Raw genomic sequence first — 140,871 nt, 5'->3', positions numbered from 1 at the left:
GTCCATACAGGCACAGAAAGGCACAGGGGATGCAAACGCACCTTCTTTGTTCCTGCTTCATGGGTGAGATGGTACACTCTTGCAGGAAGAAGGCAAACTCAGTATATCCATGCAGGTAACCCCTTCAGAGGTGGTCTAATGTCAGCAATGACCTCAGTTATCACCTGAAGCTGCTTGGCTGCCTCCACTCCACAGCAGGCAAGCAAGTGCTTGCAGAGTTATTGGAGCTGGCACCACAGGCTCCAGGGTAACCTCCTTCCAGTCCTCCCTGCCAGGTCACTTTGGGAGCACACCACACAGGCAGGTAGATGTTGCTTGTGGGGCAATTGCCTACACTGCTTCTGGACAACTCTGGCCCTTATTTCTCATTTACATACATACCCAGTAACAAGAATTCATTTTTCCTTCACCATCAGGAGTTAGAACCATAGAAGAGAACAAAAGCACAAAAGATTTAATCTCTAATTACAGACATTTGAGCAAGGCTGAAAAGAGCAGACAAAACCCCACCCTTTCACTCAGTACATCCAGTACCTAAATATTGAGACCCAAAACTGCTGAGTGACAACGACATACCTACCATCATACATACCACTGCAAAATCATCAGATAGAGTGAGCCAGATGTTCCATCTAACTTATCAATAAACCAAGTACTTCCATTTCCAGACTGACAGCTGCACTCACAAGGTATGTTTTCACCCAAATCATACACTCACAAATTCCTAAGTATAACTGTATTAGTTATACTAAATTTGTATTTCATAGAATCATGGAATAGTTTGGGCTCGAAGGGACCTTTAAAGGTCATCTAGTCCAACCCCCAGCAGTGAGCAGGGACATCTTTAGCTAGATCAGGCTGCCCAGAGCCCTGACCTTGAAAGGTTCCAGGGATGGGACTTCTACCATCTCTCTGGGCAGCCTGTTTCAGTGTTTCACCACCCTCATTGTAAAAAATTTCTTCCTTATATCCAACCTAAATCTACCCTCCTTTCATTTCTCCTCTAAATGCACACAAAACTTTGTCAATCTCAACTTGAAGAACATAGTTTCTCAGATTACTGGCTTCTGTCTACTCCATAGCCCACTCCAAAAAAGTAAAATTTGGATTAACGCAGCAAGTACCGAGCGCAGAACAGCCTCCTTGCTGCCTTGAATCCATTTCCACTAATGTCATCACAGCAACAATGCTAAATACCAGTCATGAATAAAATATCAGAAGCATATCAGAAGCATTGTGTAAACACCTCAAAACAAGCATTCTGCTTGAAATAGACCACTAAAATAAAGGAAGCATAACTAGCTTTCAAACACTGTTATGGCAACCATAGTACAAGCCCACTAAAATAAAGGAAGCATAACTAGCTTTCAAACACTGTTATGGCAACCATAGTACAAGCAACACGCATAAACTTAACATCACATTAAGCTATGTGTCTGCAAGTCTTGAAGTCTCCACCCAACAAGGAAATTCACATGCTTAAGGCTGCACACTGACTTTTATCATCTTTTGCATAGCTATAGTCTGTTTCCTTTGTTGAAGCACTACTTCAAAAATCAAGACTTTTGCTAGGACTTGTAATGGTTCTTCCTCTGAGCTTTGCCGTGGTTTCCAGCTCACACTCTATGGTCAGCCTCCTTAAAATAAGGCATTTACAGCCGCTGCAGGGATCAAAGCAGCCAAAAAAAAAAAACCTACTCCATAAGCAGTATCTTGCCCAGGCAACTGCCGTTCCTGTTCTACATGGGAACTATTCCTGTAGAAAATACAGTGTCACAACAAGCCTTATTCATCAACAGTATTTCTGCTTCTCCTGGCCTGCACACTAAAGGCTGTCAAGAGTGAGTACAAATAAAATATTTCTACCTAACTGGTAACAGTTTTCATGCAAATTGTCAACTTCTAAGAAAGTCTATACTTTATAACTTGAGGAGATTAAGTGGAAGTAACTTGATCAGATGTAAATTTGCATTCCAAATGTGCCCAAGAAGCTAGTGCAGACCAATTCTGCTACTGGTATAGGACCCCAAAAATCTCGACTGCTCATTTCTTCATCTTTTTGGGGAGTCCAGATAGGCCTGTCAATAGGCAGCATTTACAGTCTGGACAGAAGCAGCCTACCAGTCAGCACCTTCCCACCATAGTTTTAGGAAAAACGATACAGATGAATGTCACAGAAATCCACTTCTATTTTTATCAGAAGCCTCCTTAAACACCTAAGGAGCTACTTAATTTTGTTTAAGTGTGACCAAAAAAAAGGGGAAACTACTGAGTGTTATTGCCATGGTTCAGCGTTATAGGAAACACCAGCCGTTGTTTTGCCCGTTACTACCCACAATACCAAGAAATTTGATTCATTTTGTTCTAAAGTAACTCACATCAGCAAAATCTTCAGCAAAACCATGTGGTCTTACTTCTCGTGATCTGTATGAAGATAGAAATTGGAGGACAAGCAACAAGCTTGCTTTACATCTGATAAAAGCTATGTATTTTCTGAAACATTCTAACCCATTTGTTAAACATCATCACCGTAGTCAGAGGTGATATAAATTCAAAGCAGCAAGCAGTCACATCCAATCTTTCCAGGTAAGCTGTCTATCTACCTTCAGCAGTCAGCTGCCATGCAGCTTCAAATGCCAAACCAAGGCTGGTTCATCTCCCAGCCTCCACTAAATCACAGTGAAGAAACCTGTGCTCTGCTGTGGTCTGAAAAGCAGCACTCAAAGCAACTTCTTTCAAAGCTCAGATGTAGTAAAATCATGTTTACAGTGTGCCTGGTTTTGTAAAAACAGCTGACCATTTTTTCTTGGTAAAAGCTCTGTCCCAGATTCATCTAAACATAGCCCCTGCTCTCCCCAGGACTCCCTTGTGTTCCTTTTCAGTTACACCACCACACACCTGTGCTGATATTGCAATACATTATTTATTCTGTGTACTGTATTGAGAACATATGGATGTTAAGACTTGTTTACCAAGGCAGCCAGCTATTGATTGGGTAAATCAGTTGGGCTCAAAAAACTAAAAATCCCAGAAATAAGCAGCACATACCACAAGTCATATCTCATCCCTACAGTTCTGAGGCCCTGCAAATCAAGAGGAATTTTACCAACAGAAAAGTGTGGAAAAAGCATCTCAAATCTTACTTTAAATACAAAAAGCGTTTCTTCTTCTTTCTTGTTCAAGCAGTCTAGCATTTAGACAGTTTCTTACAATTTTCTTACCACTGCAGCATTGCCTGGCTAACACTGCCATGCCTTTACTGATACTTACGGATTTATGAAACTACATCTCTAGGTGATGAAATTGTCTCAAAAACATTTCTGTAACTCAAAACTCCCTGGGCAGCAGGACAGCTAGAAGCAGCCCCAGCCCTGGCAGGCTAGCAAAGCACCAGGGTGGCAGCAGCACCACAGCAGAGGGACTCAGGGGAGAAGGTGGAGAGACCATGGTAATGCATGCTGCTCCTTCCCTCGTGCCCCAGTCCACACTTGGGTGCTGCCTGCACATTTTGCTTCTCCACTTCACATACACTTCCCAGATGTCTATGCACAGCAGTAACACAATTTAAATCAACTCGACCTGCCTTTCCCCCAGCCACTTGTGCTCATCCCTGCTCCAGCTACTACATCATGTTGGCAGACCTGCCTGTGGGTTTGTGCTGAGAGCCAGACCAGGGACCTAATCCAGCCAAAAATAATCCTGTAGAAGGAGTCAAGGTTGCTTCTTCCACCAGCAGGGCTGACTGAAAGCACACACAAAACCACAGCTTCAGGGTGCGGTTCCAGAGCAATTTAAAAACATTTAAATTCTGGCTGCCACAGTTCCACCTGGCCAGAAAGTCCCCCCTGCCATCAGGCACAGCTGTGAGATCTGCAGCTAGCCCCTGCAGAGGCCTGAAGTGACTGTAAATCCAGCAATGCAAATCAGCTCTGCAAGGAGAGATTAGCTCCCTGACAGATTAGGTCTCCATGCCATCGTATGAGCATTGGCAAGAGGTGAAAGCCCCAGCAGCCCAACAGAGCAGCTGAAGGCACATTGGCAAATAGAGGCTGCTGAAATCTCACCAGCTACAACTGTCTGCAGCAAGGCAGGAGCTGGGATCCCAATGTAATTAACACTAGTTAAAAACAGCAACTTCTCTCATGAAAAATGACCACAGATACAGGATCACATTTTTGGCAAAGCAAACCTGTGTAATTGTTTAGTTTTCAAGCTTTTTACCTTGTTTATAATCACTTCAACCAGACTACTAGACACAGATATTCCCCCGTACTTATCTAGGATTCCCCAAAACACCTTTGAAACACCCATTTAAAAACACAAGTGAAATATTTACTGGCCTATAGTTGGACATTACAACCCTGTGAAAGAGTGGTCAACTTAATGAAGCACATTTCTGTGCAGAGTTTGGGTATTTCCCATTCCAACTGCCCCTGGATTAATCTGTGCTGTGCTCCTAGAAGCTGTGAGGCTCTGATGCTGCACATACGAGTGTACCAAGCAGCTTTACAAATCAAGCATAAATGCAGTAGGATACTCTTTATTTTCAGAAGGAATAGCCAATAGAGGATGGATAGCATGCATGACTACATACATCCCGTCGGACTTTGGAGCCTGGTAAAAATTGATTTAAATACCTTGCTAGATGCCACAAGAGATTTTACTCCACTTTGAAAGATGCAGGTCAGAGTCCACAGGGGAAGACTGGCAGAGACCACACCATTCATCACCCATTTTAGCTGAAGCCACAGACTGCTTAGCCCGATACACTCAAGCCAAGAGAAGCACCTGGGATGAGGACAGACGTTTCTGTCAGCTTTGGAGCCTGGCTGACAGGCAGGGCAGGCACCACACCTTGAGGCAGCAGGTCCTTATGGGCTGGCAGTGGTTTGCCAGCAGTTGTGAGTCAGAGCTCTAAGGTGCTCCTTCGATCTGACTCCTGAAGAATTTATACCTGGCGAACCTCTTAACTTAGGCAATAAGTAGTAACAAAGAGCTGACATAATTCCTCCAGGTAAGTGTTTCTTGCTAGTGCGTAGTCATTTGAACAAAACAGCAATTTAACACCGAAATCAGCCACCAGCACAGGTTCTTAATGGCTGTTTATTTGCTTACACATTTGAAAAGGTATTTAGGAACCATGCAGTTTGTTTGATTCAGTATCTCCCCTAATGTTTAGCAGGGAAGTTGCTCTCCAAACCAAAGCATCCCTTTTCTCCACTCCAAAGACTTCCATGCAAGGACCATGGCCCCATCCCCTCCATCTCATGCCACATGGCCCACCCTGATACCCTAAAGGCCCTTGGCCACCACAGACCACCCTGCAGACACTGCCAGCCCCACCAGCCCATCACCACTACAGACCAGGGTACCCTAGCCAGTGTCATAGCAGCCGGCAAAACACAACTGGAGCAGATCCAGGGGCAAGGAGTTGGTCACCAGCACAAACCCGCACTTGTGCCAGGTGCTCAGCATGCTCAGCAGCACCCTTCTCCTCCCAGCTGTGAAGATAAGGCAGTATGCATCTTGCAGACAATCCTCTTCAAAGCCCAGCTGGTGCCAGGCTGAAGAAGATGTTGTTTTCTGAAGGTGAATGCAAGCACTGAGGTGCAGGAAGTGCTAACCCATGAATGAGCCATTGCAGGGCCCAGCTCATGTCCCCGTTCATCTCACTAGGGATTAGCAAACAAGGTGCCTGCCGCAGGCATTGCTCCCCTCTTGCCTCTCCTCCCCAGGGTGGGTGCACCTGGCCCCTGCCCTCCCCAACTGTGCTCTCCAGGCTGGCGTGGACACTGCTTCTCCCCCGTCCAGCACCTGCACTTTCACTCCATAACATGCAGCAGTTCAAGGATATCTGTTCCAAAAAAACACCAAAACAGCCTGAACAAGTGAAGCAAACACAGCAAGTTAATAATTTCCTGCAAGGAGTGGAGCACAGGAGAACACACTCGCTTATCATCCCACTGAAATATGACCCACCAGTCCTGCCTATCATTGCCAAGCACTTTTTGTTTCCACCTTACAGTTAAGATTATTCCCAGTAAATCCTAGTCATCTTGAATTAGCAGCAGTGTCAAGCAAATCTTGAGCAAGAACAACTAGGTAAACGAAACACCACTTAACAGAGGTGGCAAGCTGCAAATCTGCATACTTCCTATTCCTTCGCCTTGAGTGTTGGACTTGATCTAGCACACTCGCGTGTGCTATAAATCCCGCTTCCAGCACAATATTAATATTTCCTGTTTCAGCAGTGTTCAAGTAGCTTTAAGCATGCTGTAACATAGCTCTGTCCTTTCTTTACCAAGGGACTTCAGGGGAGATGAGCCTGCTTTGTACAAAAAGCACACTGAGAACCACTCCTACCAAATGAGTTATGTGCACTTGGTTAAACAAAGCAGTTAAACTTTTCACGTTCTCATTCAGCAGTTTAATTATTAGCAACCTACAAAAGAGTGGAAGAGATAAACAGTGTATTTGGTTGCCAAATTACACCCATCAATAAAAAAGGAGAATAAAAACATTCTCATTAGCCACAAGTACTACAAGAAAGTATACACCCAAAAGAATATATATGCATAGGATATGGTTAGGGTTTTTTTTTTTTTTTAGCTTTAAAAAAACCCCATCTGTTTTCACTTAGAAAAATCCTATGGAACTTTTACCAAAAGATTTGTTTCCCTGCACTTAGTAGACATGCAGAAAAATTTATAGTTTCTGAAGTTAAACACTTTTTGAAAAGACACTGGTTTGCAAGCTTTCACATCCTGCCAAAGAAGCTAGGTGCAGTTTCATAGAGAGGCGTAGGCTGTGTTTCACTTTAGGTTTGCCCTGCCTGTCTCCACAAGCAGGGCAGCTCTCCCTCATGAAGCTTCGTGCTGCTTATTTGTCTCATCTCCTAACTTCTAGTGCCAAACAGAAGCAGTCCTGGGAGTCAGGACCAGAAGTACAAGCAACGCCCTCATCACTGGATACCAAAGTCAAGTTTCCCCCGTATTTTCCCATCAACGCCCAGTGAAGCTGGGTTTCTGGCTTCAGCAGGAGAGATTAAGACTTCTTTAGCTGCTTGTCTCCAGTAGATGTATTTGATGATGCTGAAGCATCTAGTTTCTTTCCCACTCAGTATACTGGGACCTGGGGCGTAAATTAATTCAACTACTGAGTATAGAAATGCCAAAAATCCTTTGCAAATCCAGACACTCATGGCCTCACTCACTCTGGCTTTATTACCTTCCTGGAAGTGCAGTGAAACCATTCAAGACACTTCTTAAAAACACAAGTATTTGTTGCTGCACACAGGTTTCAGGGAAAGATAGCTATAAAGGACCTGAGAGTGTTAGGGAAAAACCATTCTCAGAGATACACCACTGCCTGATTCGCTGTCTTCCTATGTTCAAAACTTCACATTTAATCTGTGAGGCACATCCAAGATTTATACTTTTTCTCTTCAACAGCACCAAGCATTTTTGTGGTAAAAGTAGATCATACCTCGAGTCCCAATTCTCTGCAGTTCCGTGAACCTCTGCATCTCATTGTGCTGGGATTGAAAAATAAAGCAGGCAAACAGCTGTAGCCAGACTGGAAACCAGCTACATAAACTCGGTTGCAGCATGCCTGTTAACACAGTTTCTGCTGTATGAACTGCTTCCTTGTACGTGTATGATCCCATTCAAGTTTGTGCTGGGCATGAATATCTGAAAGTCTCAACAGAGCACCAACAGAAATCTCTTCCGCATTTAAGCTGTTGAGAGCATGCAGAGCTGGAGGCACCTTTCAATAAGCTGTCCAGGAAGCCACAAGGCTTCAGCCCTAACTGGAAAAGAGAAGGCTCAAAGACTTTGCTCCGCGCTCCTGTTTCTCTCACGAACCCTGTTAATCCTGAACTAGCACCCACCCAGAAAGCAATTCTCTCCTTTGGCTTCATTCAGCTATTTCCTGAATTTAAAGATGAAAATGATCAGGTCTAAGAATTTTTTCTAGTTGCATACGTTTGAGTTACTACATCAGCCAAACTGGCAATGCAAAGATCGTTTTTTAGTTAGGGATGTGTCTTCCCAGTTACCAACTTTGTGCTACAAGGTCTTATGCTCAGGGACACTATTCTCCCCGGTGGTATCCACCAGGCTACAAAATTGGAGCCAAGATTTGCATATGTCTTCCTCTTTAGTTATCAAAATGAAGTGTTACTGATAAGCACACACTGGTTCATACAGTTCTTAGCAGAGAATTGCCATAGTAAAATGCTGACCTTCTTCACAGCAGCACGCACTGTCTGCCAGCAGCCTGAAGCCAAAGTCAAAAGTCCAAGTTAAGTTAAATGTTTAAAACAGTACCGGGTCACTAAAGCAAGGCATCTTAGCAATTTGACAGACTGACTTGGACAACTTATTAACTCTTCTATGAAATCCAGCATAGATGTGGTGTTCCACATAGGGAACTGCTCGCAGTTTTAGTTATGCAGAGAACATACAATTCATGGTGGGCTTTGTAAGAGCTCAGACAATGCTGGTGAAAGTTTTATAGTTAGGGAGACTTTTCTCCTTTTTTTTTTTTTTTTTTTGTCTTTTTAAGATGCTGCCTCTCTCCTTGTCCCAAAATGGCAAGCAAATAAAGTGTAGATAAAGCATATTTGATTTTCTATACACAGGCTAAGAAACTAAACATGCATCTGTACTAGTGATACCACTACAGACAAGGCTATAGTTTCTTCTTTGGTGTATGAAGGTCTCTGTGGAGTTCTTTGGTGTATTTTTTTTTTAAATACAGGCAACAGCCTAGCATATTTGAGGAGCCTTTGCCCAGTCCCTTTAAATGAAGGTTATATCAAAGGTTCCTGCAGCAAAAAATAATCTGTCCTAAAAAAAAAGAGGACGCAGTGCGGTACAGCAGTCACAGTCTCTCACCCAGGAAAGGACAAAGTAGACACTGGAGCCTGAGCAAGCAGGCAGCATCAGTCAGAAGGGAGGTGGCAACAGAAAAGCCAAGAAGGATGCTCTCATCCACTCCTGTCCCTGGGACAGGGGCTCAAACATCAGGAGAGTGGCTACAACTCAAAATATCAACTTCACCCTGGTCACTGCAGCAAAAATCTCTGAACTACCATAGCAAAGCATAAATACTGAGAGGACAGACCATATCTTCAAAACTATATTCAGCATCCTTAGTGTTGTCATTCTTTACTCACAAAAAATAAGGCCTAAGATTCTTAAAATACACTGAGCAGCTCTGGCACTAAGGTAAATCATCCCCATCACCCAAGCAGGAACCAAGGCACAAAGGATGAACCCTATGCTTTAAGTCAAAGCCTCATCTTTGACCATATTGGACTTCATGGCAGACTAGCAAGTGGCACATGTCCAGACTCCCGTGTTCTAATACCAGCCAGACTAGACCTGCACAGGAAAGCCCCTGTTGCTGGGGGTCTGATGGGCACATCACATACATTTGAGGAGTTTTTTGTGTCAGGCAGTGGACAAAGCTCCAACCCAGGGCTGAAGCATCACGTAGCACACTGCTGGGACACTGCCCTACCACACAGGCAATGGCACAGCAAGATGAAATGGCTGGGAGATTGGCTTCATGTGGGAAATGTTCTCTTTTGCTAACAGGCTAGCACAGGCACCCAGCCTGTGACTGTAGTAACCACTCCAAAAAATCTTATCAGCACTGACAACTGCGAACACACCTTCAAAAGTTTCTCACCCACCTACTAGGTAGTGCAAATGAAAATGAAACTTACAGGCAGGTTCCACAGACTGCCCCAACTGGCAAGCATCAACAGAAGAAAATGCTCAGGAGGGCACAGCATCCTCCAAGCTGAAGGTCTCACTGCCAAGCACCACCTTTTTTGTCTGCCTTGGGCAGAAGCAAGGCGACCCCTAACATTGTCAAGGGTTTTTGTGCTTCTTTCGAAAAAGAGGTTTCAGAACCGGTTTTAAACAGAGCTGCTACACTAAGATGCGGTAAGCTGCTCATCAGACCACAGGATGCCAGGGTTATGAGCTTTGCAAACAATTTGCATGTTCACATTTTGCAATGCCTGAAATATCAGAGGCATTTCTTACAGGGATGGCAAAGCCAACGGCTTGCACTGCTCTGCCCACAGGAGCAGGGAGAAAGCCCGGTGCAGGATCCCAGCACGACATGTCAATGCTGAGAGAGCCCTGCAGCAGGGGGAGGGAAGGTGCTTCGGGGCTTTTCTTAAATACATGTTTAGGAAGTAAATACACTTCTGAAAAGAGACGCCTGGTACCTGTGCTGCTTCTCGCCTCACCCAAGTAATTATTTAAAGTTACCAAGTTCTAAAACAAAGTTATAAAATTAGAAAGCAAAGTTTTAATTTTATGATCCGAAACGGTAATCCAAAGGTTACAAAGTTACAACCCGAAGCTATAGCCACAACATAAGTTATAAAAAAGAGATACCTACAACACTCCATTATAAAGTTAAAACCCAAAGTTCTAGCTCTAACTTAAAATCTCAAGTCGCAATGCGGAATTACAGCTATGATCCCTTCAGAAAGTTTCAGAACGAAACCCAGCCCCATGAAAACCTGTTCAAAACCCGGCCGGAGCTCGCTGCGAGATAGCCTAAAACACGCCGGAGCGCTGCGCGCTGCAACAGAGTCCGCTGGGCGGGTTTTATTTTCCCTCAAGTCCCTCTTTTAATATTAAACCGAGCAAGCCGGCAAGGGAGGGGGGACAAAAAAACCCAACCCCCTAAACAGGCCCGAAGCGCCCCCCGCTCCCCCCGACCCCACTCACAGCCGTAGCGGGGCCGCTGCAGGGGCGCCAGCTCCTCATGGTGCATCCTGCCGCCGCCGGGAGGGACGGCGCCGGCCCCCGCCCGCCCTTCTTATGCGCGGCCCGGGCCCCGCTGATTTGCTGCCGCCCGCGGCCGCCACCGCCCCGCGCGGGGCCGGGGCCACCCGGGGCGGCTCCGCGCAGGGCCGCGGGGCGCCGCCGGGCGGGCGACGCGCGTCTGCCGCGGGAGGGGCACCGCCGCCGGCGGGGAGAGGACAGAACGGGGGAATGAACCAAGGGAGAAGGAAGGAAGGAAGAAACAAAGAAAAACGGGTAAAGCAAAAAAAAAAAAAAAAAAAAAAAAAAAAAAAAAGGAAAACATAAAAGCGAAAAGAACGCGCAAAAAAAAAACAACCAAGAAAAAATCCCCGAATCAAAAAGCAGTGAAAGGCAAAAAAAAAGGCAAAGAAAACAAAAACAAAAAGGAAAAAAATAAAGAAAAAAACAAACAAAAAGCCCTAAAAATAAAAAGCCCTAAAACCAAAAAGCGAAAACAAGGGGGAAAACAGGCAAAAATCGGGGGGGGGAAGACAATTTAAAAAGCGGGGGGGGGAGGGGGGGGAAGGTAATTAAAAAAAACCAAATCCCACAATGTGAAAGGCTAACACACCTCCCCTCCCGTGTTTTGGCAGAATAGGCTGTGAAGAGGGATGAAAATCCAAGCGCAGGACTCCCTCCTGCAATTTTGCTCTGTTGAAAAATTCTCACCCTACACAAGCCATGTTTTTGCTGGGCCAGGAAGCTACCGCCACAATCTGCAGGGCAGCTTTGGAGTGGGGTGCACTCACACGGGCCTGTCCCATGTTGACACCCCTTTCTGAGAGGTTTTGCGTTGGAGTGGGGCATGTGCCTGCATTCATGGCTTCCCTGCAGGGTATCCCTGGTATGCTCGGCGAGGGCTTGATTTTGGACAGCAGAGTAACAAATCCATGGGTCAAAGGTTCATGTTTTGAGGCCACAGTCTCCCAGGTGACATCTGAAATGTACCTGGAGATGGGCAGGGGTTTCTCAAACGGGGATATATTACAGGGCAGGACTGTATCTTCCTGGCAGTCTCTAAGCCCCTAACATGATGTTTTCTGGAAGACAGAGAGCAAAACAGTGTCTGTGCACAGCCACAACCTGCCTCGCAGAGCCCGTGGGACACGACGCACCTGAGCATGCTTGTGGTTTAACACATAGCCAGGTGCCAGGTGACTCTCGGCAAATGTTTGCAGATTGTCAGGAAGATTTCTGTTTCAAAATAAAGCAGTATTGGATCTACAGAGTCTCCTCTGTGTCTTACCACAGGTTTGAAGGTGTCTGTAGGTTGTTTGCAAGGCCTTTGTTTTGCTCATTCCCTTTCTCTGGCTGTGCTGGGTATGGCTCACGACTTGAAAACGTGCTGGAGGGGAAAAGACACTCCTGATAGAAATTAAAATACGGATTATCCAGGAGGAAAGGACTGAAAGGGTACAGGAGAAAAACAATGCCCAACAGGAAACACTGTTCCTTTTCTTGAGGTCATTCTGATTTTCTTTGCTTCCTTGTCTGCCATCCCTAGTGCCCAGGGACTATGACTTACTGTAAAGGTGTGTGATGCAGGCACCACTAAAGCCACAGGCCACACTTGGCTTTCTGAATGCTTTCTTGAATTTTAAACCATCAGCAATTTACTTGCTTCTCCTCATATAAAAGAAAGAAAGTGGGTGACCATAGAAAGGAAGAAAGTGTCTCCCATAGTTCAAAGTGCATTTGAATTGATTGAAGATACTACATTGGCTTTAAATGACCATTTTTACTGCCTTTTATGCTGTTATACTTAGCTTAAGTCAAGAAAATATTGCAGAATGATTTCTGTCTCAATTTCTTTTATTCTTTAGTCAAAATCAGACACTCCAAAGTTTTCTTTAAAATATTTTTTCTGTCTAAAACCAAATGGTGTTGTTCCCCTCAAAAGCTTATTTTTGACAGAGCTGCATCAGGATTTAAATGACAACACTTCTCTCTTGAAAAGCACTCAACCTGGTCTGCAGGGCACGTAGACATGTTGTGACACAGTGTCAGGGGAGTCTTTCTCCTGGAGGAATTGTCTGGCAAAGCCCTGGAGGGTCTCTGCAAGATGGTGCCAGTCTCTGCTGTGTTTTATCGCTCCCTCACTCGCTGTGGTTGGAAAGACAAGGGCGTGTGCAGCTGTGGTGTCACATGCATGTACATTGACACTGCTGCTGAGAAAATGTCCATCCTTGTCTCTCAGCCTCTGTACCTGCAACATACCCTTTCCCTCCTCTGTCCCATGGCTCTGCTTGCCCTTCACTGCACAGGGACTCAGCTAACTGATCCAGATGAAAAACTAACTTTTTTCTTTTGGTAGCATTATTTCTTAGGTCCACAATTCCTCCATTACTTTCACCCAGCTGCCTTTTGAATGCAAGTACCAGCACAGAGCAGGGGGCAGCCTGGGGGTAGACATGAAAGGCCAGGGTCGGGGGAAGTGAGAGTGATTTTTTGGCAGCAGTAACCTCCATAATGCTTGCAGAACAACAGGCATGACAGGAACCAAATGCTCTCAGTGGGAGATGAGACAGGTAAAAGAATATTGGAGTAACAAGCAGCAGCCATGCCACTCTGCTCACGACCTTTTGCACTAGATTTGTTAATCCCTGGTTTTCCAACTTGAAAGGCAAACTCCATCAGCTGTTTGCGGCATGAAGATTTAGACACCTCTGGCAGGAATCAGGCGGAGATTTGCAGCCTGACCCCACAAACTGCTGAGTGCTGCACATCAGGTGGGAAAGCAGCCCCTCTGTGCCTCCCTCCTCTTGTTCCTCCTCCTTCCTCTTCTGAAGTGCCACCGTAACAGTGCCCAGCACTCTCTCAGCTGGCTGGGAAGATTCCCTGCAAGAAAGGCAGCACACCCAGTGCGTTCTCCCACGGTGTTACAGGAACCTAATTGCAGTTTATAATGTAAAATCACCCACAGACTTTTAGTCAGCCTGCACCAGACCTAAGCCTATGGACCATATTCTATTTTATGTACTCAAGGGCTCCACGATTATAGTTACTAAGAAGCATGCACTTAAGAAATCGGTGTAGTCTGCTATCTAGAGTAAATGTTTGAATGCAAAAATTTCCTGTTCGCACTCTGGGTCCTTTAATGGAGCTTAAGATCAATGTCCTCACCGTATTATCAAGGACATCACACTGCACTGTGTATAACGTGTTTCCCACTGCATTCTTGCTAACAGTCCAGCTCCAGCCTCTGCACCTGTCTGTGAGCAAAGCAACTTGCCCCCACAGGGAGAGAACATGGGAGCAAGCTTGGGGTGAACGGGCTGTATTTAAACACACCAATTGTATTTTCAGAGGCAGCTATGGGCTGTTCCAGATCCAGCAGAAAAACAAGCTGACGGAAAACAGATGAGGGAGGGACGAAAGTGTACCCTTCCTACCTCTCATTGCTTGCATTTGGATCAAAAAAGCTGCAGAAGCTTCTGCTACTTTATGTTTCCTGACAGTCCTGTTGTGTACAAAGGGATTTTATATGGTGAAGGATATTGATATTTGAAATTCTTGGGTGGCTTATGTAGCAGTGACGCAAGTACATGCAGGTAATTAGAGACACTGGGCTTTTTGTTGGAAACAGCAGCTTTAATACAACTTTTTCTGTCACAATACCTTTATTTTATTGGTAAATTTTATGCCTTGGCTGACTGTGTTTGTCCCACAGAAAGGAAAACTGCATTTGCGAATTTAAAGGGTGAGTTTTTTGTTAGGCATTGCAGAGAAAGGTCATATCCTTTTTATTTTCACAGGAGAGAAAGACTGGGCTGGGGAGATTGCTCCGGTAAGTAGGAGCAGGGAGCTGCTCCTTGGGTGTGTCAGCCTGAATCTGTCAGCACAATATGGAAGGAGATTAGCTCCAGGCAGGCTCCCAGTTACCACAAGGAGCTTTTTGATTGTTTCCTTCATGCAGCTAATTAAAGGCTGACAAGCTCAAGCTGGACTTGCCACACTGGTGCTTGTGCAAACCCAATAGTCATAACCAAAAATGTCTGGCTGTCCTTTATGCTCCCTGTGCAGCCAGCAGATCTTTCCCTGACCAGTGGGATGGACCCTGGGAGCTTCAGGATGGTGGAAGGGCCCCTTCAGCCCTGCTGGACATCAAAGGTAGCCCAAGGGACGGTGACTCATGGAGGCTGTGGTGGCAGAGCTGGTCCCCCTGTACGCTGATGAGGATTTCAGCCAGAATGCTAGGTGAACACAGTTTACTAATTTTGCATAAATTGCAGTGAAAAGGCCAGGACTGCTGTGTTTACGAATCCAACCCAAAGGTCAAGAGCCACTCAAGGCAATGTTATGAAACACAAAATTGGACAGTGCCCCCCCAGCGTGGCTGCCTCTACGATCTGCTGTGGGTCCTGCAAGTGGCTGCCTCTGCTGGGAAGCAGATCAGCTATGGGGATCAGCACTGAGAACTGGGCTGGATTACAGCCTTCCCCTCAGCACAGTGTTCGTGTTATGCATTATTTATTGTCATGAGGTAAGTAAACAAATAAGTCATCACATAATTGGTCACAGGAATCCCTGAAGAAACACAGCTAGTGTCAGTGGGGAGGCTGTAACTTCACTGCTTGGGAAAAGCAAGCAAAGGACACCGCTTGCCTCTGATCCCTGCCTTGTGCATCCAGAAGGGAGAGGCAAAGGTGCAGCCCAGCGCTCCGCTTCCCTGATTGCCCTCTCAGCTCTTCCCTTCCAAAGAGTGAGGGCCTGTGGTCACAGAAGGCCTAATTAAAAAAGTATACTAAGCTCAAGCTAGACTGGAGCTCTATCAGTCAAAGCATCCTAAAGAAATGTGAGATTTCACAAATTCAAAATACAGTGGCAAACTGAATAGGCGAGTAAAAGGAACACCTGTAACAGAAGTACTGAAGTGCTTTTCTCTGTCGGCAGTAATGGTCTGTTCCAATTGAGGAAGTGATTTTAACTTCTGAACTGCCCTGGCGTACAGTCACAGGCAACACTGAATACCAAATCTCAATGCCTAGAGGAACAGGTTCCTCAGATTTTATAACGGCTGCAAGGGTGCACTGAGGTAGTTGAAAGTACAGCTAATTGAGCTCTGTTGGGCATCAATCTACACCAAAAAAATGGTAATTATATTGTTATTTATTTTGAAATTGAAAACCCAGTTTTTAAAAGAAAAAGAAATAGTTCATGGGATGGAGGGAAAACAAACATGTGGGTAGATTTGAGCCAAACTTTTAGAGAAAGAAACTAGAAAATGTGTACTAAAATGTGCCAAAAGAGTGTTTTTGTATAGCACTGACACCTGAAAAGAAGCATGATTAGAGAAATTACTTCAGTGTCAGAAATCTGTCATCTTTCTACCACTTGCAAATCTCATGTTGTTTGCTTTAAAGATGAAGCTACCAAAGTAAGAAGGTGCTTAAGCACCTGCACTTAAGTTGTTCTGAGGAAAAGAGCCTTTGTAGACCTTGTGGTTTGAGGGAAAACCTGCAAATACAGCCCTGAAAATATCAAAAGCCATATATCTTCCAGCATTTTTGTCAGTAAAACCTCTGATTTCCATGTTAGTGTCATGAATCCAAGGATTTCTATTTCAAACACTGATACCCTGGTAACTGCGGTACTGTGACTCTGCAGTGACTCTTCCCAGGTTCCGAACTGCACATTAAAATCAGAAGAAGCACCATCCATGCTGATGCTGTTGTGCACACGGGCCTTAACTGTAGGGTCACACCATTATCTCAGTCATGGGACTGAGCTGACTTAATGTTCCTCTTCCCTGCCCAAAAGCAGTGATTTTTTTTTTTTTTTTCCTCAGAAGCCAACTCAGGTCACAAAAAGCTGCTTAAGTATAAAAGAGGGGGAAGTAATGTGTCCTGTGCTGAAAGTGAGAAGCAGTGGTGGGGTGGGAATACTGGGTTATACCATAGCTTGCTACATCTATCTCTAATTGCTTCATGTTATGCATTGTAGCCTTATGTAAGGTGCATTTCTATGGTGTACTTTTATATGCCCTTTCTTATCAGGAGAAAAGCAGGAGTCCCTCTGCTTTTCTCATCCTGTCAAGACTTGGTTAAATCTTGCTTTCCAAGGTACCTAAGAAATCAGTTTCTCTGCATGAACAGGTTTAAAAAAGAAGAAGTATTTGGTCAAAATGTCTTGGACAAATGCCCTGGTTCCTGCAAAAGTGGCAAGAGTCTAGCAAGACAGAGGTGGAAATCTTTCTGCAAGAACCCTGCCAGAAAAAAGCTTTTTCCATTTGTCTGTTGGAATAAATATTTGTTCATCTAACGGAGTACTTCGGAGTGGAGTGACCCTCCTTGTCTAGACATAATGAATGACCATAAAAATGAATTCAGAACTGTTTGAAAGCAGGGAACATCTGTGCCTGGCTGCAGCTCGCAGATTCAGCAAAAAAAAGCATTCTTTGTTGGGTTGGGTGTAGCAGAAGTAAAATCTTGATTGTTTCACCACATGTTATCCACAAGTTATAAGTGGTCTGCTTGTGGCAGTGTTTCTTTTTTTTTTTTTTTTTTTTGGGGGGGGGAGGATTTTCTGGGGGTTTGGGATGGGCTTTTTCTTGTTTTTGTTGCACAGCATCTGTGTGCTTCTTTGTGGCTGCATGTGCTTAGCAATGTTTCCACTCTGCTAAAAGTCTATGCATTATTCACTCATTAATGTATTATTTATTTATTACTCTCGAGGCAGAGTGCTAGGAGCTTTGCATTTACAGCGTACTGACTGACAGCTAAGGCAACACTACAACTATTTCTTCGCTGCCAACAGTTGCCCCACAGATAAAGCACAGGCTGAACTCCCATGGATTTCCACTAGACTAATTCTGGTCGTCTTATTTCCACCACTTTTCCACTGGCACAGCTCCAGCCTTTTGAAAAGCTCCTCATTATTCACATTAGTGTAAAAAAATGAAGAACGTGTCTAAAAGACTGACAAATTTGGGCTCTGGGAGGCTCAGCAAGGAGAGCTGATTCTGGCATCCAGGACCCTTCACAAAGAACACAGTGTCAGCAGCCTACTCTTACTTAAATCAAAATGGCTTCAGTTTGAATTACACTCCTGGAAGTAGCTTTGCTGTTTGTCTAAGGGAAAATGGGTATTCTTCAGATAACCAGATCCCAAATCTGTTGCAGCTGTAGCATTAAAATCAGTATGTGAAATTCCAGGTAAAAATGAACCAGAAGTCTGTATAGGTTGGGGAGCACTGGGGTCCTGACACTAGTTCACTGGGTTACGGCAACACTGCTTGCGGAGAGGCCCAGAGCCATCCTCCACTTGAGATCTGTCCCCCCAAAACGCACGGCAGAGGTAAGCCAGTCCCCGGCTCAGGACACTTTATTCACCCATCTCACGAGGCACATGATATCCAGGCCGCAAGCAAAGGATCTCAGCCTGCTGCTGGGCAATGATACCTGAAATTGAGCGAGCTTTATATTAATTAAGTCTGCCTAATCCTTTCTCTTAGTTATTTTTCCTGCTCCACCTATAGGCCAGATTGGCAATTGCACTGTTTCAACGTGAACCTGTTAGTTTTCTGTAACTAGATTACTGGCAGTAAAATACGCTCCCCTGACATGGCCAACGTTAATGTTTCCACATGGGGAGGGTCCTGCGTCATCGTGAACAGATATCTTTCCATGGTTTCAACATTCTGGTAACAATAACAATGCAAAGCAACGTATTTAGTTAGAGATGACTTCTTAAACAGATATATGCTCTTATCCACCTTTCTTTTTCTTTTGGTTTGTGATCAGTCAACAGTTCTGATGTGCTTTTGCCAGGCAAAGTCCAGAGCTTTCCCCTGGGAGAGTTAGGCTCCATATGCCCATGTATTTCAGTCTTTAACAATTACGTCTTTTATATGTATTTTAGCTCACAGAACACAGTTTGAGAGCCCTCTCAAAGACCAGTTAAGAGTTCACACTAGCAGTGTAATACTCATATTGCTGCAACTCAAGAGTATAGCAATACCACACTGTTCCTTGGTCCTACTCCAACATCTTTGCTAATAGCTAGTGACCACTTCTTTCTTTTTTTTTTTTTTTCTGAGAAGATTCACCATTTTATTCAAATTTAAAAAGCTTTGGTTTTAGTTAAAGACTGAAAGGATGAAGCCAAATTCCTCCTGCATGCTAAGAATTGGGCTGCTGAGTAATTGCTCTCAAGGAGCCTGAGCTCATTTTCTATACAGTTTTACTGGATAGTAACAAAACAACCATTTCTGTTGCACCTTATGGACAGAATGGGAGGGACAGGGGAACATATTCATAAACAGCAGTTCACCAAGGGCCCAGACCTGCTGGATAGGAAATAAACCTGGGGAAAAAAGATCCTAATGGATATGTAATCCTACATACCAGGAGGATTGCTTTTCGGATAGTCTAGCTCTACCATCAATGCCACAACTCTGTCTATAGGCAGCATCTGGAGTTTGGAAAGGAATCCTTAGGGGAGTTTGTGCAAGGACAGCCACTCAAAGCTCAATGATGTCACAAATACAAGAGTCCACTAATGCTTCACTTTCAGAATGCTGGAGAAGGTTGATTACTCTTAGATTTATCTGATTTCTCATTCCTAGTCTCCGTAATGTTCAGCCTCACTGCAAAGCAAAAGATGTTTTAATTTAAAGTCAGGAACTCCTGAGAGTCCTGGAGTTAAGTGGTTTGCAGCCTATATGGGCACAAAACACAATTAAATATGTTATGATACAACCTGTTGTGAAATGCACAATTCAGAGCTATTGTAACCACTGACAAAACCACTGTTTTCTGCAATAATCCAACTCTGTGCATTATCATGGAAGTTTTTTAATTAAAGTGCCATTTGCATGTGGAAGAATCAAGATTAGATCAGTAGCCTAGGCTGTCCCTGATCAGAATTCAGCCAGGGTATCTGGATATCCAACCAATATTTTAAGTGGTTACAGCAGGCATTTCAAACTTAATTCTTTACTTATTTTTTTTCAGCATTGGACAGTGTGTTTGAGGAATACTTCGACAATTTCCCATTCTGTGACAAGAATTGCCACAGTCTGACTTTTCTGAAGGATAACAGAAGTTAGTCAAGGATTAGTAAGGCTGATACTGATTTGTGTTCTCATTTTCAAAGCTGGAAACATTGCCTGGATTGACTAGCGCATGCATTTCCAGATATAGTTTGTTCAGGCATAACCACTGATGGCAGAAGCTCCAACTTCTGCCTATAGGGTCTAGGTCTAAACATAGGGACAGCATTTGGCTTTCTGAGCAGAAGTCATACAGTGCTTTGAAGATGGCAGCGTACCCTAGTGCAGTCAGTAGTGGTACACAGATCACAGCTGACAGACTTTCATGCCTGCAAAATTCAGCAACAGATGTGGTCAGGCCCTTACTTTGAGCTCTATCCTCCTTGCCCAGGAATTCTCTCAGTAATACAGCCTTTGGTGCCTTCCAAAGCTATTTTGCACATACAACTTTAGTCTACTATAATAATACAAAATTATTACTTAAGTCCTAATCAGACCAGTTAGGTCCCCTCTGAGAGCCAGAAGTAACATGATGTGAAATGTGTCTGCAGAAAGAATGGATTCACCTGTATACTGTGAAAGTTTATGCATGGTGCCACCAGAAAACATGTAGAATGACACGATTTTCAGTTCAGCTTAATATATTTAGAAAAGTCTATGAATCAAGCCAATGTTTCTTTGGTGTCAAAGTAAAGTGCTACAAAAAAGTTCCACAGATGACTAAACAGGACAGGGAGAAGTTCAGGTTAGATACTGATCTCACATCAGCCTCATATATCATGTGCATAACTTAACAATTGCAATGGATTAAATAATAATCATAGCCTAGGCATCTTAGTGGAAAGCAAAGCATATGGAGGATGCACATGATCTGTTTTAAGCTTTGGTCTCAGATATCACAGGGCCGGATACCACAAAATGCCTCCTCCTCTTATATTTGCATCCACAGTCTCTATGTGCTTATCTTGTCTCACACAATGTACAGACACACACACACACACAGAGCGGTCGGAATCAAACATCATCATTTTGCTAGCATAACTGTATCAGCCAGCTTGCAAAATTCACTGGAGAAATGCAGTTCTCCCATCCTTTTTGCAGGATGAAGTGCTCCAACAAAAGATTCCCTGCTACTGTAAGTTTTCTAGAGATTAGGTGAAATTTCTGAAAGGAAGTTATGAAGAATCTGTGCAAATCTCCCACACTCACTTTTGGATTGTTATCCTATCTTCCGCACGAAGGAGGTTGATTTCTTCCCAGAATGAGACTAGGAGATACAAGCGTAAAAGCTGCATCTCCACTAGGGTAAGAGAGCAGTGCAGTTACAGCACCGATCTCCTTTAAATGCAGGTAGCTGAGGGTGTACATCTAAGGATATTTAAAATATGAATTAATACTTCTGTTCGTTGTACTTAACAAATGTACCCCAAAAAACTCCAGTTGCCAAAAGGCAGTCACAAAACCATATATGGCCTTGGTTGTTGGGTTTTGCAGACAGTGCACTTGCATGAGCTGAAAAACACTTGAATTCACATATAGCTTAACTTTTCTCTATTGGGGAACACAGCTGAAGAGGCTCATGTGTTTTGTTTAGTCCATCATCTGTTTGGAATAATCTATATTTGGAAATATATTTCCAATCCAGCCGTAGAGATGGCAGAATATAAATAACTCAGGAGTTTTTTGTTATTTTAAAGCTACCACATTTGATCTGTTAAAGCTTTTTGGAACACAAATGCAATGAAGAACTAATGTTGTTGTTTCAGTTTTTTGGGGTTGGATTTTTTGTTGTTGGTGCATATCAAGTTGTTACAGAACCATAGTTTATCGTATAAATTTCCATTGGCCTTTTGGATGCATGGATCATCATACCTTCCAGCAGCATGTTTTTCACATGGAGTTAGATTACACACTTTGGATGATAACATACCCCTGCAGTGCAGTTATGTCTATTTTGTGCAATTACATACCATAAAAATACAAATTCCAGATGGTTAATTGAAGAACTTTGTTCCTTGCAACCATAGCAACTTTTACTCCGTCTTTCTCAATGGTCATTTACATTTCTTTAACTTGCTCCATGTTTTCTTTTAATACATGTTCAACCTCTGTTACAGGCACTAAAGACGAGAAATATAGACAGCCTTTGTAAAAGAACTAATTAAGGTAAAACAACTCTTTTCAGTATTTTGTAGGTAGTGAAGAATGATGTTCTGGTTATCATCACACCTGATACGTATTCATTGCAGAGCACATCTTTATTTTTTTTGCAGAGCAAAAAATCCCCTTTATTAATCTGATGTACACAAATAACTTTGCATTTGTTACATGGATGATAAATATTTGGCAGATAAATTTATAAACACTGCCATGTTTTATAGATTTATACTGTACACAGTCATCCTACACAGAGCATGCCCTTTCACAAGTATACAGACAGCTTTCATCAAGGGACTTAATAAAAACACTTGGTCAAACATTTTGGAAGTTGGCAATCTGACACAGAGGAGCATACTGGAAAGATGAGTTCACAATTGTACCAGCTGGACTTGAAATGAAAAATTCAGAACTCCAAAAGAGAGAATTTATCAAGGCACACACATGCAAACACATATATACAACAGTGATGACTGTAACTTGCTTTACAGGAGATCACACACAGCAGTAAAGAAAACAAAGAAAGAAACAGAGAGGTCAGGACCATTGCCAAGATCTTGTTGCAGATTAGCAGATCTGGAAGTAAACATGTGTAAATGGGAATTCAACTTCAAAGTAGCTCATTACCATATATGCAATATGTATATGTTTCCTCACATCAAGAAATGGAAACTGTCAGAAATGGTTATGATGTTCTTGACAATGTATGCACACTAACACACCTGTGCTTTTGTACACTAAAGACAGTTTGAAAAATTGTACTTCCAGTTAGCTTAGAGCAGTTGGCAATTTGAGTAGAAGTTTAGTAGGAGAAACTGGGAGCAGAAAACAGCTCACAAAAAAATAGGAAAGAATACATGTTTTCCTTCTGTTGCTCAGCATTAGAAAATGCTGCCAATAAATTACAGTGAAGGCAAAGAGCTCTACATTCAGTACCTCATCCTTGACGTCTGACTTTTGCACATATGTCATTACACTGCAAAGGGAATTGCCCACTTAAAAAAAACCTCTAATGATGTATAGTACATTGTCACATATATTTGGGGCCAAATATGAGACACAATTTAGTTGTCACAATGTTATGCAGCTCAGCATAATAAACCAGTTTTTGGAAAGTTTTAATTGGGATTTTTACAACAATATTCTATAGAAAATGGCTAAAACCAGCTGTTAGCTGATTCATTAGGCTTGCAGCATAGGATGCTATCAAAAATCCCTTTACTGTTTGGGAAACATTACATTCATAGGAAAAAGCCAGGCTAAAATTATTAATGTTAAAAATAAGGGCTGAAAGAACACATTTCTCTCACAACATTTCAAGCATGACAGTATACACAATCATGTATCTAATACTTTTGAAAGACAAAGCTAAGATCCCAATCCTGAAAATTGCTTCTCTGATTTAAACAGGATCAGTTTACACACACAAAACTAGTTTTCGTGTAGTACTACAAACACTTTGTAGAATCCTAAACCACTTGGAAAACAATAAATGCAGTCATTAGCAGCTTGGTGCATTTCTTTAACTCTTTATAAATAAGCTATCTTTCCTACAGTGCTAAATTCATGCCTGCTCTCATTTTTGTTGCAAATGTCAGTAAAACCTTTCATTTCACTAGTGAAGCACTAACGGAATCAATGACCTTATCAGAAGGGATCTGTGGCAGAAAGAAACAGAAAAGAGCTGTAAGTTGAGTCCAAAAGAGATGGTGGGAGGTTGTGTTTTATGAGTTGCTCTGCAGATTTTAATATTCTCTTTTTCCTTTTAAACTATTGGTTTTAATCTATGCTTACAAATTTCCAAATAGAAGGTAGTATTATTTACTGCTACTTTTAATCTGAATGGCAATTCTCTACTTAAAACTGTCTATTCATGATCACAATTAGAAACCATATGCTACAGTCTCACTCAGTGAGTATGTTTTCCTTTTGGAAAGACCTACTACTTTCCAACAGTACTATCACGTAAGCATTTCTACCCTTTCATAGTCTCCTCCCAAAGGTTTGATATAGACTGGTATTCAGTTTATCAACTCACAGAAGACATGGGGAAAGAAAAGAATTGCAAGCTGCTTGTGTTTGTTTGTTTGTTTGTTTTAATCTTAGTATAGAGTTGGCTTTCCTATAGCAAATATACATTGTTATGTCCTGTGGAAGGAATACATCTTTCTTCTGCTGTTTTCCTAGTTCTGTAGCATGTGTGCATGTTCCCCACTAGAGGAAGGACACTGCAAAGAGTGAATATCCTGCAAAAAGGGAAGGAGAAATGTAGCATATGCCAGAGCTTTTGAAAGAGCTCTCTCCACCCTCACTGCTCTGTGTGCACATGGACTTGGTCAAATTATAGCTGCAACTACTTTATACAACACTAATTACTGTAGAAGATCTTCCTGGGTGTTAATCATTGATTGAAAGACACCCTGGCAATGGCTCTGTTTCAGGCTCGTGGAAGATTGCTGATAAGAACAGCAGCAAACTGTTGTTTAGCCACGTCAGCAGCTATGTATGCAGAAATAATGAAAAACATACAATACAGGAAGGCACAGACATTTTCTCATACATTACAGAGAAGTTAACATGTTGAGAACCACATGGAACATTTTGAAGGACTTCTAGTAGAATAAGACAAAATTCATAGCTTTTAGGATTTTATATATCTGAGAGTGCTGTATCCCCTAGTCACTGGAACACGACCAGTGTGTTTGCATGATGTGTTGTTTTGCTTTTTGGCACTGTGTGGTAGGGGAGGGTTGGCGTGGCAGGGTGGAAAGGCTACAGCTAAGTCAGAGCTCATTTTTTTCAGGCCATTTCAGAGTTCCCTTCCAATGACCAAAAGGTAATGGCCAGCTAAGATGAAAATTGCCATCCCAACAATTTTGCACATGAATAAGTAAAGGGTTCTGCACAAGGAACGGAGCAGGGTATTATATGTGTTCGAAGCATAATGCTCTAAGCAGAAAGTAACAGTGTTATCGAGAATGAGGAGAGAATAAGGTTTGTAAGTCTTACATCCACCTGTGTTATAGGGACGTGTGTGTGTATATATGTGTGTATGCTCACCCACACGTGTGTCTGTATATGTATTCACCTCTAACCGTGTAATACTTCTTTACAATATACAGTATTACATATCTGTGGACTAGGATTTAAGGAAAACAACTAACAAAAATAAAAGTAAACGAAACCTAGGCCTTGAAATCTTACTCTTCATGGTTTGCATTTAATTTGATTCTACTTCGCTATTTTTTCACAACCCTATTCTTTTGAAGGGTCACCTTTTAACTGGGTAAGACAGGCCTACATGGGATTCACAAGTAACTTTTATCACATAACCAGTGTGGGACAGGCATATATTTACAAGGCAGACATTAAGAGGATAGAAGACACGTCTTATAGGTTAGAAAGCATGCAGTATTATCAGAGAGAAGTGCTAGGTGACAACTCTAGCTCTAGCCAACAGATGAAACTGGAACGAAACATAAGACATCGGACTCTTGCAGGGTACTGTGCTTGTGATGAATTATGAGTGCTTTCCATTAGCAGCAAGTAGCTTCAACTTGTTTGGTCAGGACTACAGTGAAAACTGAGATGCAGGTGGTAGATGTCCAAAACTAGAAAGTAGGAGGCTGAGGCAAAAAGCAGATCCTTAGGATCCAAGTGAAATGAGCTTAGGTGGCTAGCTGTGGAGAGAGTATGAAAGCCGCCTGCCAGCAATTTCTCTCTCTCACTTGCAGACTGATGTGTCTTGCTACAGCTCAGAAGTGTTGTTGGCCAAAGCAAGAGCAAGATCTCTACATATATTCTCTGTATTAAAACGTGTATTCATGAGTAGCCTGGGTGGAAATGACAATACTTTTGTGTCAGGGCATCCTCATCCAAATACCTTTGTTGTTAAGTTATCTCCAGTCTTTGGTTATTGGACTATGTACTCGTCAGAAGCAAGCAATATCTTCTAGATCTTTGTCAAACAGGGAAAATCTTTTACCCCAGAAAGCAATTACAGCTGTATTTTTCCCCATTCTCTTCCTAAGTATTTAGGTCCTAGTAAATGTAGCTTTTATGTATGTTGTGGGAGGAGACTGTCAAAAATTACTGCTTTATTAATTTTCAGTTGGACAGGATGTACTCCAAGGGCTAGAAAGCATGGCTACATATTACAGGTCAACATCTTTGGACATAATTCAACCTACTATCAAATAAGAAAAATAAATCAATCAGGCCCATTCTGTCTTTTCCTGTTTCTGACATGCTAACTAACTGCATCAAAGAAAGGTCCTGAATGTGAGTGAAGTTTTGTATAATAAACTTACACATCTAAAGTAGGACTAAATATTGAAAGATCCTTCCTTTGCAGGAAGAAGTAGGGTATCCAGCACTGCAATAAAAAAATAGAATGCAGATAATGATAATGGGTCCAAAAATATTTTGCATCATTTGGTTGAAATTATCAATGTTAGAAGAAAGCAGATGAGGCTGATTTCAGCCTATGGACTGGTTGTATACAGAGTCAGGTGAGGAAGATCTGCAAGTAGCATTACAAATTGGTGCTTTCTATTTAATTCAGGTTCCGAACTGAGTTCCAGATTTTCTGGCTAACATGTCTCTGCTAATTCCACATCACTGCCCAATCCCTGTCTTGCCTCTAAACTGCAGACAAAAATCTGTCTTTTCATGCTGTATTTCCTGAACTAGCAGCATTGGAAAGTACTAATTCAGGCAAATACCTAATATTTTACAGTAAGTTTAACGAACAGGAAGGCAGGAAATGCAGAGGAAAAGCAGTCTCTCAGATGTGTTTTCTCCTGGAATATGATTACCTAACATGTGTTTTCTTTCAAGGCTCCAGAGGAAGTGGAGCATTTCTGTTTTCACTTCTCGTGTGTTTGACTCCCTGAGTGCAAGCCTTCATTTTTTAACATTGTGATTGAAATTTCTATTGCATTTCCAGGTTATTAAACAGGAAACATGGCTTGTAGGTTGGTTAGCATGATATCATCTTGTTTGGGTAAAGAGGTGCGACTGTATGTAAACATCTTTCTCTGACTAATGAAGATCGTTTTAGAACTCACAATGGAGAAGTGAGCTAAACCCCAGCACACAGAAGCTATCCATATGAGGGTCTGAGGACGATATTATGTTGCTAAGAATTGGAATCAGCAGTTGAGCTTCAAGAGCAGTTACACAAAGATAAGTCTCCATAGTGGTAGAAAAAGAAAACAAGAAAGAATACTGTTTCCTCCAAATGAAGCTGAGCTAGGTGCAGAGACAAGATGATTCCCCATATGGCACCCACAGTGGAAGTAGACCAACAAAGGCCTTTCTGAGAGGAGACCTCTCCTTGTATTAGTTCAGCCTCCTGGATATGTAGGAAAATGTGGAGTCTGGTTGCCTCAAAAGGGTAAGATTATCTGAAGGACTTTTGAGCTCACTTTCCATCTTTGTTTAAAAAGGGATGACTAAATTGATAAAGATACATGGCAAACCTTCTTATTGAATGCCACTATGAAGTCAGAAGCAAGTGAGAGCATGAGCAGTGAGTTTTGACTTTCTTTTACATTCGTCCTCTGATAAGAAAAGCAATTTGGGATTGAATGAATGGAACGGCATGAAAAGCAGGAGCGCAGAGCTTGAGTTAGCAGTCTTAATTCTTCCCACTTTTCTGAGATGATGAACAAAGAATAGGCTACTGGAGCCATCAGGAAGGAGGGCTAATGCTTTTTCACCTGTGTCAACGTTTTGTAGTATACACCTCTGGAAAGGCACTGGCTAAAATCAAGCATAGAGGAAGAAGGCCTCCCAACACATCATTCATTAGCAACCCCCTTCAGCACTCCAGAAACTGTGAACACCTAGTCCTGGTTCCCTTGCTAGGAGACTGTACTCCACAGTCAATGCAATGCATGTCAAATGTTGTAGCCTGTGCTTCCAACCAACAAGGTGCTAACATGAATATAGCCAATCTGGTTAAAACAACAAACACAATAAATAAGATGCTTTCAAGAAATAAGCATCTGCTAAGTCAAGCTCTACTATCAGACAACCTGTAAGGAGTAAAACAAATTAAAATAAAATTTCTTAGCCAAATGATGAACACATGCGGTCTCTTTTGCAGACAGTTTTCGAATTTGAAAGTAGTTAACCGTCATGGTTAATAATATTCTAAATGCTGTCAGTTTTCTGTGTCTTCAGGGGCCATTGTACTTTTTGTCATTGCTGTAGTTGGGATAAGCCTTTCAGCTTTACAGGAGAAGAGCACTAGACCTTACATCCTACTTCAATTTAGACTGAATTGAGTTTCCAGCTAGTGGTCAGTCAGTTCAGTGACCAAAACAGACAAATAAGCAGTTTTGATTATATATGTTTGATTACTCTGATACACAAATGCTATCAAATTCAGTTCTCTGTGGTGTATCAGGGATCTAACCAGGCCACTAAGTGATTCTTTGTGTGAGATATAAGTATTCACTATTCAGACATAGAAAGGAAATGCAATTCCTACTGTTCGATATCTATTACCTGAAATAGCTTTGGAAGCTGAAAAAAAAGACAGATCCACTAAAGACCAGCCAAATCACTTTTGCTTAAAACATAAGTAACATTTGTGTTCAGATCTCCAAGATTAAGTATTTCTGTTCCAGTCTATGGATTGTACCTACTTAACCAAGTATTTATAGCTTGAAATTGCTTTCACTTCTTTTGTTTTTATGAGAAAAATCTTCACTGCACTCAAGCCCAAACAATTGACTGTTCAAACAGCTTTGATGCTGGCTTGCAATCTAGTTCAAATCTGTTGAGCTCACTGGCTCACCAGCAAGGGAAATTCTAGCTTTAGGTTTGTTTAAAATGTTGGAAATGTTTGTGGGTTCTTTTCTTTGTTCACCTCTTCCATTTACTTTTTCTCCCTTTTCCTGCCCACTATTCTGTTTTCCTACCTTAGAACATTCACTCTAATTCTGGGCCATGCAAGGTCCATGTAGTTGGGAATTTTTTTCATTTTTACTAATTCTTGTTGCTGCTATATTCCACTTCATCTAGACTTAATCACATATTTATGATGTAGTCAGGAATTAGGATAAGAACCAACATTGAAATCAGCATAATTTTACATGTAATGAGATTTTAGTATGTTAGTCTTGAACTGTAGCCCTGAAAAGTTGAATCTTATTTTTCTGTGGCCCATTTCCTCCACACTGGTCAGGTGGCATGAAGTGTTGGATCTGGATGTTTTTTGAAATTACATACAGAGGTGGACAGAATACTGCTTCAAGCGGACAGTGCATAGCAAGACAATGTAATATTTTACCATTGCTGTTGATGTTTACTCCAAACACGTACAGAGGCTTCAGATTTCAAAATAAGTTTTGCAGTAAGTTCAAGGAGGTGGACACAAGCTACTAATGAATGTCAGAGAAATAGGGCTCAAATATGATTCTCATTGGAGAAAACAGCATTGAAATAATACTAAGGCTACGACTAGTGGACAAAAGCCACAGCTGCAAAACTAAGGCCAGAACTTTGTTCTTAACTTGGAACTTCGTGAAAAAAGTTCTTCCTCCTTTTTTTTTTTTTTAACACAGTTTAGAAATTTTAAAGATGTGTTTAAGTCAGATTTAAAGGTAAAATATTTAATCTCAAATATCTTCACTGTTTATATTTCATAATAAACACACTTCCTCAGCTTTGTTTCTTACTATATCGTATTTAAATTATCAGCATCAAAAGAATTCCCACTAGTTTTCTGTACTCATGCTTTTTTAATTCATCCAATTTCTCATTTTTTAATAGCAGAAAACCACATCTTGGGCTAACATTTTGGTGCTACAACGTGTAGCACAGGCATTTGTTAGCAACTGAACAATGTAACTTCTAGAATCAGTAAATTAAACAGAGAACTTCAGATGTAATGAATGATGTTATTATATGAATTGTACTGACTCTTTCAGCATGAATAAGATGATGACTGACACAGAACGCAGTGATAGATACTACTATCCAAAGCTATGTTCACATATACGAGCAAGAGAAAAATTAATGAAAAAAAAAAAAGTATCTTACTACACAATGACCTTATCTGAGAACCTAATTTCTTTGGCAATGATTCAACCACCTCATAAATGTTGTCAGACATAATCAGAAAAAATACTGATAAATTTTTTCTTGTGCTTCATACCAGATTTGTTCTTTGAAACTTGAAACACTAGATAGTTCATCAGCTGATACAAGTTGCGTTAGCTCCACTGAAAGCAAAGCCAGTTTCTGTCATCAGAGGATCTGCCCTTTTTGCCTGCTACTTTTATAAATGTATTTGTACTGCATTTTTAATGATAACATTTTAAAGAGATCCCATAGCCTTTTGCACAGCAGTAGGACTGGTGGGAAACTGTACTGTAATCCAAAACAGTCCACAGCATATCTCTTGGAAGGAGTATATTTAGTACCATTTACACTCCATCCTTGCACTTGGTGTAATAAAAACATTACCTCTCCTTGCAGCCTTGCCATGGCTTCTTTCTCAATGGCCTTTCAGAGAGATATTTGAAAATGTTAAATGGTGAGATATCTCTAGAACTATTAAAAATCTGGTGAGAAGATGCTTACATAAATAAGTGTATATATTGTGAAAACAATGAAGCTGGGGTTCTTTATTATTGCTTTTCTTTGTTTCGGTATTATTTTTCAAAAAATATTTGAGAAGTTTTAATTACATTGTACTCTATATTGAAGTTACGACCTGACTAAATTTACTAGGTGGCATTCTATGGTCACATATCTTTATAAGCACTCTGTGACAAAGAAAAATGTATTAGAAGTGTAAATACCAAACAAACTTTTGAAAGCATCTTACTTTTCATATAGTTCATTGGCCTGATTCTTCCTTCCTTCATACTTACATCATCATAAATACTTGCATTGGTTAACTCCTGGATTCAGAAAAATTCACTGTTTTAAAATGGCAAAAACATTCCAAGTGCCACAAGTGAGAATAAAACAAAATTTTTCTAGAGGATCAGCAGCAAAGAGTGAAAGTGTTTGTTTTGTTATTCTCTTTGCTGCTTACCCATATGGGCTTTTCATCTCCCTGCAGTAGCTGTTGCCTCTTCCTTAGTAAATATGGGGCATGGTTTGTAAGCTTTAGACTGAATCTGCCTAAAAAGGTTTTCCAAGAAAGAGGCATTACCACAAGTTTTTACCATCTAAGAACAGCTGCAGAAGGTCAGTATTCTCAGTTCTGATGTGGTCTGTAGAGTTTCCTGATTCATGCTGCATGCATTGATACATTAACATTCTCTGTGTCAACACTGTTAAGTAATTGACTTGCATATCTGTACTGTTACAAAAGCTCACAATGCCATGGCCAAATTTAGCATGTACTTTTTGAATTATATAACTGCTTGCATTTTAAATATCTAATTATCAGTATGGTTTTTACCTTCCTGCATATGTCACCGGAAGTGATTTAAGAGGTAGCTTTGCAGTTTGAAGTTAAGTGGTTTTGAATGGCAACATAAGCAAGCAAACAAATGTGAAATTTAAAACTTCCATAAAGAGGTTGCTAAATCTCTGCCAGTCCAAAAGTACCTTTTGAGTTTGATTTCTGACATCTGAGCACTCTACTAAGCGTTGAGAATCTGAAGCCTTTGCACCATCGATCAGGAGAGCCGACAATTGTATGAAGGAGGAAATAAATAGTAAATGGCTTTTTCCAGTTACATCAACACCTGGGTTCTTGTGTCAGGAAGCCGAAGTCCTACCAGACCTCCACATACTAGAACAGTAGAAGCAAGGAGAATAGGAATTGCTTTGGTGATACCAACAAGGGAACCGAATATTAAGTTTCCAAGTACAGCTGCTGCTTTGCATAGTGCATTCAAAAAGCCAAAGCCTGTTGCCCTAGAAGAGAAAACAAAAGAAAGTTAAAAAAATGGGTGAAAGAGTAAAGCCTTTGAGACAAATCCTCAGTGGGAATAAATCAGTATAGCACCAGTATCTTAAACAGAATTCATGCCAACAAGGATCCTGTGCTTGTCTCCATAATTTGAAACCAAAGCTCAGCTGCTACAGCACTTTACTGAGGCAAATTCCTTCTGCTGCTTCAAGGACCACAATGTGAAATGAATGCCTGATTAGGTAAGTTTGCACCTCTACAGTAGAACAAAGGACTTGCAAATGCAAATTCAGTAACACTTAAAATGCTGGACTGGGAGACAGGAGGTGTAAAACGATTTGGGAAAAATTCATCAGAATAAGAGAATGATCATCTTGGGACACTAAATAGAAATGGGTTTCTTACAGGTTGGTATACATGTTCAACCAGTGCCTTTTCAAAAGGCTAAAGAGACCTCCAGTAATAATGAATGTTTGTCTCTTAGGGATAAAGAGAATAGGGCATGAAAAACCCTGCTTGGTGCAGAAGAGGTATCTTAGAAACTTTGGAGAAAAGGGGAAAGAAATAGATTGTCAACAGAAAGTATGACACAGGCAGCTCAGAAGGGCTTTGCATTGCAGTGGTGTCATTTTAGTAGTCTGGGTTAAGTATTTTAGATGTCTGGTAGCCTGTGCACAGATGTATTGTGCAAGTTGCCACCATTTAATAAATTGTGTTTTGACATGACTGTATGACTCCTAGTTGCAGGAATAACCTTGTCCTACCAAAAACTGTCCTACTAAAAATATCTGTATGACAGTAGAATCTCTAATGTTTCTCAAATCTCTTAGAAGTGAAAGAGAAAAGGACTATGCGGAGCTCACACCGTGCTTGCCGGAGGAATCAAGAGGATAGATGTTCTTTTTTTCAGAAAAGAATGCTTGTTTCTTTTTCCTTTTCTACTTAATGTTAAGTACTGCCATTAAAAGAAAAAAGCCCCCAGTCTAAACAGCAGGGATCAACAGAAATGCTGTTGGTCTGAGTGGCTAAAAAGAGTCCTAGTTGTTGTACTGAGGTACATGTGAGGGAAAGGAAGAAGTCCTGTACTCAGATGTAGCCTGAATTCTGAGGAAGTCTGAGTAACTTCTACTGGAATTCCTAAAGAGAAGCCTAGATAATCAACTTGAAGTAAGCAGACTTGTTCCCATCTGAGAGCAAGGATATAAACTCTCAATGTTCTTCACAGAACTGTTTTTTGATTTTGAAAACAGCAAACCATGGTATGAAGGGAGAAGAGATCCTCTGTCTCAAGAAACGAATGGACATGGCCACAGCCCAGAGTGCCACTAGTTCATCTCCTTTGCTCTTCTGCAAATCTGGATCTCAATAGTGTTGATCAGCTAGGCACTTCAGTGTCCTACAACCCAGGCTTATAGTGAGGAAGAGGTAAAAGCTTCTGTCTAGTATAGTTGACCAGGATACAGGGATTTTCAGCAGTCCATGCCTTGACTGTATCTGACATGCTGTGCTTCAGAATTATACTAGTCCTGGTGTATTTGAGGACCTGCATCAAAAGAATGATGAAGGTAGGTCTATATCCTTTTGGGATATTTCTAAATTGTTCTACTTTGGTCTAAGAAGCAGAACTCTAGTTAACCCATGGAGACAACTCCAGAATCTGAACAAGATTCAGAAATGTGTTAATGTGAAGTAATGATACTCTTACTGTCAAATTCTTAAATCAGTTAAAAAGATGTATGCAGAACAGAATTAAGACATGGAACAGAATAATTAACATAACTTCAAAAAGTTTTTTTCTGTTGACATTAAATATTTATTTGTCCATGGTTGCAGACCAAAGTCAACTCTCCTGCCTAACATGTTATTGAAATAAAATCAGAAAAGTTGATACTGTTCCAGTGCCAGCTCTGCATGTTATATTCATTTTCTGACTCCAGGACAAGACACAAGCTAGTCTCTTTTGCTAGGTGATTATAATTATAATATATTTATTATTAGTTCAGCAATACGCCTCTTGCAATCAACAGTAGTGTTTCAGTCTCTTTAAAATGCCTGAGATTTAGCAAAGTGATTATTATCTGGTCTGAAGTAATCATAATTCCTCCTTGTGTAAAATATGGCATCCATCCAGATATTGCAGGACAATAAATGTCAGCGATATCTAAAGAAGGAGAGAGAGACCATTCCAATGGCGAAGCAGAAACTACCCAGAAAAACTGAAAAAACAAGCACAAGAGTCTCAGATATGCCTCCTGAATGTTCAAAGCCCACCCTTGCTTGTTTTTTCTAAATTTGATTAAACCTGCAGTACATTTACATAATACTTAGTGCCAAACAGGCACATCCTGGAGATAATAATCTTGAAAGTGACATGCTCTGCTCTCTGAGAGTGCAAACCAGTGAGGGCTGCCAGAGAGCATACCACGGAGAGCAGCAGATGAGGAAACTATGGAAGTGTTGGTTGTGAAGCTTTCTGACTGAAAAATATTTGCAGCAGCTAGTTGAAAATGCCTTCCTCAGAGAAGGAATGAGCAAGATAAAACTTGCCCATTTTAAGGACGACTTTTGGAGGAATCTGTCCAAAGGAGGAGTGGAAAATGCACTGAAATAAGCAGTGAAGAGCCACTGGAGTAATCTTTCAAAGCCTATGAGAAGATTATCAAATCTGTATCACAGAAGTATCTGTACTACAAGGGCAGATAAAGCCCAGAACATGTGAAAGAAGCCGACCCAGGATGGGGAGAAGCTCCTGAGAGGGAAGGAACTCCAGAGTGATGTATCTTCTAGGGTGAAAAAGGGTGCAGGTAGGAAGGAGGAACGTGAATAGGAAAGACTGTGGTAAAATAGACTTTATCACAAACACGTAGGAAAAGGTTAAAGACAACACAAGCAGCCCAGAAAACCAAATTTACGTGATCGGATAATAACAGGTTGCAGCTATTCTGAACAAGTCAGGGGAAGAAGGAAAGGAAGAGTCAGAACTGTTTGAATTTTGGCCCCATTTATGCACAGAAAGTATTTCTAAAGTTATGGTCGTGCCTGGTTGTGATCAGTGTTTGCACATGTAAATATCATTTCTTCAGCTGCCAGAGCTGATGTAAAACCAAACTTGCCCCCAAACAACAGTAATAGGAAAAAAACCAGTGTTCATGTAAAGAAAATAGGCAGATATCAATAGCCTCAGTATATTCAGAGAGATAACAGAACTCCCCAAAGAACACACAGATCAAGCTAAAGCAAATTTGGATAGAGGCTGAAATCTTTGGAAAGGCAATAGCACAAAACATATGGGGATGCTTTACTTATATTCAGTGTTGTTTTATACTGCCTTATAAAGGTATCCTGTTTCACAGATGCTATTTGCTTGTATCAACTAGTTATAACAGGGGTCTGAATATAATTTTCTGAGCAATTTGGATGATTTCTTTTCATGTGCTGGGCTTTACAGATAGCACATTCAAGGTTCCCACTGTGCTTTAGATCTATTATAGCTTACATGCCCAAGATTACCTTATTAAGGTTTAAAGTAATTTTGTAATAAAATATCTCTCATATCTGAGCAAAATGAAGGCAATTTGTTGGCACTGAAAAAACAGTTCTGCTTTGTAAAATGGACTTATTCAATTTTTCCAACTATAAGGGCTCATTATTAGTCTAATCCCATTAATGTTATCAAATTATAAACAAAGGAGAGTAAGACAAAGTAAGACAATTTCTATTGCCCTTGGCTGTCCTGATGATACAAAACGAACAACCTAGCAGAAGTTTAATCTTTTAATCTTTAAGCAGTTTTCAGACATATCCTTTTGCCTAAAATATGCACAACATTGGCAGGAACAGTAAGATTTTTACAGGCTTAAGTAAAATGCTGAAAAACATTGTCACTGTTCAACCTTCTGCCTTCATATACTTTAATTTTAATACTGTGTTTGAATGTAAATTTGTTGTCTAATAGTCTAATATTCTAATAGTCAGAACAAAGTCAAGAAGCAAACTGTTGAGCTCTAGGGATAGCAAATTCAGATTTTGTTTTTTAAATGTCTTTCTTAGAACAGTGTTTGTGATTCAAATCAGCTAAAATCTGCATTAATTCATGCCTTTATAATTAATTCAGCTGAATCCAGGGGACAAAAAGTAGCTAGGCAATAAATATGCTGCAATTCACATACATATATGAGCATAGTCTCTTGCAGCACTAGTACAGTCTCTGGTACAGTGTGTCAGGAAAATGCTAGAATGTACAGAAAGTCTGCAAATGATCAAAGATATGTGATGTGTCATCTCAGCATCATGAATGAATTAAGTGAAAAAATCCAAAGGCATAAGGCCATTACTATATTTCCGTTATGTTGATCAGTTACTGGGTGAAGCACTGGCATAAAAATGTCTTTTTGACTCCATGAGCAATCCTTATTACTGATCAAGGGAGTTCAGCAGCGAGAATCCCTTGTCCAGCTAGAGAATGTCATTAAATCCTACAGGCATAACAGTAAGATAATGCTGGTGAATCCATTTGCCTTAAAAAAAAAAAAAAAAAAAAAAAAAAAAAAAAAGTTACACATACGAGAAAAATGTGGAAGTCTTATAAAAGTGTCAGGTCTCAGAGAAAGATGACTGTCAGGGAAAAGGAATTTTCCCCAGTGTATTTTACTTCTGTTGCTGGGAAAGACATGACAAAGAAAAACATTTAGCTTCCTTTCACCCAAGCCCCACACAAAAATGGCAAGCATCCAAATAGTTAAAAATAGAGGGATTACCCAGGCCTTTAGATTAAAAGAGCTTGTTTCCTAGTTGCCACATACTCTCCTTCTTAGGCCAGGTGCTTATATCTCCTTCTTAGGCCAGGTGCTTATACTCCTACATAAAATACTTCAGGCCCACTTTTCCAACGCTGACAGAGTACCTAAAAAACTCCATTGTCCTGCACTGGGGTGCTATTGAACATGTAGCACAGATATTTGATAACTTTCTTGCCAGAGCTAGTGCTGAGCCTAACCAGCAAGTTACAAAACACTCTGACTATCATTTATGTGGGTTTTGATAATATGCAAAGGCTATTAAATCCGAGTTTCTGAATGTGCTATCGACAATTTTCTAATCTCCAGACATTTTAAGATCTTTTAAAGTATATGTACAAAGATGCATATAATAGCCTGGCCAATTAGAGCACTCAGTGTGGACTACCGCCCAAGGCATTGCATAGGTTCAGCATGTATTGCCTTAAAAACATTAATATGAAATTTCAGCAAAATGCAATTGAACCACATCCACAGGATGGCAGTAGAAAATAGCTGTCAGATAGTCTACTGTGAGTCGATGACTTCTGTTATGACTCAAAAGAATAGAAAACTCTTCTGACAGCCACAACAACACAAAATTGGACTTAAGATTCCCTGTGAATAATGTTTATTACTCTGGGATAGATTCTCAGGGCTCAATAAAAAGAGAAAAAGATAAATAATAATGAACTGTAGATAGGTGACATTTCTTAATTATGACTAAACCCTTACAAAATTATTTCAGAAATATTAAAAAAAGGCATAACAGGATGACTTCATTTTATAGCACACCTTGAATTCTAAATATTCCTGGCCAAGACTCAAACCCAGATGTCTGGCAGCTGTAGTAAAACTGATGAATTGTTGGTTATCTGATGCAGTCTGACCTTGATTTACTCTGTGGGAGATGACCTATTTCTATTCCACTTTCTGTTTAGATTTGGGTTATTTGTTGTATCCACTCCTTGAAAAAAGTCTTGGCTTATAAAGTTGGTGCTTGCCAAGTTAGTTCACAAGAAGATATTTATCATTTATGTGGAAGTAATGACTGTATTTTAAAGTCATAAAAATATCCTAAATGTTACTTCTTCAGAGAATTTTAACTCTCTTCCATTCATATTTATATTACAGGCAGAGATAGGAAACCATGCAATGTTATTGCAAGCCCCTTGGGCACACACATTACAGCACAAGCCATAATTACCTCATCACACAATATTTTTTCCTGCATCACTCTGCCAATGCACAGAACAAAGAGAGCTTGAGGGTAAAATATAAATGTACCGACGAAAACTTGGTTTCTCCCATCTGCTGCAGAAGTTGGAAGGTACAATGTGAATAAGGTTGGAGACCGCAAGATGAGAAAGCAGTCTCATGGTTAAGGTAGTTGAATGTCGTCAGGAGAAAGGATACAATCCTTACCCCTGCCGCAGAATTCATATATGATGCAAACAAGTAACTTAAAGCTAACTAATCAGTCATTAAGTATGCATTTCACATTTTCGTGCTCAGCTTGGCACCTTCAGGTTTGTTTTGCTGAAGTGCTGAGCCCTTACAGCTGGGTTGGCCGTTATGCTTTCAGCCCATTCCTTCTTCTAAAATGCCCAGTGACTGGGATTGTTGGTACCACACGTGCCACTCCACAGATTTCCTCTCCTGATGCACAATATAAAGTAATTTTTAGCAATATCTTTTTCCTCTATGCCTTAATTTCTACATCACCTCCTTTCAAAGCAGCATTTGGAAAATATGAAAAGTTTGTAGGAAAGACTTGGAGCACCCAAAAATGTCCACAAGACTTTTAATAACTCTTCTTCAGAGGAGACCTTCCAAGGCTACGGAATAGTTCGGTTTGGCCTTCCAAGACGGTCATGAGCAAACAAAGGCTTTTCAGAACTTAGCGCTTTGGCGTCCGGTGAGGTTTTGTTAGCAGGGGAGGGGGCTACAGAGGTGGTTCCTGTAAGGGGCTTCGAGAAGTTCCCCTGCTTCCAATTTCGGACCCGCCTCCAGCCAAGGCCAGACCAATGGCGCCTCTGCGAATAACTATTTAAGAGTGAAAGAAGTGGTTCATGGTCGGCTTTTGTTTTGTCTGTTGGAGAGCGGGTGAGTGAAGAGGATGGGAGAGAGCCAGCCCTGCGGACCCCCGGGTCAGCGAGGCAGGAGAGGGGGAGCTGTGCCGGAGCAGAGGTTCCCCTGCGGCCCGCGGGGGGGGGGGGGGGGGGGGCGGCTGAGCCCCTGCAGCCCCTGGAGCCCCGCGGTGGCCCAGAGGTCGCCCTGCAGCCCGCGGAGGGCCCCGGGCCGGAGGGGCAGGGCCCGGGCCCGGAGCAGCCGCGGCTCCGAGGCAGCCCGCGCTGGAGCCGCCCGTCGGTGGGAGGGCGGCAGCCCCGGGAGGGACCCGCCCCGGGGGGTTCTGGGGAGCTGCGGCCCCGCGGGAAGGACGCCCGTTGGGGCGGTGGGTGGAGGGCTGTCTGCCGGGAGAGGGACCCCGCGGTGGGGCCGGGGAGGGCTGCGAGGGCCCCTCTGCCTGAGGGGGAAGGAGCCGCGGGGACACCTTGTGCCGGCCGGGCTGTGACCCCCATTCCCTGCCCCTGCGCTGCTGAGGGGCAAGAGGGAGCAGAGCTGAGCCCGGGAACACCGGAGGGGTGTGGGTTGGGGGGAGGTCTGTTGTATTTCAGACCTGGTTCTATCTCTCATTCTCCTTGATGGTGGTGGTTGGTTGTATTACATGTGTGTTGTTATCCCCAAGTCGAGTCTGTCTTTTGCCCATGGCCGTAACTGGTGAGTGAGCCCTCCCTGTCCTTTGTCTCGACCCTCGAGCCCTTTTGGTTGCATTTTCTCCTCCCCATCCCTCAGGGGACGGGGTAGGGGTGAGCGGGGGTAGGGGTGAGCGAGAGGCTGTGTGGTGCTTTTGGAGCCAGCTGGGTGGGCTCAAACCACGACAAGAACCTGTTGACTAGTCCAGAATAGCACAGGCCATTAAGAAGGTAAGGCAAAAGAAAAAAGATGAGACAAAAGATGGGTTAATACAAGTTCTTTACATTGTGGAGTTTGGTTAATTTACTTTCTTATTGGAAATCATCTAGTTTATAGCTAGTCATCATGAGTGTCCCTTTAAAATTTGTGTATTGTAAAGTAAAAAAAATTAAATAATATTATCAAATGATTATTTGTTACCACCATGCATGTCATCAGGAAGACAGAAATTTACCTATGACTATCATTAATAACATATCCTCACCTTTTAACATAATTTTGTTGACTACCTGAGAACCATTTGACATTTATACAGCCCCTAACACCTCTTATTTTAGCAGTTGTAGAAAGCAACTGAGATTCTATAAAGAACATGCAGACAAAAGCTATGCTAAAGTGGCATAAAATTTGAAAGTACCCATCAAAAATATAGGACAAACTACTTAATTACCTCAAATGCAGGCATTAGTAAATTAAAATGTAAATCAGTAGATGAGTGTGTGAATGCATACAGAATCCAAATCTGTTAAGATTTTGAAGAAACCTTAACTCTGCCCTGCAGGCAGCTGATGAAGAGGAAATTGAAATGTGTGCCATGTATGATACACACTGCACGTTTCCAAATTGCTCACCACACCCCTAAATGGCAAAATGCCAGTATGATCCCTAAATAACCTGGAGTACGATTTATGAAACACCTTTTGTATTACACTGCACACCACTGGCAAAGCCCCAGAGGTTTGGCAACTGGCTGCTCTCCAGGAGGAGTTGTGCAGAGGAAAAGGAGGGGCTGCCCAGCCTGGCCTCTTGTGCATGGTAGTGTGAACTGGCCTCCTTCCACACACTTTGTTTCCTGCCCAACATCCAGCTGCACTTTGCTGCTGGTTTGTGGTCATTTCACTGATTAGGAGTAAGAAAAGTGTATATTGGAATAATAAAATAGTGAAAGAGGGAGCAAAGTTTTTGTGCCTAGATTGCCTTTTGAGGGGAAACTGGAAGCCTGCCTCATGACCAGATTCATTCTTGATGCAGCTTTGAAGTGAAAGAGGGCATCGTCTTAACTATGATGGACCTCATACAAAAAAGATTAGGTGGCTTTGTGTACCATATATGCTTGGAAAGGCTGTTCAGCCCTATGGCTGCTTGCAGAAGCTGGAAAATCTCAGCAAACTGGCAAGTCATACCAGGCTATGGAGATTAGAGGAGCCTTAGTGGGAAATACAGGACCATCAGAGGTGGGCAATGATGGCTGCTAAGCTGTACCTAGTCTGGATAAAAAAAATATGAGAGAAAAAATTCTGGGAAGCAAGTTATTTGAGTCCCTGCAGGTATAAATTTTCAGATAGTTCTATGAAACATAAAGAAGCTTTGCCCCAGTCTAAAAAAAAACAAAAACAAAAAAAAACAAAACCCAAAAAAAACATGTCCAGGAAGTGACTTCTAGAATTGGTTGTTTCCTTATAACCCAACAGGCAAAAACTGGCAGTGATGGTTCCATCACTTTCATAAGTTTTGGAAAAAAATCTCATCTACAGTATGTATCAGCAATGTCTTTCCTGGCACAGGTAGATTTGGCCTATCAGCCTTTTTCTATTGGTAATACAAAGTGACAAGTTTTCTGAGTTATTGCAAAAAAACCCCAACAACTCAGCCGCAAGTAAATTTCTGAGATGGAATTCCAGACAGCTATTATTGCACACATAAGCTTTCTAAAGAAGAAAAATAGAGAAGAATTTGCTACAATCCCAAAGCTAGCAGAAACTATTAAAAACAACTATTAGATAAAACCAGATGCCAGTTATACTCTTTTTATCATTCCTAATAATGATTATTTTTGCTTCCATTAACATATTTTCCAATTATTTTTCTTTACTTAATTTTAAGAAAATATTTGTGGCCACTACGTTCAGGAAGACAACTGTTTCTAAAGGATACTTATTAGAATTATAGCACAGAGTTTGGATGATGGATTAATTCTTGACAGAAGAGCAATTTCCTGAGGTGTATGAAAACACTGAACTTAACATGAAATTTTAGTGCTTTGGATTCATAAGTAGCCTAGTTTAGTTATTTGATACAATTGCAACAGAGGACATCAATTGCTTGTGTGAAGAAGCATGTGTCTTTCAAATGCTACTGAAAAGAAAACGGAGAAGCCAGTCTACAGTTTTTCTATCCTGATGGACGATACTGAAACCAGTTGCACTTCTGTCCAAAAACTTAAGACTTGCCAGCAAGGCATCAAGCATTTACAAACTGGAAATATTTTTCACCATATTTGAAAATTCTAGTGAACAACATAATGAATAGGACTGTGACAGGAGAAAGGACAGACTGTCCCTTGGCAGGAATCTTTTTTTCTCCTTGCTATTCATAAGATAAACTGTTCATTCTACCATTCAAAACATCACTACCTCTGTAAAGCTCATACAGAACCGCTCCTGTTTACCATTTCTGCTGGTAAATAGAGAGAGTGTCAGTGAGGTTAGAGGTGGTGTACTTGCACATACCTTCTGTCTGTAGGATACAGCTCCACAGTAATGACATCTAGAGAATTCCATGCTGAGATGGTGAGGCCATTGTAGAGGCACAGCATACCTATCATCATGGATTCGCTGGTCCCAAACCACAGGAAAAAACAGCTGATGCCAGAAAGAACCATGGAACCACCTAGGCACGAGACAGGTGAAATGAACATGAAGTGGAGTTGTATTTAAAGAATGATCTCTGTTTGTTTTTTTTCTAATATTTCTATACACAGTGCAGCTAAATAACTGACCCATATATTTGGGTTAAAAGCTAAGGAGTCCTCCTTTCCTGGTAAGAACAGTCAGGCAGACAAATGTTGTAACAGGCTCATAGAAAAAAAACATAACTCCTCAAATATTAGGACATAAAAAGTATTAAGCTGGAACCCTTTCTGAACTCCCAAAGCAAGTTGCCTGCGGAAAATTTCTCCCGTTCTTTCTTGTTCATCATCTTCTGCAAGTACATGGAACTCATTCATGCATTGTGGCAATAAAAATACTGAGTGGGAAGTGCATTTCTATAGAGATATTCTCCTAGAAAATGAACACAATGAACTACCACAAAGTTATTTAAGTAAATTGAAAACAGATTTGTCATTGCAGATAATCCACAGGAGATATCTTTCAATTGTGTTACTTTAGAAAATGGGTAACAGGCAAAGGACAACTGACTCTTCTGAGGAGTTGCTTCACTAGCTGAGGGTCACCTGTGCACATCTCACTTTCCTTTGAGCTGGGGCAAAGACCAGCCAAGGGTCATCACTCTCCAAAATCTCATCCCAAAAGCCTAAATAATGGTCTTGTAATATCAGTGTGGAAGACCAATGGCTGATAATGTGGCATTGCAGAACTGGTTATAGAACCCTTTGTTCCTAGAGTTTCTAAATTGGGGTCTTTTTAAAATAGTATTTACAATGCCACATAAATAAATTATCTGCAGAAGGAATGTTTTGCATCTCTCTGAAATAAATTGTTTAAAAAAGGAACATGTTACTTTATCAGCCGAGCATTAGGCTTTGGTGGTTTTCCCTGTTTTAAAGTGAAGCCCCTACCTAGCATGGTTAACCGCCCAATTCTATCCATCAGGAGAGCGGACACAATATTCCCTGGTAACACCGCCAAAGTTCCCAGGAAATTAACAAAGTAAATCCAGTAGGCACTGTAGTCATCATCAAAAGAAATCTGGCATCCTGTCCTGATGTGGAAAAATGTGCAATTTATCAATTCGCTGTCAACAAATTTATATTGCTCGAGATCTGTGGAAAGAAGAAAAAGAAACATGTCAGCTAACAGCCAACTCCATGTGCAGCTTTTGATTGAAAACATTTAAAGTTTAGGCAACTTTAATGATAACTCAGAGCTTTCAATACTTCATAAAATGGAACTAGTTATTGCTGTTAATTTTGATACCTTTTTATCTTAATAGAAAAATACGCAAAACTCATGAAAAAGAGTAACTAAGGTCTGGAATTAGGCAAGTTGTATTACTGTATTTCAGCTTTGCTTGGACTGTATTTAGTTAAGGCCTTTCAGCACCAGCTGGTCTTGCATAAAAAGCACTGGGCAAGTTTCTATCACTCAGTTTTGCTCAGTATCAGACCTTCCATTTCCACACCAGACAGCTTTCACATGAGACTGCCGATCATGCTCAGTTTGGTTTGACTTCCTTTAAAGCAAAATATTCCTACGGAATTCAGATTAAACTAGTTTTCATTTCTGAGAAGTCCTTAGAGTCTTCAGCTTGAACATGGATGAGTTACTACATGCAACCATTCAGGCCATTTTTCTTCCAGTACCGTTTTGGAGATGTCTCCCTATACTTCCACTTCTTTATATTACTCCTGTCAGCCTTACAACCCTGAATCAAGAATACCTTCCTTCCATATGACGAAAGCTGGGCATTGCTTGCTCTAAAACCTAACTCTATGACTGTTAAGATTGCTGAAGTTATGGCAAAGTGATAAGAAGTGCCCCATCAAGCTTAGCTGGCCATATTCTACTTTCAGTTATGTCTTATTAAACTGAGAAAGAGTTGTCTGTTTAAACATACGAAAATACACATTCCTATTTTTTGTTACAATAATTAGGAGGGTGGGAATGATTATAGATTAGGTAGTTTGAATCCTGAACTTGGATTCCATGCCACAGCAAGCACAACGAACAAAGTATTTCACCAGTCTCATTTAAACTAAATAAAAATACAACAGTTAAAGCTACCAGTAGAGCAGTAAACACTTTTTCTCCTCTTCAGAATTAGTCTCTTCAGAGAGGATTAAAATCAAAGAGGAGTTTATTATCTGAGTCAATATTAGGTCTGCAGTATCTCTAGTGTGAGTGTGATCCTTTCACTTTTCTGTTACAACATTACGGAGGCCTGTTGCCTTTTATAGCTCTTTATCCCCTACAAGAGGGCTTCTTGTATGCTTTATTAGAAATCCAGAATTTTAAACATAAGATGAGAACACACAGCTGAACAATGGATGCTCAGGTTTCCTTCTTTTAATACCTGTGTTGTAGAAGGTGGTATTCACGAAAGTACAGTTCCTGAAGTATGTGTTCAGTGAAGTAATGTCTTCGAACACACAGTTCTTAAAAAGTGAATCTTCAAAGGTTACCGATTTAAACTTCATCATAATAAACCTGCCCAATACAAATAATTTCTGTCAGTCTACCTTCACAGGTTAGAAAGAGCAACAGGCCAAGCTGATGCAGCTGTACAGATCTAAATATCTCAATCCCAGTAACAATGATTCCTTAAAGGCATTCTGAAGATGTAATTAGTGACTAGCTGATTCTAGAATACTGTCATTCAGAAAAAGCGTTATTAAGACAAATATCTCCACACAGCTACTGGCCACAACTGGTAATACAATTTCTTTGATAATATTTCTGTTATTACTTGTCCTTAATCATCAACCAAAACCAATGTCATGATGTTCATGCAATAGCAGTGTAAAATCACTATTACTTGAAATTTGACATTACAGTCAGAAACTGGGAGATCGTGTTCCAGAAACTCAGTCTCTTGGAAGAAACAAGGACATGCTAGTACCAACAAGCTGGAAAGAAAGACTTTTTCAAAGAGCCTTTATTTCTCCAGATGAACACACTGGGCACCCTGTCAGGCTCAATGCAAAACACACTGGTCCATGCGTTAAGAAAGGATTTTGTGAAATGGTTTAACATGAACACAACAATTACATTGCCAATTATACAACTAGATATCTAAGTGGAAGTATGTGTTTGTTACTCCAGTGTCTGTGGATGCAATTGCAGTTACTCTGTACACGAAACAGGTACAAACAAATTGTCAGTAGCTTTTCTTGTTTCTGAACATCCATCTTCCTACTGACTCTCATTTAACTCCTAGGTCTTTGATCATGACTGTTAATCAAATCATTCATAGAAAAAGTAAATGATGAAGTATGTTATTAGCAGTAATTTTCTACCTCAATGTTACTTGACTAAAACGATGCTGTAAACTTTTTTTTTTAATATAATTCTCCAAATAACACCATTATGCTAACAAAAAAAAAAAAAGGCAGGTGTGGAAACACACCATTATTTTTGTGATGTCTTTTATTTCACATGAAGGTGTGGAAAAAGCTACAATTAAAACGGGCAATTCTGCTGGCAGACTTCACCCAAAGCATCAACAGTTTGAAAAGCAGTGCTTTCATTGTTATATGCCCAGAGAAGGGCAATGAAGCTGCTGAAGGGCCTGGAGAACAGGTCTGATGAGGAGCAGCTGAGGGAACTGGGGTTGTTTAGCCTGGAGAAGAGGAGGCTGAAGGGAGACTTTATCGCTTTCTACAACTGCCTGAAAGGAGGTTGTAGAGAGGTGGGGGTCAGTCTCTTTTCCCAAGTAACAAGTGATAGGACAAGAGGAAATGGCCTCAAGTTGCTCCAGGGGATGTTTAGATTGGACATTAGGAAAAATTTCTTTACTGAAAGGGTTGTCAAACATTGGAACAGGCTGCCCAAGGAAGTGGTGGAGTCACCATCCCCGGAGGAGTTCAAAGAACTTGTTAATGCAGCAGTTCTAGACATGGTTTAGTGGGCATGGTGGTATTAGGTTGATGGTTGGACTTGATGATCTCAGAGATCTATTCCAACCTAATGATTCTATGAATCTATATGGCAGTAAGAACTGTTAAAATGGCAAAGTCTGCCAAACATAGACCTGGCTCTGCTGTAATTAAACCTGGTGTAACTAGCTAAGTATCTTTCTTATTACAAGACTAATGGCAGGAATAGGAACACATGAAATGTTACCTACGAAACAGTAGGAATTAAACTTTCTTGCCAATAGCATTGTTGGAATCACATCTTTACAAGAAAGCAGAGCAAAAGCTGATTGTGTTGATCAAAGGAAAAGAATTACTAGCTAATGAGTTCTCTTTGTGTATTGGTCAGAAGAATGGTGTTTTCAGTCCACTAGTTTTAGTTACTATATCATTTCTCATTTGTGACAGACTCTGATTAAAATCAGGCTGGCATTCAGTGTCAATTCATTATCATTTTTCATATAGCACTTTCCATTTTAAAATGTAGCCTAATTCCAGAGGAGAATAAAGACAATTTAGCAATTAGATCAGTCAGTTGGAACAGAAGTGGCAGACTACGTGTTCTGCATTCTTCTGATGCACTTTTTACTTTTGGACAGGAAAGATGTTGTGACTACATTAATATTGGTGTTGCTATGATTTGAACTAAAACCCTACAGAAAGAGTCAAGTATTGGTTGATCTTCTAGTTAAGAAAGAATGTGAAGGAAACACTGAGATTGAGGGTAAGTGGAGTATTGAAATGGAGGAAAAATATCAAATGAGTTCACGCTTCTGTGGAAAATGTTTTGTGAATCTCTATTAAATTTGCACATTTGAAAGAGTAAAATAGTGTTCAGGGTAGATTAATGTTTGGTTTAGTGTTTTAAAGGAATTTTCAGTTCAAATTGATAAGACTTCAGTTGACAGAGTGCTGTCAAGTCACTCACAGTAAATGATTCTTTGCTTTTAGGAGAATATCTACCTCCTGGAAAGGAGCAAAACTTGGAAGCTATGGCTAGTTTTAAAATGAAATAACTACTGTTTCTTTGTCTGCAATGCATAAGTCTTCAACTGTGTCAAAACTCAAGTTCTTATAAAACTAATTTTAAAAGCCCCATATTACCAAAATAATTAGTTTTATTCACTTAGATATAGAGTTTCATATGGAAATAATAATTGCTTAGCACCATGACTACCATGAGACCGTTCACATGGTTGTTCTGTATGTTTCTTAAGAGAAACCTGGTACCTAAACCAGCTGTGTTTAATTTTCCCCTGAGTTATCTGGTTATCTGTAAAGTCCAGATAGAGCCTTAATATGTTTAGATTCAGTTAAAAAACACAAAAGGCATTGCCAATGTGTTGTTTCCCATTTCAGAGCTGTTCATGGTTTTTATTGATTTACATTAACATTTCGTTTTTATTATTCTGTGATAAGTTCCTAACCTCTCAATGTTCAGTGTTTTCACAGAAGCATCTTTCATCAATATAAGAAAAGAACAGGCAACAGAGATGAAAGTACATCCTTCCCCAGCCCCCTACAATATGCCGCATATGTTGGGTCTGAAAACCTTTGAATCCCACTGTGAAAGGAAGTATCATTAACTTGGGCTTTTAAGTCTATTTTTCAGGATGACGGGGAAGCTGGGTTTGCATGGGGGATCCTTACACAGGAACCACCAGGGCATGTACAGGTCCACTTCTCCCCATGGTCCATGAGTCATAAGAAATCAAGAACATAAATAAATTCCCACTAAAAAGCAACAAAACTATCTATCATTAGCTAATGGAGAAAAATACTAGATTATTAGGACATGCTTTAAAACATGCATTTGTTTGTTCCAGCCAAGTCAGGATATTGGGAAATCTCTAAACCTGTCATTGATGTATTCTCCATTGCTGTGTATCTGATTTTCCAGTGTGAAGTTGAAGACGAAATGTGAAACCTCCTCATTGCGGAAATGTTTCACTCGGGACGCATACTCGTCTGACTGCAGATGTTTAATGACATCAGGAAACCAGACAGATAAGCCGTAGTAGCTGTAAAAAACAGACAAAGCTCAGTTGCCAATCTCACTTTTTTGGAAATCTGTGTGAGGTGAGAATGAGCAGCTCCCTCCACTGCTTACATGATGGAGCAGTTGCTCCATCATAGTAAAATTCTCCATAAAATAAAAATATTGAAAAGTGCTGACACCAGAAAATGCCAGTTTTATGAAGCAGATATTCTTGATGAGTCAGGCTTGCAACCAAGAACAGACTAACTGATATATTTGACATTTTGTGGAAAGATACTGAATAAAACCTTTCTGAATAAAAAGGATAATGATAGTGACAGAAATTTGCATGCAGATGATTATTCTGTCTGTTAAGTCTATAAAAAATGGTTTAAGATCTCAACCACTCTTACCCAAAAGACAGGGTGAACCAGACAGCTGTAAGCTTGATCGTATTATCCTTCACTGGGTAGTTGAAACATCTCATAAATGTCAACCAGATCTGTAAATCATTAGGAAATACATTTATTTTAAATCATATTTTGAACAATTTTGTGAAATGATAGAAGCCTGATTTGCTTGCTTCTTCAGGGCATCTGAGAGAGTAGATCAGCTCTTTGATACTGGTCATGGCTGTACGTCTCATACAAGTATATTAATCTCTAGCTGTAGCCAGGTTGTGTGTGTACTGTGACTTTCCAGCTTCTTTTCATAGAATCACAGAATGGTTTGGGTTGGAAGGGACCTTTCAAGACCGTCTAGTTCCAACCCCCCTGCCATGGGCAGGGACACCTTCCACTACACCAGATTGCTCAAAGCCCCATCCAGCCTGGCCTTGAACACAGGGAGGGGGCAGCCACAGCTTCTCTGGGCAACCTGTTCCAGTGTCACCACCCTCACAGTAAAGAATTTCTTCCTAATATCTAATCCAAATCTCCCCTCTCAGTTTGAAACCGTTACCCCTCGTGCTATCACTACACCCCCTGATAAAGGGTCCCTCCCCATCTTTTCTGCAGGCCCCCTTGAAGTACTGAGAGGCTGCAATAAGGTCTTCCCTGAGCCTTCTCTTCTGCAGGCTGAAGAACCCAAACACTCTCAGCCTTTCCTCACAGGGGAGGTGTTCCAGCCTCCTGATCATTTTTGTGGACTCCTCTGGACCTGCTCCAACAAGCCCGTGTCTTTCCTGTGCTCAGGACTCCAGAGCTGGACGCAGTACTCCAGGTGGGGTGTCACCAAAGCGGAGTAGAGAGGCAGAATCACCTCCCTCGACCTGTTGGCCACACTTCTTCTTATGGAGTCCAGGATGTCATTGGCTTGCTGGGCTGCAAGCACATGTTGACAGCTCATATCAATTTTGATATAAGCCAGTGTGGACAGTGTCCGTTAATTCACCCCTGCTCTGATCAACTCAAACTTTCCTAATCTCTAGGCACCCTCATTTCACTCCCAAATAAAATGAAGATCTTGTAAGAAAGATTTTCTTCTCACTTACCATTATTACACCGCTTTAAGTTTAGACAGCTATATTCTGTAGTTCAACAGGGATGCACAAAGAGTTTGATCTATCATAACCTACCACGACTAGAAACGGGTGCTTTAACTATATGAGAAAAACCTGGGACTACCTCCAAGTCATAGACACTACAGCAGAGCTGAGAATGGTATTCTCTCTCTCTCTCTCTCTCTCTCTCTCTCTCATCTCAAGATGATCTCCTCCTTTTGAAGATAAGCAGCAGCCTGTCCTAGGAGGTTTCGGCACACATCATGGAACAAGGAAGGTGCTCTGACCCAGGGGCCAGTCCAGTGAGATAACAAGGATGTGAGACACCCAAGCTGCAATGCCTTTAAAGGCGGTTTAGAACAAGGCCAAATCATAACATTTCAATATTCAACTACTCCATTTTTGGACAGATAACTATAGAAGTAGATACTTTCTGGATTATTATTTTTTTCATTGGGAAAATGCCATTTTTCCAAGCAAAGCAGTGTTGTGACAATCTTTGGTTTACAACACTTTGTCATAGCTCTGGATGCTTTAAGATGCCAGACTTTTAACAGTTGTGAAAAGCTATTTTTGATTATTTTTTTTTTAATATTAATGAGACTTTTCTCAATTGTCATTACAAGGTTAAAAGATACTACATAATTTTGGTTTTGCAAAAAAGTAAAAAATTATATGGAGCACAGTTCCCGTGAGCTTGTATTAAAGTCTCTGAAAGAGCTCTAATGTAGTTTTCTGGTAAAACAGTTGACAAACCTAAAAATACATGCAGATGTGATGCCTTACAAAGGTTTTATTGACATTCATTTATGCAATTTTATTCACAACTTTACCGGTAATTTCTATGTAATGTGGCCGCCTCAGGCTCCTGCTGATAATTTTCCTTTCATCATGTAGAAAGAAACCTCTTTCCATAGGTATATATTGGTATGCATACCCAGTACATATCATGTTGTGATGCTTGGGAATATGGCTATGTAACTATTAGCCATCACTTGTGTGAAGACCAATGCAGCATTTTCCTCCTCAGAAGGTGGGACCAATCTGTGATTTATCTGTGCCTCTTTTGGGTCAGGAAACCAGAAGCTTACACTGGTTCCTGAATCTCCCAGTTGCATGGAAAATGTAGCATTGCAGCTATCACCAACATGAGCTCAATCAATCCATCCCATTTCTGAAGGCTAATTAAAAAGATAAAGGTAATTAGAGAATGAACAGAGATGTTGTTACTTACACTATATAGCTCTGTGCGAATTCTAACAAAACACCTTCTGTACCAAGTTCCTGTATCGCTCTCTATTTCTATGAGCTCATCTATCTGCTTTGGAGTTTTGATTCTGTTAACCTAGAAATAGAACAGAACAGCAAATATTTGCATCTTCATGAATCATTAACTGCCAGTCGAGAAGCATTGGAAGGTTTCAATGAATCCCGTAAGCTGAAAATGAACAGATATTAAACCTGTGTCCACCCTAGAAAGGCTTTAGAAATATAAAGGAATAGCAGCACACTATAATGCCAAAGTTTGTTATGGATCCAACTGTATTGGAAAAGCTTTACTTTCAAAGCATGCAGGAAATCCATTTCCTCTGACTGAAACAAGCTATTACGGTCAGGTTCTGCTAGACCGTTGCTGTACATACCCCTAATGTCACAAAGGACAAAACATTATTTAAACTTTCAGCTAGCCATGTCCAGAATTTACTATCAAGTTGTTTCTGACTTGCTATCACAATGTTGTTGAAAGTCTATTGATTAAATATACAGTAATGAAATGGAAGAATGAATAGTTGAATAACACTTCTTTTGTTCTTGTGTCCTGTAGTGTTAGACAGGGAACTCTCTTTGTCTTTTGGGTGTTGACTTTAACTATCCTTTTTAATGAAGACAGAAAAAGTTAGGTGAAATGATCTGGAACCATGTATGTTATTGCTGTTATGAACAATCATCTCTACTTCATCTAAAGTGAAATGGGATAAACAGGCCTCAGGGAAAAGTACGAAATTACCAGTGACAGAGAATGTGATGTTGCCTACAATGCTGATTTTCACTTACACTTTCCTGTGTAGCAGAACAAGAATGTGCTATATAGTCTTTCCAGACAGAGGACCTGACAAACTTAGACTGTTGTGTGGTTTTGGTTTTGGCTTCCTCCCTGGTCCCAGGTTCATAGCAATATCACAAAAGGCAGGTGTTCGTCCACAGTTTATTTAAAAAGAAGACAAATAGAGAATGGAAAAAGAAAAATAAAATGAGGAAAGGGACAGACATCTAAGGAGGGAGAGAGCAAGAGACTGAGTGTTCAATGTTTGGCTGCAGTTTCAGAAGGTGGCAATAGCTTGTGTTTCTTCTTAACAGAATGAGCACACCACCACCCACAGATGTATGACAGTGGGTTCCAGGACGTCAGCAAGTAGTAGTATTGATGGTAAAGCTCTGGTTTTCAGCCCAGTGCTTTTACAGATGTACACTCTTTGAGATGCATGAGCAGCCTCATCCTGTGTACAAAACCAAACAAAAGCCCACTAAGTGCTTTTAGCTATAACCACCCTGATTTCTGAAATACTGCAGCTCACTGTCTTGCCAAATCATGACTATATCAAAAGCCTGTACCCTTCTCATCATGCCTCTTCCAAAAGCAATAATCCTGTCTGCATCATTCCACTGATTTCAAGCTTTTCTTAAACTGCTTTTATGAAACATGTTGTACAAAAGTCTGAGTTGAGTCCTCTGAGATTCTTCAAGAACTCGTATGTACAGACATCCTTACACGCCACACCTCTGGGCAGAAAGGGCATGCCTTTTGAATGACGCAGTATAAACCAGTACCACTCTTGTAGGCTCAGGGGCAGCCTTTTCACCATCCTGGCCACCTGACTCATTTGCAGCTGTGAAGGTTGGGGGAAATGTGTATGTGGAGGACCACAGTATGTGACTGAGGACAAAAAGCCCCTGGCCTTGATGGTTCTTTAGCATAAGAAAAGTCCTATTGAATCAGGACAATGGTCCATCTGGACCATGCAAATTCAGAAATTCAGCTGTTAGTATATGAAGAATGAAAGAAAAACCAATAAAGAATACCTATTTTAATTAAAATCTAACTTCTGTTTAAAAGCAATGGCTAGAAATAGGTAATGTTTCAAATTTTACAAAATCAAGACATGCTGCAAAGGAAAATGTTTGCAGAGAAAAAAGAATACATGGCAATGAAAAAGTGGAGAGAATTTGGGTTTTAAGGATAAAAAGATTTTTTTTACTTAAACATTGAAACCAACATATCTAACAAATGTATATTTTAAGCATGTACATAAATGTTTAACTTGCGTACAAAAGAAGACACTGTCAACTTACTACAATCTCTGTTACTGTCACTGCTCTCAGGAGAGATTTTCAAAAGTATTAAGAGCCACCATCTCCACAGTCAGTGAGTAGAATACACCCATTTTGAAGTGTCTAACTCTAAACCCAACTGTTCATCAGTTGTTGCTTTCTCTATTCTAAAGGTTTGAAGATAAAATTGTCAATAATATGAGTTACACGAAAAAACATGACTTGTAAAAAAACTTCTAGGAAAAGACGATGTCAATGTAATTAGGAAAACATGAAAAAAGGATAGCACACTAAAGCTATAGCAGTAATGGAAAAAAGTTACATCAGCTGTACAGTTAGAAAACATGCTATCAAAGTGTAATGAGTGACATGAAGTGGAAGAAAATAGTAACACATAAGTTACAGCATGGTACTAGATGAAGCAATAGGAAGTTAGGAATTTTTATACATGTGTAACCTTGACATACAGTATAGTATTTCTGATCATTCAGCTCCTCAATATCTGGAGTTGAATTTTCCCAATGTTCATAGCAGAAACGGGCAAAAATCCCAAGAAAGTGATGGTTTGTCCTTTTTCATGCCTTATTCATGGCTGACCAATTACAAAAATAGCTATAAATGAAGTGCTGAGTTCAACATAGTTCAGCGTCACATTTTAACAACTGTAGAAAGAAAGACTTGTTAGATCACAAGAACTGGAAACAACAAGCATGTTCTTTGTTTTCTTCTCCGCAACTACTTTAGGATGTTATTACGATTACGTCAAACTGATGTGAGACTGTGGCTGATCCTTGCTCCCACCTTTTGTCCCAGCACATTTCTGTCTTCTTCCTCGTGCCTAAACCAACACCATAGGGAGACAGAGACTGTGCTATGGCTGACTGTGCAATCAGTCAATGAATATCAATGTGGGCAGAAGAAAAACAAAGAGTGACCAAGGGTAGGCATATTCTGTCTGAAAGCAGCTCAGATCAGCAAGAGCCAATTGTATGGTGTTAGGCAAATGCTTTTACTCATAAATGAAATCAGAAAATAAAATATTAGGTTAGATGGGATTAGGGTAGGTCACTGGTGTATCAATAAATGTGGATTTAACATGACAGATGTGCCAGCCAGCCTTCTTTTGGGCTAAATATAGGAGTTCTTGAGCTTTTTTGTGGAAAAAATGAAATGAAGGCAACAGAAACTATATCCAAGGCAATAAACTGCAAGTCTCAATGGAATAGAGTTATATGGTCAGATGGTCATTCCTCGAGAGTGTCTGCAAATGCAGAACCTTTAAGAGGATTTCTTAGTTGAGTTATATGTGCATTATATAAGAAGGAAGCCTCTGGACGAGAAAAAGCATCCCACACATGGCTCTGAGAGGGAGCAGAGTGCCAGCACTCCCACAGCACAGCACAAGCTGGAAAGGCAGACTGGATTTAAAAGCAAGAAAATGCCTTCTGCTGTTTGGTCCTAGTGTATCCAGGAAGATAAAATTGTTGTGCATATTCTGCATAAATATGGAAAATGTCATTAAAAAGTCTTTTTTGGCATCTGAATTGCCAATTTCTCCTCCAAACAGAAACAGTCCATCAACACTTTGAATATGGCCTTATCATTAGACCTGCAAGTCAACAAGATGCAGTTGGACTTCCAAGATATTTTGAGAAAATTAAATGTCTGAAATTACTGTTTCACAGAAGTGAAAATTAACTTTTAAAAATTATTATTTTAACTGATGACAAATATAACTTCAAAAGCTTTAAAGACACAACAGCCAACTAATTTGGACTCTATGTGCCTACTGTTATTATTAGGGGTGAAGTAAACTTAGTAAATAAAACACAGATGGAGTCTATTAAGTACCTTGCTACACCAGAGAAAATTATTACACTGTGGGTTAATACTCTTAAGAATATGCTAGCCAGAGGCTGATATCTTAACATCTGCTGTATGTATAACAATTTCAGCAGAAATTTGCTTCTTATATAGGTGTTTAGAGTGAAAATGATTGCCTTTGTCATGCAGAGTATTAATACTGATTGCTTAAGCTCTCCAGACCTTGCCAGTCAGCAAGCTTGCTGATGTGCTAAGCGAATAGCTTTAAAAGCAATACTCACTGTGAAGACTTTCTCAGGCTGACCACGAGCTCGCATGTTTGTGTCATGAATTTGCTTGAGTATCATCCAAGCTTCATCGTGTTTTCCAACCTAAACATTTGATCAAAACATTTAACAAAACATATGTAGAGATTAAGATATTCACTATAGTCACTGCACAATCTTAATGTCTGTTAGATAGAGGTCATGATGTAAAGACAGAAATAATTTTAACTGGAGTCTAAAAAACATTTGGAAAGTTATACCTCCAGCAAGAATCGTGGGCTTTCTGGCATAAAGGTGAGGGCTACCACGGAAGAGACGCAGGGCAGTGCGCAGACGATCACAAATACTCGCCAGCTGTGGAACTGGTAGGCAGAGCCCATGCTGAAACTCCAGCCTATGAAAGCAGAAATTCACAAAATGTAGAGAAATAAGGAGCATTGTACATGGGAGTCTGCAGCTCCTTGGAGCTGCAAAATGATACCTGTATTTAAATGATGCCTCACTGATCTCTTCTATTCCACAAATATTAGTGATTTCACAAATAATTTTACACTAGGAGTTTCAGCCTCTTGCATGTGACTAGTCATGCTGGAAAATGGCCATATTATGCAGGGTGGGAGACCTCCTTTTGCAGGGATGAAAAAGCCTCTTTCAAGTGTCTTAGCAAAACTGTGTGAAGGTAGTAACATGAACCAAACAGGGACACCATCACCATACATAAGAATACATACACGAAGAAATAGTTTTCTATGGATACTGGAAGAAGAGAGAATTAAAAATCTACACTCAGTTGATATATTTTATCCAATTTTACAGCCTTCTGTATTAATGTAGTACATCGCAACACATAAAGCATTTACAGTGCCTAACTTCTGTTTCCATCTTGTTCCAGAGCACTATACCACTCCTTAAATTCCATTAAAAGTAAACTGGCACTTGTTCCCTCTGTCCCATAACTAGATGTACAGGGAAAAATACTCCGTATTTAAACTTCCATCTGAGGTGACAAATCTTAACACTGAATTTATATAATAAATATATAGATATTTATTATCTATATATAATCATAAATTCTACAGAGAGAATTTATGATTATATATAGAGATTAAGAAAAAAGAACGACAGGAAAACAACTCTCTTCAAATGAAATTTGATCTTGAGATACATCTGAGTGCTGTCTAATAACTTGCTGTAGAAGCCATTGCTAAAATATACTGAGAACAACACATGAGGAAATACTGAAGAACTTGTATGTGAAACTGTAGGGCCTGTAGTTGATCTTTTTTCATAAAATATTTAATTATTTGGTGTATTATGACTGGACTACTGAAATGCTAGAATTATAAGAAAACTAAAAATTTCTCTTAAGAAAAAGTATTATTTAGGTAACTACCTGGGCTTTTAGTCTGGCTTAAATACATCAGAAATTTTTAGGTAAAATTAACTTATTAAAGGTTGAGTGGAAGATAAAAATAAGGATAAAAGACAGAAGAGGTTACTGGAAGAAAACAGAATCCCGGCTAATGAAAGAGCTGACGCCGGATTAATCTGATATATTTCTTTGCTAACTGATTTTTCTAGACAAAAGACATGGTTAATTAAACCTGTCTGGATGTCAGTAAACAACTGGTACAACATGGTACCAAGCAGCCTATTAAATAGTTCTTCAAATGAGGTATTTATCTGTTAAATGTATAGTGTATTTTAGAGTTTAAAGATCTCATGCTGTGGATCATAAATGCATTCTTGAAAAAAAAAATCATCCTCGTATTAAAGTACTTACATGTTACCATATGAAAAACAGAATCAACCCATGATTTATTTTTGCCCTTACCAACAGCTCAGTGAAACATTTTGACCTGCAGACTTGGGAACCTGTCTTTACTGCTCTCCTACAAAATTTCTGTGTTTCTGCAGTGATACCAGCTGGCTCTACAGCCTCATTTAGCCCTGCCATCTTTCCCCAGCAAGATAAGAGGTAAAATCAATGACAGTGTTGGTGATAATCTTGGAATACCATGTTGGGTTTTTTAAGTAATGCTCTAGATAAACATACCTTCCCCCTACAAAGTTCCCTCCAACAAAAAGAGTCTGTCTAAAATTTAATGTTAAATTTTATTCCAAAATAGAACCTGGAATGAAAATTGAAGATTAAAAAATACAAACAAAAAAGGATGTAAAAGCATATTAAAATTTACTTTTTTACTGGTTTTTGGAAAATGTCAGCTTTTGATCTTATGGAATTTTAAATCTTAAAGAATACAGGCATACTTTACATCTAAAATGGGAAGGGAAGGAAATAAAGAAGGAAAGGTTTACAGTGAGATAACGAGGCAATTAGAAACCATACCTGTATTTTTGGTGTTCTGTACACATTCCATTGTAATCGTTAAAATCATATTCTTCATTACATATTTTGAACTATAGTACAAAATTACCTGACACAGAACTCACAAAATTATTTACTTTTGGTTAAGTTGTTATTTTTTGGTCAGAGCAGTGAGCTGATCAGACCCTCTGGGCAGCCATGCAACTGCTAGTACCATGGGGAAGGCAGCACAGGATGGGGGTTTTCATCTTTCAGAACAGTGGGGTCAAGGTGCTGGCTCTTGTCATTAGAAACTGTCCCAGAAATACACAGAGCCACTCATATATTTAGACAATCTGCCTTTCGCTGCTCTGGTTTATGTTTTATGAGATTAAGCTGCACAAAGTGCACTTCTGCAGTAAATGAAATCAAGCTGGCGTTATACCTTTTATAAAACAACATCAACATCTTGTGCTCTGTAGCCAGTCCTAGAAAATGCTGGTGACAATTTGTTTTAAGGTGTCATTTATTAATGTAAGTGAACCATACTACACTTAATTAAAAGCAATGAGTGCACCATTCATCCTGCTGTCATCCTGACAACGTACAAAACACCTTTTTCACTCCTCAAAATATCTGAGGGGCATGTTGAGGGAAATGTTCATTATAGTTTTTATTGCTCTTATTCCATCTTTTTTCTCTATGTATTGTGTTAGCTGTTGCAATTTATCTTGTGATTTAACATATCTGCTGAATTAATTAAAATAGTGAATGTCAGGGTAAGAAGCAATTGATATGAAAAAAGCCAGCTTTCTTGAGGCTGCTTTCCTGTCTATTCCAGCACCAGCACTAGATCTGCAAAACATATATTTTAAATGCAGATTAAGTTTAGATTTATTCTTATGTTTGACACATCCCATTTTCCTAGGTCATGATCTAATCTGGAAAATGGAGCCATTAGAGTAGCTCTGAATTTAGCTCACAAAGTGGCTTTCATTTCTATTGTACGTAAGTCTTGAAATCAAATGGAAGTGTGTTCTTGGCTGTAACTCAATTTGCTTCTTCCTTCCCTGATTTATGACACAGTAGCAAGGACAGAGCAGCTCTACATGGTTGCATTCAGACCACTGCACAGCAGCCTAGAGCTAAACTTCACCCTTGCTTGCTGGTTATGCAGTATTCAAGAGTCATTGATCTTCAAAACAGTGGCAAGTCCCAATGTTTTACGAATTGCAAAACATTTGGCCCAGATGCATCTTGGGAATGATGTGCTGTAGAGTAATATAAACCCCGCAATGACTGGATCTGAAGCTGCTGCAGCAAACTTTGTGCTGAATACTACCTTCCCACTTTACTGATTGCTGGAAAAGACCAAGTGAATCACAGACATGGCAATTACTGATTACAGAAACTCAGCAGCACACAGCAGAGCAAAACCAAAATGTACGAGATGTTAGTCTATATCTAATCACCAATTTATATGTTGAATTCAATGTCAACAAAATCTTCCCTCCCAACACAGCATTTCATCTGGTCCATAATATGAATACATTAAAAGGATGTTATAAACAAGTTCTTGCTCAAAAGGAGAGAATAGTGTATTTCTGAATAGTGTATTTTCAGACTTTCTAAATAAATATAGAGGTAAACCTGTCCATATTATACCTAATTCTATAAAAGTATGTTACCTGATAAACAGCAGGTATTGTCAAGGACAAGAATCACCTTTTACAGTGGCTAGGTTACTAGACAACAGACTAAAGGGGATGACTTTCATAACTTTCCAAAATGAGGGCTGAAAGGGAACATGATGGCTCTCTATGAATCCTTAAGGGTTACACTAAAGTGTGATGTGGGCAATGAAGAATATGAGTGCCTACAGGCTCTGTAACTGTCTGGCACCGGGAAGGTTTCTAAATACCAGAGGAATAAAGTTATGAACACCTTTCTAAGAGACTCAGGTGTACAAAGAAAGCCTAACCAAATATAGGAATTTTACGGCATGTTTAGCTAAAGACTGACTGATATTGGTAACAACTTTTGTTAGTCATTCGGTAGGAATCAGAGGAACTAGACTCATGTCAGTATCAGAAATTGCCAAAAGCCAAGTTTGTATAAACTTCTGTCTTTTGGTAGATCAAAAGAGGGAGTGGATGCAATATCTCTAAAATTAGGGGCAGAGGAGAAAGATAGACAAGGAATTAATAGGAATTCATAGATTTGATAGATTCTTCTCCAGAATCCTTTCTATGATTTTATAACCTTTCTTATTTCTCTTTTACCACACAATCTTTGGTCAGAACTCAGCTTTCTTGCCTCGATTTTTAATGTTCTAAATTTGGAAAATTTCCAGGAACGAAGATGTGTGATTGCGCTAAACTGCCACGCGGTGACACTGTTACCACACTTAATGCAAATAAAAAATTTCTGCAGAAAAAGACTTCTAATATTAAATGTTGTTTTACTGACTATTTCCCAAATCTAAGCTAAATCAAAAGCATAAGGGGGACTGGAAGTATTTTGCAGCTGGAAAGACCGAACTATATTATTATTGCACTTGCATAGTTTGTTCTGGCATTACCAAGTTTAACTGTGAGCGACATCTAGGATTTGAGCACAAGTATTTTAGTGGTACTGATTAGAATAATGGTAAAACATCACTGAAACTGAAAAAAAAATAGTTCAGGTAAGTAACAAAGCTGAGAAGCTGAGTTAGACATTTTTAGACAATTGAGTGAAATAGATTATTACTAGCAAATGCAGAAACAATGTTTGCAGAATTATTCTGTAATAATATTAATGTGAAATTCCAGCAACACAAAGTAGAATGCTTGTCTTTCCTGTGATTAGATTATTAATATCATATGGGAAAGGCAGTGATATTTTTAGCCTCTGTAGACAGTTAGATACTGTACAAACCCATGGGCTCAGCAGGTCAGCGGGTGGTTGTTTCTACAGAAGGAATCTGGAAATAAAGTAGCTGAAGTGTGGCAAGCCACAATGGAGGTACCATAACAAAGGTGCCTGTAGAAGATACTCTCTCATCTGCATCTGCCTGGCTTTCTAGCTGATGCTGTTAATCCCTGGAAGCCATGAGGATCAATAGTTCAACAAAAGAAGAAAGTAAATGTGTTAGATATATTTTACAAATACATTCAGACTTGGTCTGCTGACACTTAAAACTGTGGTTAAAAAGAATAAGACATTTACCAAAGACACAATTCCTCTGCGCCAGAGGAGGGGATTATCAATCACTGACACTCATCACTTCATCTGAAGACCTGAGATTGTAAGGTCTCTGATCACTCTGTTAACATTATCTGCCATTCAGACGAGCCTCAGGAAGGCTGCAAACAGGGATGACCTCACACAGAAAGTAGTTTGCTCTCTAATACTATAAGACGCAATTCTTCTATCAAGTGCACAGCACTGTAGTCTAGGCGAGGTCTCCAGCTGCAGTACCTCTGAGCAGTAACATCCATAATCCTCTTATTTAAATGTTTCTAATACCTGCTGTAGTACTGCGCAGTGCTACTTTTCATTGAAGAGGAAGTTTGTACACCTCAAATCTTCAGACAATGATATGGTATGATACATGCCCAAAATTCGAGGTTTAGTAACGGTACATCAGCCTTTCACTTAATCTTACATATATCTACTTTGCACAGACTATAGAGCTGTTAGGTTTATTTCCTTGCTGTGGAAATGCTAATGTATCTGTGACACGCCTGATGGAAAAAACATAAAAATAGTTTCAAATCAGAACACCTAGCAATGCTGGGGAAAAAAAAAAAAAAAAAAAAAAAAAAAAAAGACAAGGGAAGCCTGTAAGTCATTGTGTGCATGGATTACAATGGTCTGTTTGAAATTTGACTTTCATTTGGCCCTAAATTATGGCTGTATCAAGATGCTGTGATTCACAGTAGCCAATACAGGCAAGAAGGTAATCTTTTAAAATGGCAGAAGAGATGAACAGATGTAATCATATAAGAGAATTGAAGCAGTAGTTCCTAATAAGAGAACTGCAGGTACGCAACAGTCTGGTCATGTATGTCTAATCTTGGCAGATGCTAGAGGTGGCAAAGGATGTTTAATTAGTGGTCTATTTATGATTAGGAGATCAAGATCTCACTTGCCTTCCTAGCTAAATAAACATGAATAAAGGTAGGGACTTGATGTAGTCTGTTGTCAGTACTGAAGCTAATGGGAATGGAATGTCTGTATTTTGACTTCAACAAATGAAGCTATTCTTGCACTTCAGTTTTCTTTACTGGGAAGGATACTGGGTTAACTAAATAAAACAGAGATGCGAATAAGGCAAAATCACTCATTAGCAGTTCACATTTTATGGAGTTTTATAGGCCAGAAGAGAAGGTATACAGAACCAGAGAGAAAGGACTTGCAAACTAAATTGACCATTATAAATTTTCTACATATTCACCCCATATTCCCCCCTTCAGTGGACTATTCCAAAGACAGAATAATTATAAGAAACAGTGGCAAAAGAGCAGAAGAGCTTTCACAAAATGCAGCTTATGGCATTTTCAGAATTGATTTTGCCTCTCCTGCACTTAATATATGACTGGAAAGGCATGATAACAAGAGGATTCCTATACACTTCACAGAGCTGGACAAACTACCTTTTTACTTACGTAAAGCAGAGCTGAAACAAATAAATTTTAATGATTACCCATATACACAAAATGCATGGTAAAAACCAAAAAACCAAAAACATCTTGGGCAAGTGGACTTTGCATGAAACATTCTGGTTTGAGAAGCAGCTGTAAGAGTCAGCTGACAGCAAACCTGCTGACAGGAGCTGAAGATTCCTCTCCCTCCTATTTTTCTTACACAGAGGTATACGTGATTGTTTATTCACTTTAGTTAGTCTCCAAATCACCACTCTCCTGGACTTCATCAAATTGCATGGTGAGTTATTGGCAATCTGAAGTGTTTTACTGTGATATTCTGTGTATTTGTATGCTGCATTGCTATCTATAAAACCATAACAGTAATGTTTACACAGGTTAAGTCTTTACTCAGTCGTGGAAGATCTAAGGAAGACTGAAGAAACATGAAAATAAGAGAAAAATCAGAGCCAAAATATACAGAATTAGGGAGAAAACTGTACTGTCCAAATCCATAAAGAAAGACATTGGCATGAAATGCAGAGCCATCACCCCGTAAGGGGAGAGGGAAGGGATAAACATCAAATTTGTACAAAAACCTCCAAATGGTTTCTTGATATACCCGCACCTCATTCTTAAGAGAATTAGGGTTGTTCTCCAATCCCTGCTTGGCCCTGGAGAGGTGCTCAGCTGGTGTGGGATCATCGCACAGAGCTTTGTGACCCTCTCCTATATTGATCCCCCAATTTAAACTGTTTATTGCACCCATTGATATGATACTGCATGAAAATACGAACTGCAAGGAAAGTGTTTCACTTACAGGAGAGGAACAGAGGATGTCACTGCTGAGAAGTGGACACAATCCTGCAGTCCTCTACTCCTGTTTATTTAACTTTGGCCACTTAGAATTTTCCATTCTCAAACTGGGGAGAAATAATAAAAATGCACTTTGCTAAGGTGTCATGCTGATGTAAATGTCTCCACCTGGCCACAATCATGCAGGATCCAATTTTGCACCTTAGGAATTCTGAATACAAACAGAACACATCTATCCTATAAGGCTGGAAACCTACCAAATCTCAAAGCACTTCAACACAGAACTGCAGTGTCTTGACTTTGGTCACCATTATGAGTTTTGACCCCATCCTGAGTAATTTTGCCAGATACCTGTTACCAGGAATCAAGCCTGAATAAATTCTACGTGGCTTACGTCGCTTCTATCTGAATGCAAATATCTTTGTACTCCTTGGGAAGGGGGTATATCCTAATTCATTACAGTCCCTAGATAATAAGAATAGATTTTGAAAAATCTCCAGGGCAAACCTGTAATTTTTTGCTTAGGTATTAAATCAGTGTTTCTAAAACATTCTACTTGTGCATCCTCAAACAGCTTGATTCTTCTCCACCTCTTGATTTATAAAATAAAAATCAGTGAAAAAACTCTCTTAAAACTTATGTTAACTGTGTATTTCTGAAATTTGAAATGAGAAACACCATGTTGCAATTGAAACTAATAAGTAAGAAATATGCGTACTCCAGGCTAGAGTGTTCTGCACTTCCCTTATGCGCATTCACGACCCTTATTCACAAAAAACTGACTAAGACTATTATAAACTAATGCAGATGGACACAGGTGAAATCTTGTCCAGCAGTCAGACGCAAAACTTGAAAAGAACTGTGATTTGTATTCAAATGTTTAATTTCCTTATGAATTGCTGCTTTTGTCACACTTGTGCATCTAAATTGGATTTGGACAATTTTCTCCTTTCACCTAAAGATGTGATATAGGTCTATATCTACTCTTAAGTAGAGGTATTAGGACTCATATGGCATCCTCCACAGTCCTGTGGAAACCAATGCTTGCTCTAAGTTCTTGGATGTAAGATTCTTTTATACATACATCTGCAATCTTCCTAATGCCCTTGTAATACTATAGAGTCAGAAAAAATCAAAAGTAGTGCTGGGGCTCGATAGGTCAGTGGTTTGCAACTTGCCTGAATTCAACGACCACTAGACATTTTTCAAATAGATGTGTAGAGTCGTACATGGCTAACTACGGCCTATGGATGAAAGATTTATTTGTCCTAATTATTTTTATGGGCGTATAGCCTAGAAGTATTTTACAAAATCCCCGCTACTGAAAACCACAGCAGTAGCTGGCAGTATCTGGAAAGAAAACTGAATCAAAGAATGGTCTATGAATTTTCTTAACTTAACAACCAGATAAAAAGTGAGCATAAAAATTAAAATGTATTTTTCCAATACGAGTAAGATTTATTCAATAATTACACTGAGTTTACATTGTAGTTCAAAGTGGAATGGAGACTGAAGAACAGGAAAGACAATGTTCTAATTACCCACATACAAAAAAACCCAAGCCAGAATAGGCCACCAAGGGTTAATATTTAGCTGATAACATCAAAAATCTCATTACAATCACTGTGGCACATAATTGATCTAACTGTTTGGCTGAGTCAGTGGCCCCAGAGATTTGTGTACTTGTGCAGTTCTGCTAAGTCCTCACTTGGGTCTGGCTCTGTGCAGCTGTTCAGTGAAGGCACGTCACAATCCACAAAACAAAGAGGTAAAATCTGCTGGCCGTGTCTCAAACATCATAACTTACAGGCTCATCAGTTTAAGAAGAAAAGGCCATGTCGTGCTTTCCAGAGATGATGGATCAAGCAGATGCAACTAATGTAAAAAAAGTGGGGGAGAGCACATGTTAAAGGAAGCTACTCTAAGAGCTTAAAAATGTTGTGGTCAGTGTCAACATTGAAACTGTGCAATCAAATGTCACTAAAATGTGGTTCAAATTTTGTTTGTATAACCTTACTTTTGATTTCTTGTTAAGATTTCTATCTCTGACCTCCTACACATACTTAAGGGTTTATGCCACTTTATTTTACTACACTTAATTAAGAATTGAAAAACGGTTTGTGTACAAAGTTCGAAACATCTGTTTGGACAGTGCTAGAGAGTACAATGAGAGTAAATGATCAACAGTAGACAAAATCTGCTTTTATGAGTAGACAATGTAGAATTGTCAAATGTCTTGTGCAGTAGTCTTTATGAACCAAGTCTGAAAGAAAACACTTGTCTGCAACAAAATCTGGTTACTGTGTTGTCCTATCAATATGCAAAACACAGATACAATGACAGCTACGTATTTTTGTGTGGTGCCCTCCACATCCTACCCATAGCTCTGAGCTCACAAACTGCGTAATATTTGGTGTGACAAGTTGTTGTAGACACTACTAACAGCAGCTGTTAATGTGGAAGCTAATTGAAAATGTAAGTGTTTCTGTCCTGGTCTGGGACTTGCAGTGATTTATGTGCATCTGGACTAAGGATATTTAAATGATGGGCTCATGGTGAAGAAGAGAAGGGAAGCAATTAATCAAAAACAACAATCAGAAAAAGGCACAATAAACAACTGCAATTTATGAAAAGAAAATTGGGCCTTCTTATCTAGCGTAAAACAATCTCAAAAGGCTGGAATATTTTCTGAAGAATACAGAGAGGACATGTCTTTTCCCAGTGATACATGTTTTACCTTTTGCATAATGCTGCAGTGTTAACCACAGAACATCTGTGCAATTCAAGAAACTTTTCAAAAATTTTATTTTATTTTATTTTATTTGTTTGAAAGTTGATGCAAGGAAAATATTTTTTAATGAGCCTTGCAATTCTGTGATGTAAGCGTCATTTCCTTTTTTGCTATTTAATTTACCTTTTTTTTTTTTTTTTAAAGAAGGAGCAATATCCTGTCACTAAAAGACAGACAGATAGGCTAAACAGGCAGTTTATATGATCTAATAATTAGACCAGATGTGCATTCGAAGAATTCTCTTCTAATCTAACAGCAGTCAATTAAGCAAACTTGGTCAGCTGAATACATGGAGCTTTTCTGTACATACTGTGAACCATGAGTCAGAAGTCTTGAATTCAAACTTTGATCAAATATTTCCAACGCAGATATCATTTGCACTGACAAACGTAGTACTAATGATCCTCTGTTATAATCTATCCTAGCTATCCAAGGGGTGGCAGGGAAGGAGGCGCATTTTGCCTATAGAGAGGCAGTCACGGTGTTTGAAATGTAATTAACAAAGGGAATAAGGAAAATACAGTATATTAAATAGAGTATTATATTATATTTTTCATTTTATAAAGCTCCATGGCTTACTTACAAGTAGAATATCCAGATACCATGAAGGAATTAGATGCTTTTTTCAGATTGAAATACATGAACTTCCTGTGGGAAAATAAAACGGTCTAAAAGCCTTACTTTGATCTCTTTAGCTGTGATTCCTCACTTTTTTATTATACGTCAGTGCTACCTTCAGGAAATAACTAGGAGGGGGCCAAAAATTTCAATGTCCCAAAACTGATAGCCCCTGTACTAGAAAGGAAACAAGATAATACAGACTCAAACAGTAGGAGAGGAACAGAGAGTGATAGAAAGCAACATTCCTCATCTTGGCCAGCATCAAAGCTGAGGAGACTGGGAACTGAAACCTCAGCCCAGAGCCCTCGCTACCAAATCTGGCTGTTTCTCTTTGCTCACTTCATACTGTTTTCTGCTGTCATGTTTGGAAAGTGTTAAAATACATCTGTGTTGGGAATATTAAGCACACAAACACTACAGGGGATGTAGATCAGGTTTTTTGTATTTGTACAGGTCTTTCCCCTCTAAATATAAGCAGAAAGAACGTAGTCAGATGCTGTACTCGGATACTCAGATACACATTGTGAATTACTTTCACTTAAATGGGCATGATTTTCGAAAGTACAATTTAATACATTTTTTTGAGGAAAAGTATAAAAAGACTTCTTAAAAAAGAAGTCCAGCACCATTCTGCAATTGATTATGTTGATTTTATTTGAAAGGAAACTGCACTGCAAATTGGAAAATTACATTCCAGTTGTACATCCGATCCCTAGACAGAATATATTATTGAAGTGAAAAAAAAGCTTTTACTAAAATGACAATCACTAACTCCTTCAGAGCAGACAGTGTTATAAGCCAGGAAAACAGTATGGAAGTATGGTCAACAAATTTGTAATGTTGTACTGTGTTCCAGGGAAAATTTATATATTTATGTATCTGGATAATCATAGAGTAAGATCAGTGACCTCTTCTTTTGCCCATCTGCACAAACCATCTGAATTTTTCATTTGTTATAGACCAGTAACAAAACCAAAAGCTTTTTTGTCTTTTTAACATTAAAATTTTAAATAAAGAAGAAATCTCATCAAATTACCATCTTACCTGTTTCTGGAAGTGAAAAGGAAGGGTTATGCCTGATACTGCAGACATTTCTGATAGCCACTGGCCAGACTTCTAAGGCAGCTTCATTAACTTGGGTGTAATTTTTCTTAATTCATACTCAAGGCCAATTCATTGTGTGAGACTGACTTTTCATTAAAACTAAGGCTGAGGAGTTGCCATTGTTTTATTGCTCTAAGAATCATTGACTATTACTATGGTTTCTGTGGAAAATTATGTTTATGGCATTAGACAGTGATGTTCGTGGCAACAGTCTGTTCACCTGTTTGTTAGTTCCTCGATCAGCATCATTCAAAGCCATTGACCTACTTCTCTCAAATCTGACAGAAAGAAATAGTCTCAAAGATAATCACATTCCCCAAAGTATTGTGAAATGCATTGCCCAAGTAGAGGGGAGAGACCTCATCAAAGGACAAAGGAAAAGGCAGGGAAGTCAGTGGTCCCTCAGAGGGATGCTGCAGCCAGCCTGGGGGCGGGGACTGTGCTGTGGCCACGCCATCCGTCAGCTCTGGCACTGGTCCAACCCAAGCCAAAACACGTTGCCTCCTCCCTGACAGCAGCTAGACTGGAGCAGGGCTGTAACACAGCAGGGAGCACGGTGAGGATGTGGGAAGCAGAGTGTTTCTTATCTCACAGTGCTGGCCACAAGAAAGGGCAACTGTAGAGACTATAAGAGAAAGGGATCTGGGAAAAGGAAGGAGAAATTTGAAGTAATGCTGTGGTGCCTTGTAAGGGGTATAGTGGAAGAGAGGAAAGAGAGAAAGGGGTTAGACAGGATTGCAGGGACATTGACAGAACCCTCTAGGAAACTGGGCCTCATAACTTCTCTGGTCACAAAACTAGCAAAACCCCGCACTAAACAAATTTTCTCTTTCACAGTCAACCTAAAATGCCCAGAAGGTTGTATTTGAAGCTCGCTAATAAGCATCTCTAGTACTTGTTAAGTAGATGTGCTAAAAGCTACTTAAGCTTCTAAGGCTTGCAAATATAAACATTCAATGACCATATAAAACCCTGCATTAGGGCACAGAAAAGAGCAAACTGATAAACAAAGTGGTTTGTTTTTCTTTCCTAGTTAAATTAGCATAAGCAGCTGTTTAAAATTCTGCTGTGTTCTGTCATTCTTGTTGTTCTTGAAGATTTTTTTACAGTATATGCATTCAGTATAATTTAATTTCATAGGATTATTTCAAATGAAGAACAATTCACGAGTAGGAGTTGATAACTCAAGTTAACATTAAAACTGCCTCCTACCCACGTTACTATGGATTAAAAAAGTATAGCTGCAGGTTCAGCCTGCAGAATAGCAGATTAATATAAGTTTGGGGTGAAGCAGAGCACAGTGGGGATCATTTTGCCTCTTTGTGGAATGCAAAACAAATCAACATATGTTGCATTATGTAGTAGATGCCTTTATGTCTGATGAATCCCATTTATTCAGCATGACACAGTCTCATAGCAAATGCAGATTCAACCTAAAAGAAGATCCAACTCCTTTTAAATCTCAAACATTTTTTTTCATTGGTTATGGTATCCATAGATTCAGGGATTCTGAAGACAGAAGACGTATCAGAAAGGCAGTTGTATGGAGAAGGCAAAAGTGAAGAGCTGTTCTTGCTTTTAAAACTTGGATCAAATATTTCCTCCAAGTTTAAAAAAAAAAAAAAGTTGATTTAAAATTCTGCAGGTTTATTAATGCATTCATGGGCTTTTTACAACTCAGAAAAGACACATGCAGCTCTTCCCCAGGCCATCTTCTTTGGCACCTCTCTCTGTTCTGGGTGACTAATAAAATTCAGAGAGCTGCAGTGAACAGAAGCTACTGTGTAATAGAAAATGGAGCCTTGGGCTCAGCTCTTTTGAAAACAGCTGCTACCATGGCTTGGGTTTGTTCTGAACCACCATGAAGAAACAGAGTATTAGGGAAAGAAAAGTTAAGTACTGAGAAAAATAAGAACAATGAAGTTTTTTAAATTGAGAGTCCAGAATTTTCAAGTTTAGAGAATGATTGACTTTTTAATTTCTCTTTCTACTGGTGCAGGGTTATTCAGCAAAGAAACCTTCTGTCTTGCTTTTGGAGAGACCAGCTAGAATGGTTTTACACAGGCATTTTCCTACATGTGCTGGGAATGTCCAATGCTACTCCTTTTTCCTTTGTGGTTTTTTGGTGGTTTTTTTTTTTTTTTTTTCTAATTTCTGAAGTTCTCTTCTCCTTTTGTCTTTCTTTTCTTAATTTGCTCTTTTCTGGGCTACCCCAGCACCCTCTGGAGCAACAGTATATAATAGTTCCCTGAGAACAGGGGTGGATAGGACGTTGAGGGGCCATCCAGTGCATCCACTTGCTCCAAATCAGAATTAATGGTGGCCCCTACAGTATTCTCAAAATATGTCCTTAAAGACCTACAGTGATTGAGATTTCATTACTTCCATAGCAGTTTTATTCAGATGCTTAACTAACACACCATTAGAAAGTCTTTTTCATTATCCATACGGCCTCCCCATGACAGAAATTTCAGCTCATGACTTTTTGTCTTATCATCAGTAAGCAGTTTATTCCTTTTCCCTTTGCAGCTTTTCTCTTATTTGCCTTCTGCAAGATGAAAGAAGACATCACTGATGCACCTCTTGTGTGTCTAAATCATCGATGACATCCTATTTCAGTGTGTTCCAACTTCGAAAAAGGAAACCAAATCGCCATCATGTAACTGTTTTTTCCTATTTCCAACTCACATTAATCAGGTTTTCACGTACAAGGAACTGCAGTTAAATGACTACTTAGTATGATTTCTTTCCCTGGCTGTTTTGGGCACAGTCACCACAGTGATGCAGCAATGTGAAATCAGTCAAGTGTGGCTCTTTTTATTATAAACCATGTAAGCACATCCCAGTCTTTTGATTGGATGGGTGCACTGCATCAGAGATAGTCAAATTTCCCTCTGGGGACTACAGAAGAGGAAGGGTGGAAGAAGAAACTTGGCTATCCTTTTCCTAAGAAGAAACCGTGATTTATAATACATTTATAAGATGCTGAGCACCTCGCTGTTGAGAAAATGCTGGGAGCAGCTCATGAAATAGCCATCAACAGCAACCAAGCTGTTTCTCTGATGCTCAGACCCACACATTTCAGAATTTAGAAGTGCTGTAAGAAATACTTGAAATGCAGCAATATCTGTAAAATTAACAACCACTTATTTACAGCATCACCATCAACTTTAACACTTTGAAGCTTATAAATTCAAGCAGACAAATTGCGTCTAAAGACACTTTCCGTTATTAATCTGAGCAATCTCAACAAACTAATTAATAGTGGGTTTTTTTCCACATAAGTAATCAGAAGATTAGGGCTCTAATTTAGTAGATAAGAATTTTCTATACTTATCCAGGTACAATCCTGACCTAGACCATGAGATACCAAAATTCATGTTGAAAAAAATGTAGTCTATACAAGCTGTTAGCAAAAAAACCCCGGCTTGTAGTCCTTCATCTTAGTAGCAATGCCTTTTGTTAACCTTTCAATTTCTACAAAAAGAAATGCTGACAAAGAGAAAAAACTCCACTTTTTCTTATATTGTCTAAAACATACACCATGTAACATTTATGTACCAGGGAACAATTGTTTCATGGCATTCATCTTGGAGTAATCATCACCACAGAAGAGTGCAACCTTTTGACTCCACTTAGATAACACAATAAACCCTTGTCTCCTCATAATGGAAGGAGACCAGCAGGCTAGATTGAAATGTCTGTACGTCTACACTTGCAGCTCCCACCACTCAGAAGGATCCAGCCCTGCTTATCAGAAGTGCGGGAAGATGGATGGCTCCTGAGTTCCTTCTGCTTTTATTGCTAATCAAGTATCCACCATGCTCTGTAACCCCTCTGATAATACACAGAATTGGCATAGGATTTTTTATCCCAATACTGCTGCTGCCATGTGCCACTGAGAAATCCCTTAGTCCAACAAAAAAAAAGATAGAATAAGGGAGTTAGAAGTTTTTCTGACTTCATTGCCACTGAAGAGTCTTAGTCCATCACGCTCTCAGTTTAGTCTGCCTCAGGCTGAGATTAACTCCTCCATTAGCACTGCCTGGTGCTGTACATGCTCTGAGTTGCACAGTGAGCCAGTGGCTCGCCATCTCCTCATCTGCATAGCTGCTGCATACAGCTCTGCTTACCTCCTCACTTATTTTACTAGTTCACAATGGTTTAATACTGAAGGTGATTTTATTGCGGTTTTGAAGATATATTTACATTTTCTATCTCCAACTGTACAGCATAAGAAGAAAGCAAACATAACAACAGAAAATACTACAGAAACTGCTCTCAAGCCATCTACCAAAAAGGTGATAAAAAGATATTTTTGGTTGCAACTAGAGTTAATTTCTTCAGGCAAATTGATCTGCTTCACCTCCACAATCTTCTGCTACAAACTGAAAAATGTTTTTTGGACCACTCTGCAAGCCGCTTACTCAAAAGAAAAACAGATTGGTACACTCTAATCACAATTACATCTGGTTAGAAATAGAAGCCATTTATGGACTCCTGTGCCTATAAAAAGACTTATGGAAAGTAGAATTAAGAATGGGCAACAGGTCTCCAGTAGTAGATTTGGTGAATTTAGCATGGTCCTAAACTATTGAGGTGCCCTTAAAAAATGCCAGTCATATAGATTCTGTAACAGCATTTGGTTCATGTTAGTACTTTAATACTTCTGTATTTAAACTTAACTTCTTTCCTATCTAAACTAAATCCCAGTTTCTGCCATTTAAATTCATTTCAGGATATTGGCAGAAGAAAAGTGAAAGGCAAAGGTCTTCAGAGAAAAGTAGGAGCAGATATATTTTACAAACCAGGAAAAGAATATAACATTTCTAGTAGGAGACATAATTAAACATTTTAATAATAGAAGTTACCACTAATCTTTTAAATACAATGTTTTGCAAGTCAAGTGTGAGTCCATTGTTTTGAAACTTCTGTGTCTGCATTTTAAAGTTCTGTGTTACTGTAAAAAATTCATTCTCTTTCAAAAAAAAAAAAAAAGAGAAAAATATGGCTTTGTTTAATTTAGTAAAATTCTAATGACCGGAGTAGAAATGTCATTTGTAACTTGTCCTCTTTCAGTGACAGGACAAAATACCCGTTGTTTGCAGATGCAATGGAGAAATCTGCTTAAATAGTGAATAAGTTATACTTTCGTACTTACACCTAGAGAGACAGATTACAGCTAGGCAAGAAATCTTCCATTCTGAAATTGAATGCTTTTCCCTTAGATTTATTATTCCAGTTCTTTCTCCTTCAAATTTGTCTTCCCTGAATGGTGCTAAATGCTTCTCTTATGAACACAAGTAGCTGGTCCTCAGTTAAGTGGAAAAAGGAATCCACTAATGAAAAATTAATAGTTTAGGTGAAGATCTGTTATGCAATGTGATTACACCTGTCTGAATAAAATGTTTAGACTAAAGACTTAAATCTGATTTTTGCATTGAATGTCCTAGAAAGTAGTATGTTTCTTATTTCCTTGATTATGCATTATTAATTTTGTAGTCTTTCAGTGAACATTCTAGTGTAGTTCAATTGGACTTTGATGGATATATATGGAAGTAACGACTCTGATCATACCATAGAGATTTGTTCACTAAAGCTGTTTGACATGGTTGTGTCCTCTTTCCCCTGATAAATAGCAGAAGTGGGGGGTTAGAGCGTAGAGAAAACTTCATATTTCAAGTGCAGCTTATGCTGTAGCAGATTGGATACATGCACCATCCTGTTCTCTGCCTTGCAATCTGATTTCTTTTCAGCCATGTATTCCCCTTCTAGTTCAGGAGCAAGATTTACAAATCAATGAGGTCAATATTTGTTTGTCACTAAGCAAAACACTCTAGGGAATGTTTTGAATTTCAAAAGGTTTTTCTGTAGCTTACGAAGCTAGAAAAGGCTTGTATACATCATATATGCAAAATATAAAACTTCACAGAATACCAAAACTGGTAGGTTAAATACCCTGAAATCCTTATCCAGCTTCCCCTAATTTTTACTTTGGAGATAGAGTGCAATAAAAATCGAGACTGATTTTTAAAATAATACATGTGTATGGCAGGCAACTTTTTTTTTTTTTGGTAGAACTGATAATTTTATAGCTTTCTTTGGTTTGGTTGGGGTTTTTTATTAAAGGGGTAAATTAGCTAGAATAACTTGCACAACTCTTTTGATTCCTATCCTCAAACTAACACACAAGCTTGGTGTAACAAAATCATAAGATCATTATCTGTATTTTAAACTGAAATGCAATTTCTTACTTTTAAGGTGTTTCGTTATTTAAAAAATGAACCTTTTAAAGAATATTGTAATACACATTTGATGCATTTGGCAGTCTTCAAAATAATCTACCTTGAAATGTGATGCTAAATTTAAAGTTGCACTTGCAAAATTATTTATAAACCGGTAATTATCCCTTCTATCCAGCCTGACCTGCGTAGAGCATAAAGCAATTTCTTTGTAGCAGCCTAATCTAGGACTTTGTCAATTGGCAGCAATTAGAAACATTTCTCTGCAGATGTTTCTTCTAATAGCTTCTCCATGACCCGAACCTCTTTTTCAGAGACCCTAAACGAGTCTACATCCATTTTCAATTTCTAAAAAAAAGCCACCAGCTATAGAGTTCAAGATGCCCTAAGACAGAGATGTTTGTCTTTCAGATATCAGCCTTTCCACATGTGGTCACTGCAGCACTACATCACACTGATTCCTCTCTCAACAACACACTGATGCTGACACAACCGTTAGCTTGCGTTTGTTTTGTGTTTTGGAGCGTTACTCAGGTTTCAGACACTCCTGTGCAGCTTGAACAGAAACAGAGATAGACTGTTACATGTAGAGAAAGTAGTCTTTGTTTTCTCACAGAAAGATAGAGCTAAATGTTCAGCTGGTAAACCTGTAAGATAGCTTCACTGAGTGCCTTGAGCTAGATGATGTATATCGGCTGTGAATCTAGGACTTTTTAAAGTGACTTACATAAGAGGCAGTACAAATGAAAGGAATACATTTGTAAAAGAGAGAGGAAACTATGAAATTATTCTGTTCTGTTTGCCTTGTATTTTTCTATTTATTTAAGAATAATTCCACTATGTTCAATGGCAGTTTATCGCTTTTCAACAGATGCAACTTTGTTCACTGCTGTTGAGTAACTTCTGAGTTCAGCTGGGAAAAACCAATGCCGTTTACTCCTCACGTGAGAAGCAGAGAGCTCAGAAATCCCTATGTACTATATAAATGAGGCTTAGAAGCGGGAGGGCTGCTTTGTTTATAACTATGTTTTGCTTCCTTGTCAGTGGAGATGAGGATGATGAGATGAACTGGAAGTGATTTGGAGAAAAATTTTTATCTTTCCTTAATTCTGGCAAAATAGTTCTGTGGAAACCATGTAGAAATTGTAAAAGAGAAAATATCACTACAAAAGCCTCCTCATGAGCACACGTGATACAAATGGTGCAGAGATCTGTGCTGGTATTTGCCCGACCTGGAGTGTTTCCAGGAGGGTACAGCAATGTGTGACGGCACTGTTCTGAGTGCCAGGCGGGGTTGGCCCTGGAAGCCCTTGGCAATACCTGACAGCTCAGCACAGCAGTGTGACAATGAAGCAATTTGCTCCTTGTCCTGGCCTGGGGTCATTCTACATTTGTACTAGGAACTAAGACACAGGTTTTAAACTTCACAACATAACAAAAAAGTCTGATTTAAAGTGAAGACCATTACAAGACCTCATCAAAACCCATAAATACATTCCTTTTAATTTTGCAAATTGATGTGTAAACCCACCTCTTTTCCTGTGAGAAAGGATTGTTTCTGTTGTTTATAGCTTGCATTTTAGTCTTTCTTTTGACTGTTACAACTTCCATTAATATACTGCAAGAAGAGTGATTTATATGGCTGAAAAGAACTGTCTTTCAAAATTCTTTTTTACATTCCTTTGTCTTAAGTTATTTCACAAATATTTTTGCAGCAGGACACACACACACAAAATCAACGCAACATGGCTTTTTGCTGCTGATATTCTTCCCTTGCTAAACAAAGAAGAAATTTTTCCTTTTAGTGCCATTGCTTTGGTATAAGGAAGTGCATTATTATTCATAGAGATAGACTGCCATGTGACTTTTTAAAAGCACCTCAGTAAAGGTTATTGAGTTATTTATAAAATCTACAATGAAATTAGACAACCTATGTAAATCAGTCTGTCATAATGTTTGGATTTTCCACTGAAAGATAAAATAAAAATCCATAGGAAAGCAAAAAGTACTTGGCATCCAGAACAATTTACTAATTGGAAAAAAAAATTATACACGTTGTGCCTTGTCAGCAAAAATTCCTCTCTTTGGTTCCAGCAATTCAAAGCCACACAGCGAAGTTGAAGACATTGATTCAGGTCGCAGGTACTGGACTCTAAAATTAATTTTAATGCAACAGTCTACATATTTGATTAGTGTGCATGATTATAATTTATTCCTGGACATTACCACTTGCTAAATGTTCCAATCACTTTGAGCAAACCTTATGAAATTGTCCTCTCTTTCACAATCCAACTGCAATAAACGTCATTGCTTGGCTGAAGAAAACTTCTTTGGATGCCAGCTAACTCGCAACGCTGCTTTACTTGTCTTGAGGACTGCCAGGGAGAAGTGCTTGCAGAGGCTGATTTTTAAGAACCCCTGAGCAATCTCAGCAGTCCTGGAGACCTGTGAGCACTGAACTCTTCTAAAAGGCAAGCCCAGGATACTAAGAATTTAATCTGTATCTCCACATAATGTTTAACCATGTCAGGGTAGTAAAGAGCCCTTTCACAAAGTGATTTATATTGCATATGTGTTTAACTTCAGCCATTGCAAGCTTTTTGTCTTATTTGCTCTCGTTCACCCCTACAGCATTTAAGTGCACTCTGTTCAATTTCTCTATTTCTACACCACTAAAAAGATCTGCTAAGAATAAAACATTCAGTATAGCTTTATATTCAGAACTAGTGCTGCAAACATTAAGATAGTCCTTACTCTTCTTTCTCAAGAATGTACAATTGGCTGTTTATCTCTGTATCAAACAAAGTGAGCACAATTTGTCATCCAGCACTTGAAAATTTATTTTTTCTGATACAGTTTCCACATCACTTATTTTCTCCAGATTCAACAATAACAGCAATTATATTTTCATATTTCCAGGTTTTCAGTAATTTAAAGAATCTGACTAAACATGGGTATCAGTGCATCTTTGTGCCTTTTAATATATTGTGTGTTATTTAGGGTACAACCTATTCTCATTATTTCCACCAAAAGAAATAATTTTTCTTCTTAGCAGTAGGGTCAGTATTTTGAATACAGCCATGAAGTCCCCTCTTTAAACTATACTTCAAGTGCTTTGCTTTCATACTAGAAGATCTACAAGTCACAAGGAGATGTTTTTCTTACCATAATGAGGAATTATTGCCCAAGCCATTGCAGAAGCATAGATGCCGCCAATCATCCAAAACATACAGAGCCAACTCAGGTGTTCTCCTCGTTTCTCCCGAGCAAGGACTTCCGAAAAATAGGAGAAGACTGTTGGCACAGCTCCGCCGATCCTAAAAAGAGATACAGATCATGGATTAAGTGAGACAGTAAGAGCTACTTGAAGTTTGAACACACCCATAGCTGCAGTCATTGAAAACTTGAACTGCAAGCAGCTTTTTCGGCAAGAAAGTTTTTCTCAAATTGTACCATGTATTGGGGAACTCTTGCCGAAACTTTCACCAGCTTGGACACAATTTTTGTCAAATATTTTCTGGAAAACTCTGTGTGCAACTTGTTGCATTTAGTGTTTCAAAGGGATTGTCAACGTGACCGCCGCTAGAACAGAAACCAGAAAAAGCATTGACTTTCACCATTGCAAAAATCCTGAAATTGTGGCAGTCTAGTGACAAGTGACAAACCACATTGCTTTTAATTGAAAATTTTAGTCATTTTCCCAAAGAATAGTAGATATTTCTCTAAGTCTTAACTTCCATGCTTTAGGTAATCAAGAGGTGACTCAATGCCAGCTGTGCTACGAGTATGTTGTGTTCCACACGTATTTATAAAGATGTTCTATTCAGCTGCATTACACTGTTTGCCAAGCCCATGCTGGCTTTTTAGTTATTTTTTTTTAATGAAAAGCCTATGCTTTCATATAATATCCAGTTTTTCATGTGGTAAAAAAACACTCTCTGAAGGTTAGTTAGACACACACAAAAAAATTCAACTCTATTTTACAAAAATTGGAGTAACTCAGAATATGTATCATTTTCAATACCAGCTTCTGGGTCATGTTTTACTGTCTTTACCTCTTCACTACCAATGAAAACTGTCAAATGTTCCACAACAGGACAAGTCCTTGTGGATTTTATTTTTCCTGCTGAAGAAAATACCTGTGAAGCTTGAAGGGATATATTCTCACATACCAGTTTACGTATTTTAAAGCAGTATCTTGCATGGTTTGAATTTTTAACTGAATTTTAAAGATAAATGCATATTTATGCTGTTATCTGGGAGCTGCCAAACTGCAAGCAAAAAGAAGGAAACTTGAAAAAGTTTAAAATCAGTATTAAAAAGTGAAACGTGAATACAGAAATGGCATTTCATTCCTAAGAAAATTCAGCGCCGTAGCAATACGGTTTATTTTAAGATGTCTTCACGTACAAAGGTGAAGTACTGGATTGAGCTGTTGTACTTGTTTAGGGGCCTGCTGTTTTGTCATTTCTTTCTATACAGCTCTTCATGAAGTACTGCTGGTCAAGTCTTAGCCTCACAATGAATGTTTCCCATAGTTGAGCCTGCTAGTTCTTATACTCTTTGCCACTACTGCAAAGGTTTATGCTTCCATGAATTGTTAGACATACATCTGTATCTCATTTCTGCTCATGGGTGAAAACACTAAAAGCCTTCACTACTGAACTGCTCTGTTATAGGCAACGGAAGACATTGTCCTCAGAGGTTCTCCTGGGAGCCTGGGGTGAGAAGTGATGGAAGGAGCATGACCAAGGGCAAAATCACAGCTCATTTTGCTGTGAAGCAGAAGTGCTGCTGCCTCAGTGGTGCTATGAACTTGTGGCTCTCCAGTTCCCAAAGTATAAAAGTGGATTACAGCTATGATTTTTTACCCTCCAGGGCTCAGGCACAGCTTTGAATTGCACTCCCACAATATTGCCCAGATTCCATATTCATGGATCTAATTAAGAGTTCTTTTTCTAATGCTGAAAATTCACCAGCAGAACCAGAAACAAGGTCTTCATCTTTCCTGCCTAGGCTTGAAAGTGCTGATGAGGAGTTCTAGGTGCCCACTTTCAAGAAGACCTAAATTAGTAGATTGCTCATGGCACGTAGGACACTATCATTCACGCATTAACACTCTACGTAAAGAGAACTATTTTTGGTAGGTCAGTGCTCTTTTCTCTGATTGCTTCTGCTCATTAAGAAAAGTATACATAGTGGTAAGTAAATATATGTTGGGTAATTTTCCTGTTCTATTATCCAATCTGTTCTTCTAAATTTATGATTTTCTTAATTTCATATATTTTTTCATGAAGCACAGGATCTTCTCTTTATTTTATAATACAGTTACTATGGTAGTAAATATAGCCTGAAACCGTATGTGCTATATAGTCAATTAATAATAAATGACATTTAACACTTCAATAATTTTCCTATTGCAAAGTGCTTTAAAACATTCTCTGTAAAGGGTTCCTTTCAGGCAAATACAGTTCTTATGCTTATGAAATTCAAGACTCAACACATAGTCTTCTTGACATCTCCCTTGAATTTCCTAGGCTAGAATTCCAGTGAAGTGGAGCTTGTGGAGAACTTCCAATGTGTGGAATAAGTCATGCATCTGTAGGTCTAACAAATGTTTGTGGGATGACGGTCTAGGAAACAGGTGGATGCTTCAAGTGAAACGAACATACCCTATAGGCACCTCCTACCTGTCAGCACAAACCTACTGTGCTGTGCAGGATGGGAGGTTGATGCTGCTTAGCATAAAACTGATCCAGGTGTGTTGACTTATATGCTATGTCCTAAAGGTCCTCCAAGGCTGCAGAAGAAGCATTGTTTGTACTGACCAATTTAATAGGGCAACTTTTCTAACAAATAGATGTTTTAGACATGTAAGAGGAATTTTGCAGCCAGCAAAACAAAATGTTTATTTAGGATATGCAAATAAACAGAAAAAAATTAATCAGCTTTGAAAAAAAGTTTTACTGTTTCATCTGATGTGACTGAGTTGGCATTTCCAGTGAGCACACCAACAGGCTAAGAAAAGGTTAAAGGTCCAGATACTGTGTTCATATCAATCAAACAGTGAAAACCACTTGTCTACTCTCTAAATGTGAAGTAAAGGATATATTTTCATTATACAACAACAGCTGCTATTTAGAGTTGTAGGTCTCTTTCATAGCGACTGTGTGGTAAAGTGTTTTGTGCACTTCTTCACATCTTGAACGTCTGAATGGAAAACTTACTTCTCAGCTGGTTAAAAGCTTCCTTTTGGCCTCATGTAAGTGTGGAGTGATACTGCTTTTGGGACACCAGTACCTGAAAAGTTGTTCCTATGTCAGAAAACTATTACAATGACTGAAGAACTATTATGAAAAACTTAGGGAGGCTAATCAACAGCTGAACTGGAAGACAAAGGATGGAGATAGAGAGGAAGCATCCTGCTGCAGAAGACTGTTCTTTTGTTCTCATGCTGGACGATCTCAGGGTGGCAGTAGCCATGCCTCCACTCCCTAAAACTTGCTCCCAAATGCAAAGCAAGTGACAGCAGAAAGGGAGAGTAGGAAATGCTACAGCTGTTATCCCACCAAACAACGAGGAAACCCCTTAAAAACCATGTGGACCTAGAGAACATTTTTAAGGACCAAAGAATTTTCTGTCTGACTCTTGCAGGAATTTTAATGTGTACTTGATACTACAGCCATTTACTATTCTAGAACTAACGTGGTATCTGGTATACTGAACATAAACTGAACAGAAGCATAAACTACCTCTCAAAGACTTGGCCAAGAGAAGATCAGAGAAATTCTGATTTCTTCCATCACTCTTTTGTGAGGATTTTTCACATACTTCTGCAGCTATTGCACATTATGAATTAATTAATCAAATGTTCATATTAAAAAACCCCACAACATTGTCTTACCCAACAGCCACAAGGAAGAATGCACTTTCTATAATAAAAAAATCCTAGGCTAGATCCTACCTTCACTTACACTCATATAAGCCCTCAATAATTCAATGGCTACAGCAGAGCCCTTTCATATTTACGTGGAAGGAACAGAATTTGATTCTCAACATTTTTGTATTACAAGGTTGAAAGCAGACTGCCTCTTTGGTATCCATTCAACATTGTGTGGAATGGATGGTGGCATGTACAGGAGGGAATTCCAAATAAAATCAAAGGCAGAGTTGCAACTGAATTTAAAGAAAGAAGACTTCCTCTTTTGTTTTATGGTAAATGCAAATGCTGTTTTCCCGCAGGATACAGTATTAAGTCTGCTTCTGGCAATTAATTGGTTTGTTACAGTGGGCTGTGTGCTTTTGTCATGTTTATAAGTTATACGGCTCATCCTCATTTGTAGAAAAGAATTTGACACGTGAAACTACATTCTCCTCTTCACGTGTCTGCACGTGCAGATGAAAAGCCTGTGAAAACTGTGCTGACTTGAGAAGAATGTTTGTTCTAAAATATGGGAAGGGTTTTAACTTTCTTAAATACAAATGGTTCAAGCAAACCAAGGTTTTTACATCTTATCTGTAATTTATGTATGTTAATTCTTCAGTCATCATAGCCAAAGCAGTGGACATAAACTTGCCATCCACAGATCATGGAGGGGAGTTCATGCATTACTTCCAAAGGGTCACAAAAAGTATCTACCAGGTGCAAATATATTCTGGGTATGTACAAATTAACTATACAGGGTTTTTATACCTCCACTGGAAAATTGTTTAGAGTCTGAACATTTAAAAAAAAAATTAAAAATTAAGAATACATTGGCCTCTAGGTTGATGATCATGAGTGATAACTGTCTCCAGAGTAACAGATTCTGTAATGAGGCACAGTCTAATACCAGCAGGAGGAAAAACTTTGTTGAGTTTGCCTCAAGACCATAAAACAAACTCTTTCACTCCATAAGGATCAGTCTTTACACATAAAACAACAGGATGCATTCCTTCAGCCTTGTCTTTTTTAATAAATATGTAGGAATATATGCAAGAACAACACTTAATAAACAGCAGGAGCCTTTTTCTACTGCACATATTATTCTGTATGTGGAGAGAATGTCATCGAAAAAAATGACAAATGTCAGTCATGATCTTTTTCAGTAATTTTTCATCTTCTGGGTAATAAGTACTAAACTTCATCAGAATTAAGCAGAGCAAGAGCAGAACACATGATTTTGGGGTATTTTCTCAGAAACACATAATTCAATTGGAAGGAAATACCAACTAATCACATAGTGTTACCCTTTTTGATGCAAAAGATGAGCCAGTTTTGGAGCCTTACAGGTTACTTTCGTTTGGAGAAAAAATTAATGACTGAACATGTCATTTGATGGCATCCTGGTTATGGAAAATGTATACATTCTGCCCCCAAATTCTTATTTTACTCTTACTTCTTACTCTGGTTTTTTATCAGGATTATGTTTTCAATATCTTTTTAGCTACATTTTTAGGTTTTGACTACTTTCTTCTGTCCAATTGTGCTCATACACAGACTCACACACAGTCTCCTCCACTGTCTGGTACCTATGCCCTGCAGCTGCATTTAATCTGTCATGAAAGCCATCTCTCACTTAGTTCAGCTTCCACTCAGCATGCATACAACATGTATTTTGGGCGGTAGGTCATATTTGTTCAGTTCTCTTACCTCAAAAAAAGAGTTGTACTGTTCCTTCTATTTATTCACAAAGAAAGGTGACTCCTTGACCAGCATTTTGATAAATTTCATTATTTATTTATTTTAAATTAAAAAATAACAACAGTTATTCAGGGGAAAATGACGATAAGAAATAAGCAATTGATCTAATCCCACTTTTCAGGAAAATAAGGTTCAGTTTCTGACCCCAGAAAATAATCCAAACTGAAACCTATGCTTTTATAATATTATTTCTATACACTCTCTGTTTATGTTTTTTCTGTGAAATTATGGGGAGGGGGAAACCCAAAGGAGATTTAAATGATGAACCCCAGGAGAGTAGGATTCAGTGAAAGAAAAAACAAGCAAATGTGCATTTCTGTTTTCTTTGTCACAAAGGTGATAAATGTCTGCTAATCTACCTTTAGAGTCGTGATTTGTGACAACAGATTTTGGCAACTGCACAGTGTGATAGCTGTGATGAAAACACTTCCGTGAGGCATTCAGGAACCTCCAGCTTCGGATAGAAGCCTTTGTTTATTTGCAGAGTCAATAGCCAAAAGTGCTTGAAATGCAAAACGTACAAGGAATAGAGATAATTAGGAAAAAAACCATACAGAATACTAAATGCACAAGGCAGGACGCTGTTCTTCTGAAACGCCTTATCTTCTTCTCTTTCAAAATTGGACAACATCCAGACTAAAAATAAAGTCAGTGCCTGTGTGAGATGGCATTTGCAAGTTGTCACCTTGTTATTTGTAATTTGTTAAAAAGTCATAGAGCTCAAAACACAGATTCAGTGTCAAACTCCCGAGATTTGGAAGTAGCCCACCACCCTTTGTCCTTCCCTATCTAATTGCACCTGCTTTTCCCTCTTCTTATTAATAGTTCTCTACCCCCACTACCACAAATCTCATTTAAAAACATCTCTGTTGTTTTCATTTTATAACTGCCATTAGACTGGCAAAGCATCTAAGAGTGAGCAGCCATATTGACTTGTTCTCCTTGAGAACTGCTGGATAAAGCCCTACACAACTGGAGCATGCTATAGACTAAGCTTTGCTGATCATTCCACCCATGTGTATATACAAATGCGTCTTTGCACTATGCATACTAGAGAAGTTGACTTTCAAGTACACACGTTGCCTGTATGCTATTAATATCAAAAGAGTCCTCGTGATAAAGATTTAGCTGTCAGTTCTGATGGAAGCTGAACTGACAAGTAAATAACTCATTCCTCAAATTTACACAACATTATTTAAAAAAATTAAGTCAAATTCGATGTCAAATTCAAGCACATAATTGCAAAAAATTTGTCTGCAGTTCTTGCTCAGCTAGATATGTCAGATAAAATGCTTTCAGATCTGCCAGTATTGGTAATCACAAAATCATTGTTTATGTACCCTTTCTTTTGCAGATCTTCTCCTCCTTCTTCATCTTATTCTTATTCTTTCTTCTTCTCTTTCTCCTTCTCCTCCTTCTTCTTTTTCATTGCTCTTTCCAAGTATTTAGTTGAAGGGTAGATGTCATGGTGGGAGGCTGTTATAGACTGCACGACCAGGATGAAGAGGCAGATGAAATATTCTATAAGCAGCTGGGAAAGTTCTCACAATTGGTAGCCCTTGTTCTCATGGGGGGGATTCGACTTAGCAGGTGTGTGCTGGAAATATAATACAGCAGAGGGGAAACAGTCCAGGAGGTTCCTGGAGTGCGTGAAAGAGAACTTCCTGATAGCTGGTGAGGCAGACAACTAGGGAAGGTGGCCCACTGGACCTGTTGTTCACCTCAGAGAAGGACTTGTGGGTGATGTGAAGCAGAAGCATAATCCAAGGGGAAATGGTTAGCAACCTGCTACACACGAGTCTGTGAGGCCAGATGGGATCCACCCAAGGGTACTGAGGGATCTGGCGGAAGTGCTCACCAAGCTGCTTTCCATCATTTATCAGCTGCTTTCCATCATTTATCAGTCCTGACTAACCAGGGAGGTCCCAGTTGACTGGAGGTTAGCAAATGTGATGCCTAGCTTCAAGAAAGGCCAGAAGGAGGATCTGGGGAACTACAGGCCTGCTAGTCTGACCTTGGTGCTGGGGAAGGTTGTGGAGCAGATCATTTTGAGTGCCATCCCATGGCATGTACAGGACAACCAGGTGATCAGGCCCAGTCCTGACTGTCCAGTCCTGAAAAGCAGGTCCTGCGTGGCTAACCAGATGTCATTCTATGACCAGGTGACCCACTTAGTGGATGAGGGAAAGGCTGTAGATGTTGTCTACCTAGACTCTAGTAAAGCTTTTGACACTGTTTCCCACAGCATCCTCCTGGAGAAACTAGTTGCTCGTGGCTTCGTCAGGCATACTCTTCACTGGGTAAAAAACTGGCTGTATGGATGGGCCCAAAGAGTTGTGGTGAATGGAGTTCAATCCAGTTGGCAGCCAGTCACAGTTGGTGTTCCCCAGGGCTCACTATTGGAGCCAGTCTTGTATAATATCTTCATCAATGATTTGGATGAGGGAGTTGAGTGCTCTCTCAGTAAGTTTCCAGATGACACCAAGTTGGATGGGAGTGTTGATCTGCTGCTTGAGAGTAGAAAGGCTCTACAAAGGGATCTAGACAGGCTGGATCAATGGGCCATGGTCAGCTCTATGAAGTTTAACAAGGCCAGGTGCCGGGTCCTGTGCTTGGGTCAGAACAACCCCATGCAGCGCTACAGGCTTGGGGAGGAGTGGCTGGAAGGCTGCCTGTCGGAAAAGGACCTGGGGGTGCTGGTTGACAGCCCGCTGAACAGGAGCCGGCAGTGTGCCCAGGTGGCCAAGAAGGCCAACAGCATCCTGGCCTGTATCAGCAACAGTGTGGCCAGCAGGAGTAGGGAGGTGATTGTGCCCCTGTGCTGGGCACTGGTGAGGCCGCACCTCGAATACTGTGTGCGCTTTTGGGCCCCTCACTGCAAGAAGGACATTGAGGTGCTGGAGCGTGTCCAGAGAAGGGCAACGAAGCTGGTGAGGGGTCTGGAGAACAGGTATTATTAGGAGCAGCTAAGGGAACTGGGGCTGTTTAGCCTGGAGAAGAGGAGGCTGAGGGGAGACCTTATTGCTCTCTACAACTACCTGAAAGGAGGCTGTGGTGAGGTGGGGGTTGGTCTCTTCTCCCAAGTAACAAGCGATAGGACAAAAGGAAATGGCCTCAAGTTGCACTAGGGGAGGTTTAGATTGGACATTAGGAAAAACTTCTTCACTGAAGAAGGTGATTAAGCACTGGAACAGTCTGTCCAGGGAAGTGGTGGAGTCACCATTCCTGGAGGCATTTAAAAGGTGTGTAGACGTGGTGCTTAGGTATATGGTGTAGTGGTGCACTTGACAGTATTAGGTTAATGGTTGACTCAATGGTCTTAAAGGTCTTTTCCAACCTAAATGATTCTATGATTCTGTATTTTTTCTTTTGATTGCTTTCTGTCATGTAGGCTTTCTACCTTATTTACGTGTTTTCCTTATTGGTCTTCCTAAGAGGTTTACATTAGTCAAACTCTACATATAGCTGAAGCTACAAGGGCTTGATCTAAGCTATCTGGAAAGCTCAAACCTTGCCAGCTGCTTCCTTGTCTTGACTGCAAAGCATATCTAGCCTTTTGGCAGATGCTATCAGCTTTGAAGCCAGTCACCTGCAGAGCTATTCTTTAGCTCACAGTGTAAAAACACTGATAACCATGGGTGTGAGACAGCTGGGAGCTGGAGAAGAATTAGAGGTGGCAGGATTACAACCTTTTGAGGGTGAGAGGACACAAGGTATTTCCTGAGAAAGAAATGGAACAAGTGGGTATGAAGAGGTAAAAGATAAATACAACATGATACTCAATACTGATGACACAGCAGCCTGTTGGTCTAGATCTGAAGTTCCTAAAGGCAGCTGCTTGTGTAGGCCAGCCATCTTGTGCTGTGTCCACATGGTCCATATCTCTGCTGGAATGTTTTTACAGTTGTTATGCATATGAACTGCTTGCATGTCCTTTCTGTCTCGGCCATTAAGAGAAGGAGGATATATAACACTACGAGTTTCTTGCCACTATACAAAATACATAAAAGTGATGGTAACAGTCAGCATGGGTGGATTTGCACAGGCAATCACCTCAAAAAGCTAGTTACAAGAAACTTCATCCATAGTTTCAGATTTTTGCTAACTGTTTATTCCTTACAGGAGTGTGAAGAATTTCAGAAAAGATCTGTGATGAGTTTAGTGCTACTACATTGACACCAGTACTCTTTGATAGAGCCCAGTAATGTGGAAGGAGTACTGCAGGTAGCTTTAGGGATATTTTCTTAGAAAGGGTTAAGAAAGCTGTTAAGAAAGGTAAGTTTCAGGTTTAACAAAGTATAATCTAACATCTTCTGGAAAAGAAACACTATATGATAGTACCTGTCGAGAGAGACTCTTATTCACAAGGGGCAATGGGCAGGGAAAAGTCTTCTTAAGAGCTTTTCATTGCGTATGTTAACCACATCTGAGCTGTATTTCCTAATATTTCTGTGGGCTTGGAGGAGAAATTTGGCCAAACTGGCAATTTTGGCAAATTAAAAGGAATCTCTGCAGTCTGAACATAATGTCTGGTTTGTAAAACAAGACACACTTATTTAGCACTTTTTACTTTGCTCATGAAAAAGAATCAGTTTCATCTGGGACCAAACATATGAGGTTGTCTGAAGAATTTCTAAACTGTATTTCTTCTCAAAATATTTATTTCAGCTAGCTTTTTACTGCATGAAAACTTTAATTACTTTCAGAAGTGACATTTGGGACGGATAAGCATGATACATTTTCTCAAATTGTATCATCTTCTGTTGTTTCAAAGCAATAAAATTGAAATTTGCTGGGATAATACAAATATACAGTGCACTTTCAAGTATTTTATTCTAAGCTCTAAGCATTGTTGTACTTAGAAAATCTGCATCTAAAACAATCTAAAAGTATCAAAAATAGTAAACTAATAGCTTAGATTAAATAAATAATTTTTTTTTGGTAACAGAGGTTAAATAAGATTCTCTGCCTAAGAATAATACTTCACAGTGGCAGTGTTGAGTAGGCAACAGCTCCAGTTCTATTCAAGTTAACAGTGATGTTATGAGTCATGTTCTGATATTAGAGAAACCTTCCTTTGACAATTTCAAAGACAGATCTAACAAGGTGCTTTTTGATGATAAATCTTTGTACATTCCCACATTGGCTAATGATGAATATAGCTCACAGTTGCTTGTCTGGTTCTTTTTACTTTGTAGGAAACCGTGTCTAAAGCCCTCCTAGACCTTTATCAGGCTTTTGGATTCAATTTCCTTTGGAGTTTTGATTTTGGATTAATTGACAGAAGAATCACAGTTATGATACTATTTTCTGTAAAAGGAAATGATTTTGCAGACTGTCCAGCATTTCTTTATTCTTTTCATTAGCTTAAGCTCCCCTTTCAGACTTTCATATCCCTCAATGCCCTTCACCCAGCAATATCTTAGTATTATTTACATGGTTTTGTATTTCAAATCACTTTTTTACACTCAAAATTTTTACTAGTTTTAGGGTTTTCAGATGCAAAACCCCCCAAAAAAATTATTTGAAGGGATATTTTTCCCTGAGCAGTCTTTTCTACAATAGATTTTAACTGCAAGAGAATCTGAGAAGAATCTATTTTATAGTATTTTTTATACATAAAATCTTCTATCAGATGCTGGTTTTATTTTTCATGCTTCTTAATCTATTTTTGTATTATCTAGAAGATAACAGACTGGTTTAAACTCTATACATCTAAATGATTTTATGTCTTTGGAATATTTCTTAATATTTTATTGACTTTTAATGACATGAAATTGTCCAGATAACTCTCTGCAAATACATATTTTGCCTTATACACCAAGAGGGACAAGCTGGGTGAAAGACAACTATGTCACAAATCTGTTTGCCAAAAGACAAACCTTTGTGGCACAAGGGTTCAGTACTACCCTCATGAATTGGGCAGGCTAAGTAGCAATACAAGCTTCTGGACCTTGACAGGATCCTGGAAGTGTGAAAGTGTCATGCAACATGATCAATGTTCCTCTATGGAGAGATGAAACACAGTACCTGGAACTGATAGTGACCTATGATATGAAACACATGTAAAGAAGCTGGATGGGATTTTTTTGTTTTGTTTTCTAAGTTTATTTTAAGAATTAGAACAATTGCCATTTCCTCTTGATCTCTTTTAAAGTAGTATCTGACAATTTGGCGACAGACTAATGAGACTCCTCTAGCAAGAGGACTCCTCACATCTCCTTCATCTCTCCCCTTGCCCTTCCATCCCCCTTCCTAAAACAGTATAATAGTACCTAGCACTATGGTAATTCCTTTTTGATTTGGGTGTCTAGCCCTACCCTGCTTCAGGCCAGTTCAAGAGGTTTCTAAAACCACAAACATCATACAACAGTGTTAGTGCACTATGGCTACATAAACTACAGCCAACAAACCATAGAAGCGGTGGACTTCATGTGCATGTCTTTACAACACAGCATGCTATGCTCTCACCAGCTCCTGTCTGTTCAGCATCCTAAAGATTGATAGTGGCCTGAAATGGAATTGTAATTGGGACTTTTGATCTGAATCAAGCAATTACCAGAAGTGCTAAACTAACTGCTCTGCAGAACAGAGGTCTTGATTATCCAAGGATGCAGTAAAGCTAGATTTCTCGTAGTAATTCACTTGTGTATCTCAGTCGCTGCTCATGGAAATTTAACATTATAAACTTAAATGACCCTTTACAATATCTTAAACTTTTCCTGCAACTAAGAAGTTATTTAAATGAAAAGAAAAGCAAACATAGAGCCACAAACACCATTCTTCTGGAGAGAGTAATAACGTTTGGTGCACTCTGGGGCCCCATTTTAAATTTGACGATCTTGACTGCAGTGGTATTATAAACAATATTATGCACATGAAGATAGTAGAAACTTTACAAATATTACTGAAATCTTAAGGTACATCTGTAAGGAGGGTTTTATTTTGCTGCCTGAACCAGCAATACATAGAAAGCTGAAGCATAAAAGAGTTAAGCAAGTTGATCAAGCTCACAAAGCAAGTCTGTTACAAAAAATCCCAGAACTCAATCTCAAAATTTGCAGTCTGTGTCTTTCCCCTAAAAACATTATTCTTCCCCTTCAGGTGGTTATTTAAGAGTGTAGTAGCCACTTTGTTTAATTCTCTTGCCGCTGACACAGACTATATTTCTACATCAAAAAATGTGCTTTTGCAAACAGGAAAGATTTAATAACACACAAAATTGTGGAAATGAACAAAACAAAAGGAGCTTACCCAAATCCAGAAAACAAGCGACAGAAGAGGAAGAAGCCATAGCCCTGGACAAATGATGAAAGGAAGGCAAAGAATCCATTGACAGACATGCATATCAGGAGTGACTGTCTCCTTCCCACCTTGTCTGCCAAGCCTCCCCAGAAGAATGCCCCCACCATCATCCCAAGGTACACTATGCTACCTGCAATAGATAAAAAAGAGATGATGTTTTGTGAGCTACATAACTGACCACAATTGACCACACCAGAAATAGTTGATCTATAGTTACAAAACAAACAGCATAGAGATAAATGTCTCCTTTCTCAGTGAATAGAAATTATATGCATAACTTTGCAAATGTATCCAGGGAGAACAGATTTCCTACTCTGTCTTTGTTATCTGTTACCAGACACACCGAAGCTTAATACAGTTATTAAACAAGGTACCTCTAACTAAACCAATTAAAATACAGGCAAATAAGACTGAATGTGAGAAAGGGTGCTGCTATTTCTTCAGTAATAAACTGCATTTATGTTGAATACTGCAAGAATTGTAACTTCCCCTACAGAAACAATTTGTCTGAACATTTCTAGACTATAAACTGTCCTGTAGGGGATTAGTCACTGTGAGTAAAGTGTGCTAAGTCTAAAGGAAGCTGATTGTAAGCAGACACTTCCAATTTGAGATCTAAGAATAAAAGATGTCCAGCTTGATGGTTTTTTTCCTCCCTCCTACTTCAGTGTACTGCTTTATTTAAAAAGGCACTGTCCTGTATACAGAAAAGCAGTGGAATGTGGTTTTGAGGGTTTTTTTGCCAAAGAATTTTGAACAGATACATTACAGGTTAGCTACATACACTAAAATAAGATAGGGGAAAATTATTTTGGGGTGATTTTTTTTTTTTTTTTTTTTAACTTTAATGATGTTTTCAATATGAAGTACTTTCTCACAGAAAGGTAAGTTGGAATATTTACCACTTTGACCATTCACATCTTTGCATATTGTACATTACTTCCTTTCTGGGGTCAAACTTTCTGTGGGACTTATGGCGAAGATGCACAACACATTGATTAGGCTGTCAGAAGAAAACGTACTTCCCAAGCTTTGGACAGAACTAAACAAATTCGCATTTTATTTGATACATGTAATTCTTTTTCCACCTACTTTCTTACTGAAGTAATTCCCAGATTGGGTTTTATCTACCTAGCAGTTGCTACCATTTTATACATCTACTACAGAGCAGGAATTAAATAAAAAGTAGCTGGAAGCAACTAAAATACTAGCAATCCTTGTCCTGCATCTCTTTTCAGTCAGCCACAAGAACAAACAAGTTCCCCAGAAACTCTGATGGGCTTTAATTGCTGTTGTGTAAAATTCTGGCCTCCAAAGGAATCACCTCTGCCCTGCAGAAGGTAGTTGGAAGGGAAAGGTGAAAAAAACACCTAAATGCCTGGACTTGGTTATCTTCGTATTAACATAGAGGTCCCTCATCAGTATTTTCACAGAATCACAGAATGTTAGGGGTTGGAAGGGACCTCGAAAGATCTTCTAGTCCAACCCCCAATGCCAGAGCAGGATCACCTAGAGTAGATCACACAGGAACGCGTCCAGGGGGTTTTGAATGTCTCTAGAGAAGGAGACTCCACAGCTTCTCTGGGCAGTCTGTTCCAGTGTTCTGTCACCCTCACAGTGAAAAACTTTTTCCTTATGTTAGTGTGGAACCTCCCATGCTCCAGCTTGCACCCGTTGCCCCTTGTCCTGTCATTGGCCATCACTGAGAAGAGCCCAGCTCCATCCTCCTGACACTTGCTCTTTACATATTTATAAACATTGATGAGGTCACCCCTCAGTCTCCTCTTCTTCTAGCTAAAGAGACCCAGCTCCCTCAGCCTTTCATTGTGAGGGAGATGTTCCACCCCCTTAACCATCTGTGTGGCTCTGCGCTGGACTCTTTCAAGCAGTTCCTTGTCCTTCTTGAACTGAAGGGCCCAGAACTGGACACACTATTCCAGATGCGGTCTCACCAGGGCAAGAGTAGAGGGGGAGGAGAACCTCTCTCGACCTACTAACCACACCCCTTCTCATACATCCCAGGATGCCATTGGCCTTCTTGGAATTCCAGATGTTAACATCTGAAGTGCGGACATCTGCAGGGTTTCATGCAACCCAAAATGCTTTGTACAAGTAGTTTCCACTGCTGCTTCCTTATGAGACATTGTTTTAAAACATTTGGTGAAATACACATTGTGTTAAAATATTTTAGCGAGATCACCGAATCACAGAATGGCAGGGGTTGGAAGGGACCTCTGGAGATCATCCAGTCCAATCCCCCTGCTAAAGCAGGGTCACCTACAGCAGGTTGCACAGGACTGCATCCAGGGGGTTTTGAACATCTCCAGGGAAGAAGCCTCCACAACCTCCCTGGGCAGCCTGTGCCAGTGCTCTGTCACCCTTAATGTAAAGAAGTTTTTCCTCATGTTCAGGTGGAACCTCCTGTGCTGCAGTTTTATGCCAGTTGCTGCTTGTCCTGTCACTGGGCACCACTGAGAAGAGCCTGGCCACATCCTCCTGATACCCACCCTTTAGATATTTATAAGCATTAATAAGGTCTCCTCTCAGTCTTTTCTTCTCCAGGCTAAACAGACCCAGGTGTCTCAGCCTTTCCTCATAAGGGAGATGCTCCAACCCCCTCATCATCTTAGTAGCCCTCCACTGGACTGTCTCCAGTAGTTCCCTGTCCCTCTTGAACTGGGGAACCTGGAACTGGACACAGTACTCCAGACGTGGCCTCATCAGGGCAGAGAGGGGAAGGAGATACTTTGGTTAGGTAAGTATGCTGGTTTTATCAATTCCATTTGCCATTGATTGTGACGTATACCAGCAAATCAGTCTTTTCTCCAGCTGCCTTTTTAGCGAACATAAAAGAAGAACAGGATATTTCTAGACTGACTGTCTTCTCCATGAGTCACTCAGGACAGGCTGAAAGATCCATTGTTGCTTGTCACAGGAGCATTAACTATCTTTCTTTACCTAAGCAAGACCAACAAGATTCTTAAGAACAATAGTTAAATATCTTTTCAGGACAAATTGTGACAATGGACATTTTGTAGCTATTACTGGCATCTTAATATTAATTATGTATTTATTATATATTAATAAAAGGATATTAATGCAAATGTAGGTAAATCCAGAATTTGCAGAATTACTAAGGTATGTTTGTTCTTTTTCCTCAGCCAGGAAGGACACAAACACTACAATATTGTTTTTGCTTTAGAGGTGTTTAGCAACAGACCTTTACCAGACAGCTCCTTCATTCTGATCAGAAATTTTTATTCCAATAATTGAGATTTTCCTGAGAATGCACACACAGCTCGTACATTTTCTGGTCCTAAAGAGACAAAGCTTGGTGAGTGGCTTAGCATATTTGCTCGACTGCAGTACGATCTCTCCTGTGGGCAAGGTTACTATACCACACTGCAGGTAGACCAGTACTCACAAGCAGTTTGGAAACTCCATCCAGCAGAGCTGGTGTTTGCTTGTCAATATTAGGTGAAAGAAGTTAGCAAAAATAGTTCAATAGCTGCGTTTCCAGCAGACTGATTTCAAAAAGGCAAATAAAATGGTTGATTTTTACTCTTAAAGTGAAATTGCTTGCATACTTTCACACATAAATGTTTTTGGGCTTTCCCAGTCAACATTCTGATATTAGAAATACTCAGAGAACGCAAATTAAACAGTTTTGTACTTTTTTATATAGATAACTTTGAAATATTTTATGCAAATAATCTCAGTTTTCCCAAGTAACTACTTTCCTTGTGATGCACAGAAATTCCACAACACTATGAACAATGAAAAAAAAATTTCCGAGTCTTGAGTTTAAAAACATTAATCTTTATTTTTTATGACAAGTCCTTTGGTCATTGTACTGTGCTTTTGCCTCTCTTATGTCCATGTAATTCTCCTGAAGAACATTCAATAGATGCTGCTAAAAACAGTATTCTTCTCCTATCAATAAACTGTTATAAATAAGCTGCTCTCTGAGCTGTACCACTAGCTTACTCTTTCCCATTACATTAACTTTGAATTTTTTCCTAATTGCCTTGCAGACCCTCTCACCCACCAAAGATCTCTGTCCCTTCCATCCTGAACCTTCCACAGCTATCAATGATACCTGTCTCAGTGTACCTTCATGTCTTTCTTTTTCATATTTTCTGTCTCTCTACACAGAATATAACCCTGCCTGCAGCACTTTCAAGTCATTCCTTAAGACTTTTCTCCCCCGCAGCAATATTTACAATAAGCCATGAAAGTGACAAATGGTAAAGGAGAACTTTGAACAGTTAAAATAGCTGAACAACAATCTAAGAAATGCAAGTAACCAATGAGATCAGATTATCATTTTACCCTTCAGCATCTCTTCTTTTCCAACCTTTGTAGCTCTTGTTTATTATGTCATGCCACTGATCAGAACATAGATCTCCCAAGGAAAACTAATATTTTTTGTATACCTTTCATAAATCACATAGTGCATTTTGAATAATTTATAGATGTAAAAATGAAATATCTTGTTGTTGGTCAGAGCTTGCTCCCTTTTTTCATTGCCTTTAAACACAGGCCATTAAAACAGTAATTGTATGGGTGTACATATATGCATATAGATTTTAATCTAGCATGTCATCCTGAGGGTGGTACTCAATTTTGGGCAGCTACTACTGATGACAAAACTGGCTGCTTTTATTTTTATTTTTGGTACGGCACACTTGTGCCTCTAAAAAGTTAGTTTATATAGCACAAGACACAAACTGATTTGACATACAGCATGGTCCTAGAAATATATTTCTAAAAATTAAAGTTTATTTTAAAATACAAAGACTACCAAGTCTGATTTTCCCCACAAAGTAAAGTGTAATGTCACTGTCATTTGGTGGAAAGACACCGAGAAGAGGCAAGTGGCAGCTGAAAAGTATCTCAAACCATGCTAAAATGAATATTCTCTTCTATTGATCTTTCACCAAGTTTTAACAACCTGTGTTTTCTTTCCACAGAAGAAATTCTACATGACTCTTCAATGACTTTCCTCCTTTGTACAAATGTACAAAAATACTTGCTTGCAACCTCTTCAGATGTGGGGACCCCAGTCTGAAATAGGTTTACACCATGCACACATTTTGGTTTCCAGGTAGCTAGATATTTTTTAAACAGATGTGCATGTAGCATCTTTCAGGTTGCTAGCAACAGCTTAACCTTACAAAGCAGCTGAACAAGAATTCCCTCAGTATCCAAATGCTAGCTATGGGTAATTTAAGGAATGGGATCAGAATACACGCATGATCAGTCACTGAGGTTTGGTTAAACAGTATTTTACCCCTTGTGCTGCCATAATTTCATTGTGTGCCACTGTCTACTGCAATTCATAGTCTGCTATCTAAATGATAGCCAAACCCTTCTGAGAAAATCATCTGCAAGTGTATCCTTCACTGTGAGAAAAGAAAGCAGTGAAAGTAAAGTCAGATGTCCTTGCAACAGAGGCTGAGGGTATGGGACTCACTGATGGTTGTCTTTTGCTTTACCACACCTATTATAAAGTAGATATAAAACTAGCCTGAAGTTTTTTTCCGTTGTGTTGTTTGAGTCATTTGTCTGAGTGAGGAATGAATGCATTTCAAACAATTGGAGAAAGTAGTCTCATTCAAAAAAAGACTCCAAAAAATAAGATTAAAATATTATTTATATTTTGGAAAATGAGATTGTAACATGGTTCTAAGACAGCTCCAAGAGGAGAAAAACTCCTTTCATAAGAACTATACTGTACTTTAATCAGTATTTTATTTAATTGTACTAGGATCTTCACATATGCTATTGTGTAGAATATAACAATTTGTAGTGAAGGACTCCATTGCCTGTGAGTAGCATAATGAGTAAGAATACCCAGATTTATCTTTGTTTTAACCCTGATAAACAGCATATTCATAGTTTAAAATGATAATCTTTCAGAACTATACTTAATTATAGTCTGTTGTTAATTTCTTTATTCAGAAAATCCTTTGAAAAGAATTGCAACCCGTGCAGCGACTAACTTCAGTCAAATGTATCAACTAATTTACTGTTTATAATAGGAGGTAATTAAAGCAAATACTTTTCCATCAAGACAACAAATATAAGAAAACTGTAATAACTCCGGAACCAGCAGAAGAATTCAATTTTCTAAAGTCTTTGGGTGTCTAAACCCATCTGTGTAGTCAGAATATTGGATCTTCAGTTTTTATTTGTTGTACTATGCCATTCACCACCTCAGAGGTACTAACACTCCAACATTATTAGATAAAGAATTGCCACAAACTAATATTCTTCCACAACCACAATTTTTTCTTAACGCTAAACAGTGCTTGAAGTGATGGAACAACAAGCTCAACATTTATGGAATAGTAAAATTTTAAGGTGTAAGTTGTTGAAGGAGTAGAACATCAATTGTGCAGCCATCTCAAAAAGTTGATTGGTAGTTTTCCAACAAACAAGTGAGCTGGCCATCATATTAACTAAAATTGAAATTTTGCATGAGTCTTTGCAAGTTCAAGACTTCTCAAGCCATGGGTTTCCTTTATCCAAATGCTAGCTGTTTCCCATGGAAATAATTTTCTGTCTTAACTTCAGATGTTAAATGATTGCTCTTACCTAATAATATGCAATATATGCAAATCTCCAAATGCCGCAGCATATCAGGCTCTTTTTCTATTACTACTTTTCAGACTAATCTACTCCTCCTGCATTCCCTTTCATGACAGCTGCAGACAGGCTTCAATTTGCAATTTCATACTCTCTAGTGCAGATGCTTAATTACACATTTGTTTTGAAGCTTTTTGCTCTTTTGCTTAATATATATTTACAAACAGTCAAGTTTTACTTACTATTACATTATTAGCATTATTTTTAGCAATCACGGTAATAGGATTTATGTCTTTAAATACCTGAAAGATATAAAGCTATTTTAAAATGAATGCTGAGGCTCTTCAATCTCAATATAAAAGTTTGTACAGTGTCTATCACACCAAAGTGATTCTTGGACCTTCAAGTGTGACTTGCAACTGAGTAACATGTATGTTTAGTTCTCTAATAATAATAATGATTCCAAAGTGATAGGGCTTCGCACGACAGACCACTTAGCTTTTACATATTTTTCCAGTTGCCTAGTGCACAAAATATTCTGGATATCCTTCACAGTCAGTAAAAAAGGACAACTTTGTCTCCAGTGATAACTAAAGAAAGATATAAATTCATGCTCATTGAAACAAAGGAAGATACTGAATCCCAGTGAGATCAGTGGGAAAAAAGACAACCTCATCTCTTCTTCTAAAACATGCTGAGCAATACAGAAAAAAATAATGTTTTCATGAAGGGAAGAAAACTAAAGCATATTGTTTCAAACTAAAACAAGTTTTAAAAAATGTTTGTTAATTTCTAAAAATCCATTTTTCTAGTATTTACATAGGAAAACAACCAAGGGAAATACTATGATGTAAAGGCTACCAAGAGACATAGCATACAATTCATAGCTCAAATCAATCAAATAAAAACAGCACAATAAATAGTCTCTGTTCCATCAACAGAAAGAAAGAAAACAACCTCCTTACACTACTTTCAGACACACTTACAAACATCTGATGTCATTCAATCTGATACCAACCCAGAAACGTCACATAAATAGAAATCAAGTGAACTATATCTGGTTCTCAGACAAAACGATCCTGTTCTCAGACCATACTGATGAACTGCAATAGAGGAACTCAACAATGGAAGTCAGGAAAACGGAACTGAAAGCAAAGCTGAGCGGACTTAGTTGACCAGCATACACAGGAATATGTGCAAACCTCTTTACAATCTTTAAGAAAATAGGGGAAAAACATCATCAGCAACACAAGCAATTTGAACAATACAGGCTCGTAGTAGTATGACAGGCATAATTTGATGATTGATTTAATCAAAGGGAAATTGTCATGAGGTAGCCAAGTACTGTGCTTCTTAAAAGAAGCCTCACAAATACAAAACAAAGACAGAGGAAGTACAAAATATTAAATGGAAATTAAAAAAAAAAAAACAAACCACATTTATTTTCCATATTTTTTTCCCTTTGAAAAGGATCAAGTCAAAATTTTCCAGAGAATTGAACTCTAAAAGGGAAATAGATGTAGAAGCCAACTATGGAACCTCCAAGGTAGTTGGAAGACAACTGAAACTAAGTGAATGGGACTTATGGCATACTCAGAAAGCACCTAATGTAAGACAAAATTTGACAACACAAAATTTTAGTTCAATAAAATTTCAGAGCAACAAATACCTACAACATATTTGTCTTGATTTAACATTGAGACTGAAAATGGTCTCATGGCATGTCTACCCAAACTCATCACCCAACTGTGCTCTTACAAAGGTCAAAGACGAGCCAGGAAGACATTTTTTCTTTCCTTGGGAGGAAACAAGAAGTGAGAACAGTTCTGTCATCTCCATGAAATTAAAAAATACAAACCAAACCAAACCAAAACAAGACCCCAAAAAAACCCACTTTTTTTTTTTGCAGTAAAACAACAAGTATTTTCCAAATCATTAATCTACTCCAGTGTGTGTCCACTCTGAGGGGAACTCCAGAGATGAAAACTCAGAGCTGGAAAGGTTTGACCAAAGCTTTTCCACTGGTGCAACAGAAATAACACCCATGTAAAAGTCAAAGGGTCCCACAACAATCATTCACACAAATTTCCTTCAGGTATTAGTTAATTTTTTGTTTTCCTCTGGCATGCTTGTACTAAGTTTATATGCCTAATATGTCTGCTATTGATTTGTTTCCTGTACCTCAGGTGTGAGATTTACAACCTGAAGTGTTCATGGTGTAAGGTTCAATTTAATTCCAACAAGAAAAAAATCGGCATTTCCCCTGCATGTTTCCTTTCACTGAGCTAATGAAACAATTTCTGGTTTATGTATTAAGTGCAGAACAAGCTGATTTAGCTCTGGACCTTTACATCATCTGTTAATTTTGAAAAACATAATATTTTCTTGCTTTAAGAGTTTATATACTATTAACTCTCCTTACAGTTCTAGGAATTTTCACCTCATAATATATCTAAAATTTACACAAGCAGGTGTGCTGACACGTTTTTTTATTAATGAAATACCTGTCTTAACAGATGAGTTTCCTGCGTACTCATATTATTTTAATTGCAAGACTGTAATAACAAAAGGAATAACTGCTCCTGCTTTTCCTCAGATCCAGATTAGATAAATTAATAAATGCATAGAAGAAGCTCAGTAGCTGCAGAGATTGTGACAGGTAATGTATTACTTGCTAGGATGGGGAATTTTCTTCACAGCTGTATTTTCTGATAAGGCAGCAAAATAGAGAATGTGATAAACTGGTACCTTTGCAGTACATTGTCATTGTCACTTCTGCTTTAAGAACATTATCATGTCAATAACTAAGTCTCTAAAAAAGGTGTCTGCTACCAGATGCTAGCATCATTTTTATTTATTCCATGACAGACTTCTCAGGATAAAAGATTGATCAGAGTTATTCAATTTTCTTCATTAGAATCATTTACAAAGAGAATACTGGTATTGATCACTGCAGCAAACAGCAGCACACTGCTATTTCATACTGCTGTTTCTTGACTAGCTAAATCAACGCATTATGGAGAAAAAGACCAAAGCACTGCTTCCTTGATACTCACAACAGAAATAATCAATCAGCATTCAAATTTAGCAACACATGGCTGTAAGAACCAGATGATATGTGGTATTTTTCTTCCCGTATAAACAATATTTTGCAAGACGGTAGTTATGAATATGCAATATATAGAGCATAAACTTTATCAAAAACTCAGGTAATCCCAGGTGAGGTTGTGAAGCTGTTGACAGATTCCCTAGGTTCTATCGCTGAACGTACTATGTTCACACTATCTTCTCCTTTGATCCAACAGTTCCCTCTGGCATTACTGAGAAAATCTTACCAGACAAGCTTCTGGATAAAACACACCTAGTTAAGCTCTCCTAATGCCCCTAATTCCTGTTTTCTTCCACTGCAACTGCAGAGGTTCCTCTGATTTTTCTACTCTCAGATTTAGATGCAAATTAAATGCACTCTTTGCCCATCTCTGAATTGACCCTGTCATGCTAGAAATTGCTGTGACTTTGCAATTTGAAATGCACTTACATGGCAATCCTGAGTATCAGAATGATTATAAATGTTGCATATGATTGAACACTGCATAGCACTGTGCAATGTGCTAGGATTAATTAAATTTCAAAGCAAAAAATACATTTCACTAAAGCTTTAAATTGCCCACACAGTCATCTACATTAATCATGTCATTTCATACCAAAATTGTTCATTTTGGCTGAAGGTAATTTCTTATTTGCCTAGTCCTGCTTCTGACTCAAAACAGAGCAGAGTCCATGAACATCACTAACTTTCAATTAGTGTTGAATTAAAACAAAAAGCCCCAAAAATGTACACCTATATTATTAACAGTTGCATCCAACTCAGCAAATCAAAGCATGTGATACTGAGAAGTAATTAATAAAACTGTGCTCCTAGTGAAGGTATCTGTAAAATATTAAAGCTAAAAGTTGATTGTTTCATCAGTGTTTAATTAACCATTAAGTCTCCTTACTGTAACTATATTCCAGTACTGTGTAAACTTCTTTCCTTTTAAATGGGAGGAAATAACTTCATTTTATTTTATTTCATCCATACAGTGGCTGTTACCACCTTTGTTCCAATGAAGTGAAAGGGTGGGGGAAGAGAAATGATGCAAAAAAAAAAAACCAAAACATTGATAAAGAAATAAAATAATAGCAAAATAAAATAAAATAAAAAACCAAAGACCTTCCATTGATCTCAGAAAAAGACATTGAATTACACCTAATCTCATCAGGAATAGGTTACCAAAATTAATAAAAGTCTGAAACTAACAGATCTCCCAAAGTGCTTAAGACACATGGTCTACTTCATCTAGTGCACAGCAGCATATGAGTGAAAAGGGAAACTAATGGTCCAGCAACTAATGTTGCTAATGGTCCCACATCTTCTTTCTGCTTTCCCATTTAGAGTCAATGAAACAGATTAACTAATGCAACGTCAGAATGAAGAGTAACAGATCAGAATAATCCTCTGTATGCTGCCAATACACCTGCAGGTTCTGGTGATGCTAAACAGGCTTTTTAATTACATATTTATGATAGTGCCAGGAGGCACTGTTGTAATGTCTAAATGGAAAATTGTTTAGATGACTGTATCTATCAGTTCATGATCTGCATTTGACAAGAATTGCTAGTGGCAACTTCAGAACCAGCCTTGAAAATTGCCCTGAATTCTAGCAGATTAGGCAAATACTTGTGCTCTGTGAAAATGAGCAGGTCTGACAAATGCCAGACAACAGCATTACACAGCACAATAGAGTCACACATCACATGGGTTATATTCATCCATACTCCCTCAGCTTCATATAAAGCTCTCCACTGCTAACCAGTATACAGCAAATACTTCCAGTCCAGCTAACATAACACAAAGAAATTTACACACGGGCCACCTTTGCCTATCCTTGAGAATCTAGACCTTTTTTAACACTACGGATTAAAAACTAGTGACACTTTACTATATATTCTTAATTTTCCTACTTTACATTACTCTCCCATTTTTCTCCATTCCCCCCCAAAACGTCATATAAAAACATCTGTCTGCCTAAGAAACAAGTTTCTGCAAGTCTTTGAAGACAGTGTCCATCACATGTCTGTCTTGAGAAAAGCTTACTTGTTGAGAAAACCTTACTTGTTAAGAAATACTAGAATAACTTGACATATGTATCATCAAACCCTCTTGGTTTTGTTTCCACTAGCTGGAATAAAGACTGGTAAATGTTTGGTAAAAGCATCATTGGTTCAAGAAAGCCGAGGAACAACATTTTACTGTCAGTGGTAGGGAAGTGCCCATCTAGAAGTCTAAGTATTGAGTAGAGTTAGCCTGGATTATTCAATGAAAAAAAAAAAAAGATTATGGACAGAACTTCCCTAAGAAGTGTGGCCAGCACGTCGATGGAGGTTATCTTCCCACTCTGCCTTGGTGAGGGCACATATGGAGTACTGTGTCCAGTTCTGGGGGCCCCAGTTCAAGAGGGACAGGGAACTACTGGAGACAGTCCAGTGGAGGGCTACCAAGATGATGAGGGGGCTGGAGCATCTCTCCTACAAGAAAAGGCTGGGAGACCTTGGGCTTTTTAGCCTGGAGAAGAAAAGACCGAGAGGGGACCTTATTAACGCTTATAAATATCTAAAGGGCGGGTGTCGAGTGGATGTGGCCAGGCTCTTCTCAGTGGTGACAGGACAAGCGGCAACTGGCATAAAACTGGAGCACAGGAGGTTCTGCCTGAACATGAGGAAAAACTTCTTTACTTTAAGGGTGACAGAGCACTTGCACAGGCTGCCCAGGGAGGTGGTGGAGATGTTCAAACCCCCCTGGATGCAGTCCTGTGCAACCTGCTCTAGGTGACCCTACTATAGCAGGGTGATTGGACTGGATGATCTCCAGAGGTCCCTTCCAACCCCTACCATTCTGTGATTCTGTGAAGTCACCCACAGTTCTGGTCGCATAATAAACCTGCAAGTAATTCCTCCTGGACTCCAGAAGCCTGTTAGTTTGTTGCAGTACGTGAAACTACAAAAACTTACATTTATATCATCCCCTCCTATCAAGCCTTCCCATTCTGTATAGGGCCGAAAAAGTGTTGAAAAATGGATAAGAATAAATGAAAAATTAAACTTCATTATAAACATAAGTGAATAACAGTGTCCTGGACAAACTGTTAGCTATCACTATAGCTGTTGTTAAACAAGTTTTTGCATGAACAGTTTAAAAAATTTACATATGTCACGCTCATATATTATTCTAGAAGTAATTCAGTATTATTCCTTCATTTAATTATGTATACTTGTATAGTACAGTGACTTTGATTCTGCACCAGTGAGATTACATACATTTGAAACAATACCAAACTTGTACTTCAAACAAGGGAACTGGGTGTGTACAGTAAGAATAGGTATATCCATCGTAAGGAAAGAATTACATCTGCAGTAAAATTCAGTCTGAGCAGACTAAAAAAATCTGTTCCATACTTGTCAGTACTGACATTTCCATAAAAAAGTCAAAGGTCTGGAATAAGTAGCTGTTTCAAACCCTGTCTATCACAATGTACAATTTGCTTCTATGTTGTGTTTGTGTCTGGCAGGGTTTTGGTAGCAGGGGAGAGGCTACAGGAGTGGCTTCAGAAGCTCTCCAGAGTTTCCAGAAGCTCTCCCGGCTCCAGTTCAGACCCACCTCTGGCCAAGGCCAAGCCAATCAGCAAGTCTGTGATAACATATTTAAGAGGACAAGTCTTTATTTTGTGAGCAGAGGAGAGGAGGAGGATGTGAGAGAAACAACCATGTGGACACCCAGTTCACTGAAGAAGGAGAAGGGGAAGGTGCACTGGAGCAGAGATTCCCCTGCAGCCCATGGTGAGATTAACGGTGGAGCAGATACTCCCCTACAGCCCCATGAGGACTGCACGCTGGACTCCACGCCAGAGCAGGTGACTGTGCCCAAAGAAGGCCATAACTCTGAGGAAGCCTTCACTAGAGCAGCCCTTCACTGAGAGGATTGCAGCCTGCAGGAGGGGCCCATGTTGGAGTAGTTTGTCAAGAGCTTCAGCCCCGTCAGAAGGACTCACATTGAAGAAGTTCATGAAAGACTGTCTGCTGTGGGAGGGACCCCACATTGGAGCAGGGAAAGAGCATGAGGAGTCCTCCTCCTGGGGAGAACAGTGTGTGATGAACTGACCGCAGCCCCCATTCCCCTCCTGCGCCACTGTTGGGGAAGAGCCTGGGAAGCAGTGAGGTCAGGGGAGTTGTTTTTAAGGTGTGGTTGTTTTTCTCATTATCCTACTCAGATTTGATTGGTAGAGTGTTGTTGTTTAAATTAATTGATGTTGTTTCCCCAAGCTGAGTCTGCTTTTTGCCTGTGACCATAACTGGTGAGTGAGACCTCACTGTCCTTGTCTCGAGCCTCTTGTTACATTTCCTCCTCCCCATCCCACCAGGGGGCGGCACGGGGTGGGGCAGTTAGGAGCTAGCAGGCAGCTGGTGGTGTTTTGTTGCCAGCTGGCAACGACAGCTTCCAATTCTTCGAAATACTGATAGTTACATAAAACGAAAAGTCAATCTTTGAAAGGTTCTAAAATCCTTGATTGATTAAATCCACGGATAAAATGCATAGGAAGAAATTTTCTCAGCTGTGACAAAGACCCATAAAATTATGTTCGTTCCATGTCTTAATGAAGTTCATTAATATTTTCTGTGAAAATATTTCTTCTTCTTGCTGAGGAGCTCATATGTCCTCTCTTGCATTTCATAGCTCAACATTTGATGCAAGATTCAGAGCTACAAATACACAAATAATGAAGATAAACATTTCTGTAAATTAAAGTTTGCAGAGCTTAACTTAACTGCGTTGCAGAATTAACCAAACATAGACTTGGAAGAGAGTCCACCATCATATTTAAAACATTCACTTTGTTTAAAAAACTCCATTTGACACATGATTTAAGAAGTGATGTATCGTCAGCCAGAGATCCCACGACAGTTGAGAAAGCGAGGAAAAAGTGGAGGCGACAGCCAAACCAAATGTGTGAAATCACCATGGCCCTCAGGCTTTTCCTTTGAGAGCCATTTCCTTCTTTTGGCCACTTTCGTAAGATTATAAATTTCTGTGACATAAATGGTAAAATCACCAGCCTGTGATGGGACAGGCAGAGCCAGAAAATAAGCTGCAGTGCGTAACAAAGCAGTCCAGTGATTTTTAACTATTTTAGACAAAATCAAACACCAAGACAGAGATTTGAAGATACCTACAAGGTCAAATATTGAGCTATTAAATTATTTAGCTTTATTTTTGTGTGCAAATAAACAGTACAGGCACATTTGCACATGGTGGTATGTTTGTAAGTGGTTAAATGTACAAGCATCTTGCTGGCTATTCATACAATCTTCACAAGTACATACATTATCCCAATTGCAGGCTGTACATTTCATCATTTAAATAAAAGTAAGTTTCCAAATATCCACTGTACTCATTGAATTCAGATGAAACAAGCATAGCTTAAACCTTGAAGAAATGTTGTATTCTGGCAACAAATGTCTTGCTCAAAAAGTGACCTACTACTTTACTAGCCGTATGTACACTGATTGATCTCTGACATTATTCCAAGGTGTACAAGTGTAGTTAGCTACATTTAACTGAAAAAAGTATTAAGTAAGTATTACATTACTTATAGAACTCTCAAAAGATGAGTTGGTTAACACAGCATTTGGCTGTGCTGAAAATGCATACAAACACCAAGGCTCTCAGCTATGAACTGCAATGCAGCCATTTCTTATTGTCTTGTACTGAGAGTGTTACTCAGGTTAAAAGTACATGACTGAAACTGGGTGTCAGGTCAGGGAAATATTATATTTAACTCCAGGCTAAATCGTGAACCTCTTAAAAGCAAAGTGTGAACATGTTAGTTAATGGTGTCCAGTGGCTTGTATTCCTCCATAAAGCTGTATGCAGGAACACTGTGAAGGAGGAAAAACATTTGCCATGGCGGTCCTGTTCTCCCTGTTAGTACCAGCTTCAGTAAAGTGGTATGGGCCCAACAGGATCCTCAGAAAAGGAGGGCAGATGTGACCCACCATACTGACTTGTAATGGGAGCCTGCAACAGCACAGAGGACTGAATACGCTGCATTTCATTAATGGTTCAAATCTGCACTCCCAGTTCTCAATTTGTGACAAGCCTATGATATTCCATGTGGTACGGGTTTCGTCCAGTTTGTGAAACAAAAATTACACTGCATATGCTCTCCACTGTCCCTTTTTCCCCTCAGAAGAGAAAAACAAACATAACTATGATCTCCACTGGTCCACGTAATGTAGCTGCTCAGAACGGATAAGAATCCATCTCTTAATTTTTCCCCCTCTAACAATTGTGTTTGGAAGGCAAGCAGAAAAAGCACTGCAGTAGGAGTACTTTAATAATGTCATTGCAAGGGAACTGAACTGTACCAAACGTGCACAGCAGGCATGATGGCATTTGTATTTCTGGCATCGCCTTCTAAAGAAATAAGACATTAATCCTGCAGTCCAGTTTTCACCTTGCTCCAGAATACTTAGCGCACATTCCAATGACTGCAACTCTATTTGTAACTCCTTCTATCACTGCTAAAGATTTATTACTATTATTAACTGTAAGTGCATGTACTCTCAGTGTTATTCGAATGAGACTCCTCACACTCAGAGGTCTGCTATGGTTTCAGCAAGTATTCTTAACCTAGATACATTTCTTGTGAATACAGTAATTCTCAGATCCACATATAAGTAGATAACATTTTGACATCTGTGCTCTCTTCAATAAAATTTATACCATGGCCAAGAGTCCACATTCAAAAATTAGTTCTGAATCTCCTCCTCTATCCCTGAAGTCTAAAATCATGAAAAAAAAAAAAAAAAAAACAAAACTGAGCATGCTTTCCATAATAAAAATATGGATCTTCCCCTGGAAGTTTCAACTCTATAGGAGCACATCTACTAGCTGCAGACATCAGTAAAATACAGAGTAGCAGAGACTGTTTTCCCTTTATTTTATGTAATTTGTGGTCTATTATGGCATCACAAATCTGGTACCCTGCTAGTAACTGGAAAATAACCAGAAGACACTCACTTTCTGCTACTGTGGTCTATGCACCTGTATCCAATGACCTATATTAATATTTAAAAATAAGAGAGAACAGTGCTATACATAGGTGCCTGCTTACAGCTGCAGAAAGAACATTACTCAATGTTGTGTAAGGATGGTTTTGTGACAATCTGTTAAAATTCAGACCTTTTAATAAGTAAAGAAGTGTCAAATACTGTTTCTGTCTTCTGCATGGTAGTACATGGAGGAACCATGCTGTCAAAACTAAGTATCACTGGAATTGAGTAGATGAGAGAAAACCATAATGCCTGAAGTAGATTTTGTTTTGAAATAAGGTCTTAAATGCCTGAATTTTAAGAAGAAACACAAACTAGAAAATAAGCTGCTCAGTGTTACACTTCTCCAGTTTTCAGTCTTTGAATTCTGGACTTGACCCTGAAGATAGAATTTCAGTTCACCTACAAGTGTAACATAATCTAGCATAAACAAGGCTGGTTAAAAAGAGTTTTAATGAATTCACACACAGGAGTAATCTTAATTGATCATTAAGATCCATATATTCAATTTTCATGGTCTTTTTTCAAGCTTTAAAAGTACATTTATTTACAATTAGCAGTAAGAAAAATCTTGTGATAAAATATTTACTTAACCATCAATTAGCAGAAACAAAATCTCTAGCTTTCTTATTAAATCATAGTCCTCAAAAAAGATTAGCAATCCCAAGAAAGGTCCTCTTCCCCTCCAAATCATGATGTCTCTAGGCATCTGGCCTACACAGAGAGTTGATAGATGAATAGGTGGGAAAACAAAAGAATGTCACAAGCACTGAACATGAAAGAAAACTCAGCATAAATTCTTGCTTAAGATCATTTCAGTTTGAACATCCACTACAAGAGAAATCTCTCTAAAAAGCAGAGTTTGTTGCTCCAGCAACAAGTTACATGAAGGAAACCTGTTGAAACATGCAAAAGGGAAACCACAGTCTGAGAACAACAGTTTGATTCCAAATTTTCCATATCTTTGTCTCTAAGGATGTGTGCAAGGTATCTAGCGATGTAGTGGGGTGCCTAGACAGGTTGGAGAATCCCACTAGGCATGTAGATGTCTGAATGTTTACAAAATGGTCCTGTCAGACTCAGACCCCACAGTCCTTTATTCACTGAATTTGGTTGCATGCTCCCATATTTCTGCCAGATCCAGAGACAATCCATACAGGTTCAGGAGGAGAACAAATAACTCAAACTGTATGATCGTGCACGAACAAATTTAGACCCTACTCTGTGTTTAAACCACAAAGCCTGTGTACAATCCATGAGTTCAGAACACTCTTTCCCTTAATAGTTTAGACAAGTGTAACAGCTGCAATATCTCTTTTAGTTATAGGAAGCTGGAAGTGTTGTACATTTACAGACAGTTATTTTTTAATTTATGAAATCAGAAAAACTTGGGTTGGGAGGGACCTTTTGAGAGCTGTAGTCTGAACTCCTGCTAAAAGCAGGGTTACATTCAGAGCTAGATCACATTGCTCTAGGCCATCTTCAGTCAACTTTTGAAAATCTCTGAAAGTTCCCACAGCTTCTCTGTGCAACATCTCCCAGTGGTCGACCACCTCACTGTGAACTTTCTTTGATATACCAAAGTTCCCTGGTTGCAACTTCTGACCTCCTGTGCTCCTCTGAGAAAAAATTGACTCTGCCTTCTCTGTAGCCATCTTTAATTATGCTGCCAAACAGTACAGACAGATCCCCTCTTAGACCTCTTTCTCCAACGTTAACAAGACCAGTTCCTTTTGCTTCTTCTTATATGCCATGTATTCCAGCCCTCTAACCACCTTACTTGTCCTTTACTGGATTTGCCTTAAATCGTTAATCTCTTTTTTTGGGTGGCTCCACAATAGGACAGAGAATCCTACACGTGGCCTCACTGTGTTGAGAAAAGAAAACAATCACTGGCCCCTTTTGCCAATGCAGCCCAGAATGCAGTTAGCCTTCATTGCTGCCAGGCATTGCTGACCGATGTTCAACTTGTTTCCTACTAGGAGCCCTAGATCCTCTTCTGCAGAGCTATTCGCTACATAGCAGGCCTATACCAGTGATTTGGGACATTCTGTCCCAGGTAATGGAATTGGTTTTGTCTTTGATAAGTTTCATGGAAGGTATTTGTTGAATATAAATTTGTTGCAAAAGATCAGTGCAAAACCAGAATGAAATTAAGTAGCAAAGATCTGGCAAGCCAGTACTTTTTTAAACTATACAGGGGAAAATACTCAGTAATCATCTGGTGGTCTTAGCAGAGTTTATAAGCACTTTGCATGAACTACTGAGCATCTGGGCAGCACTTCCTCCCATGTAAGAGGAAGAACTGTCTGGATTAGAATTATGCTGGGTTTGTAGGTTTCAAGACAGAGTAGACGTAGGAAGCATCATTAAACTAGCTAATACACAAATTTGCAATCAATGCAGAAGTGACAGGCACATGCCTTTTGTCCCAGACTGAAAACTACTTCAGCCCAAAAGACCCAGTTAAAACCTCTGATACTCCTCTTCCTATAAATATTATATAAAATGTTATTATTAAATTCTGATAACATCAGAGGAAACTCTTACATCAAGGCATTATTTGACACTAAACATGGGGTTTCAGAAAATCCTTTGATTTCTGAAGTAAGCTGTTTGTTGCTATTTATATTCACAATCCCTGCATTATCAGCCCAGTGATTTACCACAATACTTGAGTTTTTTCAATGGAAAAAACTGTCTGTATGGCTCATCAACTAAGAATATCTTTTACATATAAAGATTATTTCTGGTTTTGTTTCTGTACTATCCATGAGCCCTTATCAAGGACTTGAATAACATATTGCTTAACACAATGGTAAGTAACACAGAACAAACAAAAAAAAAAAGACTATTCATGCTCAATAGATCATTCAGTCTAAACTTCATACAGAGGATGATATATGGATTCAAAACAGTCCAGGGAGAATATCAGGCAGCAGGGAGGAACCATTGGCCTCTGGAAAGGATGATACTCAGAGCATATGAGTGGCTAACCAGTTGTCAGGTTATGTTGGCATGAATGCAAAAGCAGATTTAAAGAAGGTAATCTGGCACCTTTATATGATTTTTTTTTCTAGTACTGAGGTGATAAGTACCAAAAAAGGGATGGAGGTATCTGTTCAAAAAATGTGCCTACTGGTGCCACAAAGACTGGCATCATGGGCCAGTCAAGCAGGAATCAATCTGTATCTACTGCTAGCAATGGTGACAGCAGTGCAGCTCTCAAGAGTCTTGCACATGAAGGTAAGCACTTACAGGTCCCGAGGGAGAACCTATGAGAAGATGGTCAGCAGTGGCATGGCGTCATGAACAGATATAGCTGGGAAAGGCTAGCTTTTCCTAGCTTAGAGAAAAGAATGTCTCATTACTTCCGATGCAGAAATGCTGAGGAAAGAGAAGGCCATACTTTAAATTTTACAGTAAAAAAAGTATCTATAAAACATCTGAACCATCTGCAAGTGGAAACATAAGAAAAAAAGTTATGTAGAAAACTACACTCAAATCAGAGCCCAGAGATTTAACCTAAAATCAGTCCAGTTCTGAGCTGCATGTAAAATCAAAGGGATAAGATGGAAGCAGAAGAAGAGTTAAAACAACATATGTAGGCTTGAGTCTACAGCCAGTCTCATGAAGGTACAGTCCTGCCTCATTGGTGCCAGAACCCAAGAGGTCAACGTGGATCCACATTTGTGCAGGAGTTGGCAAGTACAGCCAGACTGTACAGCAGGGAAAAGAGGGTTTTCCCTCATGCTTAGCGACATGTCACTATAATCTTGGAAGGGTTTTGAGCAAGTGAAAGTTTTATTTTTAATAAAACAACTGCTTTGAGATGAAAAAAACCATACTATTTTATTGTTTAACTCAAAAGGCATCAAGAAACCAGTTCATGATTCTGATCAGCACTTCCATCACGTGACTTTATGAGCTCTGAAATGCTTCTGGTGACCAATCCACACTGGCCTCAAGCTCATATAGGGGTCAGTAAGGGGGGAACTCAGGAAATTGCCTGGTTCAAGTAAATAAAAAAGGGCAACAGGGAGGCTCTATGATAATTATCACATGCTTTTAATTAGCTCATGTTCCCTAGTAGACTACCATGGCGTGACATGAGAAATCAATTTTTACAATGGAGTCAATGACTGCTTTTTCAATGACAAATTAACATATTCTTAGTGTGTTTCTTAACAGTTTGGAAAATGCCTAGAAAAGAAATACTGTGTATGTGTACAAATTCCATCTTATAATTCCTAGCACTGTTCCCATGACTTTAGTATTCTAACAACATTAAAGCCCGCTGGATTATGGAATTATAATAATGAAAAAAAATTATGCCTGTCTGGAAGACCCCAGTTAGAATGTAATTATGATGTGAAATCACAATGGCAAAATAATTGAAATGTATGGCTGTGAGGCGCTATTATGATCGTGTAAAAATGCTTTCACTAAACATTCACTGCCATGATGAATATGTTGTATCACTGGAGTTAAGGTTATGCTGTCTGCAAAGGCTGTATATCTACACTGATTATAAGCAATATGTACCTCAGTGTACTGACAAATTGTGGCCTATGATATATTTCTATGAGCAAGGGGCAAGTAATAACTTTTTTGTGAAATTATTGATGAAACCACCACGTGTTGCAGTGCCTTCAATACACACTTGGAAAGAAACTGCTTGTCTCTGTTCTTTCCTGGTTTTCTATGTTAATCTTTTAGCATAGAACTATCTGTTTGTTAATACCGTAACACAGAGGCTAGTGTTATATCATTACAAAAGGAAGATACAGCGATATCCATTACAACTTCTATATTTTAGGCATAAGACTAGATTGCTGGCACACCCAAGCCTTCCAGAGCTGTTTCCTTAATTTTGTCAGTGAACATCATTTATACATACACACACACATATACATGAGGTATTTAAGAGCTTCTCTATTGAATTTCAGTTAAACAGTGACAGAGCCATTCCAATATATCTTAAGACAGCATCATAAGAAGACTATTGACAGGGAAATCCTCAGCCCTCTTCTTGACATGAGTCAAACCCTAACAGGTGGCTGCAAATCCTCATGGCCGCCTGCTCCTGCAGGGACAATCCTCCCCGCTCCCAATTCTACACACCTCTATAATGCCTACAGCAATTGTTTAAATGATAGCCTATTTTTTGAAAATATAATGCATTTGCCCCCAAATTTCACTTCTATATAGCAGGTGTAACAAAGAAAAAGTATTACAACCATGTTGTCCACACTCATAACTTGACAATCAGAGAAGCCAGGGGTACCAAAGTGTTCGGAATGTCTCAATTATTAAAAGATCCATTTCGAAGTTTAACATTTAGTGTAAGTGGAAGGAACTGCATATGCAGATCAGTTAGCTATTGAATGTGTAAGCATCATGAAGCTCCCTCTTAGTGTTGCATAATCTTGTTCTTTTCCTTAAGCCCATATGAACTAATTGCAGAGAGATTTAGTGGCTACCCTTATATTGTTATCATCACTGAGAACAAAGACAACTTTGACCATTCAATTTGTTGGGAGGGTGTGTGTGGTAAAACAAACAGAGTAATCAGTAATTAAGAAATGGGTTTGAGATCCATGATTTTTGTTCTAGCAATACAGAGGATTTATAAAATTGATTAGCAGAGTTTAAAAATATCCTCAACTGCCAAGTACTGGCTAATGAAATCACATTAAAAGCGACTGCTTCTATAAAATGTATTCAGTGTTGTTATCTGCACTGACACAGTAACATTCATCTAGAGATACCTTTTTGGGTTGTTTTGGTTTCTCGTCTTTCTCTCTACTCTTTGAATTACTTATAGAGCTCCAAAGTGGCTATAAATAGACATTTTTATACACCTTCTTCCTGTAAGAAGTGGATCTGAAAACTCAAAGATCCAAGCACGACAGAACGATGTTTGTAAATTTGTGTAAACAAGCAGTACCAAACAGATTATTTTCATGCAGCCTCTTTAACCATAAAACTTAGATAATTTAAAATCTTTATTAGAAGTGTAATCACTGCACTGTACAAATAGGCAGAGTAGTTCATTTCCAACAACAAATGATCAAATGGAAAGGAATGCCTCAAAGGACGCAGCCATCTGAGAACTGAGCTGCTGTTTCCACTCATGATCCTTTGACACAGAGGGAAGCTTAGAGGTATAATGGAGGGTGACTATGGTCCACTTTATTGGAATCTATAGAGCCAAACTTCTAGTATTGATACTTCAGGAATCCGACCTGTCACGGGCTTAATGGTCTAATGAGAAATCTTCTGTGTTATTTAAATGGCACAAATAGCTTTCTGCAAATTAACATTCTGAATCTAATTTTGATGCAGTTGGTATCTTAGGGTACTTCTAATTGATAGTGAGCAAGGGAATAAAATCAGGAAACTGAGCTAAGTTAAAATGAGACTGTTGCGATAGAACCATGCACTGTAAAGATGCAGGGAACAAACAGTACATCTGCTAGAAGACAAATGTTCCTAAATATTTTATAAGAAGCCCTCCTTTTCTGTAATAGCCTGGGTCCTTCAGGCCCAAACCACTTATCTACGCACATATATTGCAGTTTCTACCATGTTGCAAGCCCCTATGCTCTTAACACACTACCCCCACCTGCCCCCTACCTCCACAGCCCTGTCCCATGAAAGCCTTGCTTTATCTGTTGTGCCCAGGCATGCCCAGGGAGGGCAAGCATGGACCTGCTCACAGCATTGATCTCACCAAGTCACACAAGGCTGGGTCAGCCTGCCTATTTGCCACACTGCACCAAGGCAACAGGACAGCCCATCTGCATCAACAGAATGGACAGAAAAGCATACCCCAGGCTCATCTTCAGCCATTTGTCCTGCTGACTTTTGTCTTCCCTGATTTAAAATAAACATTATACTTTTTGAATGGCTAGACAATAGTCACTGGTATAAAAGTAGTAAAAGAAAAGCTAGGAAAAGGCCAGAGAGCATTTTCCTGGATTTCCTGCACTTTCCAGATTGCATGCCACCTGACCCTTGGAAAGGCTCCCAAGCAGTATGACAATGTTGCTGGACAGTTGTATCATCTACTCTATTACGCCTGTATAAATCCAGCAGAACTCCAATACTCCAACCATGGTTTGTTTGATTTTTTTTTAAATTAGTTCATCTGGATGTCTGCTTTTCTGTATGAGAACGAAATGTATCCCTCTCACTCTTAAGTTTTACTGTGCAGTCTTCCACTTTAGTGGTTTATTTATACTTACTGACTGAAAAATAAAAAAACCCTAAACAATAAAATTAAAATCTTCATTAAATCCACATTAGCTGTTAATGCATTTTGTGGATTGCTTATTTATATTGAATACAAACATATTTTCATATAAGCATTGTTGTTGACAAATACATATTTAGGCATACTGTAAGCAACCCTTATAATAGCACAAAAACAGAGCAAAGACTTTACTCACCAAGCCATCCTGAGCCAGAATTGGGTATGCACATATCTGTTTCAGCACTGGGTAACACAAATCCAACCACAAAAACTTCAACCCCATCAGCCATTAGGGCCATTCCCAACACAAAGAAGAGGGCCCACTGGAAACGACCATGGCCACACTCTTGTATTATCAGTTCGTACTGCTGTGCTAGCTCTTCTTCATCAGCTTTCCTCTCTGTTTCCAATTCATGACGATCCTTATATTCATCACGTCTAGTCTGACCTAAGGCCACCATGCCATCCTTGCCCTGTCCCATGTTGGGGATTCCCTGATACTCCCCTTCATAAATTTCATCATCTTCATCATGCCCTTCAGTTGCTTCACTTGATCCTTCATCATCATTAACTTCTACACCATAGTTTCCTCCTTGGACATAGTAATCATCGTCATCTTCTTCATCCTGGAATCGGTTGTAGGACCTCTGTGTGTAGCCATCCTGAGCTTTGTCAACAGCTTTATTCACTTTTTTCACTGCTTGCCTCTTCATCTCTTTGGCAATATCTTTTGCTCCTTTCATTAATGAAGTTCTATCTTTGTATGTTTCCTCCATCTTGTATCAAAGGATTTTCGCTGTGCTGCAGAGGGACCTGCTGAATACTGTTTAGAATATCTATTGTGTGTTGGACGTCAGTAGAAAAAGCCCAAGTACATGTGAAGCTGTAATATTCAACCTGCAAAATACAAGAGAAAAAAGTTTATATGTTGCTCCTTCTTAGTTGCTTCTTCACACTGATATAGTACCATAACAATCTTCATTCAAGCACAGTTCAGGGCCTCAAATATACAAACCTGGATTTTCTTCAGACGTTAATATCCCAGACTAGGAAGAAAATACTCTGAAGAGAAATAAAAACATCTCTACCAGTTTTCAGAATGAAATGTATTACATTCTAGTCTTTCAATGGATGCCAGATTTTATTTTGAAAGAAAACAAAGTGATTCCAAGCACCTTACTTCATATAGACTCCATCTGCAGTGACCTTCCCCATTTGAACTTCCTGCTGTGTAATAAAAGGCTACAAATACTAGCTTTTCTCTCAATGAGTTACCATGAAATACCTGTCCTCTGTCCAGCCTCCCACTTACACAAATCTTTTAAGGCATTAATATTCCTGAGAGTCTCTCAAAGCTGACTAAACTTGGCTAATGCATTCACAGTGCATTCACACTGAGTCTTAGCAATATGTAGTCCCACCCTAAAAAATTAGCACAGGGAGCTGTGGCACTTTCACACTTCGGAGGTTTCCAGTACTTAAACCTGGACAGACATATCCCTCTTTACCCTTTCCATAGTGGCAATAGGGGCAGCCTAGAGCAACTGTATGTCATCAGATAATTCACCCCAGAGTGTGTTAGTCCAGCCTGAGCTCATGCCAATCTAGCTGTATGAAAGCACAAAGACGTTTTGTACCAGTCCCCCTCCCTGCCCCCGTGCTGTACCTTTCCATCTCTTCCTTTACGCAGTCCCAGGATCACAAATGCAGACACAATGAGTCAAGAGCAGCTTGCTTATTTGACCGAAGACTAGGTATTTGCATCTTTTCTGGGCAGTTTTCAAGCATATCAGCAAGGCATTTTGCTAATCACACTCCTGCAAAATCACTAGGGGTAGTAGAAAGAAATTGCAGCAGCATACAAGCAGAGGGAGGGGAGAAATGCAGGATCCTTCTTTGGCAACAGTCCATAGTTAGAATAGCTGAAACCAATAACAAAACTGCACCATTACTCATCTGTCTAAAGTTAAGGGGCAGGGGTGGGGGTGTGGTGTGTGAATCTGGGCACTGCAACAGATTTGCAGGAACCTCACCTCTGGGAGAAAGCAGGCTAAAATTTCTGTAGCAGTGCTTCTGAGAAAACACCACCAGGTTGGGGAAAGGGTTATTTTTAACCCTGACAATTTTAATAATCTATTTTCCAGCATAACCTCAGAAAAAGCTGCAGTAGCACAACTAAGGAGGCAGTGAGATGTAATTTAGGAGTAAGAATAAATGGCTGGAAATTTCTGAAGCATCCTATTCCCCTTGCTGAAGTAGTGTGAACTACCCTCCAAATTCCATGGGAGAAGACCAGGGTAGAGCTTTGAGAATCTGTCCTTTACTCATTCAGTTGTAAACACTGTCCTCAGAAGTATATTCCAGATATCAATTTTAAGACTGATACTGTTTTGAGGGACAGGAAGAATTACAGACTACATTAGATAAATGGACATGATGCACTTCTGATAAAAGAAAACCAACCCTAAAATCACAGAGACATGCAGGTAATATGACTTAAGAAGCTCAAAGGTATTTCCCTAGCTTTTTTTATAATGACTATAGAAATTCACGTATTCCGGAAAATGTCTTTATTTTGGTCTCTTCCTCTAGGTTAATTTCATACACTCTGAATGTTTCTCAAAGAAATCAGATGTGATGGCACTATCCAACTATTCAATGCAAACTGAAGCATTTACTGGAAGAGAAATGCAGCACTAAAAAAAAACCCAGGATGTAATATTTATGACTGAAAACCGTAGCCTGATTTTAGGTACATGACGATCCTTCTAAGTAGGTCATCCTGGTGAATCTTTTATGCTAAGACAGTTTCTGTAATTACAGCTTTGCAGTCTTCAAGGCACCCCTTAGAAGTTAATCTTTGTGTACTGAATTAGGCATGTGATCCTTACTGTTACCTGTGTGTCACTACATTATCTACTAGCTGTTATTGAACATGAAATGCATAAAAGCATTCAAGAGCCGACAGAATCAGTAAAATCAAGGAATGGCTGAAGGAGTGGTGCCACAGCCATGGCTTTGGCTACTTGGACCACAGGACTCACTTTGAGAAACCTAGTCTCCTGGGGACTGATGGGGTGCATCTCTCAGAGAAGGGGGAGAACATCTTTGGACAAAGGCGAGCCAGTCTGGTAAAGAGGGCTTTAAACTAGATTTGCCCATGCAGGGGATCCTCAATCCATCCCACTTCGAGGCCAGCGCTGGAAATAGATGCCCTGGCCACGGAGATGGATCGCGGGCCAGCAAGAAAGCAAGTAAGTGAAGTGCAAGATGGTGAATTCCAGTCAGTAAGCATTCCAGCTGGTAAGACGGCTTCAATGGGGGGCCCACTTAAATGCCCCTATGCAAACGCACAGAGTATGGGGAACAAACAAGAGGAGTTAGAGATGTGTGCACGTCTGCAAGGCTATAATGTTATAGGCATCACTGAGACGTGGTGGGGTAGCCCCTGTGACTGGAGTGTAGGAATAGATGGGTATAGGCTCTTTAGGAAAGACAGGCAGGGGAGAAGAGGAGGGGGTATCACCCTTTATGTCAAGGACCAGCTGGAGTCCATGGAGCTTGGCCTGGGGATGGATGAGGAACTGACCAAAATCTTATGGGTCAGGGTTAGAGGAAAGGCAGGGGAAGGAGATTATCATGGTGGGGGTCTACTACAGGCCATCTGACCAGGATGACCGAGCAGATGAGGCCCTCTACAGACAGAGGAGCACTTCACGTTCACAAGCTCTGGCCTCATAGGGGACTTCAGTCACCTGGACATCTGTTGGAAGGAAGGCACAGCAGGGCACCAGCAATCCAGGAGGTTCCTGGAATGCATTAATGACAATTTCCTTCTCCAGGTGGTAGAGGAACTGATGAGAATGGGTGCCATGCTGGACCTTGTTCTCACCAACAAGGAGAGGCTGGTGGTTAACATGAAATTCAAAGGAAGCCTTGGCTGCAGTGATCACGAAATGTTAGAATCCAAGATCCTCAGGGCAACAAGGAGAGTGCACAGCAAGCGCACTACTCTGGACTTCAAGGGAGCAGACTGACCCCTTCAGGGATCTGCTTAGTGGAGCACCATGGGATGAAGCCCTGAAGGGGAGAGAGGCCCAGGAAAGCTGGTCCATATTCAAGGACCGTCTCCTCAGAATCCAGGAACAATGCGTTCCAAAACAGAGGAAGGCAGGCAAGAATGCCAAGAGGCCTGCATGGATGACCAGGGAACTCCTGGACACACTTAAAGACAAAAAGAGAAGTTACAGAAAGTGGAAGAAAGGACAGGTAGACTGGCAAGAATACAAAGAAGTTGTCCAAGCAGCCAGGGATCAGGTAAGAAAAGCTAAATCCCAGATAGACTTAAATATGGCCAGGGACATCAAGGGTAACAAGAAAAACTTTTATAGGTGTGCCAGTGACAAAAGGAAGACTAGGGAAGCTGTGGGCCCCCTCCGTAAGGAAAGAGGAGAACTGGTCACAAGGGATATGGAGAAGGCTGAGGTTCCCAATGACTTCTTTGCCTCAGTATTCACTGGCAAGGGCTCTAGCCGTACAGTCCAAGTTGCAGAAGCTGAAGGTGGGGACTGGGAGAAGGAAAATCTGCCCACTGTAAGTGAAGAGCAGATTTGTGGCTATCTAAAGAACCTGAACGTGTGTAAGTCCATGGGACCTGATGAGATCCATACATGGGTCCCGAGAAAACTAGCAGACCAAGTTGCTAGGCCACTTTCCGTCGTATTTGAGAAATCATGGCAGTCTGGTGGAAAAGGGGAAACATCACCCCCATTTTCAAAAAGGGAAAAAAGGAAGATTTGGGCAACTACAGGTCAGTCAGTCTCACCTCTGTGCTTGTCAAGATCATGGAGCAGATCCTCCTAAAGGCTCTACTATGGCACACGGAAAATGTGGAGGTGATTGGTGGCAACCAACATGGCTTCACCAAGCGAAAATCCTGCCTGACGCATCTGGTGGCAAGGGAAGAGTAACTGATGTCATCTATCTGGACTTGTGCAAAGTCTTTTACACTGTCCTGCACACCATCCTGGTCTTCGAATTGGAAAGATGTGGATTTGACAGATGGACTACTTGGTGGACAAGAAACTGGCTGGAAGGCCAGACCCAAAGAGCTATGGTCAACGGCTCGATGTCTGAGTGAAGACCAGTGACAAGTGGCGCTCCTCAGGGATCGGTACTGGGATCAGTGCTACGTAACATCTTTGTGGACGACATGGACGGTGGCATCGAGTGCACTCTCAGCAAGTTTGCTGATGACACCAAGTTGTGTGGTGTGTTTGACACTGTAGAGGGAAGGGAGGCCATGCAGAAGGACCTTGACAGGCTTGAGAGTTGGGCCCAGGCGAACTTCATGAAGTTTAACAAGGCCAAGTGCAAGGTCCTGCACCTGGGTTGAGGCAATCCCAAACACAGACACAGGCTGGGCGATGAGTGGATTAAGAGCAGTCCCGGGGAGAAGGACTTGGGAGTGCTGGTGGATGATAGGATGAACATGAGCCAACAGTGTGCACTTGCAGCACAGGAAACCAACCGTATCCTGGGCTGCATCAAGAGAAGCGTGGCCAGCAAGTCAAGGGAGGTGATTCTGCCCCTCTACTCTGCCCTCGTGAGACCCCACCTGGAATAATGCGTCCAGCTCTGGAGCCCCCAACACAAGAAAGACATGGAGCTGCTGGAGCGAGTCCAGAGGAGGGCTACCAAAATGGTCAGAGGGTTGGAACACCTTTCCTACGAGGATAGGCTGGGAGAGTTGGGCTTGTTCAGCCTGGAAAAGAGAAGGCTCTGGGGAGACCTTATAGGGGCCTTTCAGTACCTGAAGGGGACCTAGAGGAAAGGTGGAGAGGGACTTTTTACACAAGGGCATGTAGTGACAGGATGAGGGGTAATGGTTGGAAGCTGGAGAAGGCAGGTCCAAGGAAGAAGTTCTTCACTCTGAGGATGGTGAGACACTGGAACAGGTTGCCTAAGGAAGTTGTTGATGCTGCATCCCTGGCAGTATTCAAGACCAGGTTGGATGGAGCCTTGAGAAACCTGGTCTGGTGGGAGGTGTCCCTGCCATGGCAGGGTGATTGGAACTAGATGATCTTTGAGGTCCCCTGCAACCCAAACCATTCTATGATTCTATGATTCTCAATGAACTAAAAAACCCTGCCTTAAGGGTGATAAGTACAAAGAGGAATTATTTATAGCTCATGCATAATAGGTCCCCACCCTTTTAATTATGTTGGACTGATTGACTACAAGTAAGTAACTGGAAAGTCTGAAAGAGTGAGGAGTGATGACAACATGAGTAGCATAAAGCAGCAAAAGCATAGACAAGAACCTAACCGTATACTCTCATTTGTACCAACTCTCTTACACAAAAAGCCTGCTCACTTTCACTAAACTAAACACCACATTCCTATTCAATTCCTTCAACTGAAAAAAAAGTTCCCAGGAAAATATTGATTTCACCTGATACAAAAATATTACTTCTAGACATAACTACAAAAAAAATTTTTTTCAGAACATTCAAAGATGCATGCACAAAAATACCTTTTTTATTATTTTCCATTCTATTATATTCACAAATTTCAGTGCATTTAACACTTCATACTTATGTTCTACACCTGAAATAAAGGTCAGACATCACAAACTAAATCAGTGAGATCCCATAAAGTTTTATACCTGTGAGATATCAGAAAACCCATTCCCACAAAGACTTACAGCTTTGCTTAACATAAGCCATGAGAAGACTCACTGAAGACTAACAACACATTATAGTAACTGTATGCATATCTTCAGATAATAAATTTTTCAGAATAGACCTGGAAGTCACACTCAGATGAGCTTTGACATTTCAGATACACTTGGGGACCTAGTATAGCACCTTTCCTGCTCTTCTTTTGAATCTGTGAATCCTTTTCAAAGAAAAAGAAAATACTAAAACCATTTCTTATTTAAGTTGATGCCTTTTTAAATGCACATTTTACCCATCATTTTGATTCTGTCTTGATTTCTGGTTTTATACCTTTATCAATGACCTTTGCATGGATACAAGTGTTTTGTTTCTTCTGAATTTATCTGTTGCTCCAAGTTAGTCTTCATCTGAAGCTATAACGTTCTGTTAGATCATAATTACCTCCAATTATAATACTGTGATGTGTTGAACAATTTTATTATCAAGCGAAATATATGCACCTGAACTATCTAAACTCATAAACAGAAGACGTTTTTTTCTTGCATGTGCTCTCAGTTATAAAAGAAAAAATAGAAAAGCGTTATGCATTGGCTGTGTCATGACAAAGAACAATGATATTCAAATTTTACCAAAGTTCTCCAACAATTTTTGCATGGTACACTTCAAATAACACAAACGATGCAATCCTACAAGTCACCGCAGACCTGAGCCATATGCAGAGGTAAAACCCACACTTAAATTTACTGGGATACTTGCAAACTGCCTCCCCATCTCTTCAAGCACAAAACTGTTCTAGAAAAGCTGTTCGTCTACTGTTCCAGGGTAGTTCTTGCTTCAGTATGCCCCAATAAAGAACAGATGCCTCAATAAAAGGTATTGATTCATAGAGGTATTATATGGATTTATTTATAGAGGTATTTATTTATTTATAATAAACAAAAGCTGGCATCAAAGCCAGTGAGAATGGGATTCTTTTTGGGCAATGTTAGAAGATTAAAAGATAAGCTTCCATAATCCAAGTAAATGTTCTTTCTGTCACGTCGAGGCTCACACATCCAGGCTGCAACTCTTCTATCTCGGTCTGCAGTCGCCAAAGCTATGTAAATCACTGCAAGGATGCAGTGCTACCAACAGTGGCAGTCCCCAACCCTCTCCCAGTTCAGATGGCATTCTTACCACTTGTCCTGTACTAGCACTTTTCACTATTCATCCTCAGTGCAGCCACAAAACATGTACAGAAGATGAGCTGGGAATTCATTAATTTAGTACACATCAAAGACCCTGAGCTCAGCAGAGATGGGGGTTTCATGGTACACTGCAATTTCTCCTTTCCTGTTTTGTTCCTTTCCTTTCCACATTAAACCAGCAGAGAGAACTGTTTCTCTTTCTGCACTGTATGCTCCACCTTCCCAGATTCTCTTAAACTATTTAACTGATTTACCTAATTAGAATAAAACCAGAAGAATTGTTTTTTAACTTGTTTTTACTTGAAATTTGATAACCTTTATCAGAAAAAATAAAACAGATATATTTGCCTGAAAGGATGTTCATTTTTTCTGTGTACATCAGCCTTTAACAAAAATGAATATCTTTAACTGTCTCTTAGGGCCTTAAAGTATCATCAAAACCAAATAACTCTACTAATTGTTTTCTCACAGTGCTTTTGATCACAGGCCCAATTCTTCTTCACTTACAGCTGGATATATAAGCACAGAAACAGGATCTGCAAATGCTCTGCTTAAAGCAGTACAAACCCAAATAGCAAATTGTGCAATGAAACCAGCCCACACGCATATGTAAAATGAAAAATTAAAAATTCTGTCCAGTGAAAATCAGGAAATATTAATGGAATCATCTGTGAGAAAAATTCAATAATATTGTAAAAATGAATTCTCCTTTAACCAAGGGAGCCAGAGTAGAAAAATGATAGGTGCAAAGTTAGGAGGTTGGCCATTCTGCACTTTACACTTGCATTATATTACTCCTCTCTGCACTACTTCTATGCTCTAAATATCTTCCAGAGAATATCCTGAAGAAGGGTGCCACAATGCTGGTAAGATTTACGAGCACCACCATCCTTTTAGACAGTGACATAGAAATGTCTAATTCAGCTGGCTGTCATTAAATACACTCAGGCTTCTAAACCACTCTGATCCACAGTTCCACCTAAGGTCACAATCTGGATTGAGGACTCATCTATGGTCCACCCTCTCTTATTAAGCTCTTTTCACCCTTTCTTTTGACCTATAAAATAGCTTTACTACTGACAGCAAATGAAGATGCTATCTGCTCTCTGGTTGTAACACTTACCAACCCATCTAACTGCTTAGAAGTAGATCCAGCTCAATGCCCCCCCCAACAATAGGGCTAGACAGTGTTACAAAACTGAAATAGTCTTATCTATAAATTAAATTATAACAACAAACCTGTAAAGACTCTACAGTGGAGTGATCCGTTCCTTCAAATTCACATTAATCAAAAGCTTATTTTTCTAGGAAAAGGTGATTGAACAAAAAACAGGACATACTTTGAAATATCTTATTATCTTTTACACAGTAAAATAGCAACAGAGAATAGCATATACAAAGAAAATAACTTCACTAATTTTTTTTAAAAAAATCTAATGCTAATTACTCACTTTGCCTTATTGTACTTAAACAACAGAGTTTTAATTGCTTTTGTTGGTTTTGTAATCAGTCTGCTCACTATCTGGCTACTTGAAGATGCTACTTGTTTTTACATGGCAAACACTGAAAAATTCATTCTCATTAAAGGCAAGGCAGGACCGTTGAAATGCTCTTCCAACATCGTGGGTTTAATTTGCACTTTGAACACTCTTCCGTGCTTCCTGTGGACCTCTTAAATGAGCATTTCCAGGATCTGTGTTGAGTGGTGATGACTGAAATGCACTGATTTCTTCAATAAGTATTGACAAGAATCAAGCAAGGAGAAATTTAAACCAAACTGGATGACATAAACTAAGTCTCTTCAGTGAAAGTTAGTGAGCTTGTATACTGTACACACACTACCAGCAATGACTACCCAAATCTTGGGGAAGTTGAAATTTCATTATTTTCAAACTTCCATTCTAACAAAACATGTTTAGACATATTTCTTTACTTTTCACACTGTCACAGTAAAAGAAAACTGTATTTCCCACTGGAGCTGAGAGCTATCCTCCTTCTCATACCTACTTCTCTTGAAAATTCACTTTCTTCATCAGGGTATGAGCATCCAATATATTTTGTACTTTCCAGTTGCCCGAATCAGAGTGAAGACAATCATCCTGCATTTCAGAATCAGAGTGAAGACAATCGTCCTGCATTTCAGTAGTGAGGGAACAGCACAAAGCAGGTAGACAAGCAAGTTTTCATTACTCAGCACTGACAATCAAAAAAAAAACATCAAAACCACACCAACCAGCACCTTCTTTCTTGTATCTGCCATGGTCATGGTCATGTTGGCTGCTGCACAGAAAGCAGACAAGAGTCTCTTGAGAAAGTAAAGGCCCACCAGCTGTCAAGAATGGCTTGGGGTCAAAAGAGGACAGAAAAATATTTCCCCTCACAATGGAGAAGATAGATAGAAAACTTGAGGATAGATATCTAAAAAAATATATTTTAAAATGTCAAGACTGAAGTTCTAAGAATAGCCAGGGAGTCCCGCCCTGGAAGAAAAGTAATAAAATTATGCATTGTCGAAAGTCTCCAGGGAATAAAATCTGCAAATGCACAGGACGATCTTCAACCACTCGAGTAGCCATTTCTGAAATTACTCTTCACAAATCTGTGATTCACAGGTACTATGAAACAGCAACTGTACAAACACTAGACTGACAGATGCCACAGAACAGCATGGAGCTTAGGGAAAACATGGGAAGGTTGAAGGGCATCTTGTAGGGTAAGCTGTATTACAAACTGGAATTAAGCACCTTTCCTTTCTTCCCAGAATAAAACAGGCAAGAGTTCCTTACATTTCAGAAGGAAATACAGGGTCACAGTCTCAGCTCCCACTGGGGAAAACTTTTTGAAAAGAATGAGCTTTCTGTGCTGCAAGCTTTCTGCTCATCCCTGTGCCTGCAGAATTAGAGTCCAAAGACTTCTCAGTTCTGACTTAATACAGTCTGCCAACTCCTTCCTTTTCTGCTGCTGGTTTATATTAGCCTCCTCATGGGGAATCAGCTGTTGCAGTCAATAAACCTTAGTAAGACAGCAGTGGTTTCTTGGCATAATGTTGAAAGATACCTTAAAACCCTGTTTTTTAACCCACACTGCCTTCAAGTTATTTTGCTATTCACTCAAAGCATTATTCTTTCTTTCTTGTGTTTAACAGGGGTTACTTTTTATTGTTTGTAACAGCATATGAAAAGCTGGAAAACAAAATCCTCTTTTTAGAATTGTGTAGTTCTCATTTGCTAAACATTTTCTTTTGCTACAGTTTCCGCATGGCAAGCTGAACTTTCTACTTAAATTTTATATCCCTGTTTCACAAGCTCAATGTCAGACGGATGCTAGTCCTGAGAATCCCAAGCACTCATGTTAACCTGTTCCTCCTTCAGTAAAAGATGCTTGCATTGTCTCTCAGAAGCAAAAAACTGAAAATGCCCCCCCCCCCCCAACAGGGCAACTGTTTTCTGTGACTGAAAGCCCATTTCCTCATTGGCATTCAGCCAGCATCCTTGCCAAAATAGCTTGTGAAAATACATAAATAATAAAACCAAGAATGACATATTAAGCTTTTCTGGTGATGGACTGCTTTAGCTGTGGGAATCTGAGAAGAAACTGAGCATTCACCAATTTGACCTAAATAGCGAGGGGCAAAAAGGAATAATTCCAGGTGTATAGCAAAATGAAATGAGCCTTGGTGGAACCCGTGAAATACATCAGTGAATCTAGCTTAAAAACCCCCTAATTCATGTATATATGTATAGATATGTGTATCTCTATTAATTTATGCATATAATTAATGTATATTTAAAATTATGTATACATATGCATATATATAAAGAAATGCTTCGCTGTACACAGATCATTGGTAACAACTTTGGATGGGAAGAATTCAGAAGTTCAATCAAAAAAGAAACACTTGGGCTCAGTGGCCATATTGGGTTTGTGTTGCAAGGTTTTGGTAGCAGGGGGTATACAGGGGTGGCTTCTGTGAGAACCTGAATCTTCCCCGGTGTCTGACAGAGCCAATGCTGGCTGGCTCCAAAACGGACCCACTGCTGGTCAAGGCTGAGCCCATCAGCAACGGCGGCAGCACCTCTGTGATAGCGTATTTAAGAAGGGAGGGAAAAAACTGCTGCTGAACAGCAGACAGAGGAGAGGAGTGAGAATATGTAAGAGCATTCTGCAGACACCAAGGTCAGTGGAGAAGGAGGGGGAGGAGATGCTCCAGGCGCCAGAGCAGAGATTCTCCTCCAGCCCATGGCGAAGACCATGGTGAGGCAGGCTGTCCCCCTGCAGCCCATGGAGGTCCACGGTGGAGAAGATATCCATCTGTAGTCTGTGGAGGACCCCACACTGGAGCAGGCAGAGATCCAAAGGAAGCTGTGACCATGTGGGAACCCCACACTGGAGCAGTCTGTTCCTGAAGGACTGCACCCCATGGAAGGCACCCAGGCTGAAGCAATTCATGTAGAATTGTAGCCTGTGGGAAGGACTTGTTTTGGAGAAGTTTCATGGAGGACTGTCTCCTGTGGGAGGGACCCCATGCTGGAGCAGGGGAAGAGTGTGAGGAGGAAGGAGCAGCAGAGACAATGTGTGATGAACTGACTGCAACCCCTATTCCCCATCCCTCTGTGCTGCTCGAGGACAGGAGGTAGAGAAAATCAGGAGTGAAGTTGAGTCTGGGAAGAAGGGAGGGGTGGAACGAAAGTGTTTTAAGATTTAGGTTTTATTTCTCATTATCCTACTCTGATTAATTTCCCCAAGTCAAGCCTGTTTTGCCTATGCCCATAACTGGTGATCTCCCTGTCCTCAATGCATGAGCCTTTCATTATAATTTCTCTCCCCTGCCAAGCTGAGGAGGTGAGTGATAGAGCAGCTTTGAAGGGCACCTGGCATCCAGACAGGGTCAACCCACCACAGTGGCTTAGACTGGTTTGTTTGGAGTTTGTTATCCTACTAGTGCTAGAAAGCAATGAAGGAAATTAACAAATAAAGCATTCTCTGATAATTATTTTAATATGGTGGTGTATTATTGCTATATCTCATTAAGCCAGTTACCCCAAAATGCAAATTCAAGATGGGGAATGTATTCCTGAATTAAATCAGTATTTACATAGGTTAGATTTAAGTCACTGCATTAAGTCTGCAGAAATGGACATGAGGGGCTAGGTGAATAGCAGGTTGAACACAAACATGTAGAGCACCCTTTCCTCCATGACACATGGGTCATGTCCTGGGTTGCATTAGCAGGAGTGCTGCCTGCTGGCTGAAGGGAGTTTTCCCCCACTACCTGTGTAGCCACCAAGACTACCATGTTCTATTTCACGCCCCTCACCACAATCTAAAAAAGTCAATCACAAACTGGAGAGAGAGAGGATCACCAGGGTGGTTACATATACAAGGAGAAGGAGCTGTTTGCTCAGCCTTCAGAGGGGAAGGCTCAGGACGAATCTAACCACCATCTTCCAGCATATAGTGAAGACAATGAGATCTAGCTCTTTTTAGAGGTGAAGAACAAAAACAAAAGATGAAACAGCTACAAGCTGCAGCCAGGGAACTTCCAGCCAGATCTCTGAGGCCTCTTCCAACCCAAACTGTTCTATGATTCTACGATGATTCCATCATTCTATGACAACCTTAGATAAACTACACAGGCAGGGTATTTAACTGTTTTCTCTTTCCTGCTTTGAAATAGTGGTAATTGAAGCACAGAAATGTTAGGTCACTTACCCAGCTTGACATGGGCAGGTATCAAAATAGGTCTTAAAATTAACATTTGGTAATTCAGTACATTGATCTTTGAATTGTAGATCCTTTCTTCATTGTGTTTTTCCATAAACTTGCTACCTCTGAGAGAAAACAACTCAACCCAAACTCAAAATAGAAAGCTGCCTGACTACAGCAGTAAAAGCTCTACATGTCAGGTACAGATCATTACACAGAATGAGGCAATTACAGCTGATAAGAAGTGTACTTGCACATAAGAAGTAACAATGACTTTAAGAGTCTGTGGCATGGAAATTCATCAATATGGGAACTCAGCTATAATTGAGAATGACAGAAAGAACATTCACAGAGAGCTGAAATAAAAATAGCCTGATAATATGCAGATAACAGGTACTTTGGCAAGATTTTTTTTCAGTGCTTTCAAAACAGACTTATAAATAGCAAAAAAATTTTCCTCCATGTTTAAGTAGGAATTAAGTTTAAAAGCTTTATATAGTGTTCTGGAGTTAATTTTCACCAGGCGCTGGGAGAGGGCACAGCCAAACTAAAGTATCCAAGGGGTATTCAGTTCCATGCTGATGTCATGCTCAGTGTCTAAGGGGGAGCGGCGGGAAGGCGCACACGGCGTGGTGCGGTGGGCGGTTGGGGCGGTGAGCCGTTGCGTTCTGTGTCTCTTGCTGTACCTATTATTTCATTAGTGGTGGTGGTGTTACTGTTGTTTCTTCTCTCCTTGTGCTGTTCCATTAAACTTCTTATCTCAGCCCACGGGGTTTGACCCTTTTCTCCCAATTCTCCTTCCCATCCACCGCGGGGGGAGGGTGAGCGAGCAGCCCATGGTGCCCTGCTCCTGGCTGGGCTGAAACCACGATGTATAGTTTTACTTTATTTTTCATTCTGAAAAAATGAAAAGTCAATGATCTGTCTTAAAATGTCTTGGCATCTCATATAAAAGAGGAAGGAGGTTAATGAACAGAGTACTATATTTTAAAAGTAGCCTGCAAACCTAAATTCTTCTCTAACATTTTTGTTACAACCAAGACTGCTAGCTTCCTTCTTGCAAACAAAGTGATTTGGTTTTACATCCACCTCAGCTTTTCTCAGTTACTCTTAAAGAACAGGGTACTTTCTAAATTATTCGCCTGAAAAAACTGTACTGTGTATATTCCAGATGATGTACACTAATGTTTTCTATTTCATCCTGTTCCTTTAGGGTTTTCCTAGGACTGTTTTCTGCACCGTGCCAGATACAGTGTTTTTACTGGAAGTCTGTGATCACAGTAACATATACCTCTGCTTCAGAATTATCTTGACTATTAAAGACAATGGAACATGATATCCAAATAGAGAGCTAGTTCTGCTGCATTAGAAAAAGTGATTCTGCAGTCATAAAGTCTTACCTTTCCCTGGGGGAAAACTTACCAGTTTCAGGTAGAAATTACTTTTTTCACAATTAAGGCTGACTCATTGTCTTCCAGGCCTTAATAAGGTAAGAAAGGAAATCATGAGTGCTCTAACCTCCCCAAATATAAATGATGCTGCTGAAAATCCAATTGCATTTTTTTTAAGGCTGCATTGACTTACAGTTGTACAACTCGTTCACATAATTTTATTCCACACAGGAAAACAAAAACTTCTTAAAGATTCCCCAAAACTCAGGTTTTAGCCATGTTCAGACTACATCATTTGCTGACAACATGTTTAATTAAGTCTCTACACTTTGTTGACCTGAATTGCACTATTATTACAAGTTGCACAGTGCACATGTGCAGGTTTTCAGGAAGTGTAAGAAAACTTCAGCTCTAAAGTAAATAAATCCAAGTGGCTGCAGCTGCGTGGCTACCATTAAATCACAAATTTAATATTTTAGCAGCTTATATTTTATATCCCTACTTGGTTCACTAAACTTCATAAGACTTTATTTTGTAGATTTGATAACAGAAGGGAGCACAGAAAGAGACTAAAATAATGGACTGATGAACAGAATCTATGCTGAAAATGCAGCAGTCACTAGCTTTTCAGATTCTGCAACTTAGGCTCCTACCAAAGTAGGATTCATCTGTACCTCGGAGTGCATTATGCAATCTGAGCAGTACCTCAGTGTGGCTCTTCCCTTGGGTAGAATGTGTAGACGTGGATAGCACAACTGAACAAACACAGTGCTCTGTTGTTGAAAGCACAGAACAGGCAGCAAAATGAAGATAGAGGAGCTGGTGAACATTTTTCTCAATTTCAGTGAACTTCCTGCAGCTTGTTTTGAAAACTACCTACTTGCCAACCTGAAAATATGTTCTGTTCCTTGTGTTTGACTCTGCACAGCAACAAGGTGTGGTGAGCTGAAACATCTCAGAAATAAATTCTGCCGTATGAAACCATTTCTATTTTATTTTAAAGCAAAAATTACATGATAGCCTTTTTTTCTCAGTGTTTCTCAGTGTGTGCTTTATGGACATGGACAATTCTCCAATTTACTGAGATCCCCAGTCTTCCCACTTATTTTTAGCCTAATTCTTAGTCTGGCTCTTGAAACACTTGACACCCAACACTGAAGTTGACCATCCTCCTGCAGTTCCCTGCTTTGAAATAGGTTTTCCTTCTTCTCTTGTAGAGTTTTAATTGACTGTCAGGTCCCCAAGTGCCTCAATAGGCCTTAATCACCCCGCCCAGCTTCACCTGGGTCCCCTCTGAGACACTCACATCCTCTGCCATGGACTTGAGCTACCTTTAAGCTCAGGCCTGGGCACTCAACTCTGCCTGAACTACACCATAGGGTGCCTGTCTCTAACACCTTCTGTTCCTGAATCTCAGACTGGATTTCCCTCACTGATCTTGGACATAACACTGCCTCACCTTGTCTGATGAGCACCAGACAATTGACAGAAAGCTGCTGTTCTTGTCATCTCTGTACACCCTGCCTGGGAACCATGCTCCATCAGTGGAGGCACTGTCCTGCTGCACTGTGGTCCCCCTCAGCTCCTGCCTTCTCTTCCCTCCTGGAGCAGTCTCATGGTTGCTGCTCCCTGGCATCTTTCGCAAAGGCTGAAGCCTGACCTTAAATAGAGCTCCTGGACCAACAGGCAGAAGGTGCTTGTGTGAGGGGTCCCAGTGAGGATCATCAGGGCAACCTAGGTCTGTTGGGGCACTCAGCATCCTCACAGACACTGAGGGTATGTGCCTGACTTGCAGAGTACCTTTAGTACTGTGAAGGCTCACTACAGACAGTGAGATTACTGCCAGCAGAGTGAAATTCACTACACATTAGCTTCTTACCTCCACTGGAGAATCTGAAGTCATCTCTAAACTCCAAAAGGTTGAAAACTGCTTTATGTATATAGAACGGTATACCCAAAACTATGAAGCCTGTTGTGACCAAAACTATGATCTAGAAGAGCACTGGTAACAGCCAGAGAAAGACACGCATTGGAAAACATGGCAATATTTTTCATTAGCAATCACTGATTATAGCAGTTACCAGAATGGCTAGTAGAAAGCTAACTTTTGGCATAGGTAGCATGTCTAGTCTACAGATGTTGGCTTAGTACTCCTTTCTGGTGAGATATGGGAAACACACGATGCATTTCACCTGCCAAACTGCCAGTTTTATCATCAAGCCTCTGATACCTGTCTGTACCCTCATTTTTCTGCTCTGCCAGATGAAGCAGCAACACACTCTTCAAGTTTGAAGAGGCCGTTTGCAAGGAACATTAAGGATGAACATTCAGGACTGGATTAGAAGTGATTGAAATGCTCACACTGAACCCAGTGGGATTCGGAATGAACACGTACCACATTTTATTAAGTGATTCTCTTCAGCAGTTTACTAGGAGTGCATGCTAAAAACACATAAGAAACAACGCAAAATTCTGCACAACTCGTAACATTGACTGGGATTATGAATTTGTAACAATTCATCATTTTTTACATCATGAGTGAATATGCAATGAGAAAAACATCATCAAAAGAAACCCTTGAAAGGACAGAAGGCTGAAAGAACAGAATCTTTGTGATGCTGCTGCGCTCATGGGCCACGGGTTTGATTTCCTGTGCTGCCAATCAAATAGCATATTAGAAATATTATCAAAGCAGGATCTATTCTATTGTATATAAAAATGTGAGCAGGAGCAATCAGACATTTTCTGGAGGGTGTGGTGTCAGAAGTCCTAAGTTGGTTGTGTCTTAGGTTTGGAGCACACAGAGAAGTACTCTTAACCTCACAGTTTTGAAAGGAGGACAACGTATTACCACTGCCATTTGCTGAGAATGAAGGTATGAATTCCTTTCCTTTCTTAATTCGCTTTACAAGGGTTTTCATGAAAAGCAACTGGAATAAAAACATGGGTAAAAAGGCAAAATTATTCTTTACAGATTGAAAAATGAGTAATAGGTGCTTAACAATGGAAAAGTCCCTGCTTCTTATAACATGTCTTCCTGCTAAAAGAAGTACTTGTTTATTACAGCAATGTGGACTGTAGCACATAGGAGCTACAAAGTCATATTAATGGTTTTCTTCTAACCCCCAAGGTTCAATATAATTTGATAAATCAAACCATTAAAGGAGACAGTACACAGCAGCCTTATTTAATTTTTCATGCTACCTCCACGTCTTAAAAGATGGAATATCAGCAATATTTTGAGCACTTAATGTGACCATCAGGAAAGCAAAACACGTGTCAAGAATATATATGACAAAATAAAAATTAAAAGTATCTGGTAATTTCCTGAATTCTAACCTCAGACTGGCTCAATCCCCAAAAAATATACATTCCCCAAGAGGTAAGAATTACTTAAGTTTTTCACCAACTTAGTATTGTCTTTGCTAGACTCACAGCAATAATGTTCTTGCTCTCTGATGACGCAAAGGTCAATAAGGTACCATCCCAGCCTGGCTGTGTTCTAAAGTAATTTCCTTTGAATTTCTCTCTTCAACCTGATTAATCATTATCCCTATTTTGCATCCTGGCTCTTTACTGATATTGTCTTTGAACAAAACAAATCATGGCTCTTCAGCAGGTAATCGAGTGCAGAAGCCTGCACAGTGGTACTATGTTCTCATGTGCTTTTTGTGTAACTAATGATACTGCTACTATTAGTGAATCAGGGAATCAATGCCACGTCAATAATGTCCCCTGACTGCCACAGACGAGGTGGACCAAACTATTACTAATGGGCATTTATAAGCATTTCCATTTTTTTTTTAGATTTGGCCTGTTATTATCACTTATTCAAAAAAACCATTAAAACTCCTGTTACCCACCCACAGGGGGGCCCTCAGATGACTCATATCAGATAATATCTTTGGTTCAAGGACAGAAAAATTATCTGTAGGCCACTAGTGCCAGCTAACTAATGAAGGAAATTGGCGTTAGCTCCAACAGGTCTCTTGTTTACTCTGTGGCTGGTGGAGTCTGAAGAGAGTATAAGAAGAAACAACTCGTGTGTGTAGAGGCATAGGTCCAAAGTAGGCAAAATAACCAACAAATTAAGTCCCAGTAAAACACAGCAGCCAAGCTCTAAAAGTAATTTTCCTTTTGAAGCAAAAAAATAGAGAAAAAAAATCAGATGTCATAAATGTTTAAATTTAATAAGCAAAGCAATTTTAGAAAATAAATTCTTGCTTCATCAGCCAATTAGTTCTCGATTATAGCTTACAATTGGCTTTTAAAAAGCATCCCATTGTGGTGGCCTCAGGATATACATCACATTGATTAAGTGTTTAGTTCCTTGAATGTGTGTGTCTCAGCTTTCATTGAAAATAGTTTTGTAGATTGTATAGCTGATGCAATGTTCAGTGCTTGCAGCCCTAGAGCAAGGGACATTCCTGTTAAGGAAACACAGTTTTTAATTTAATCCAAAATTTCACAGGAATCTGAATCAGCATACCTTTTCTGTCCACTATATGTGCTCTTCCTCTCCTGACCCCTCCACAGCTTTCAGTGGTACATTCCTCAGCCACAGTATATAAACCTTGCATTCCATGCTGTTATAGCAGTTAAACCAGCTGGTAACAAGTTTTCTTAATTGTATCTTTAATACTTACTTGGATCTTTTTAAAAACCTCTACATGTTTACAGAGCCCTTATGAAGTACAGCAACAGTTACCTTTGTATCAAGTTATGTCATACGCTTTCTCAGAAAGTTTTATTAAATTTAAATAGCTCCCTAATTGAAAATCCACCAAAGGCAACACAGAATTATTACTTCCACTGTTTTAGAATATTAAATAAAAGTAAATTTAATATTTTATCAAAAGCCATAGTTTAAAGAAAATTGTAGCATAGAGTTCAACCAATTAAAGGATTCTTCTGCTCACAGAAATTAGTTTTCCCAATCACAGGAGTGGAGGAAGGCAGTATATTGGAACCTGTAGCTCACTCCCGTTCACAGATATTGAAACACGGACATACATAATGGCTTCCATTTATTTAATGTATAGAGGTACAATATAAAACAATTTCTTCCAACTAGGAAAAAAATACGTTTTTAACCAATAACCAGAAATAAAATGGACCCAAAAGCACATTGCATATTTAATAAAGAATCATCAACATCTGACTGAAAAAGTTTTAATTGGTAACTCAGTTCCATTTCCTACCTGTCTCCTGACAGGGACTTCCACTGTCAATACTTATTTGCCATGAGATTTCCACTTCATCATCGAAGTGGTCTTATTTGTCAAGAACTTATGCCCTTGAGTAAAATAATTTGTATAAACAACCCTATTGCAATAAATTTGATTTTTTAAAAAATCTCTCTATATAAATATATAGATATATATAAATATTTGTAAGAACAGCAATGTATTCCTCTACCCTTCTCTGGGATAGAAGCTAAGTGCACAAACTACAAGAAAGCACTCCTGTAAATAATCCAGCCTCAGGAGGGGCAATGTGGGGGGCAGGGAACAACCTCCATTAAATGTGTTTTAGGGGTGACATTTCTGAACGGTTTGAATTCTCACAATCCGATTCTGTACAACATTGGCCACAGAGAATATTGGTGAAAATGGAATAGTGCATCTGACTGCACTATTTTTAAGATAAACCATATGAGAAAATTTCAAGGAAAATATGCCAAAGCTCTTGTGACAGATACTATTCTAACAAGAGTAGAAGGACTCACAGGAGAGGGAGACTGAATTCCATGATTTGTTAACTTTCAGTAGTACATGGTCTCTATACCCATAGTCCCTCATATCAGTAGAATTATAGAATAATGAAGGTGTGAAGGGACTTCTGGAGGTCATTAGATGACAGAAGACAGCAATTAGATCCCTGCATCTTTCTTTGGCTTTCTCTTCCCAGCTGAGCAAATTCATTATGCATTATGTGCCCCAACCACCTGCTAGCCTGTCAGTGTGCCAGTGTCTTTCTTCACTGGATGGAGACTGTAGTTGTGCTATTCTGAAAGACTGTACATGGACCAAGCACTAGGGAAGCCTAGAACATTTAGCAAACATTTTCTTCTTGTCCTTACCAGAACAACACACATCTCTTAAAACATCAAGCGGGATGTCATGCACATTTCAGGTCATACCCTTGAGTTACTCATATTTCAGCAAATATACACAATAAAGTTACTCTGGTGATGTCTATGAGCAACCTTTACTTTAGAGGGCAGTCACACCACCAACAGACTGAAAGAAGATGGTTTGCAATAGATTCTCAAATACTGGAAAACAGACTTTCTTCTTTTGGACTACGGAGCAGTGAGTCAGCATACTCATTAGTTACTATAATATGGAAATTAGCAAGCAATTTATCCAGTGAAAATTTGTTCTTCTCAGAGATACATAATTTCCCAGGAAGAAACAGTTTCCCCATCTACTAAATGATTAATCAAGTAGAATGGCAGTGGAGTGCTGTTCCACTTAATCATTTTGTACAGCTGGTCATAGCAAGGAATCTTCTATATTGTGCTCCAAGACCATGTGAAAGATAAACATTCACTAAATACTGGGGGGGGGGGGGGGGGGGGGGATTAATTCTGTGACTTTTGGTAGTTTTCTGCCATGAAACTGTAGCTGGAATGAAACTGAAACTTTAAAATTGAGAAGGAAGATGATACTTAACATTTTAAAGTTATTATGAAGTCTTAGAAAGTTTGTCATGCTGTGTGGGAGAGTGAACATCACACAGAAGGCAATTCAGTCATCTTCCTAGGCAAGAGGGTGAGCCAGTATGAGACATAACCATTATTCAAAAGTTTTATGAATTTCAATCCTGGGCAGGGATTTGAGAAACATTTCCTGAATTTTCACAAGTCGAAGTACACTATTATTTTCTAAAGTGATTGATAAGCCAAAGAATGGCTTTGATGCAATAGAGGAAAACACCCTGAGTGGGTTACTCTTGAGTTGGTCCTTAGCTACTGCAGTCAAAAGATGTCTCAGAGTAATTCTCAGTACCTTCCTTTATAACGTTTTGCTTTTATTGGTTGTTCCACTTTTGTAATCAAAACTGTAATGCTATTTTACAACAGAAGAAAAAGCTCACTGTTTTAACATTGAACAAACATGAAATGAAAGAGAATTTCCAAGAGTCTCTTTATTTCTACAAAGGAAGCTAGTCCAAAATAAGTGTCACTCCAGATGAAACTGCCTTGAGGAGCTAAGGTGTCCAGTATCAAAGCATTACAGTGGCTTCTAGACTACTAATGGGTAGTGCTATATCTTGGATGGCTACTTTCTCCATGGACAGACATGGTCATGGACAGACAGTGGAGAGCCAAGCGGTAACTCCAGCAAATGCCACACGAGGTGTTTATGTCATGTTCATTTTTATTTTAGATGCTAAGATTCTTAAGGTAGGAGCAAGTTTTATTCTGTTCCATATAGGACCTAATAAATAAATGGTCTTTGACAAGAACTTGGTTTAGGCAATTAACACCCGTTTTCTAAACATCCATTTGCTAAAACATATTTGGACAATTGGTTAGCATTTTTACGTGGTTTTTTTTTCCCCTGCCTTGTAGTTTTTCTGAGCAGATACGCAGAACCACTCTGACAGCTATTATCTCTGGGAGTTTGCTATTGTTTGGTTGTTCAAGGTGTGCAAATACTAATATCTTCTTTTTTTACTACTGGTATCTACTGCATTCAACCAGAATATGTCTTCTAGTGACATAATTTCTGGGGTGTCTGAAAGTGAGGCCATGACATTTATGATTATAAATGTGAGCCTAAATATTTCTGTTTAGATATTCAAAGTTTAAGGAATGTGTATGGAGTAGAAGATGGCTCAGATCCTTGGCACCACATACTAAGCAAAACTTTTAAGAGCTTTACAATTAATAAGTGCTTGGGCTCTCCCAAGTTCAGATGTGAACTGAACATGGAATTTTATTTGAAGAAATAAAAATTAAACAAAATTGAGTTCATTTTAGCAGACAATTGTTAGATGTTCCTATATAGAGTCTAACACTTAGATCACCTTTTTATGTTTTCTAGGAAAACCATCCTCACTCCTCCATGTGCAAGTTGATTTTCTTCTTTTCAGGACTTCATTTCAAGGTAAGAAAAGGACTGGAAAGGAATTAGCATTCCAGCTAAATGGGCGAAAGACATTATCAAAGACTAACATATAAGGCTTTTCCAGTTTTCCCTGTAACTGGGCTGAATTTTTGCTGCATCAGTCTTGGCCTACCCAACTTGGAAAGCCCTATGGAATATATTAAATTTAGGAATCTATACAATAGTTTAGAACACCAAGAATGCACTTTACGTGTACCCTTGCTGTTGCCTATAGGCACTAGCCCCTCAATAGGCAAATGTAGTGACCTAAACTCATTTAGAAATCTGAATGACATACACTTATAGGAGATGTATACCTTTTTTTTTAAGTCAGAGTGTGATTTGGTTTAGTATTTTTCTGCTCTTTATGCAATGAGTACATATATACGTTTACAAAACCAAATACGTTCCTTGTTTACATTGCGCATACTAACTTTACAAAACCAGAATACCACAAAATATTTATTCTTCTGACTACTCATTCCATATAGAGGTTATGCTATAAGGAAAGCTTTGTTCTGAATTTAACACGTAAATAGTAAAATTATGCAACTGATAGGAGCAATTCTAATAAGGCTAGATGGGACCATGATGATAAACGAAACTGAGGGATACCATCAACTAGAACTAAACTTTGTTTTAAAAGGTATTTGAACGCGATTGCAGAGATACCACTGATTTTCCTACCCGTTTGTGTGACATTACTACCACAATATATGTAGCTTTGGTTTTTCATGCTGTCCTCTCTCTGCCTTTACTTCAGATCCATGCAAGTGCACAACCCTTCTAAGTTACAAGATATCTGGGGGAAATCTGTGAGAGCATCTATATATGAAATAGTATGCCATGCATAAAATATATGGGAAAAGGCTTTTAATTCCTTCAAAAGTGATTTTTCTTTTGGTCATCTTCAACTTTAGTCCTTTTAGGCATAATAAACAGCTACAAAAGGATTAAAAGGTACCTAGAGAAAATAAACTTTCTCTCTTTGAAGTTGAAGGTATGCTTTTATAACCTTTATAAGGTTTTATAAGTTAGGTATACACCCACAAAGAAGACATGTGATTTTTTCATTTATGGTACTGACAAACACATCCATCTGAATTTTTACATGCTAATTAACATGACAATATCTGACAAGGCTAACCATGTAGGTTCTATCTAAATACAAGTTTCACATATCTCCAGATACATGGAATCTTAGAAGAACACACGTTTTCTGGTCAAATGTTTATTTATTTATCAATGTAGTTAGGAATATTTTAAATCAAAGAGAAAATAATTACCAGGGAAGAAAGATTAATGGCTAATATAGCCCTTTTTCTCCAACAAAACCGCTAGACTGACAGATTCTGAGCCAAATTACTATTGAATGCAATTCCATTCATCTCATTTGAATTACAGTGGTGTGTACTGGGACCTAAACTAGCCAGTACATGTGTGTATGTAGATCTGTAGTGATCTGCAGTGTCCCTCCTCTCACAAATGAGGTGAAGCCACCTTGGAAGACATCTTTGTTAACTGACACCTGAGCCCCCGAATCATACTTGATAGCTCAGTGGGACATTTATCTTCATGCTGTTTACAGGCAGTCATATCTCAAAATCTTTTTCATGGGTTACCACACTTCAAAAATCATGCACAGTATTTAAGAGATAATGGGAAATGTTCTCTACAAGAAAAATCAGGGTCTCTGTACCAATGCCAGTATTATGGCAGAAGGACCCCATTTTAACTTATGCTGCTATACGCCACAGCGTACCCTGTGGTAATGAAGGATAACCACATCCTGGGATGCATTAGCAAGAGTTTTACCTGCTTGTGGTTTTTTATTCCCCTCTGCTTGTGAAGCTATATCTAGATTGTCATGTCAAATTTAGCCTCCCTTACCAACACATGAAATTCTTCATGATGAGGCCAGTGAAGCATGGGGGTAGCTGCATAGAGCAGCTTCCAGGTCGCCATCTCTGGAGATATTCAAACTTCGACTGGGGAAGGCCCTGAGCAACCTGATTTAACTATAAAAGTTGGCCCTGATTTTACAAGGGGACTGGATGAAATGACTTCAAGGAGTCCCTTCAAATGTGCATTATTCCGTTATTCTTTTGCATTGCAGCAGTGTATGCAGAAACCTTCTTGCAATTTTTAAACTAGTTAGCTTTGAATGGAGGGCAATCTGTCTGCCTCACAGTCCACACTGTAGGATAACCACAAGCATGTCTGTGGTTCATTCAGGGTATCATATTGGTGTACTAGACTGCAACAGTAACTAGCTATTTTAAATGTCTTCATTATGTCTAAAGCAGCCAGTGATGAGATGGCATACCAAGGGAAAGACAGACTCCACCTGCTTAGCAGAGACTCCTGCAAGCCTTAATGCTTTTTTTTTTTTTTTCTTTTTTTTTTTTAATGAACAGATCATTCTTACAAGATTTCCAGGCACAGTAATGGGTTTCTTAGTTATATGTCTCACACCATTAAGTGCATTTTCCTCTGATACTCTCCCTATTGACAGAACTTTATTTGTTTAACAAAGCTTTAACAAAGCTGAGAAGAAATAACAGTTATTTGATAATAATTTTTCAAATTTTTCAAAAAGTGTTTCCTGCATGCTGAGAAAGAATGTTAAAAGGGTAAGTGAATCCAGTTATCAGTGGCAGTCTGTGCACCAGTTGCACAGGAAGGGAGGCAGTGAGTCGAGTTCATGAGAGGTGATGTCTAGACACTGAGAAGAATACTGTCCAAAAGCAAAAGCCACTGTCTACTGCTTAGCTACATGCCAATACGAAAAGCAGGAGGCCAAGACATGTGAAATGTTAACATCTGCTATCTTCACCTACTGCACTTAAAATTATCTTCTTTTAAGTTGGTTAAAACCAGCTCAAACGCAGCTCAGTAAAAACTGAGAATTTTGCTCTGCAAAATCAAGAATATGCATTTTCTAGACTCATAGGAGACCACGGTAACACTTGGTCATACATTTCCTTTTGGGACCAGCCTCGTATGACTTATGAAGAAGCACCCCAACCATTCACAGATCCATAAATCCCCCCAAAAAGCTCTAACAAGCCATCACTAGAGGATCTTGCATGGTCTGTACCAAGCACTTTACTTTGTTGGCTTGAGAGTTAAAAAGGAAAATGCCAGATAGTATCTGATGCCTTCATAGGTGTACAAGAAAGATATCACAAGTGTGCTGCAAAGAGCTTTCAACATGATCAGGAAATGGAAAAATACATTGTTGATCTTATCTTTATTGTTTGGGGCTTGGATGTATTTTGTGATGGAATTTTCAAGTGCGTTCCTTTTTTGTGAAAATAAATACATATTTTGTCCCGGTTTTATAGACAGCGAGGATGTGAGACAGATCATCAGCTGTCCAAGAGATGTGATTTCAAGAATCCATGCAGATAAAAGGAAACAACAAAAAGTTACATGTTAGAGAGCAATGAGTTCCAGCTGGAAGTCTTGCTCCAAGCAATCATTCATTTCTCAGCCTTAGAAGCAGTTCAGAGGACTGCTTCATTTGAAAGGCTGCAGCAATGTCTGGGATTCCCGGATGAAAACAAAACCTGCCATGGTCAGGGTGGGGGATAGGGGGAAGGGTGGAATCCAGTTTGCAAAACAAGCTTCTTCAGATTAGTACTGTTACTCTTACAGAAAACAGTGCCACTCAAGGACCCAGATGCCCCATAAGATGCTATGACCAAAGTCACCTCTCAGTTCCATGGTTACCTGTATTTCTAAACAATTAGTTTCCATAACGTATTTCACAAAGCTTTTCCCTATACAAAAAAAAGGTATGATCATTAAAGGGAAAAAAAATCCTGCAGGGTGCTTTAACGCTGCTACCAGCTGTATCATTGGAACGTGAATTTTCAGTCAAAAAGTCTAGTCATGCTTGTGAGACACAGACTACCATCCTAGAACAAAGCATATAAGTAGACCCACACAGCCATAACCACAGAAATAACCCGCTGAGAAGGAGAGCGCCAGCTACAGGGATGCTGCTTTATCTTAAAAAAATCCTGCTGCTGGCAAGGAAACACGAAGCTGCAGCAACACCATATTTTTCATGAGTCTCAGATCAATATAAAGCTATATGCCTTGTGTGCTGAAACAGGTACATTATGTAGTAGATGTTGTTCATATTTTCAATGTGGTGCATTTTTAGTTG

General features: G+C 39.5%; 1 protein-coding gene across 1 annotated transcript; it reads right to left on the bottom strand.

The window, feature by feature from the left end:
- Positions 1 to 31,694: 31,694 nt before the first annotated feature.
- SV2C (synaptic vesicle glycoprotein 2C) lies at positions 31,695 to 114,390 on the bottom strand. The gene is made up of 12 exons (XM_086479527.1): positions 113,811 to 114,390; positions 89,566 to 89,746; positions 76,794 to 76,945; positions 55,379 to 55,512; positions 55,134 to 55,223; positions 50,933 to 51,043; positions 48,611 to 48,699; positions 48,076 to 48,240; positions 44,659 to 44,792; positions 43,205 to 43,408; positions 42,135 to 42,294; positions 31,695 to 31,878 (listed from the first exon to the last, which is right to left on the bottom strand). The coding sequence occupies exons 1-12, from the start codon at positions 114,388 to 114,390 to the stop codon at positions 31,695 to 31,697; spliced, it is 2,184 nt and encodes a 727-aa protein (XP_086335653.1).
- Positions 114,391 to 140,871: the final 26,481 nt, after the last annotated feature.

This window comes from Leptosomus discolor, chromosome Z (genome assembly GCF_034619465.1).
Source record: "Leptosomus discolor isolate bLepDis1 chromosome Z, bLepDis1.hap2, whole genome shotgun sequence".
Taxonomy (NCBI): Eukaryota; Metazoa; Chordata; class Aves; order Leptosomiformes; family Leptosomidae; genus Leptosomus; species Leptosomus discolor.
The sequence above is the reverse complement of the archived record's forward strand: the minus strand, read 5'-3'. Positions and strand labels throughout refer to the sequence as shown.

Excerpts from the sequence above, each read along its gene's own strand:
- SV2C (XM_086479527.1), bottom strand. The coding sequence starts at position 114,390 with ATGGAGGAAACATACAAAGATAGAACTTCATTAATGAAAGGAGCAAAA. Across the intron at positions 55,224-55,378 it reads GCCCACGATTCTTGCTGGAG|GTTGGAAAACACGATGAAGC; the intron begins GTATAACTTTCC and ends TCAAATGTTTAG. Across the intron at positions 48,241-48,610 it reads TGGTTCACCCTGTCTTTTGG|CTACTACGGCTTATCTGTCT; the intron begins GTAAGAGTGGTT and ends TGTTTTTTACAG.